Below are 125,568 nucleotides of genomic sequence, written 5' to 3' on the forward strand. Positions count from 1 at the left end.
CGAATCCCACTGCTAATATGAGGGGGCTGTGTTGTTGATGATTGATCTGTAAGAACTTTTGTACATGACCTATGATCCCGGAGACAGTGATCGGATTCAAACTCACCTAAACTTTTTCTTACTAAAAGAAAAAACATACGTGAAATAACCGTTTAGTGAGCTATGCTGCTATAAATAACTGCAAGAGAAATTCATGGTGCTGCCAAAGTGGAAATCTACTCCAGACTGCAAAATGTCGTCATGTTTTACTTCTTCAAAGTTGACAATTAGCTTTCCGCCCCTTAAATTTCACAAAAAGAATCCATTGACATTTGATTTTATGCTGCATCCTACTTATCCTTTTTTTTTTTAGCATCCTATGGATCAAAACTTGTAAAACTGAAGAAGAACAAAGGTAGTATCACAATATTGTTACCTAATGTGGGAATTGAGTATGTGTTTTATATAGTTTAGTACACAAATAGTACTTCATTTTTTGAGTTCAAGGGAAACTATATATATCTTACGAAGAGAAAGAAGAATAAGGGAAAAGCTCGGCACTGGAATAAAATCTGATTAATGTTTATTATCTACTGAACTGGTTCTTGAGGGAAAAAAAGAGTACTCTAACCATAAAATTATTGATCATAAACCAAGATTCAACACTCGAAAAAGATTATGTTAATCTTAACAACGAGTTTCAAAACCAGAAAGTGTTGAAAGCGAAGCCATGTGGGCTTATTTGTTTATCAAAGAAGTCGCAAAATTAATCAAGATCCTTTCCTTGACGTGGGGAGCAAGTGTTTGTTTTTTTTTTTTTTGATAATCGCAATGCTATTATAAAAAGAAATCACCAGGTCAACGATATTAATTTATTCTATTCCGATCCAACTATTGTATTAAACATTTCATGACACATCCCGCTATATGGGTATATAAAGCCAGTTGAACTCGATTTAATCCAAGTCTTCAATTTTTCTCCATTTGTTTTCCAATATTTTCCTTCTTCTTTTCCCTTCTTTAAAAATTTCTTCTTATTCAATCACTTTCTCTTTTTTCATTCAGTACTAGGTGACAGCATATTTTGTCGAGAAAGCTTGAGGTATGTTTCGGTCATACAACTTCCCCTGTTGTAATTCTATTTTTACAATTTTTTAGAATAAATTAAAAAAAGAAGTTATAATGTTTGCGCTATCTAACAAATCCAGTTAAGATTTCAGTGCATTTTCCACTTTAAGTGCTTGTTTACAATGTTTTTTTTTTCTTCAGAAAATGGAAACTTAAATTAAGAATCTTGCTTTACTGGTTGTCGATGACAGGTTTGTTTGAAAGAGGAACTTCATGGACCCTGAAAAGCTGATGGTTTTAAACACTGATGAAAAAATTAAGTACGTGGAAAGTTTGATTAACAAGGAGAGTCGAGCTCGAGTGCAAATGTATCAAGAATTAGTGCAGAAGAAGGTGAAAACAGAAAAAATAAAATAAAAGAACCTCTCATACACAATGATTTCCATTTTTAGGTAAAAAAAAAAAGGTGACATAATATTCTTCTCTTTCTTTGATTTTTGTTCATCATATTTGCAGAAGGATCGAGCAAGAATTCTTTTGAAACTAAACCCTTCACCATGGAAGAGAGGATACTATTCTACATATCGTGAGAAACATCCAATTCACTATTTACGGCAAGCTCTTGATGAGCGCAATGGTGGCGGCCATAGTGAACATGTTATCAAGGTACCTAAGGATATTATTCTACACAACACTGACTAAGAATTCTGCCACAACTTTGTGAAAATTATTTGAGCAAATTTCTCAATTTGCATTTGGACATTTAGCAGCAGGGATAGCTATCTGGAAATATGTCATATGCTTCCTTTATCTCCATACTAGCTCCAAAACAAAGCTTTCTAAGTTGGCTTGGAAATGTAATTTGAGATCTGAACCAAAATATCCTCCATCTGGTTCCTTTCTCTACAACAAACTTCGACATCTTTATGCTCTGCTTGTTGGAAGTTTGGCATTTTTATCTGGACTATCAATGCTATGTTACATCTTTAGGGCTTATAATCTCGAGAAATTCCTATTGAGGAAGGGATGCAAGTCTCTTGCATCTTTTGGTTAAATTTTCGGACTTAATTAAGATGTTATGATGAAAGTCTGGAGTGCAAAATCGAAATTGATGAAATAGTAGGAGAAAAATAAAAAATGAAAGTCTGGTGAAACAAGGACTAAACATTGAGAAAAATCTTCTTGAGAAACTTTATGGGCTCCTCAATTGATTTAGCTCCTTTTTCTCCCAATTTGTACACCAGATAAAGTGTTTATTTCACCGATTGCGAAATGGAAGAAACTCTATGGTTGAGGAAAAGAGAATCCTTCGGGATGTCAAATGTGCTCAAGAAGAATGTGAAAAGTCTTGTGGGGCTGTTCGTACAGAAAAATTTGTACCTTGGGAATTGCATTCAAAAGACTCGATCAAATATCAAATGGAGGTAAGGTTTCTTTTAAAGAAACTTTTTCTCTTTTTTTTTTTTTGTGGCTTAAAGTTCGTGAGGAAAGCTGCTTTGTTGGCACTTGAAGTATTCATAAAATCTTCTAGTGGCAGTTGATTTATTCATAGATCTCGTGTATTCTTTAAATATAGAAAAAGTTTGTTGGTTTTTCACAAATATGCACAAAAATCCTTTTTGGGGGTGTATATTTGTTGGGTTTTCACAACAAATTTACACAACAAATATAGAAAAAATTCTTTAAATATAGAAAAAGTTTGTTGGGTTTTCACAAATATACACAAAAATCCTTTTTGGGGGTGTATATTAGAAAAAATTCTTTAAATATAGAAAAAGTTTGTTGGGTTTTCAAAAATTCTTGAAATACAGATAGTTTCTTGAAAAAGAAGTTTCTGTGTCCCTTGCACGGCCCATATATAAAGGGGAAAGTCAAAAGTCCAACAATGATTTGAAGGAATTGAGGGCTTTTCATTGTCAGAACTTGAATTCTGGTTTTGTATAGGACTCACATAATCAAATTTGGGACCTAAAGGATTTCATTGCAATTGTTGAGTTTTACAGGCTGACATTGTTATTTTTATCAAATGTACTCAAATAATATTGCTCTTACCTGCCCCATTGCAGCTATTATTTAATGAAATGCCAGGAATATGGAAGGATCAAAAAGCACATGATCAGATGATTGAGCATCTTAAGAAAGGATTGAAGGTTCTTGAGCACGATATCAGGTCTTTGCAGAGGGAAATGGAAAACATAAACAGGGAAAAGGGAAAAATGTATGCATACATTCTTGAACTCAAAAGATGAGAGTATTGTTTTGTTAAGAGTTGATGGCATTTGTACAAACCAGGTGTAATGTCATATCCTTATTTAGTTGGGGAAAAAAATCTGCATGTACTCAAATTTGGTAGTCTAGCCAACATCCCTTCATTAGGCTCCAAGTGTTAATTCCTTGAAAGGTGAAAATTATATTGAGCAAGTAATTTAGTACAAGATAGCAAATAAATGCGAATTTGTGTTTATATTTGTAAATTTTATGTATCAACTATTAGAAGAGGACAAACAAAACAATTTAGAGACCCCTTTTTATGTATTTATTTAAAATTACCATGGATTGTGCCAAATCCCTAAATTATGAGGTGATGTGTATTGAAGGATGAGATAGAAAAAAAAAACAAAAGATTAATGCAGAAAGGATTCGTATTGTAATGTGGTCAAGTGATTCACCCATATGCTTTTGAGGTGAAATACAGACTCCAAATGAATTTAGGGACCATACAATCAAGTTTTTAAAATCTGAAGAGTAAAAATATATTCATTTCAAACATGAGGGACTAAAAAGTTACATATGAGCGTATGAGGGACTAATTGTGCGACTTCCACGAGCACGTGCTCTTCTAAAACGGTGTCGTCTAAGTAAAATAGGCTGGCCAACAATCCTGTTTTGTTCCATCGTACCCCCGCTACACCAGATTAGACACAGATTTTCTAAGTATTTCTAATTTCCATCCCAAGATTTTCTTATATCATTAAAATGATCCCACTTTCTTATACCATACATACTAGAGGAGCTGCGTATTTTTATTCTTACACAAATTTCTATTATTTTAATTCTTGTTTGCATTGATATTTATGGACTTTAATTAAACGAATTAAGTTCAACTAATGAAACCACTCATAGCCAACATTTTGAGTGTATAAATCTTGTTCCCTTTTATTCATCAACCACAAATGCATTAGTATTACATAAAATTTAATCAATATAGAGGTCTTGACTACTCAATATGAAATTAGAGCTACTCAAAACTTTAATAGAAAAAAAGAATCAAGCTCAATTTTTGGAGATTGTTGGCAAATAAGACCAGAGGAAAGTGAGAATTTAATTAAATAATATTACTAAAACTTGATTCAAGATCATTAATAAAGAATTGAAGAAGTGCGAAGTGAATATAGAAACGTACATATGTATTCTCCGAATCAAAGCATCCACTAAAATTAGTTTTCCCTTTTGGCAATTTTTTCTAGATGGCAGGAAAATTTTGGGGATTAGAATTTTTTGAGGGGTAGCCTGTGTCAAGAATGGAAAGGGGATGGAGAAGGGAGAGAATTTGAGAACAATGAAGGTAAGATAGTGGAGAGAGTGTGATGGGTTTAAGTCAAAATAATAGAGTAGAGAAACAAGAGGAAATGAGAGATGAGGCAAGAGGAAAAGAACATGTAAGAAAAAAAAAAGGAGAAAAAGGGTAGTGGAGAAGAAGAGGAGAGGATACGGTCGACGTAGGAAATGAGGAAGGGGCTGATTTTTTATTTATTTTTAAGTAAAACCTATTCTTTCTCCATGTAAAAAACAGATAAAGTGAAGGCTGTTTTAGATAATTCAATATGTCATGGTGTTAGGGTCGGTATAATTTTTAAAAATTAGAGGGGAGCCTCATGAAATTGTTAGAAACTTTTGGTGAATTTTTGAAATTATTTGTTTTTGAGATGGCAAAGCATACGCTAATTTTTTGTTTCTTGTGGTTGAGTATCTTAATAAATCCTTCTGGCATTAAACGAAAGTGAAACATCCTCCTCTTTTTTGTTTGAAAGGACTTCGAAATAAATAAAATAGAAGAACCGGGGTCATGGTGAGAAAAGGCTGGCAACTCTTTATTAAACTGTAAGAATCATCCTGTATAGCTAGTTTGGGAGGATGGAAATGAAAAGAAAAGAAGAGAAAGGATAAGTTAGAAAAGAAAAGAAAGGATCAAAGTTTCTATCTAGTTGTTTGGGAGTTTTAAGAAAGAAAAGAAAGTAATTAGTTTTCTGATGTTTGGGAGTTGAATACAACTGAAAGGAAAAGATACTCAAATAAATTATTTTACGAATATGCCCTTTTTATAAACAAATGTGAATTAAGCAAATTAATATAGATTTGGTCATTTGCTACAATCTAATGAAAATTATAGAATGAAATATGTTAATTTTCCACTATAATTTTTCTTCCACTATAATTTTCCAGGCCAGCCAACCCTCATATTTCATGCATGCGTAGTGGGTTTCAGATTCAGAACAGAGAGTTTTTGGTTGATTGTCATAATTTAAGACTCTACAACTTGATTATGTTCATATGTACGGGGGTTAGTGTTGAAAAGTACAGCAGCCAATAATTCTTCTTTATGTTTCTTTTTTTTTTTTCCTTCCAGTAGCACATCAATTCATCCTGACTTCATGAATCTTATTTATTTAGTTTTTGGAAGTAAAAGCTAAAGCTTGCTTTGCTAGTGAATACCCAAACCAGAGAAAATCAACACGTCACAGGAATAAGAATAGAAGCAGTAACAATGGCATCAGGTGATATATATATATATACACACACACAAACATATATATATATACATACACACACCATTTGGTGGGGACTGACCGCAGGCAAGGCAAGGCATAACCAGATAAGGTTGGTAAGGCCGAGCAGGAGTAGGATTGAGATCCTGTTTCGTTTTAGATCACGTAGGTCCAATGGACACAAGTTAACAATTGCTACAGCCACACAACAAAATATTAACATTCATATGGCTCCATTTCATCATTACAATTGGTAAGGCCAATAGAGTTATGTTTACAACTTCCATATCAGTACATCCTAATACAAAAAGGTAGAATCTAAGTTCCATATCCCAAAGACAAAAATAAAGGGATCTACATAATTACAAAAGATATTTTGCATGCTTCTACATCTTGATACCAAAAACTAAAAAGGCTTTTCTGCATGCCTTTACATCCTGATGCAAAAAACATAGCTAAGACATGTTCTATTTCCAAAAGATCAAAATAAAGAGGATGTACAGGATTTAGCACAGCTCATTCTATATGTTCAAATTTTCATCCAAATGGATTGAATGACGAAAACCATCCATCATTTTCCCAATATGCTGTTGCATCATTTTTTCCAATATGCTCTTGCGCCTTTCTGCTGGACAACCAAAAAATGCTCTTGATTTAACTTGGTTTTGAGTCAAAAAGAGATAGCAGTCATCAATAGAGTCCGCTTCAACTCCAATACTAGTTAGCTCCTTGTAAATCTCATTTTCGGTGTACAAGCGTTCTCTAGAATTTTGGAAAATAAAATTTCCCTCCCTTATTGCATCAGCAACATTATCAAGTGCACCTTTTATAATTTCAAGTTCTTCATCAACAACAGACAACTTTCTTTTTTTCCCTTGAGCAGATGACGTACCTTGTACTGATTTTTTGTTGCAAGCTTTGGAAACTTTGACACCAGTATCTTTCCTTGTATTGTCAAAACTCTCTATAGTAATCTCATTTTGAGAGAGAAGACGGTCAACGTCAATAAAACTTTCCAATTCAGCATCATTTGGTTCATTGGCCCATCTATTGCGTGTTTCTTTTGCTGTTTCGGCACCTTGTCCAGTAGCTCGATCCTTAGCAAATAACTCTTCTAATTTGTCGTAGTTATGGATTTGTTTTGTCCTCCATTTTTCAGCATCCGGTTTTTCCTAAATAAATAGAAGTATTGTTACAATAGGAATTGAAAATGACCAAAAAAAGGTAACTAAATGTAACGAACGCATACCTTTAAAAGTTGCTCCCAAACTTCAGGTTCAGCATTCCAATTTTTTGTCACAGGGTTCCAAGAAAAGCCACTAAATTTTCCATTTCTAAACAAGTCATAACACTCATTGAAATGCAATTTAAGTGTCTTCATTCGATTCATCAAATGACTTTTGGTGAAATCCTTGCCAAGTTTATCCTTCAATTCCTTGACAATGTTGTTGTATGCCGTTGTTGTGAAAGTTCCATCAACTCGATACCCTTCATAGTGCTGATTCAATAATGCTTGGATAAAAGCATCATCCATAGTTTGTGTCCATTTCAAGTGCTCTCTCTTAACTTCCTGATCTTTCTTTAAATTTTCACTCATTTCAAATGCTAAATGGTAATGATAGGATAGTAAACAAAATTAGCAAAAAATAAATATTTTAAACAATTACAACATCTTGATAACATTGTGCAAGCACCAAAACAAGACCCAAACATACCATTTAGTACATGTTAGGAAGTTTACAGCTCAAAAAATTCAAAAAGTTTACAGCACCAATTTCAAAAATTTTAAACTACATAATCATTCCACATTTGCATAGCTATTTGATTTCTCAAAAATTCGCCTTTTGATGAATCTTCTTCTTGAGTACTAGTAGATGCAATATTTTCATCCTCGATAGGAGATTGGTGTGCCAATTCTGCATCTACTTCATCAATATATTCCAAATCCGGATCTATTTCCATCAAAAAGTTGTGCAAAATACAACAAGCAAGAACAATTTTTGACTGCGTATTGACATCATATGTTGGCTGGTTATCACCTATGATTGGGAAGCGTTTTTTCAAAACTCCAAATGCCCTCTCTATTGCATTACGCAATGATGCATGCCGAAGATTGAAAAGTTCTCGATAATCTCGGGGTCCCCGATTTGAGTACTCTTTTAAATGGTACGCAACTCCTCTATAAGGTGTAAGCAGTCCACTTTTTAACATGAATCCACCATCAACAAGGTAAAATTTACCTATAAAGACTTCAGCAAGTTACTAATATATGCAATTATATATATAAAAAATTTAAAAATTGAAAAATTTAAAATTACCATTAGGAATAATTAATTTGTCTTCTCTGTTAAGTGCATTTTTTATGATTCTCGAGTCTGATGCAGTCCCTTCCCATCCAGGTAGAACATATGTGAATTTTAAGTCGAAAGAGCATGCAGCCAACACATTTTGTGTTGGATGCTCTTTCCTGCCATGATACCTTGCTGCCTCAGTGTTAGACACTTTGACACGAACATGAGTTCCATCAATTGCACCCACACAATCCTACATATATTTTAGTATATTAATTTTTAATAAGAGTTTATATGTGAAGTTAAAAATTCAACCTATATAGAAAATAAAATCACCTTGAAATATGGATAGAACCTTTCACTGTTAAGGATTTCTGGTGGTACTGTTTCTCCTGTAGGTTGTCGTAGAAATTGTTCTTCTAAGAGTATAACTGCTTTAAGTACTCTATGAAAATGGCGGCTAATAGTTTCAGCCGAGCGACGATAAAAGAATGAAACTGTCCCATTCGTTGCTGGAAGTGATAAAATGTGAAGAAACTTAGCAACTTGCTCTTCTATTGTTGCTCTTTGGGTGGGTCGTAAACCCCCATTTGTTTGTAACAACTCACACAAATGTGTAAAAGTATTAGGCCCCATTCGGATAACTTTATTCACGTTACCATTTGTCCTAAGTTGCATCAATATTTCCTCTCGTACATTCTGGCTTTCTATAGACCGGTATCCAATAGGTCGATCTATATAATTTATACTACGAACCCTCCGAGACATAATCAATTTTGTCACTCTACAAATAACTTCAGCAGCAGCTAATTGTCGACTTCTTTGTTGAATATGAAACTCGTTTGGAACATCATTTGCTTCCTTATCCATCTAAAAGTACTAATGTTAGTTGATTTATTCTATAATATAAAAAAATTCACTAGGATATCAGTGATGGACACAACCTGAATGATGTTGGCTTTCAACTTCAGATATGTTCACCAAATCTGTAGAATTTGTTTATTACAGATGCAGCTAGTAGAAAAGCTTCAATGACTGAAAAAAAAAAAAGTCACAAACTTGTGTGACCCTAAAATCAAAAGAGTAGTACAAGAATTCAAGGAATTTCAATGCAGCCATAGAAACCCAAAAGATATAACAAATTATTATATAAAAAAAGTCACTTTCTAGATATATAATTAATCTGTCTTTCCCATCTATATGCAACATCTCAACAAAAAATAGCAAAGAAAATAACAATGAAATAGAAATGCACCTGATTAGAAGCCCAACGAAGATGCAGAAGGATGCAAAAGTCACCTATTTCTTAGAGGAAGAAGATGATGGCTGGATAAAGTGAGAGGAGATGTTCACCTATTTCTCAGAGGAAGAAGATGATGGGTAGATAAAGTGACAAGAGATGTTCTGCCGAGAGCTTTGTAGTGGAGGGTTCATCGGGTATTAAAATGTTATGTATTGGAATTTGAAGGGTAGTTTTGCCATATTTAAAAATTACTTATAACCAGCGCACGTTCCTTCCCTTTCGCCCAATTTTGGCGGAAAGTTTTCCAAAATGTGGAGGGAGGTGAAATCTTTCCAATTCTTTTCCTTTCCTTCTCATTTTTACTCCCAAACAATGGAAATATTTTCTTATCCTTTCAAAACCTTTCTTTTCTTTTCATTTCCATCCTCCCAAACTAGCTATAAGAAATAGTTTGGATAGCAAATACTGTTAAGAAACAGTTTCCATAGTTTGTAAGTGTCATCCACACTCTTTGTCATAATACCAAACTTTTCCCAGTCAAATGAAAAATTCGACCAGATCTTATATAATACTAGAGTAAGCCAACTCATAGATTTAGACCATGTTTGATAACGTAATTTAGCACTTAAACTTAATATATTCAGACGCTTTTGATAACTAAAAATTGAACATCTGAATTAATTAAGTGCCACTGAATTTCCTAAACAAAACTTACGTTCAAAAATAAGTAATAAACTATTATTCACTTATCACTGAATGTGATATACACTCAAATATATTTGATTTAATACTTAACAATTCAATAATTTAATGAATTCAGATTCAAATTTTAGATTTCAGTTTTATCAAACACACCGTTAGTCTAATTCAACATATAGGCAGACTTTTCATAAGCCGATCTGAATAATTCATATTGGCAACAAAACATCGCTGACATGGTTTAAAATCTTGAAAGAAGAGAGAATATAACAAATTCAAACTGTTGCTGTTACTAACCAAATTATTCATCTAACTCTATTCAATTTTAGATTTATTGTATCTGTTGATTATGATATACATTCGTATTTGTAGTATGTCTGGTGTAATTTTTATCATTAGTTAATTGTAATGAAAATTTAGTGTTTATAAAAGTAAAAAAAAAAATTAAAGAAACATTTATGCCCTTTGACCGCCCTTTAGATGTAATAGAATAGTCAATAGTCAAGTTGTTACTGTAGCACACTTGACGTGGGAAACAAGTGCATGCTTTACCTGGTCAACAATTCTCTCCTCCTCTGTACTATTCCAAAGGTGACAATAATTCATTGCCTTCATTAGGCACTTCGATCACCACCATGTTTGAACATTTGACACGACCACCTGCTTTACCACATTTTACTTCTCAGGTCACTATTCATTTCCTTCACAAAATTTTTGCATGTTTGTTTCTGAAGTTTGTTGTGGAAAAAAAATTCTGCACAATTCTTGAAGTACATATTTTTGTTGTTTTGGGATTTCCTAGTTTGTTTTGATTTGAATAGTCTTTTTCTTCTTAACTTATCTTCTGAAAAAAGCCGAACTGATCGTCAAACCCCGTTAGATCAGCTATTCCATCTGTGTATTTTGCTCCTCGTTGATTCACAGAAGATTTATCAGTAGCCAGGCATGGAGCTTTTGACTGTGGATGAAAAAGTTAAAAATAAAGAAGATTTGATTCAGGTGAAGAGTCAAGCTGGAAGAAATATTGCCAAGAAATTACAGAAGAGAGAGGTGAATATTGAATATTATGATTGCAATCATTTTCATGTACAAAAATCCCCTTTTTTTTTCCTCTTTTTATATGTACTATCTAATATTTTTTCCTCTTCCGCCATGGAAACCATCCCACACAGTTTGATCGACGTCATATCCGGGAACAATTAAGGATGTTATTGCTGTCCCACAAAGATTTTATGCCCAACAAAAGAGATGCAATTCGATATTTACAAGGAGCTCTAGATGAATATAATCATGTAGATGAACTTCAAAAGCAGGTAAATCTGGAATAATCATGTGTTACTCCATTTATTTTGTTCTTTCCATAGTAAATTAACTTTACCATTTTGATTTTCCTTTTTTTTTTTTGGATAATATGAACCATATTCACGTACTTTGATTGTACAAATATTGATGGGTCTATCTAATTGGGGGCATCTGTTAAAAGAGGCATTCAGAACATCAAAGTTAAATATGGAAATGGTTTAAAAGCAGGAAACAATGAATGTGAGTGTGTGGTAACTGTGGTGTAATTTGTTTTTGGGTTTTTCTACCGAACGTTAACACACTTCTATTCCACCTACCCTATCGTATATATACACACTAATAATTACTATTGTTTCTTACATTTATATGCTTTTTTTAATCAATCCCTTTGCATTTATATACTTTCTCTAATTAATCTTATATTTCTAAAAATCTAACATCTTAAATTCATTTTAATGAGATCGTTGGACAAACTGTTCGTTTTTTTGGTAGAAGAAAAACCCAATTTTATTTAGTTTATTATTTGAGTTTACTGATCATAGTATAGGTGATTGATAATTTCCAATTTCAACTTTGCAAAAAATAGATTAAGAGCCTGTCTCATGGGCTGAGAAGTGGGAGAAACACCTTGCTTGAGGAGAAACAAATCCTTAGACAAATCAAATGTGCCCAAGAACAAAAAGAAAAGTTTTGTGCAGATCTTGAAGCAAAAAATTGGAGTCACTGGCATTTACCAGAAGTTTTAAACTCAAAGGAATTTGTCAAAAGTCATTTCAATGTGAGATTCCTTTTGTTTCTGCATCCTTTTTTTGGTTTTTTTTTTCTTTTGGGTTGAATATACACTCATGTACAACTATTTTTCAGCGTCTATACAATGAACTCGAAGGAGGGATCAAGCAACAAACGGCATATTATTCGAAGGCTGCCCGGCTTGGGAAAAAACTGTCTGCTGTTGAGAGAGATATAAGTTCTTTGCAAAAAAAGCTGGAAAAACTAGAATGCAAAAGAGAAAAAATGTATGAGCATCTTCAACAACTCAGAAGTTCTGTCCAAAACCCTTCTTGATTTGAATTGAAAGGTTTGCAAGAGTTACTCTAACCATACTAGAGTCAAAATCCCCTGGTCAATGGGATAAGGGGATAGGAATGGTTAATAACATCCTTGGTTTAGAGCTACTAATAATCTGGTTTAAACATTTAGGCTTGCACTTTAGGTCGTCCAAGAGTCATCTTGCAAGTCTAGACCCGGTATCATGTTTATAAAACATTTTTACTGTATCAATAGTAATTGATCGTTGTGGGATCTATTTATAATACATTTTTTACTCTATCAATAGTATTTTTTTTACTTTGTCTTTTTTGTTTTCAGATTATGCAAGAAGTGAACTTTGAGCCAATTTTAGTTTTTCGAACACCCTTTTGATGTCGGCGAAAAAACAAAGGGTAAAATATACTTTACCCTCTTGTGATTTAGCGATTTTTTACATAACTCTTGTATAATTTCAAATACTATATATAACCCTTTTATAGTTTGAATTAAAGTACACGACGGATCTTCTGTCCCACTTCATGCCACTCTTTATCCTACTTTTTATTATATTACTATTTCTCATTCATAAATATTATATTTTAGTTCTTTTTTGTTTCTTTAACATCTAATAACTATTAATTGAGTAAAAAATAAATACAATAGTCTCAAAAAAGTAATATATAATAGAAAATTAAAAAATACCACAAAAAATTCATAAAAAATCTCATTTTTTATGCATTTCGATTTTTATGCATTTCCTTCACTAATTTTGTAAGCTTTCCCATCAATTACTCCCAGTCCCAGCAGCCCCAGCCTCTTTGGGTTCCTATCCCATCACACTGATTTGTCTGAGGTTTCGCTACCTTTCCTTTTTAAACTAGTGTTGCGCAGGACATTTGCTGAAGATGTCAAAGAAAATGCAGCCATGTTTGGTGAGATCCTTATTAAATATCTCAAAGAACAATCTCGTGGTCCTTCTTGAGGACAGGGGTTCTAAACAAGTTGACTTGAACAAGGAGATCCTAAGGCTCAGTAAGTATTTCTTGGAGAAATCAGTTGACAGATCTCTGTGGTGTGGCAGATTGTGATAATATACTTGAGGGGCTGAGTCAGATGGCGAGTCTTTGTCAGGAGGGAAGACTTTATTTTTGAGTTCTTTGTAATATGAAGTTCAATCGCTCATATTGTTTCCATCTGTTCCTGTTTGTAGTTTGTAGTTTTTGTTTGTGAATTGATAGGATCAAGGAAACAGCAAAAGGCATACAATTCTAAGGCCAAGCAGCTTATGCAAGTACTAAAAGTTGCCAGAAGGATTGTATACACAACTTATCAAATCAAAAGAATTTCTTGAGATCCATGTCGTGTTATGAATTGAATTGGATTCACGCTGTTCATAATTGTGGTGGTGTATATGCTTTATTTGAAGTTTGTCATAGTGCAAGATTATGTGAAGATAGTGATTTTGATACATACTTTTCAATATCTTACATAGTTTTGGAATTAGTGTTAAGCGAAATAATAAGCTTGTATGGTAAGCAATATACATAGTACGGAAGTGCAAAGAACTTTTTGAGGGTGCAAGTATTGAGGACTAACTTCACTTTGCACCCTAAATTTATATTACTTTCTCACTTTGCATCATAAATTTCAATTTTGGACACTTTGCATATGTTTTTAAACTTGGACCGGGCCGGCCGGTCCGATCGGTCGAACCCAGAACCGGCCAACTGTCCCGTCCAAGTTATCCCTAAAAACTGAAAAAATAAAAACTCGATCAAACCAGGTCAAAAATCGGGTTTGACCGGGAAAAATGAAGAACTGGGAAGAACCGGTTGTCAAAGTTCTTTTTTTTTTGAAAGGCCAAAGCATTTTTAATATTATGTTTTGACCCCTAAGTTGTTAAAAATTATTAATATACCTCAAATATTTCATACTTTATAAATGTTGTCTTAAAGTTTGGTGTTATTTTTCAATTAAGTCCATAATTTTAATTCTAAACTTGTTAATGTTCATTAAATAATATAGATTGCTACTTGATTGTTCTAATTTCTTTGTATTTTCTTGTTAAATATATTTAAAACATCAAATATATATGAATATACTTTTATTAATATTAACAAACTCTTAGGTATTTTACATATAATATTTTAATTTTTAAATAATTTTTATTTATGACGTCATCCGATTCAATCCCGATCGAATCCGGTCGAACCCTGACCCCTAAGCTCGACCGAGTTGATACCCGGTCCGAGTCTGAAAACATAGCTTTGCATCCTAAACTCTTAATTTTGGACACTTTGTACCGTAAACTCTCAAATTTGTCCTATTTAAGTCTAATCAATAATTACATTTACAAAATTAATGAGATAAAAGATAGCAAACATTAACAATAATGTATTGGTTTGCTCTAATTGCGATCTTTTAACTTTTTTGACACTTTTAGAATACTGTCATTGATTTATATGATCTCAATCATTAATATTGTTAGAAAAATTAATGAGATAAAAGATTGTGTAAATTAATGATGATATATTGTTTTGTTTTTGCTATGGGACTGTGGCACCTTTGGACCACTTTTGACACATTATTATTGATTTGTTGGATCCTCTGTGCCATTAATTTTGCTAAAGTTTTTATTCATTGGATTTAAATGGGATGAATTTGAGAATTAGGGTGTAAAACGTTCAAAATTAATAGTTTAAGGTGCAAAGTATCCAAAATTGAAGTATAGGGTGTAAAGTGAAAAAGTAATACAAATTCAAAAATACAAAGTGGAGTTCGTTCAAATATCGATCCCCTAACTTAAAATGTCAAAAATTGTATATTAACAAGTAGACTAAAGAAATTATATTAACAAGTCGAGACCTTAGGACTCCAAGGTCCTGGGTTATAATCCTCATCTTCTCGCCTCTTAAATTCCATCCTTCCCCTGTTAGGTTATATATATATATATATATATATATGAAAAAGTGGACTAAAGAAGTAAGCTGCTGCTCTGGTCGTCCTTGCTAATCCTCACTCGTAACTAGTGTAAATCATACAATTAAGCAACTATTTTTGTAACCCGCATAATTACTACTAGCCACAAAAACTATAGGCTATTGACAGATTATTTTAGAAGAAATATTATGTGCAAAATTTCTGTTACATCCTTTTTTTTATCATAATCTTCGTACCGATTCCAAAAAGCTTGACAAATAGTAACTAAGATATTTGACCAGTGTTATATAGGCAAATGGTAAGCCAATCGCAGATTTAGTTCAATAAAAAAAAACTAGCCAAGTTTATATTCCTAACCAATATTAAAAAAATTATTTCATTGAAAAAATCATTGAAATTATCAAATTCGAAAGAACATGGAAACGAAGAAATCACAATTTTCTTCCTTGCTGTATAGAACGTTGAAAATAGCAATCTAAACATAATATTTTCCTTAATCTCTTGCTATCAAATAAATCTGACTTCCAGTATCTAAAAGTGTTGTTTCTGATCTTTAACCATTAGAACAGTTAAAACCAGGATTTAAAAAGCAACTGAGAACACATAAAACTACTCCCCCTTAAAAGTCATTTGAGAATAGCAAACCCCAAATAAACAAAACAGAACCTCATAACTACTCCCCCTTAATTAATGAAAAAAATCAATTAGCAAAAGATTAAAGTGATCTAACTAACTAAATTAACAAGGTTGACTTGGGGAGCAAGTGCCTAGCTAAGCATGCATGGAGTAAACCTGGTCAACAATTCTATTCTGTTCCAACAAGAAAATAATTCATTGCCTTCCTTAGATGGTTCCTCCACCTTATTCGATGGCACCAGCTGCTTTCCGTCATTGTGCTTCTCACGTTAGTATTCATTTCCTCCCCAAATTCTTCGCTTACTAATTAGGACTAAAACTCAGAAATGAATTGTATGCCTTTTTTTTTCCCTCTCAATTCACCCGCAGTTTCATTGTGATTTCATAACTAGTATGCTTTAATTTGATTCATCTTGTTTCTTAATGTTATTATTTGATGAATGGACTATTAGGGAATTGACTTAATTTCCTTTAGATCGATTCTTTATTTTGTGTGAAAGTAACTAATTTTCTAATTATTTTAGTTACTTGATTTTTTTTTTTAGTGTAAGTGGGAGATCTCGAACTCGAGATCTCTCACTCACACTCTCTCCCCCGAACCACCCAACCCATCCCTCCCTCCTACTTGAAATAGTAGTCTAAAAATTTTCTATTTGTATGAGTTTAGGAATTAAAAGTTATTTTCTATTTTATATAAGATTAGGTATTAGTAATTATTTTCTATTATTACTTGGATTTTGGCCAGGTAATGTGGCCATGAATCAAGAGAATAAACTATTGTCTCAATTCTTTGGAATGACAAAGTACAACTAAAGTCATAGTTGATAGGGGTAATTGCTAATTGAAGAACACTTCATTTCACCAAATTGTTAGCTTTAACTCTTAGTCCAGGGAGCTAGCAAAGTGCATAATAAATACAATTTGGGTGCAAAGTGACTTTTGGATCAAACTTTAGGGGGGAATTTAATGCAATTTACTACCCATTTTTCATGTTCCAATAAAAAAAATCTATCAGCCAAAGTATAAAGATAGAGTAAATCTTATATATACTGATAATATATACACTATCATCGTTGGATTCATGACACATGTACAAAATTTAGAGTTCAAATTCAAATTTTGCATAATTGTGATTCATTCAATAGTGTATTGTGTAAGAAAGATTAATTCATAAAGGGGCTCCAATAAAAAAAATCTATTAGGCAAAGTATAAAGATATTGCACTAAAAGTTAATCAGCGAAATTGACGTGGGCAGCAAGTGTGCATGAATTGGTAAAACATGGAGTTGCCTGGTCAACAGTTGTATAATATTCCATACGCGAAGATAATCCGTTGTCTTCTTTAGACACCTTCACCACCATACTCAGACACCACCACCAGCTTTACCACATCTTACTTCTCAGGTCAGTATTCATTTCCTTCCCAAATTTTAGCAATTTTTGTCATTTAAAGTTTGCTATGGAAAAAATTTCCACGAAATTCTTGAAGCACATATATCAGTTCTTATGTGATTTTATATTTTTCTTGTTTATTTGAATAGTCTTTCTGCTTGATGCATGTTATTATCTCATGAAAAAGTTCAAATGATCGAATCGAATGAATCAGTTATTTATCACCTTAGCAAACTAATCAATTCGTTCTAATTTTGAATATATACGTGAAATTTGCTCGCTCCTTGAATCTTGATTAACAGCAGGTTTATCAGTATCCAATCATGGAGACGTTGACGATTGAAGAAAAGGTTAAAAATGCAGAAAATTTGATTGATCAGAAGAATGAAGCTCGGTTTGAGATTGTTCAAAGACTAGAGAAGAGAGAGGTGAAAATTCAATAGTATGAGCTCAATATTTTTACAGTAAAAATCCCAATTAATTCATCTTTTCTTTTCCAGTTTGAAGTGTACTATTATTTTTTTTTTAATTATTCTTCTGCCTTACAAAAAATCAAATACAGTTTGATCGGTTTCATATCCTCACCGAATTAGAAGGCCTGTCGCTCGTAATTGAAAATTTTGCTGTAAACATTAAAGAACCAATTCAATATTTACAAGGAGCTGTAGATGAGTATAAAGCCGCAGAAGAATTTACAAACCAGGTAGGTATATTTACCATATTCACTATTTTCATTGGACAAGTTTCAATTAGCTATTATTTGAATTGACTAACTTTATTATAGGTGATTGATATTTTTCCTTTCCAACTTTGCAAGAACAGATTAACAGCTTATTTCATCGGCTCAAAAATGGGAGAAACCCCTTAACTGAGGAGAAACAAATCCTTAGAAAAATCAAATGTGCTCAAGAACAAAGAGATAAGTATTCTGCATATGTTGAAGCCAAAACTTGGAGTCACTGGCGTTTCCCAAAAGTACTTTTAAACTCTGAGGAATCGGTCCAAAGTCATTTGGATGTAAGACTCTTTTTGCTGCTTCTTTATTTTTTTTTTTCTCCCCTGTTCTTCTTTTTGGGTGCATATTGAAGTTTCACTAGTACTGCTATTTTTCAGCGACTGTACAGTGAACTTGAAGGAGGAAGCAAGCAACAGAAGGCATGTTACTCTAGGATTCACCAACTTAAGAAAAGATTACCTGCTGTTGAGAGAGATATTAGTTATTTGCAGAAAAAGCTGGAAAAAATAGATTGCGAAAGAGGTGAGCTGTATAAGCATCTTCAAGAACTCAGAACTTGTCTCGAAAATTAATACAAGAGTTGCTCTAACTATATTAGCTACGGTCAGAAAAGTCCTTAGATGATACCTAATCCCACATCAATGGGATAGGCAACACAGGAATGGCTAATAACATTCTTGCTTAAGGCAACTAAGAGAGAATGCTTGGAAGCAAATTGATGCAGTGGTGGGAAATGGACAAAACATTTACTTATAGCCCATTAATCAGACATTATGGAAGGGAGATTGTAACTCAGTTTGGTAGTTCTATCGATGCAAAATTAGAATCACTAATGCAGAATGGAGAATGGAGCTGGCCTACAGGAAAAAGTAAGGAACCAAAAAGTGGAAGATTTAATCTGAGCAGTCCCTACAGAATGCAGGCCACTACCTCAGGAGCAGGATTCATTTAGATGGGCAGGAGACAAAGCAAGAATATATACAACTATATCAGCAGTTCAATTGTTGAGAAGCAGCAATCAAACTGTAGCATGGTTTAAACTGGTATGGTTTAAGGGTTATATACCTCGTTATGCATTCATAATGTGGTTGGTATGTAAAAACAGGTTGGCTACGATAGATTAATGAGACGGCGGATTAATTAATTATTTCAGAAAATTGGTGTCCATTATGTGCCTGTGCCAGGGAATCAATAGACCATCTGTTTTTTTCTTGTGACTATTCAGCCTATGTACGGGGTAGAATCCAGCAACCGTGTCTTCTTTATAGAGGAAAGCATGGATGAAATCAGGAAGTAGAATGGTGGATACGAAATATTACAAATGATTCATTCTTGAACAGGGTAAGGAAACCTGCAATGTTAGCAGTTGCGTATATGTTATGGAGAGAAAGGAATAGAAGAGTCTTTAGAGGAAAAGCGACAACAGCAGAAATGGCGATGTAGGGGATAGTGTAGGTGATAAGCAGCATTGTGGCAGGTTGGAAAAACATCCCAAGAACCAAAGCAAATTGGGAACTGAGTTTAGAATGAAATTTTAGTCCCAAGATTTTTTTGCAGTAGTTATGGTAGATTACTAATGTATAGAGTAGTAGATAAGGAGATATTGCAATATATAAGGATGTACTGCTGTGTAAACTGATTGCTAATCATCAATAAATATTTGATTTTTGCCCAAAAAAAAAACATTCTTGTTTAAGCGTTACCAATAATTTGGCTTGTACATTTGGGTCTAGCCTTTTAGGTCCAAGAGTTATGTAGCATGGGCTACTCAATAAGTTGGATTAATCATTTTGAAGTTGTGATTCTGATTAAAGTTATTTAGACCAGTACATGAACTCAGGACGTTACAGTATTTCATCCTATTTTGAGCATTACTTGCCCACTGTTGCATTAGTTTCAACAATGGTTGTCAATAATTATATTGAAGTAGGACAGCATTTGTGTTTTATGAGGTGAAGTGCCTAAAATTGGACTTTAAAGGCTAATGTGAAATCACGTCTATTATTTAAGAGTCCAAAATAGAATTTATCCAAAATTGGACTTTCTATGCTTCGTATGACAATTTGAGAGACCAAATTGCTCATAGAAATAGCCAAGATCCTTATTTCGTTGTACTATATCTTTTGCAAGTTGTTTAAGCATCTTGTCTTGCTTATAAACTTTTAAGGCAACTTGTTGGATTTGGCTTATAAGCTATCTATAGGTGATTATTTCTCATGAAACAACACGATCATACTGATTTTGGAGCTCATATTGATTTAGGAAGGCTATTAAGGAACTTTTCTTTCTAATTGGCTTGATTACCACCTGCTCTATCATAGATTCTAGTCAGAAAAGTATCCTTATACCAACGGAAATCTGAAAGGTTTTTGAACTTGAGAGAGGTGGCCGGAAAGAGGGGAGAAGAGAGGAGGGAGAGAGAGAGAGAGAGGGAGAGGGAGAAACCTTCTCTTGCTGTCGGCGCAGGCAGCCAACAAGTGGATGAGGTGAGGATGAAGAAGTGGAGAGGAAAGAAAAGGAAAAAGAAAGAAAGAATAAGAAAAGAAAAAGTTTTACATTTTAAAATTTTTTTCTGCAAATTCTACAATAAATTACAGTAAAATTTTAGATAAACACCAAAAAAATTCATCTGTTAAACGGGACCTAAGTCTCGATTTAATTAAATTTAATGAGTTTGAATATGGATTAAAGAGATCCATTTCAAACTCTATTTATTAACATACCTAGCCTAGTCATGATAAACGAACCATTGCAGATGCAAGGTCATTTGATTTCTGTTTGGATATCGGAGTAGAAAAGATTGTTCGATCTTTGGCAATACGCTTCTCACTACTAACAGCAAGTGTAAATCAAAGGCTGAAGCAAGTACTTAGAGTCACTCTCGTTCGCTAAACTTAGCACAATTACCCACTAAGCACAATGCAAGACAAGTGACACTCACACCCACAATAATTAAAGCTAATGGAAGCTTTTCCAATGCAATTTTCTATTCTGTTTTTGGTCGTATCTTTATAATTCATTTTGGCACTAAAACGAAATTGAAATAACTTCTCGTTTTTGGAAAGGCCATTGAAATAAATAAAAGTATTAATTTCAATTTATCCCCTTAAGGTATATCTCATTTCCCATTTTATCCCCTAATTTTTTATTCGGTTTGTCTAACGAGTGTTCTATCGTTAATATATATTTCAGGTATTATATTTTTTAAAATATAAGATTAATTACGAAAAGTAAATAAATATAAAGGAGTATAGATAAGATTAAATAAGAAAAATATATAAATGCAAGAGAGAATAATAGATGTTAGTATGTGTATATATATATGATAGATTAGGTGAATACTAAATATGTTAACGAATGCCTTGTAAGCACCCGTTAGAAAAAAAATTTTTATTTCAGAAGAAATATTATGTGCAAAATTTCCATTACAACTTTTTTTTTTTTAACATAATCCTCATACCGCTTCTGAAAAGCTTGACAAATGTTAACTAAGATATTTGACCAGGTGTTATATTGAGAAATGGTAAGCCAATTGCAGATTTAGTTCAATACAAAACCTATCCCAAGTTTATATTCCTGACCAATATTCAAAAAATCTTTTTAGTCACAAAAAGTCATTGAAATTATCAAAATTCCAAAGAACACGGAAATTAAGAAATCACAATTTTTTTCCTTGCTGTATAGAACGTTGAAAGTAACAATCTAAACATAATATTATCCTTAATCTCTTTTGATATCTGACTTCCAGAATCTAAAAGCGCCTATTTTGTTGCTTCTATCTTCAGCCATATTTCCTATAGCAAAGTTAAAACCAGGATTTAAAAAGCAACTAAGAACACAAACAACAGCTCTCTATTTTTTTTTTTTTTCTCAAAAGCTAAAATTAGGTGTTTAAAGTCATTCGAGAATAGCAAATGATTAATAAAAAAAAAGTCAATTAGGCAAAGATTTAGGCAATTAACATGGTTGACTTGGGGAGCAAGTGCCTTGCAAAGCATGCATGGAGTAAACCTGGTCCACAATTCTATTCTATTCCAACACGAAAATAATTCATTGCCTTCCTTAGATGGTTCCACCACCATATTTGATCCCACCACCTGCTTTCCCTCATTCTGCTTCTCAGGTTGGTATTCATTTCCTCCCAATTTCTTCCCTTATTAAGTAGGACTAAAACTCAGAAATGAATTGTATGCTTCTTATTTATAAATAAATAAAAAAAAAAAATCACCGGCATTTTCATAATTACTGTTAAGTTTGTTTTGATTTTATATCTAGTATGCTTTAATTTGATTCGTCTCATTTCTGAATGCTATTATTTGATGAATGAAGTACTGATCAGAACGATTAGATCAACTGTTTATCGACTTAGTAAACTTGCTAATTGCCTAGCTATAAATTTGAAAGATATGTGAACTTCATTCCTCCTTGAATCTTGATTGACAGCAGGCTTATTGGTATTTTGGATCATGGAGATTTTGAATCTTCAAGAAAAAGTTCAAAATGCAGAAGCTTTGATTCATCAGAAGAATGAAGCTCGACTTGAGATTGTTCAGAGATTGCAGAAGAGAGAGGTAAAATTTGGATACCATATATGACCTCAATCTTTCTCTTACACTGAAAGTTCCAAGTAACTCCTTCAATTTTCTTTCTAATATCTTAAGATTTGTTTTCTTTTCTTCTTCCATTAAAACTATCCAATACAGTTTGATCGGTTCCATATTCGCACACAATTAGAGAACCTATCTCTGTACCATGGACACTACAAAGTAGATGCAATTCGATATTTACAAGGAGCTCTAGATGAGTATGATCATGTGGATGAATTTACAAAGCAGGTGAATCAGAAAAAATTGTTTTTGACTGCATATGGTTTAATTTTTTCCTTTGGATATCAATTTAACATATTTCAGTTAGTATACCATCTGAATTACAAACTTTGTTCCAATCCGACTTTGCAAAAACAGATTAAGTGCTCATTTCATCGGCTTAAATGTGGGAGAAACTCCTTAGCAGAGGAGAAACAAATCCTCAGAGAAATCAAGTGTGCACAAGAACAAAAAGAAAAGTCATGCGCAAATCTTGAAGCAAAAAGTTGGAGTCACTGGCGATTAGGAGACGTGCTTTTGAACTCAAAGGAATCGATCAAAAGTCAATTGGATGTAAGATCTTTTTGTTTTTGCAGTTTTTACTGGATATGAATGCACATATATTGAAGTTTCTCCTCTACAATTGTTTTTCAGCGGCTGTACAATGAACTTGAAGGAGAGAGCAAGCAACAGAAGGCATATTATTCAAAGATTAAGGGGCTTCAGAAAAGATTGCCTCCTGTCGAAAGAGAGATTAGTTCTTTGGAGAAAAAACTGGAAAAAATAGATTGCGAAAGAAAGGAATTGTATGGGCATCTTGAACAACTTAGAAGTTGTGTCGACACTCGACACCTGTTCTGGATTGTAAATTGAAAGCACTATCGCCCAGATCAATAAAGTTGGATTTTTTTGGTCAAATGGAGGCCGAAGCCGTATTCTGGGTAGGTTGAGGCTTCACAACTGGGGATGTCAATCACGTTTCACGGGCCATGTTTTAACAAGATAGAGCTCAAAAAAGAAGAAGAAAAAAGAAAAAAAAGAACTTACGCACTTCCAAACTTTGGGTTGAGGCCTAGATTAGAAGGCTCAGGTTCGGGTCATCATTTAACATGAGTTTTGGACTCATATTGAGTTCAACCCAACCTCATAATATATTTATAAATTTATTATAAATTGAATATAAATTTTTAATGTTGTAATATGTATTTTCATATTATTATACATATCATTTAATATGAAATTAATTATACATATGAATAGGTCTGGCTTTAATTGGGCTTAAGGCTGTGATGATCAAATTCGATTCACAATTAATTCGGACCTATTATTTAGGCCAAAGCACTATCCAGCCTTGTGAAACATAAGGCTTACTGGGCTTTTTTGCAACCGAATGAAGTGCGGCTCCATTGACAGTCCTACTCGCTCAAGATGTAGAGGTCCTAAATTTCAATCCTCCTTTTTCTCTTCGCTTCTTAAATTCCACCATTCTTTTGTTAGAAAAAAGTTCAAAAAAATGTTGCACGAATGGTCAACACCCACAAGTAAAATAAGAATAGTTAATACCACTTTTAAGTTATTGGCTACTACAATTTTGACATAAATTTTTGGAGTCAGCAGTTTAGATTCAAAAGTTATTATGTGGAGTCTAGGGTTTGGGGCTGCTGTCAATTAAATCTATGCCACATACTCGTTTTGAGTATGGAATTTTACTATAATGACCATGTGAGATCATGTTTGCAACGTGGTTTACCGTATTCATAACATTTTCCACTTTGTCGGGCTTGGTTCATGCAAGAAGTTGACTTTTTAGCCTTAAAGATTGTTAGACTAATAGCACTAGATTATATCAACGGCGAATTAGATAAATAAGAACGAAGGGAGAATACAGTTGTTTAGAACGATTTAATGTATGTGAAGTGAAAAAAAATAATTAAAAATATGTTCACTGAAAACGTATAAATTTTTATCAACGGCGAATTAGATAAATAAGAACGAAGGGAGAATACAGTTGTTTAGAACGATTTAATGTATGTGAAGTGAAAAAAAATAATTAAAAATATGTTCACTGAAAACGTATAAATTTTTCTGCAACAAACCAGAACCCAAAACAGAAAATTGAGGAGCAATATATTCTACTACCCTTGAAAATAATTTCGCCTTCGTAGATGATAAAGTATGGTTCTCCTGGAATTGGCTGCTAAAACATGGAATTACGTGGTCAACAATAATATATTGTACTGCAAACACGACTATGATTGTGTTGGGGCAAAATGGGCAAAAGCCGCACGGACAGATGGATTCATACATTGCCGTCATTTAAATCTTCCACCAAATTCAAGCGCTTCCAACCGGATCACGACTTACAACAATTAATGGGATTATATTTGTTGACATAGGCAAAATCAGAAAATTTCTTTTGAGGAGGCAAACTCTAATTCAATTAAAACTTAAATATATAATTTAAAATACTTTTAAATTTTTATGGGGACAAAATTTTAAATTACATAGAAAATTTAAAAAAAATTTCAACTTTTCGGAGAAAAAAAAAACTTAAATTTTCCAAACTTGAGGGGTGGATCTCTCTCCAACACCTTCTAGTTCCGCCCATGATTGTTGACTAAGGAGGACAAATAGGAAATTTTATTGGAAATTATTATGACTAGAAAATAATTACTCTAATACACTGTTGCTAGTATTAATATATTGAGGTAAAGAAACTTTGATCTTCTTTAACTATCCCTTTGATGTTTAGAAAAGTCAATTAGCCAAACATGGAATTACCTGGTCAACAATTGTGCTTCAAACACCGTTTGGGCAAAATGGGCAAAAGGGGACGAACTGATTGATTCATATATTGCCTTCATTAATTCTCCCACGGCCATCACTGATACCACCACAAGTTTGACCACATTTTATTCTCAGTTTAGTCTTGATTTCTTTCCAAAATTCTGCTTATTTCGTTGTTATCATGAGAAAATTTTGCTGATTAGTAATATTTTTGTTGGATTGTTTGCTTTGCTACAATTCAGTGGTCAAAGGAGAGTTTTTAAAGTTTTTTTTCGTTTAGATTCATAATTTGAATTCCGTCCGAAGTTAAGGGTGAGAAATGTGTGGGATGGGATGAGAGGGTGTGAAAAAATTAAAAAGAAAAGAAAAAAAGATTGTTTACTTTTTCTAAAAAAATAATTACGTCTGTAATTGCTAATTAGTACTGAAACTGATAAAATTATCTCTGATTTTCTTTCCAACGACTATTTTCCTTTTTTTTTCTTTTACTTGGTTGTGGGAAAATTTTCTAGGAAATTCTTAAGGTACATATTTTTGTTATATATGATTTCATTGCTTATCTTGATTTGATTATACTTGTGATGAAAAAATGTTGCACTACTGTTAATTCGGGCATGTGAAATTTTTGCTTCTCCTTGATTAACTGCAGTTTTCAACACTGTGCAAAAATGGAGTATTTGACCACTAAAGAAAAGGTTGCACATCTACAAATTTTGATTCAGAAGAAGATTCATGCTCGATTAAAGATTTATGAAAAATTAAACAAGAGCAAGGTGAAAATTTGGGCAAAGTAAGATCAATCTTAAGCAAAAAAGTTTTTAACATTTATAGTGTATCCACAATATTTTTCATGTTTCCATAATAATACCAAAAAGAAAACTAGGTAATTTGGGAAAAGTAACACATTTTCTAAAATAAGATCATCAAGGATTGATAAACATAACTAACTAATCCTTGTGAGCAGATACGGGAACTGTATTGATGAGACGATCTGTAAAAATTTTGCAAATAACTTACAGTCCAGAGGATATGTCCTGATCGTGGTGATGACCGATGCAGAATATTTCCGCATCAAAAAAAATGTAAAACATAACTAGGGAAGATGACGTGGTAACCGGCTTGACCGTATCCTTTGTCTTTATTATTGAAAACAAACGGCAAGATTTGGCTGAAGGTGCCAAGAATATAAAGAAAACTACCGTTCTCAAAAACCAGAAGAGAGAGAGAGAGAAGCTACAGTTCTCAAATTGTGTTTGTCAGCATTGAGACAAAGTTTATCCATAATCAGGACATAACTCGAAGTAATTATATATTTTTTTTCAAAAAGGGCAAAAAAATTATAATAAGGTAAAGAGAATAATTTTACTAATATTCAGTCCATGTAAGTGATTATACAAAGGAAATAGAAGGCCCCAAGTTATACAAATTGAGCCTCTATCAAAACAACATAGAAATCCAAGTGCAGCAGCACGATTAATCTGTAAAAAAAACTGAGAAATTGAACAGCAACCAAAAATGTTTCTCTCCTTTCTCTTTGTGTCGAGTCTTGATTTCCAGCCTGAAAAAGATTTTTTTTTAAAAAAAATCAGAAATATGTTGTTAAAGAAATCAAAGGGCAATAAACAAATTACATCAGATACGAGAAAATTAACATAATATGAAGAAGAAGATCTAGGATAGAGGGGAACAAGAAAGAAAATGGAGTTTTGGCATGCTTGACTCCCCACATGGCACCCATCCATGGCAAATCCGCCACCGGATTGCTGTTAATGTGTGGCATGCAGGGAGCCAGGCACATCCTTTTACACCTATTTCCTTCATTCATCAACCACCAAAATCCCAATTCTTCATAAATCAACAGTCTTTCCACCATTTGGCATGCTGCTACTTGATGAGCAAATAGGCTTTCAGGTTCAAGAAAATACACAAGAAACTTGACAATATTTTGCAAAGACTATAATGGTGTGGATTTTTTTCTTTACAAGGAGATTCTGTGGTATGCTGTGTCTGACTCAGGGGGGAAGGCAAATATATAAAGATCTCATTGATGAATGTGAATGAATAGGTGATAGGAATAACCCCTAATATTACATTCCTTATTTAAAATAAGGATGTTTTTCAAGATAAAGGAAAAAAAAGGGGTTCAAAAGTTGCACTAAAAGTTGGTCATAAGCATAAATGCCAAATGTATGTTAGTCACCCCATTACTCCTTCATCATTGCCTGAAATTAAACAAGAGAAGCTGACAAACAATAGTAGGTGAAGATTCAAGATATTACTATCTGTGGTTTCATATTTGCGTCCAAGCCATGTAAGAGGTTTTCCAGTTGAGTTTTTCAACTATAGTCAACAATAATTTCTAGTTGAGGTTTCCCAGATCATGCTTTTCTCCCACAAAGTTCGAAATCAAAATAAGTGTGAAAACCTAGGATAAAGAGCAAAGGGGTTAAAGAAAAGGAAAACTTGCCTTTAATTTCATCTAATGAGATGGCCAATAAGATGATCCTATATTGAGGATGAGGCTCAATCAGTGCCTTTAGTTAAGGAGATTAAAGCTGCATGTATTTCTTCTCAAAACTGACCATTTTGCACCTTCTAGTATCCACCTTCTATGGTCAAACATCAAAATTTAGAATGTTTTACGCTAATCACATCATCTAATCGACAAGCATTCGAATTGAAACTAGATTGGTGATATTATTGTTTATCATGACACAAATTTATGGTAATTATTCTCCAAGAAGTGAAAATTGAGCGTAAGAAGTTTGATACTTGTTACTGACTTCAGAGAATTAACTTCGAGTTTAAAGGGACATTAGTACTTCTTAGTGAACCAAAAAGACTATTGGTAAACAAATAGAGGTGCTAAATAAAAATTGGTTAAAAAAATTGTTGGTGCTTAACTAATTTATATAATGTGCCACAGGTTGATAGTATAAAGTATAAAAGTATTAAAATTGATTGCTTCGAAAAAAAAAGCATTAAAATTGATAGTCTAAGAAGGAAACTGCAAATCAGACATAGTTTAAAAAAAAATTTTAATCGTACACATTACTAGGAATATAAGGGATTAAGGGAAGGGAGCCGGCTCGTGATCTCGAGCTAGCTAAGCAAGCCTATCGAGTTGAGTCCTCGCAGAGTCAATTTGATTTTATATATTTTTAATAATTTTTGTTAAGAGCAAAATTACGTGTATGTCCACTACATTTGTATTATTTATTAAAATGAAATGTTCATATATATATATATATATATATATACATATATATAGGCAAATTATCCATTTGGCTCTTGAATTTTTAGTTTAGGTAAAATAAAACCCTTTAACAATTTGTAGTCAACTTTTAGCCCTCGAACTTGTAAAATTGGGAACGCGTGATCCTTTTGACTAGTTTATCCGATTTTGCAACTGAAAAACCAAATCACACGAATGGCAGCATGCTTTAAAGAAGGGCATTTTTGTCTGCATAAAAGTAAGCAAAAAGTGAACAACTCCTTCCCTTTCCTTAATCCAGCTAAACAAGTCGAACCACACCTCTTTTCCTTACCCCTCTTCATCTTCACTTGAGGATCTTTATGGACGGAGAAGAGCAAGAGACAATTAGCACTGTCGGATTCAACAATAGCTAGGTATCATTGATATTGAAGCAACAATGGAGTGGCAAATCAGGCCGCAAAATAAATACTTTAATTCGGTCCTCGCTTATATGGTATGAAACTTTGTTGGAACCTTTAAATGTGAAATAGCTAGCATATTCAGTGATTGGATGGGTAGCAATATTTTGGTGGTGGGGATTACTGAAAGTGACGTGGTAGTGGTCCTAGATGTGGGGGTTTGATGGTGGGGACCTAACTTTGTTGTTTGGTTGTTCAAAAAGTGTAGGGGTTTGCGAATAATCTTTAAGCATTTGATTAAAAGTTGGAACTTGTTTATTGTTTAACTTGGATTTGGGTATTAGATTAGGGTTACTTTTTTAAAAAGCATGTGAGGCAAAAATTGAAAATTAATTAATTATAGTTTAATTTTGAATAGCATATTTATCTGCACTTCTTGTAAGCCGAACTTGTATTGAAACGAAAAATTCACATATTGGTATGCAGCTCCAGAATTTGAAATATTTAGCATAAGATTGAACTACAGGAGAAGAATAAATTGAGAAAATTACGTAAGGTATGAGAATGGAGAAGTAGACTATATAGATATGTATGATGATGAGCGTATGTTAATCCATGAGTTGAATAAAATGATTGAAAAAATTGGTCATCCTAATGTAGCCATTTTGTACTATTACCTAGAATCAATTGCAGACATGGGGACTGGTTTGAGAGAATTGTCCACTGATACTCATGTTAGGACCTTCTGTGATTGGACATATAATTTCAAGGTGATGGAAGTGTATTGTCATCATCTAACAGTAATAGAAATTGAAGAACTGAATAATAATCTAATAATAAAGTCACCAAATGAGGGAAAAAAATAAAGCTGGAGTTGTCATAGAAGAATTAGATGAGTAGGAATGCATAACTAGAGATGTGGAGATTCAGAAGAGAAGTACTAGAAGGGATTCTATAGTTGGGGCAGTAGGGGGTGAAAAGAGAGCAAAATGCAGTCATGCAATTACTAATGTTGGGACAGCAGAGGGTCAAAATAGAGTAGACTGTAGTAATGCAACAACTAATTGTGGGGCTGATGAATCAATAGGTATAGAAAACATTGAAAATGAATTTGAATCAGAATCAGATGAAGAAAAAGATAGATTTAGTGGTGCCAATGACTATGGTGGCGAAGAGGAAATGCTAGACATTCTGTTTTTCAATGTTGATGGCAGTGGTGAAACCTCACAGCAACACCATGGAGATGAAACCACAACTGACCAGACGCAGTGTTCACAACAAGCAAAGGTTTTAGACATGCAAATAGAAACTGACTTGGAATCACAGCAGCAAGGTGTGAGAAAGAAACAAGTTAGGAGAAGGAGAACTAGACCAACAAATCAATCTAGCAGGGACCAGAGGATACAATTCACTCTAGCAAGATTACATCCCTTATCACCTAAGTAGTGACAATGGCTCATTAGATGATAAATTCAAAGGAAAATACAAGGACTTTACCCTGCTAGAGAAATTCCTCAAAGATGCCAAGTTCGAGATTGGGATGAAATTTGACTCAAGAGCACAATTCAAATATGCTGTTACTGAGTATGGGATTAGGATGGGTAAACGTGTTTGGAGCTATAAAAATAAACCCACCAGGGTGAGGGCCAAGTGTAGGAAGCCATGTAAATGATTTGTATTTGCTTCAATAGAGAAGGCTCTCGGCACAAAGGACTTGGTAGTAAAGACTATGCATGATGTCTATGAAACATGCAACCATGCATGAAAAAATAAGAATATTACTGCCAAGTGGCTGTCTAATAGGTATGTAGAGAGAATAAGATCAAATAACAATCTACCAACCAGAGAGTTAAGGCAAACAGTCCACGAAGACTACCAGGCAGAAATCTCTAAGCATGTTGCAACTAAGACAAAGACACTAGCCATTGAGAAGATTAAGGGGTCAGCTGAGTCACAATACAAGAAAATATGGTAATATTGTGAAGAGATTAAGACGACTCATCCTGGAAGTATAATGGAGGTTATGTTCACTCCATTTAGAGAACCTGGATGTAATCCAAGGTTTATGAGGATGTACTGCTGCCTCTGCTCACTTAAAAAAGGCTTTAAAGATGGATGGAAATCTATTTTGTGTTTGGATGGGCGTCGTATTAAAGGTAGATATCTAGTCCAACTACTAACTGCTATTGCAGAGGGGTCCAACAATGGCTATTGGCCAGTTGCATGGGCAGCTGTTGAGAGGGAGGCTACAGAGCAATGGAGATGGTTCTTAACCCTCTTGAGTGGCGACCTGTAAATACAAAATCAGGGACATTATACTTTCATGTCTGACTAGTAGAAGGTAAAAGTACAAAATAACTAAAATGTTATGAAATTTCTTGGATATCTAACTTATATCTGCTTTGATATTTTGTGTAGGGACTGGATAGGGCACTTGCAGAGGTTCTCTCAAATTCTGAGCACATATACTGTGTTCAACATATGTATAGAAATTTCAAGAAGAAACATCCAGGATTAGACTTAAAGGATAGATTGTGGAGTATAGCAACCTGCACAACAGTTGAACATTTCAACAAAATCATAGATGAGATTGAAGAATAAGACAAAAAAACACATGCATGGGTGAAGAAGGCACCACACTCTAGTCATTAGTGTAAGGTCTTTTTTTCTAGACATACATAGTGTGATATGTTGGTTAATAACGGCCATATTTTAGAAACTAGGGACCAGTCTATTATTTCTATGATGAAAGCCATTAGAGAATACTTGATGAAAAGAATCCAAAAGAGAAGGACATTAATGAAAAAATACAAATTAGATGATGGACTACTCATTAGAGAAACTGTGGAAGAAATGGTCAAACATGCAGCACAATGAAAAATAACATGAAATTCAAAAACAAGTTATCAGGCAAAAAGGCCACGGGAAGCCCAATTTGCTGTTGGCCTTGAGAAAAATGAGTGCACATGCAATTTGTGAGTCTTGAGTGGCAATCCATGTTGCTATACAATTACTGCTTTACATAGAGTTAATAAGGATCCACACAAAATGTTAGCTAACTGCTATCACATGGAGTTTTTCTTTACCATCTATGATAACGTGTTGCAGCCTATTAATGGAAACATTCAATGGCCACAGTCAGATATGCTGGAGTTGGACCCATCAGCAAGTGTCACTCAACCTGGCAGACCAAAGAAAGCTAGGAGGAGAGATGTTACAAAAGAAAAAGATCATGGCAAAAGATTGTGAAGGAGGATTGTAATCCATTATAGAAATTGTGGAGGGATTGGATATAATGTTGCGACTTGCAAGAATCCTTCCAAGTCATCTAGTATACAACAACCTTCTCAACAACCAGCACCTATTGAACAACCATGTAATCAGCAGCAACAGCATGCTCTAACAAAAAGACAATGTGTGAGTTTGGATTTCATGGTAACTTTCTTTTCTCTGAAATTTTTTTGTGATCTGAAATTTTTTCCTTAATGTGTAGGTAAGCAACAACCAAGGACAAAGAAAGCAGCAAAAAACTCAGCAGTAGACAACACATCAACCTCAATCCCAACAATCCACCACAAGGCCACCAGTTTATAGGCAGAAGAGAAGTACATCAAAAAGGCCATTGATTGATGCAAACAAAGATTTTATTAATCTCAACTATACTTACTTGGGTAAAGATCCACCTTTTAATGTTGGAAATTGGCAGGGAAGAGGTCGAGGAAGAAGAAGAGACAGGGGAAGGGGAAGAGGAAAGGGAAGATCTCTTGGATCTGGAACAAGTTCTTGATAAATTGCATCATCTTTTGTCACCAGGCCTAGCAAAGTGGAAGACCTGCTATTTTTGTGATAATTTTATTGATTGTAAATGGATGTAACTAGAAACATTGCTAGATTAGAAGATTTTTTTATTAGTCTTTTATGGGGAATGAAAATATGTATCTGTGCTTGGTATCTAACAATACAAACAAAGATCACTGCCTTTTGGGCATTTGTCTGTTTCCTATGAAAGTGATTATTCTATGTATTTACAGATAAAGATCATTGTAATTTTTTTTTTGCTAATTATATTCTAATGTTATGCAGTTGTTATCTTACATTTGTATGGTTTGATATAGCAGTTTTTTGTTGAGTACTAAAATCAAATACATCCAACAAAACGCATGACATGGGAATTGGGATAAATAATTCTCATCACATTACATGGAGAAAATTGTAGTTATCATTGATTGGGTTCCACCACACTTTTACACTAATCCAACATGCTACAAAGACTTGTAAAATTAAAGAATGCAATACACTTCTCCCTAACCCTCTGCATCATACACGATACATCTATTTGCTTCTTCCATTTTCCTTAAAACTAGCAATATTGATAGCTACAAATCGCAGTTACACACTGCCCTTAATGTATCACTTTCAATTCGCATCATCCCATTACATTTACCCCCAATTTGCAGTATCCCAACAGAGACTCCACCTTTTTTTTTCTCTGTAAGCAGCATTATTATAGCAAACAATTAACTCACAACAAGTACCCTTATAAAAAACTTATTCAACCATTTCTGCCATCATAGCTGCTCTTATGTTTCTCTTAAATTTGACTTCAACTTAGCAGCTTTTGCCTCAGATCTTAATGCTGCAGTTTCAAATATCTCTTTTTTGCTTTTCTGTTGCATTGATCTTCCTTAGAAGGCCGCGTATCAACTCAATGGAATGGCAGCACATCTTTTCGTTAATCCAATCCCAATACTCACAGCCACCAACTTCTTCTGAGTAAACAGCGTATCTTCTCTCTGGGTTTCTATCAGTCCACGAAGTAATCATCTTTATGACTTTATTGCAAGGACAAATAGGAAGCGAAGAGCTGTGATATTTACACATTTTTGCTTGTTTCTCTACACACTTCTCTCCATTCCCTCTGCAATTCGTCTATTGAGATCTATTAGAGATTTAGGTTAGGGAAAGGGAAGAAGATGGAGTTGTTCACTTTTTGCTCATTTCTATGCGAACAAAAAGGCCCTTCTTTAAAGTATATTACTATTCGTGTGATTTGATTTTCTGGTAGTTGCAAAACTGAATAAACTAGTCAAAAGGGCCATGAGTTCCTAATTTTACAAGTTTGAGGGTTAAAAGTTGATTACAAATAGTTAGAGAGCTTAATTTTACCCAAACTAAAAGTTCAAGAGTTAAATGGATAATTTGTCCTATACATATATATGAATTTATTTTTACATTTATTTGAGCTCGGTAAGGCTCAAACTTTAACTCACCTAGATTTGAACTTGAGTTAATAGTTATACTGAAAGCTATATCAATTTCGAACTCGAGTTCTATATATGGTAAAATTAAGTCAAATTTGGCTCGGCAAACCTCATAATCTATGGGACGTGCTTGAAGCCCTACACATGACTCAACCATTAGTACACGCATTACTTTTTTTTTTCAATTTTTTTCCTTTCTTAACCATTAGGGCATCTACAATGGATTATATTCTGAAGAAGATAATTCATATGCCGTATTATCACTTTATTATCCCTTTTTCTATTACGCTATCACTCACTATAAATTACTCTCTACATCACAGTATAATAGCATGGACCAACAATCAAATCACACATTTATTTTAATAATTCTCAATACAAATCCCATAAATACAAATAAATTTATTTTCTAAAAAATAATTTCATTATTGTTCAAATATAATTTATTGACTTTCATTGAAAATTTTCCATTGAAAATTTTTTTACTTTCTAAAAAAAATAATTTTATTAATTTTTGAAAAATAATATATATTTTTATGGCTCTCAAAAATAAATTCATTGTTATTTTCTAAAAATAATTAAGCAATTATTAAAGAAATACCCAACAATATTTATAGACAAAATTTTGAGGATTGAAAGTGAAAAAAAAATACAATTGCAAACTGGTGAAATTGAAACAATGCTGCCATTATTTTACCATTGTAAACATGTTGAGAATTATATTCAGGAGACTGTTGCAAAATTTTGAATAATTGAACAACAAAATGTGATCGTTGCAAAGTATTGAATAATTGGATAAATGGGACTCACTTTTTTCAGCTTTGTGCTTCAATTATGTGTGTAGTATGCATTATATGAGTGTTGTTAGACTCAGATTGAACCCATTGATTTGAACAGTCTGACTATGAATCGACTTTCTTTTCGAGTTGGTTAGTGGTATAAAACCATTTTGATAAAAATCAGTCAAAACAGTAAAACATTGACCAGTTCAATGACCCAGTTTGACTGCTTGACTCAGTTTACAAGCTTTTCTTTCTTGTTTTTTCCAAACATAATGTGAGTTACCTAAATTGTAAAATATTCATTTATTAATAGAATTAAAAAATGCCATCCATAGTATAAATACCAAAATCACTCACACCACTAAATGATCTCTAAACCAAAAAGTCTTCATCCCTATCATTTTATCAATTTATCTTTAGTGATTCCAGCTTGCATTAGAAAGCAATATTTCCAATAAAAAGATCTCAAATTGACTATGATTTATTCTAATTTAGTTTTTCAAATGGTTTTGGAGAATAGACATATATTAGACATGAATTCACATTTTTATATATAATTTTTAGATGTATATTTGATTGCAAGCCTAATATTTTTGGAACATTTTGTATGATTGACCAAAATATAATCAATAATTCAATTTCAATATTTTTGGAACTTATGCAATATAAAATAATTATGCAATCATACTGACGTCAACAATTTTTTGAGAACGGTCTGACCGATCCAACCAATTAAACTCTGATTTAATAGTTTAGTCGAATTAGTATTCAGGTCGAGTTTAACAACATTGATTATACTCCCACTATAACCACCGAGTTTTGGCTTAATGGCCACAAAAAAAGGATTAAATCATTCTTTGGATTGTAGGTCGCAGGTTCGAATCCACCTGCTGTGAAAAAATTTAAAGAAGGTGATAGAGCACCTCTTTAATTTAGTCGGGTCTGCTCGCCCCTTATACATTTTATTTTGACTCTCTTTCTTGTAGAATATGATAGATTATATTATATGAATGTTATTGTTGTGATAAAAAAAAAAAATTGTACTCCCAGTATAGGAGCGAGTACAATGCATAGGTGTCATAAAGGGTGCCCTTTATTACACTTCATTGTAGATGCCCTTAGACCAAAGCCACGATGCACACATTACTTAATTTTTCTTTCCAACGAATAATCCAAATTGTACCCTCTTTATTAATTACACCTTTCATCCCATTTTGATAATTCTGTTTTCCTTTTTCGTCTGTCTCAAATTGTAGTTTACTTTCTAATTGAAAAATGTAGTTATTTTTTAATTTTTCTAAAATATTCTTATTCAATATAAGTTGTTATTAGTATAAACTAACTTATTTAATATATATTGTTATTAGATATAACCTATCTCATTTAAAACATTTAGATTTTCCAAAGCATATTGATATATGAATGAGAATTGATTCTTTCTTGACCATCAATTCAAGTTTTCATAAACTATTAATTCAAGTTTTTATGAATAATTAATATAAAGTTATACTGTATTTAATGTAAAAGTACTTTAGAAAAATAGCAACATAAATTTATTTTTTTAATAAAATTAACTTTTTTTTAAATTATGTAAAATAAATTAGGAATATTAAAATGGGACTGCGGGAATATATAAGACATGCAGCCAAACCACGTTAAAAAACTAAACTAAATAAATGGTGGACAGACTGGAATACTTAAAACACGAGTCTACTGGCCATTTGGTCCAGTGGTCATCCCTTTCTTTGGGATGCTGGAGGTCAGGGGTTCAACCTCTGCCTCCCACAACTTGCCACCTTACGTGGCTGGTCTTTGCCCTCACGGGGTAGCTCGAACGGTCCGCTCCCCCTCCTTAGGGTATGGCGACCTTCCTGGCTTGTTCAGGGTTCGAGTCCCGCTGTTAACGTGTTCGGTGTGGAGTGGGGCCTCCTCTCCTGGACCGCAGGGGATTAGTCGGGCCCCGTAAGGATTGACCTGGACACCCCTCGCAGGAAAAAAAAGAAAAAAAAAAAAAAACACGCGAGGCGTTTGTTTATGCCATATTCGGCGTTCGATGATACCAAAGCGAAAGCAGAGAGTTCAAGATTTCCTAGAAGAAATGGCGGATTTTCCCACAACGTCTAGCTTACTGCAAATGGGGAAGTTTTGTCTTCCTCATTTGGCTTTCTCCTATTCAACCGTCCCATCATATTGCTGCTTCTCTGTATCTCCTGCTGGATAGATATGCATTTTTCTGGTTTTGGAGCTAACATTTGGCACTTCTACCCAACAAGGCCAACATGAGGTCTTCTTCCGCTTCAATGGCTGCCAACCGTCAACAGGTGGGACTGAATTCCAGAACCCATCTTCAGTTTTCTCTGGTTTTTATGTTTATGTATGATAACAGTATTTTACTGGATTATGAATTTTGGCGTGGATGATTCTTTTGAGTTCTTGCAGAATGTCATATTTTTCAAGTTAAAGTACTTGTTCTACTACATAACATAATAGCGAAATGAAACGGGCTGTTTTCAATTTACTTGTAGAGTCCATCTTAGCATAACTGCTGAATCGATAATTCTTTTTTGATTGAGTGGCAAGATTGGTGAAGTGGTTTGAAAGAGTAACTGGACAAGTTTTAAGGATTTTTGGGATTGTCACATAATTAAATTTTGGGCGAGCAGAGATTATCTCTTGGTCTGTTTTCAGCCCTGGCTCCTTGTAGATGAGAAAAAGGAGGAATAAAATGAAATGGCAAGATCGGATACACCGGGCTCATACCTGTGCAAATAGTTGTGCAATCCAATATGCAAAAGGAAATCTCCTGAGCTATGCTTCCTTACATTTTTTTTTTATTTCTTGGTCAGAAATGAAATAATATGATTTGTTGTGAGTAACAGCAAGCACTAAGTGATCTTAAGAACCATGAAGTTTTTGCTACCATACCCTTCTCGTCTGAGTTTTCTTGGTATTGCTAAATTCAACTTTCAAAAAACTACACAGATAAGTGTAGTACCAGCAGAAAGAAAGAGAAAGATTGAAGTAAAGATGGGAGCAGTAAGAAGAAGCAGAGAACTAGATTGGAGAAAACTGACAATCTGATAGAATGGAAGGAATAACCCATAGGAAGACCTAAACCTCTTGTTGAGAACTGAGGAAGAATTAGATTAAATATGTTTTCAACAGCAAAAACGACTAGTGTTCAAACTAATCCAGCACTTTACAGGCAAGGAACATTATTTTGCAAAACTACTGTTTACCATGCCTCAGAAACGAAGAGACAACTAATCATCCATTTCAATGCATTGTGAAGTTGCAAGTGAGCTGGACAACCCTCTTTACCATGGTTTTTTCTGCACCGGGCTATGCCAGAGAGCGTGAAGATTCTTCTGTTGATTTGGTGATACTGAAGCAGAAAAAAGAAAAAAGGGACTCCCAATTGGGACTCTGCTTTGCAAAGATGAGCAATAGGGATATTGACAGAAGTTAGAGGATCATAGAATTACTAAAATTTAGTCTCTCGAAGACAACACTCTTTACTTTTGGATACATGAATAATATGCATATAATTCCCATCTTTTGCTGACTTCTTATATCAGAGTCATAGGTGTCTTAATAGTTTGTGCTAAATTATCAATCTGGTCTGCACCACCTAGGTGCCTCCTGTTAAAGTTTTACCTTTTCATCTTTCTGTAGTGGCTTGTGCCTATATAGGTACTATACCATTGTTATATGCCATTATATAATGTCAAACCGAATACAAAACTGCTCCTTGAGAATCTGTTGAAGTTCCTCTATTAGTTGAAGCTTTTTGCCTCCTGTTTGTGGGTTTTGGATAGGTCAGGTAATAATCAGACCAATGAGCCACTGCAGAAAAATTTGAAGTCCTCCTATTTCTTTGGAAGTTTTATCATCTGGTGCTATTCCATGGGCTATAAATCTTTACTTCGATACTTTATTCAATAGTCCTTCATTTGACTGTTCATTCTGAGTCCACATTACTGTCCTTCATTTGACTGTTCATTCTGAGTCCACATTACTATTCCTGCTTAGCTTGATACTAGCTGCCACAGAAAATCTCTATTTATTAATTTATTTTGCTGGCCTAGTACTTAAATTTGCAGTTTTTTATGATTCACTTTTCTTGACGTAGAGCTGACATGATTTCACAACTCTAATAACTTTGTTCTTCTACTTAGTCATCTGTTAAATGTTTACTGTCAGGAAACATATATTCGTGCTCGGGATAATCCTTTCTTTGATGGTATGAGAAGAGGAGAGGCAGAAATAATGGATAAAGGTAGTAATTTTAATTTGAATGAGAAGATTGCAGGTGAAAGCATAATGCGTACTGCTTCAGATGTTAGTTCCAGAAGATCTAGAAAGATCACAAGTGAAGTACTAGAAAATCCCTCTAGCCCATTAAAAACTTCACCCTCAGATATTATTCTAGAACATTATGGTCGATCGGCTTCCAGTACATGGTCAAGGATTTCTGAAGCTACTTCATCTCCATTGTCAGAAGACCAGTCGGCACTGAAGTTCGGAGTTGAGGATGTAAATGAGTCACAGAAAGAGCACCCTCCAAAGTCTAGTCAAGCAAATGAAGTGACTCAAACTCTGGCACTTACAAAGCCCATGATCGAACAATCATACAGCGTGAACAAGGATAGAACAAATCTCTCTAAAGTTCCACTTCCTCCATCAGCAGCATTATTTTACAATGGGTATTCACCACAAATGGAAGTTGTTGAATCATGTCAAAGTATATACAAGCTAAATATGTATCTAAGAGCTCGAAAGGATGATGTCAATGCTGGTGTGCCAGGAAGGTTCTTGCATGCTGTAATAGGACCTGACATCTGTGGTAAGTAGTATGCTTCCAACAAAGATTAGATTCCAGAATTCTCTTTTACAACGCACATCTTATACTTTTGCCACAACTATGAAGAATTGGCTATAACAATGAATTCTTGTTCACCTCTATAATAACTTTGGTCTTGAAGTGTATTTGATAATAATAGCTTTACACAGAATGGTGATCATACTTTGTTTTAAAAGATATTGCAAAACCATTATTTTCAGTTGAGTGTATATCATACTGTCAATACCAGGACTTTTTAGCCTTGTATAGAATCATCACTTCATCTAATTGATATACTTAAGCATACACCTTCCGGTAGAGGCCAGGTGATCTTTAATGAACTAGGACATGGAAGAATTAGAACTATGCGGTTAAAAAAACTCAAAATCCCGATATGTGTCTTTCTGATAAATGTTGAACATTTCCCCATCCAAATGTTAGGACTTAGTAACCAGAGTAACTTATTTCTTTGTACATACAATTTTAACGTGTTCTTTTGAAGCTTGTGGATAATTTGAATTTTATAAAGTTTGAACTGAGGAACTTAATCTATGTGATTGAAGATATTTTCTGATATACCTATGACGTTCAATAGAGTTATCAAAGAAATACTTCAGAGAGTTATGTGATCCTATTTCCAAAGTCTAATCAGAGGAACTACACAAATAGGGAAATAATTAAATAGCCACTTTGTTGTTCGTAAGTGCTTCATGAACCAATTACCTTGTTAACTGGTACTAGTTGAACATCTCTCTAATTTAGAAAAGTTACTACAAGCAGATGTTGGTTCTGTTGCTTCAACAATCATGTATGCCTTTTACCTGAATGAATCGTTACAGAACAAACTGTTCTGCACTGTGCCTATAATCAACATGACAAGGGCAGACATGGAATCTCGAGCTGAGCTGAAATGGCTGCTTGATGCATGCCATGTAGATCAGTCATCACTGGTGTTTCTTGATGAGGTTTGTCCCGTAGACCAATTTCAAATCTAAATGTTTTATGTTATAAAAAATTGGTATGTAGCAAATCTTCTATCTGCAAAATTAGGCATAGATAAAATGTGTGTAGGAGTAGATGAAACGTCTTACTTATAGGCTTACTAGTCTGGATCTTAATATTGCATTTGAAAACCTGTTTTAAGCTGTATATTTGCCCTTTCATGTTGGCTTGTTATTCATATCTCTTTTCTCTTGTTGTAAGGTCAAATTACCCAAACCTCTTCTTTGTTGTTGTTGTTGTCCCCCCACCCCCTTTTCCAAATTTTGCATCTAACTCAGTTGCAATTTGTTTTTCTTTAACATTCACATAAAACTACTTCAGTTGAGGTCACATTTTTTTTTTGTTTTGTGATAATGAGCAGATTGACTTATCCTATTATGATTTATTTGGAAGCCTTAAACTAGTTTTACTGAACTGCAACAAGCTTCCTGCTAGACAAGAAGTAAGTTTCTTATTCTGCGTCTGTTGTTTCTTTACGGTTTAATTAGTTGAAATGAATGACAAGTGTTCTTTATGGTACAGGCATTAAAAGAAGCCTTGGTTGAAATATTCAGTTGTTCAAAGGTAGTATAGATGGCTGTGCTAGAGTTAACATGAAGAAGTCTTGTTTAATTACTGAAAATTTTATGTCAAAAAATGTATTACAACATTTTGTCTTCTTGTTTCGCAGCATGATGATGGCTATTCTTGGGTTAAAAATGCCACATTTGGAGAGGTACTATCATTTTAAACTATCAGTACATCTTTCCATCTTGTTTGCTTCCAAATGTTTAACACACAAATCTCTATGCTAAAATTGGTATTTCGTACTTTTCTCTTATCTGGTAAGAAGTATATATTCCTATAATGCATCAGTTATAATGAGCTTTGCTGCATTTTCCTGTGCAATTCATTGTATTAAATGGAATTATTATTATTTTCCTAGGAAAATATTGTATTTCATGTGACTAATTAACCGCAACATAGACTCAGAATGTACATAGTTTTCATGACAGACATGTTAGTAGAAATATCTTTTTTTTTTTTTAAAACTTTTGGTAATAATGACTATTCTTCTTTAAACACAAGTACAACAGATTGATCAGAGCCTAGTTATCAAATAAATGGCCCACTTGGATGGTTTAACTAAAATTGATGTTTCTCTGTCCCAAGAGAGATAATAGGAATGTCAAGAGAGCTTCTTGAAAGTTACACATAGTATTAAACCACGCATGTTTCTTTAACTGTTTCAAATGTTCTGGTTAACTTTCTTATGAACTAGATTGTTGGTAGACTTAAGTGTGACTAGTAGATGTTAACATAAGGGGAAAAACCTTTGGAAGAGAGCGTAAGCAAACTTAATTGGTGTGTTTCAGCTCTCCATGGCAACGCAGAAGAATAATGTATCTGTGTGAGCCTTGCTTTGTTGGTTTGTTTTATACACTTTTCAGACCAGATTCTCAGTAAGTGGTGAAGAGAGATTGCATTTATCTGGTTATAACAACAACAATTTTTTTTGCATGGTCATGTTAGAAAAACAATTTTTTAATCATCTAGTAAAATCATAAATTGCATGATTCAAGGATTTCATGTCATATTTGAACTCCCTCTGCACCTAAAAATTTATGCCTACTTGCGTATATTCTTGTTCTGGCCTGAGCGATGCAGTTATTTGTGTCTCTCTTGAGAAGAATTTCCTTTCAAAATTTTTCCCACTATACGTCAAGGGAAATTCATGAGTTATAATCAACTGAAGAAATAAAATGCCTAGAAACTCATGAATTGAAATGAAGTGTTAGAAGTAGGCATCATCATGCATAATCATGTATGCTGTGTGACTTGTGTGGAGATAAAGTATATAATTATGAATATTACTGATTTGAAATACTTGAACATAAAAGGGCTTTCTCAGGAATGATATCTGTTTGGCATTCCTTACTATAATTAAAACAATTGAGCTTTCACTGCATCCATGAGAATTTTGGCTTCACATCATATTATCTACTAGTTGTGCACACACCCAGAGTTCATTATTTCAGCCACCTGCTTTTTGTATTTAACTTACTTTACTGTGTTTATTGTTGATTTATGATTCAGGAAGCATCCTGCTCTACACTTATTGCTGAAAAGTTTCTGCTTACCACACCAGAGATATTGGCTGGGCAAAGATTCAGCCGACTTCTGGTAGCAACTACTATATGCTTTAATAATTGAGCATCCCTACTGAGTTTTATTTAAGAAACTTGTTGCTCAAGCATCGTTTTAGGAGTATTTGTTGGAATGCAGCATGTTTGATATTTATTCTTTTACTCTCTTTTATACAATTGTCAAATATCCGCTCATATTTTTTACCTAGTTACTGTTCTGGATAATTGTTTGATTACAAATGCTTAGGCTGCAATGACAAGATTAGGTATCCTTTTAATTTTTCTTGAACCAAAACGTGAAAAGCAGTGACCTATGTTCAGTAACAATTTATTTCATACGTGAGTTTTCTTAACCATTTACTCAGGGTCTAAAAGTGATTTACTTCATCTCTGCTGTAAACTTCAGATGCAGAAATTGGGTATTTTGTAGCCATGACATACATCCATTTTGTGATGATATGCTTATAACTGAAACCGTGCTTGCTTACTTCTGCCCAACCAAAACAGTTTGGCCATTAGTTTTACTCATCTTGTTTACTGATGGACTTTTTAGCTGGTAAATAGGAAATATTGAGTTTAAAGCTTTGATATGCCTCTAATTCCTTTGCTTTGGTCTCTGTGATGCAGCTAGCCGGCATCCTTATGGATACTGGGAATTTGAGAAGTCCTCTTTCCACTTCCAAAGACAACTACATGGCAACCTTGTTGATTAATGGGGCCGGTCGATATGGTTGCAATGGACTTTACCAGATCTGTATGCTCTAAACTTCCTTGGCTCTACAGCCTCTACTTCAAATAATATTTCTTTACCTCATTCCTTTATATTTTTAATTTATTTATATACATAAAAAATGCAAAGGGCTAAAGTTTGTTTTAATTTTTATGATTTCCAGTGAGATACAAAATGTATGATGTACCTGAACTGAGCATTGGGGAAATCCTGCAGAAAGATATCAAAAAATGGACAAAAATAGGTTTGGTTATTTCCTGTGCTTCTCTACTGCCATTAACTGGTGAAGTATAGTATTTTAACTCTGTTTCTGTTCATTGACTGTATGAATGTGGTAATATGAAAAGAAGATGAGATAGTATCCTCTTCACATGCAATGTGGAACCTATTAAGAGATACCATTGTATATTATGAGTACCAAGTTTGTAAATGTATCAAGTTGAGATTGGAGATAACAATTTACTGACCTCACAATGCATCATTTGCTAAACAAAGCTCTTGTCCTCCATGTTTGAAGGACCTCGCCTGATACAAAAAGACAGTGTTAGTTGGCTATGGTCTATCAATAGCAAACGTGTGTAGAGCCTCAAAAGCATGCTAAACATGTGTAGAGCCTCAAATATTAACACATGCATTGTATTTTCGACTGAAAAGCTCAAATTATTCATCTTAAAAGTCTTTGTTAAATATTTATTTTCTAGAGATTGAGCTTCTATAAACTTTAATTATTTTTGGGTTTTAAGCTGTCAAAAATATTTTAGTAATGTACCATTTATGTCATCGTAACTTAATATTACTACATTTGTAACTCAGCATCTTTGGCTCCAATTTTGAGTTTTAACATGAATCTAGAACTGATTTGGACAAGTTCTTGCATTGGCATCTTATGTTGGCAGAGTCGATGCTCAGATTATAGTGTTTGAACATTTGCAATATCATCTTGGAGCAACAACTGAGTTTGTTTATCTGAATGTTTACCAATGAACTCTTTTGAGTTAAAAGAAGGTTTTAACTACTCATAGATACTTTCACAGTTCAGCTTCAGAAGCATTTCCTACAAATTGGAAATCTTCTTGAGTTTGATAGATGATTCCTACCCGTAATTGTGATGTATGAGTAATCCTCCATGTGATCTTTAAGTTTTCCTCCTCTTTTTTTGTTCTTTTTCTCTTTTTTTCCCCTAATTCTACTGCAGAGTTTTTCTGTTCAACCTTTAGATTCTGCCCAAATACTATTCCCTTCAGCCATAATGTTTAAGTATTTTGACATTCAAAGCTATTAACATCTTAAAAGATCCGGCATGGGTCAGCACATCCGTCCTGACTAATTTTAACTGCATAAAGGTATTGGGTGTGGTTTCAGAGTTCCTTACATGTTCCATTTTGGATTCATAAAATTTTTTACATTAAACTCCATTTGTAGACTTCACTGCCTCAACTCAGGACGTGATGAGCAAACTTAGGAAACTTTGTCTGGGAAAGACTCTGTATAGCTAATTCTTTCTTTGCAATAGTACCTTTTAGCTGGAAAGTATATGAAATAGGCCTCAGATTGCAATATTAGCTTGAATCCCTTAAATTGTCAATAATAATGTCTTGCAGTCTTGGATACATGGGCTAGAATATTGTAAATAGAAGACAGGTGTTTTGCAATGTTTTATGGGATGAAATTGGGAAATTTAGAATCACGTTTAACACAATATTAATAGGGTAGTGGTATTTTCATAATCATATGAATTGTTTGATACGAATACATTTATGGACACTAATTTCCTAGTAAGATACGTGGGGGTTCAGAGATTTTGAAGACTATTCTCCAGCTCTAATACTTCCCCATCCCCCTCTCTCTTTCTGGCCTCTCCCCCTAATGGTACATAAGGCTTGTTTATGTCAATTAATTGAGGCACTATACAAAGAACAAAATTTACTTTCCCTTGGATAATAACTTTTAATTATAGGAATTAGATAATTGGTTTCTTGAATATTCTTCACTAATAAAAAAAATGAAAAATAAGCCGATGCGGCTGCAGTCTAAGGTCTTGTATTATGAAGGCCTCAATATACAGTTTCCTAAAGGACTTCTGTTCTTCCAGATAAACTAAAAAATGCTTCAAATTGCTGCTTTTGAAATTTGAGAAGCCAAGTTAGGGTTCTTGAAATGACCAAATACGTAAATGAGTCCTTTTGTTGGAATGCCAAGGCCACAGAAAGTTATTAGGGCATCTTTGCTTCCCTAGCTTTAACCAATATGAAGCATATATTTTCCACTGGATAAAAAGAGTAAATGTTCCTGAAGTTATGTTAAGAGTACAGCTGACTAAGCTATATAACTAATTCACCTGTCTGGTGAATTCTTGTTGCATAATTCATTAATTTATGCTACTATGCATATTTGGCTTCCTAGGTTCCTGCTTTCAATAGACTTGTACATATCATTTAACCAGAAAATTCTGTTGAAGCAGGTAAACTAATCAGTGGTAACTCTAGATTGACGGTGTTAAACATTGGGATGAGTTCAATTGGAATATCAATTGCACAGCTCCTTTCACTTGATTCAACTTCAAATCTGGAGATTTCACATTTTCAGCGTAAGATTTGGCCTCATTCCGTACTAGATTCAGAACCTGTTTAGTTGTTACACGCTTTTGCTTAATCTCCCTTTCCAATTTTTTCGGTCAATTGTTAATCAAAATTTTTTTATTGCCCCGTGCTTATCATCATTCAATTGTTGTTTAGTACTTTTTAACCATTTTTCCCTTGATGTGCTTTGTCCAATTTTCTTGATATCCATTGTCCAAACTTAGCAATTAGCATGTCCATATTTCTTGTAATATTGACCATTCAATCAGCTATTTTTACTTCTAGCGTTGGGATTGCTTCTGGGGAATGGCGTATAATAAATGTTCCTCTGGTGTTTTTGTTCATCACTGCATCTATCTCATGATCTGCAGCGCCTATCCTAGATAGCTAAAGAAAGAATTTACAGGACGTCTTGAAATTGAAACCCTATTTATTGTATATCATCTTACCTGTTAAAAGATTGAAACTTGAGATACTCACGGTCAACTGAGTAAATGCGTCACTCTAGAAATAGTAAAGCTTTTTAAGTTTTTTGAATCATCACAATCTCTTTCTTAACTGCAGGCTTGGAGAAACTTTCCCTCCTCCTAATTGTTTCTGGATATCACGATGCTGAGAAGAACTTTAAGGTTGGAGTAGTGTTTTTCTGCATTTTCTTTTATGCCTCCTACTAGATCATGTTGCACGCATCGCAGGCATTTAGCAAATATGGCTTGCATCAAGGTAGGCCATGACTTGTGCCTACTTTGGAGGGAGATGTTTCTGCTGACATCACGTAACTCTTTTTTTTTTTTTTTTGCTTCAAGACAAATGAAAAAGAAATGACAGGAACTCAGGAAGTGACAACCTTCTAGACATAGGGAGTTGTTAGTTGTTGGAGACCTTCTGCAATTTTTATGCATTATTTCTAGATGGTCTTAATGTGTTTTCAATTGTTGTAATGATACCTTTTTGCTGATGGATGTACTGAGTTCTTGAATTTTTCTGCAATTCAGAGGGAAATCCTGGTCTCAGCTGAATCAGTTGAACTCCTGAAAAACCTGATCCAATTTATGAAATCAAGTGCTCCTGACCTGCCGCTTAAAATTTTGCATCATCCAGGTGAGTTTGCTGATGTGGATCTGATTAGTACTCAACTGCGAATAATATGCACTACAAAACATCAGCATACTACCAACATGTGTGGAAGTGTATCCAGTACCAAATATACAAGATTTTCAAGTTTCCACTCACTGTGTCTTTAAGCAAACTTGATTCCGTGATGAATTTGGTTTTGCTCTGATGTCTAGACTTGATATCATATACAGTAAGTGTCAAATATTTTGAGAACCTGCATATTGTGCTTTTATAGTACTTTGTAACCAGACAAAAGGATTAGGCTAAATCCTATCGGACTTGGTTGGAATAGAAAGCTAACATTGATAGCAAGGTTAAAAATTTTTCCCCTCCATTATTGTGCTCTGATGTGCCGTTCATAGCTGCATCATATGTGTGCATATGATGTTAACGATTTCAAAATGTTTGTCAACTATATTGAATTGGCAGAATCAGGAAATTGTGGCACTGACTGTGTTAGGCGTTAAATTTAATAGATTGAATTTCATCTGGCACACTACTAGGGACTAGAGACTTAGCTTTGTCTACCAAGATTTATTTTCCTGCAAGGCGGGAAACGTATTTTATTGCTCACAGAACTACAGCCCGTTATTTGTTGTTGCTGAATCTCAGTGTCATGCTATAGTCAAACTGTTACCTTCTATTGCTAATAGTTTTGCTTTCCTTTGGCAGGAAAAACTGTGCCAGTCAGTGTGCCCACTTTATTGTCCTAGTTTTCATTCTGTCCAATCTCAAAATCCTGCTACTTTATCTTTAAATGCACTCTATTTTGAAACATAGAAGTAGCTTGAGGATCCTGTGTATCAAAACGCACCTCACCTTATATGAAATTGGCTTCATACTTCTCCATGTTAATTCATATGAGGATACAGTATAAGAGATCCAAACAAGTCAAATTTGGGGTTTGCTTGCCTAATATCATGTTATGCAGCTGCACAAGTAACTGAGGAAGCCAACTTTTCCTAATAGGTTTAGCATAATGGAAGTGAATATTATCCATGCCGTAGCGCTATAACTAAAGCAAGCCAAACTCTCATACTCACAATCACTTGTTACAAATTAGAAATGACCTTGCAGTCCGCTCATTGCCTGTCTCCGAAAGTTGGATAAGCATAGTTAGGTATGCGTCGTCCATTTTACTTTCTGCATTGAATGAGATCTTTATCTTATGGCTGTGCAGATCTAAGAGAGGAGATGAAAGCATTTGAAGTTGACAGAGTCACATCTCGCAAGACGATTGAGCGACTCTTGGAAGAATATATTGAGGTTTCAAATTGACCAAAGATTTATGCCTGATCTACACTGGTGCCAAACATCTAAATACAGAAATTTCAAGTTCGTTTGGCCACAATCCCTTGCAGGAAGTTTAAGCAGCTTACAACCCCCGCCACCCCTTTTCTCTGTCAGTATTTTGTCCCTGTTAAGACTTATTCATACATTTGATATTGTCAATGATGTATAGCATGTATAGATAACCTCTCTGCACTGAAAAGGGTTTATGAGCCTTCAGCTACCGGATATGAGATAATTTTGTCTTTGCTAAAGGGGAAAAAAAATCAATTCACTTAAAATGTGTGTGTGTTTCTTTTTGCCTATGAGAACTTCTATTTTTGACATGTAATAATTTCAAGGGAAAATTGCAGAAACCTCCCCTGAAATTTCTGACATTTGCACTGACCTCCCCTATCAATTTTGAAATAGCAGTAACCTCCCCTAGAAAAAGTTGGAGTTAATTTAAAAGGTAAAAATGTGTGAATTTACTAGAGTACCCCCAATTGTATTTAACTAATTAACTAATTTCTATTTATCTAATTAACTAATCAAACTATTTCTGCACAGTTAAACTAATTAAGTAATTAACTATTAACTAATTTATCTAATTAACTATTAACTAATTAACTAATTATCTAATTAATTAATTAACTAATTTCTGTTTATCTAATTAATTAATTAACTAATTATCTAATTAACTAAAGCTGTTGTCTGTCCAAAACTAACAAACTATTTGCATGTTAAACTAATTAACTAATTAACTGCTTAACTAATTAACTAACTAATTATCTAATTAACTAATTATCTAATTAACTAATTAAATAATTTCTATTTATCTAATTATCTAATTAACTAATCGAACTATTTCTGCATAGTTAAACTAATTAACTAATTAACTATTAACTAATTATCTAATTAACTAATCAAACTATTTCTGCATAGTTAAACTAATTAACTAATTAACTATTAACTAATTATCTAATTAACTATTAACTAATTATCTAATTATCTAATTAACTATTAACTAATTAACTAATTTCTATTTATCTAATTAACTAATTAAATAAAGCTGTTGTCTATCCGAAACTAACAAACTATTTGCATGTTAAACTAATTAACTAATTAACTAACTAATTATCTAATTAATTAATTAACTAATTAACTAATTTCTGTTTATCTAATTAACTAATTTCATATTTAAACAAATTTATGAAAATTCAAATAACGTATTTGAAAGTTGCATTTTTATTTGGAAGAACGCATTCCTTCGATGCTTTTTTCACTCTTTGGGAAGAGACTCAAAAATCGCCACTCTTTAAAAAGTTAGTTTAAAAACTCTCTCTTTTTGGAAATTTACTCCTTATTAATACAACCACTATATTTATTTTCTAGTATTAATTTTTGTTATGGTTTATGATTTTCTTATATTTTATCAAAAAAGTTAATAACTATTGTAGTTACAATTATGGAGATGTTAATTTGTCGTATGTGTAATTCTTTTGTTTTATAAGAATTGTTATATCAGGGATAAATTTGAAATTTAATTACATTTAATTCCGAAACACTCATCAAACCAAACTAGATATTGGAATGAAAAATATGTTGCATTTATACCCCCTGAACTTGCTTGATCTTTAATGCCTATGCCCCTCCTTTGTTAACACTAATTGTCAAGCAAGATTAGGGGTAAAATTGAAAGAAATTTCTTATCTCACTTCTACAAATAATTTTTTAATGGGACATCAAGCCTCAGGGGAGGTTTCTGCAACGAATTGTTCCTGTTCAGGGGTGCTGAATGCAATTTCTAAACCTAGAGGGGAGGTCAGTGCAAGTATCAGAAACCTCAGGGGAGGTTTCTGCAATTATCCCTAATTTCAATGCAAGTTCTTGATAGGACATGCCATAAGGTATATATCTGCATCTTCTTTAACGGGCATTTTAGGACAAGAACAGCATATTTTCAGGACTCAGGTACCATACATCAAGGAATCTGAGTGTTTGTGAATGTGGCAGTTTTCCATTTTTGAGTCATCTAACAGCATGATAAGGATTCTGCAGATTGTCCATACTCTTATACATAACTTTAGCACTATAATTTGCATCTCGAAGAAGCGTATTCTTTAGGAATTTTTGATTTATGCCACTTAATTTTGTCGTTCTTTTGGTGAATATTCTTTTCTAGAAGAAGGTATATACTGCAGTTGTTATCTTCTTGAATATTCTTTCGTTGTTAAGACATCATTCCGTCTATAAATTTTGAGGGATTGCATGCTGCCAATGTTAAAAACAAGTCAATTTTCCTCCGAATAATATCTGGTATTCAAGATTAAACCTACTTTCAGGGAAAAAAAAGAAGGTTAACTTATAAGATTGGCAAAAAAAATGGGCAAACTATTCAACACAAATAGTTCTTAAGTCATCAATAATCCATGTAAGTCTGAAAATTTAAAGAGATTTTGCAAGTTAAAGAAACCTTGGAGGGTATGCCTAATTCATGCAATTTGGAGATCATTTTTCACTCCTCCAAACTAGCTTTTGGCAAGTCTTAACTCATTTACTAGGCTAATTTCTCAGAATATTCATGTTTTGAAAAAAATTCGGTCAACTATGACTCTGACACGGAGAAAACACCGATGATCCTGACAAGGCACGACGGAATTCAATACCTTGAAACTCCATTTAACTGGTGAAATTTCTAAAAATTATGTTTCTAAAAGATCTTTATCACTTTATTACTTTTGCACTTTCACTACAAACATAAATAATTATTATAGTCCTTAAGACTTATGGAAAAAAAAATGTAATTTTAGTCCTTAATATTTAGCATTTGAAGTTTAGTCCCTAATGAAGTTATACAAGTTATTTGTAATAACTAACAATGTGTTAAATTTTTAAGTAGTCATTTCTTTGCAAATTATTTTTTTAGTTATATCATAAATATATTTTTCAATCTTTTGTATCACCTAATAAACATCACACCATAGAAATAGTGTTATATTATTCTATAAAATTTTTCTAAAGAATTTTCTATCCTAGAAGACCCATATTTGTAAACCATTTTTATATATTCTCTGTAATCACAATAATGATTGCAGAAATAATTTATGGTGAAAAATGAATAAAATTGAAATTGGACGGTTAGGATTGAGTTTTGGATACAAATTGGACGGTTGTTATCATAGTGTGCGTATGTCTTTATACACACATATTTTGGCATATATATTGCCTACTTCTGTTATGTCAATATTTACATTGTACAATGCAATGATCCAATTTACATGGTTCACTTTTATGCCTTTGTTGCCTAGGGATGCCTACTCCCTTGCATTTGGATCAAGAACCTTACAATTGCCTACGTCAATTTGCCCTACAACATAGATACAATCAGAATAATTCAATATAATATACTTGACGATTACACAATAAAATGTTGGTAAAATACAAAAAATTTTCTCATTTAAACTGGTGCCCAAAATTTGTTATGTTTTTACACATTATTACAAATTTGTGTAAAAAATTTGTTATATTTTTACACATCGTCCAAAAAGTATTTATAAGTCTTACATTTGTTGTCCATTGCTTACACCATTCATTTGGGCGGATTCGGTGTACAATCGTTCGAAATAATATAACATTTTTTGAACAAAGTGTAACTCTACATGAACTACTTGTAAAATTTAACAGCAGAGACACAATTATTACATATAGAATTCACATGAATAGTAATAAAATATTACATCTCTGTTATAATAATATACAAGAAGTTTATATAAAATTACAAAACGTAAAAAAAAAATGTTACACCATTTAATTAAATGGTTTACAGATCGACCGTACTGCCTCGCGTCCATTGCTGGCGCCTCGCGCTTCTGGGGTGAGCCGCACGTGCAATGCTGATGCTCCAGTCGCTCTCCCCAGAATGTCGCAACGTGTCCTTTTCAAACTGCCCAACTCGGCAGCACCATTGACTCCAAATTCAATACTCTTCCATGACGAATCTCCACAACGGCCTTTCCAAAATTTCCTCCCACCAGCCACCTTTCTCCCTCCATTTCCCACAAACGAACCCACCACCCTGAGAAAAATCCCAAGAAAAAGCACCTCTCTACCCCCAATAATGGGCTCTTTCCAAAACCAATCCAATTCGCCTGCAGAGGACAGCAGCAACAACAATGATTGCATTCCTGAAGAGGCCAAGAAGATCTTGAGAGCATTGGCTTCAAAATGGGAGGATACGATCAACCCGGATCAATTGCAGGTGATCCCACTTAAGGGGGCTATGACTAACGAAGTTTTTCAAATAAAATGGCCCACTACTCACGAGCGATCCAGGAAAGTGCTCGTGAGGATTTATGGTAAAGGGGTGGATATCTTCTTTGATAGGGAGAATGAGATCAAGACGTTTGAGTTTATGTCTCAGAAGGGTCAGGGGCCTAGATTGCTTGCCAGGTTCTCCAATGGCCGTGTTGAAGAGTTCATTCGTGCCAGGGTACATAAACTTTTCCTATTTCTTTTCTTCCCCTTTTTTCAAGAAAATGCTTGCTTATGTTTTTGTACAGTGGTACTTGCTTTGGGTTTTTACATTTTTAGAATTGTTTCTGCACTTCTAATATGTAATTATAGGGAGATGGGATCAATTTCAATGCATTGGATTGTGATTTTTTTTGTTTTTCTATTTGCGAGCTGAAAAAATAATGTGTTTGCATATTCAGTATGGCTTAAATATTAAAATTTAAGATTCCATGGCAATCTAATGTTTATAAATTGGAGATCCAAGCTCTTCATTCAAAGGCCAAACTTTTAATTGTCTTACCGTGACTTGGAATCCTTTTTTAAAATGCAAATGATGTGGGCTCGAAGTTGCTGGGTGCAACTTTAATTGGCACTGAAGACAACGTGATCTCCGGAATTAAACTTGTATTGAAATCATAGTGCTAAGTTTGTTTTGCAATGCTAAGAATGTAATGTACCAAGATGTTAAATACACGATGATATATCCTTATCTTGTTTCCTGAAACTTTCCTAGATTAATTGTTTGTGATTAATTGCATCGAAGATATTCTCTTAAGCCATCCCACTCTAAGGATGAAGGAGATGAAGCATCACATATTTCTGAAGGATCCACTCTGCTTAAAGTTAATCATTAATCTAGCCTCTTAAAAGGTAGTTTGGAAGTCAAGAAGAGATTGTTTGTTGACTTGTAATACATGCCTCCAATTGTGGACTTTAGGACATTTTAGTTCTCAGATGTTTTATGTGTATGTGACTTTGAACTTTCAGGTAAAACATTGGGTTCCCTAGCAAATTGCCTCTTTACATTCTGATACATGCTCTGAATTCACTATAGTACAACTTTTTTTGCGTTTCAGACTCTCTCAGCACCTGATCTACGTGATCCAGAAATATCTGCTCTTATAGCCGTCAAAATGAGGGAATTTCATGAACTTGATATGCCTGCCCTGAAGACTATCCTCCTCTGGGATAGACTGCGGTATGCTCGTCTAAATTCAAGTCATCTTTGACAAAAGAGGCAAAGTTGACACCTTTACCAAAATGAAGGTCTTTGAATGGTTACAGATAATTATTTTGATTTTCATTCAATAGATGTTTGATGAGGCTTTTCATGCATTGATTTTGCAGCAATTGGTTGAATGCTGCCAAGAACATGTGTTCACTGGAAGAAGCTAAGGCCTTTTCCCTGGATACCCTACAGGATGAAATATCTGGCATGCAAGAGAAAATGACAAGTGACAATCAACAAATAGGTTTCTGCCACAATGACTTACAGTATGGGAACATAATGATTGATGAAGAGACCAGATCCATTACCATAATAGTAAGTATAACTGCTGTCTACTTTTGTGCTTTCTGATTATAGCATGTTGAAGGAAAATTCTTGTAGTTTCATGTGATCCTCATCCTTTATATTATGTTGAAGTAATAAAGTCAGCTGGGTAATCTACCAGTTGGCAAAATTTGCTAAGTGATTTCTTTACTAGTTTTGTTTCTTTTCAGTAAGTATATTGCGCTGAAGTAGAATCAGGGAAAATAACTGTAGCTGCAGTTTCTCTTTTTGTTTCAATTGAATAACCGTCCAGTTATTTATATACTTGGTAAACATGGAGTACGTTGGAAATGTTCCATCTTGTGATCAGGATAAGTATTCTGCCTGAGATTGTGACCTGATTTTTCCTTCAAGTGGGTTCTTATATTACAGAGATCTGTGGTCCTTTTTTTTGTTAATGAGCTTGTTATCTTATATTCCATGGTTTTGCTCCTCCTTAATATGGGGTAATTTGTTTTGCAAGTGAATTCAAGTGATTCAATTTCAAATAAAACGTAGTGTTACTGAATCACCTCCTTTTGTTTTGTGTGTGTGTGTGTGTTTCCGTTGTGACTTTCTGTAGAATTAAGCGAATATGCTTTTACTTGATAGCTATCTATGTCTCTCTGCTTAAAAACAGAGTAATCTCTTCTTCCTCTTCTTCTTTCCTTCTGTATTCTATATAGTTTTATTCATTGTTAATCTTTTATAAATCATGTTGTTGTTGTTCACAGGATTATGAATATGCAAGTTACAATCCTGTTGCTTTTGATATTGCAAATCACTTCTGTGAAATGGCTGCTGACTATCATACAGAAACCCCTCATATTTTGGACTACAGTAAATATCCCGGTAAGTCTGTACAGTTTTCTTTGTGTTAGGTTGAAAACCGAATCTGAATTGCTTTTCACTGACCAAGAACTTGGAACAGATGTCAAGGAGCGCAAGCGGTTTGTCCAGATATATTTAAGTAATTCAGGTACCGAACATTTTAAATCCCCCTCCCTCCCTCCCTCTCTCTCTCTCTCTCTCCCTGTGCATTATATGAGGGGTGTTTGTCTGTGGTGTATGTAAAGGTATATGTATGCATAGCTTGTCTATTGTATATGATGGGGGGCATTGGAGATTATTCACATTATGTAGCTTAGATGCACGCCTACAACAATCAAATTTGTAGCCATCAGTGCCTGACAAGTTACCCAAGGCATACTTCAGCTACGTGATATACAGCCTACATTCTAATTTCTCTATGAATGGGGCTCGTATTGTCCCATGCTGTAGTACCTTTTGCATGGATTTGCTCACGCTCACTTGGGATATTCCAAACTTCATCCTGCCTGTGAAGTCTTGATGTATCTAATTCACTAACCAGTTGATGCAGTCTCCTACTTTACTTCGCCAAAGGGGGCCTTTCCCAAATGGTAGAACATAAAAGTCTCAATTTGATCAATGAAAGAGGATCCATCATTTGTCAGATCATGAGGCTTTTATGCCTTAGAAGTGAACCAAACATTAATGTAAATGCTGGCCATCAACCAAATATTAGCGCATACAAAAGGAAATTAGTAAAAACAAATAGTGATCTACACGTGCAGAGGTAAGCATCTGGAATATGTCCTATTAAGAGCTAATATATACTGTGCCTCATCAATTGCTTCACGAACCACTCAAAGGAAAATGTAGAGTAGCTGTTGTAAGAAATATTAAGGTAATCAATATGCATTTTTTCTGTCTTTGGCACCGTAAGGGATTACCTGCAAAGTATGGGTGATGGATTAGTCACCTTAGCGACCTTGCTTCCATAAGCAGCAGCCCTTCTAGTGAAACAGTTGAGAACCAAGGTCCAGCAGAATAGGGAGTCTTCCCTTATGTCACCTCAACACTTGCCAGCAAGCAAGGGCAGTCGATAGGCCATAGAGTACCAAAGAAAAAGACAAAAGACAATGGATATTGTGTTCAAGTCAAGTTGTCAAACTCTGATAAGAAGTTTTTCTATGTAGGTTCGAATCCTGCTTCTCCCACTTCTTGTTGTAGGCTTCAGAGATAGAAAATAGGCATTCGTCAGGTAGGAAGGCCAACCAAGCGATTTTTGCATGCACTGATGCTAGAAGAACATGCGTTAAGAAATTTTAATCAGGGGGTCCAAGTCTAGTATTTGTTAATTTCCAGTGCTTTTTCGTTTTCAATAGAAGAAAATTTTGGATGAACTTTCTTATCAGTTCCAATCTCAATCTTTATGATCTTTTGTGTAGGTGATCAACCTAATGCCTTTAAGGTGGACCAGCTAGTCCAAGAAGTAGAGAAATATACTCTTGCAAGCCATCTCTTCTGGGGCCTGTGGGGAATTATCTCGGTACTGTATGAGATCCATTCACTGCATAAATGTTTTAGTACACTATTATAATACTCTGAGCATTGAATGGTTTTAGTCTAGAATACTATTAGTTAATTACTTGCACCAGGGTAAGAGAAACACTCAAATGTTACAAGCTAAAAAAGTCTAATCTAGACAGCAACAAGGATGTGCGCGAAGCAATTATGAAAAATCAAACGTGTGGTATGTGGAATTTGGGTGATAGAGGTTTACCGAGAAGATAATTGCTTTCTTGACCATGAGGCACCACAGTGTCCTGTGCACATCTGTAGTTACTTCTTTATTTCTCAATTTCCCATAGAATAAGTTGCTTTGTGCTTATACTGAAGGCATGATTGTACCTTATAAGGTGTCTGAAATGTTTTATCTGCTGAGTCATCCTCTTTGATGGAGTTGCATGTTTGTACCAAGTTAAAATGGTTGTGGACTAGAATATCTCCTATAGTTAGTTGGTCTCTCCTAGTATTCAGTGCCTTCGACAAATGTGAACAAGTTATAGTATTCATTCATTTCACAGAATAAGTACTTTGTGCTGAAAAAATGTCATTCGACTGCTCAAATAAGGATTACAGCCAGTATTTTCTGATGCTTTCCTGATCTCTGTCCTCCCACATGATTACAAAGGATAAATTTATGCCCTTCATCAATTGACAGTTTATGTCTCAAAATGGTTGTAATGTTTTTCTCTTGTTTTCTCTATTTTTGGTCTCTAAGATCTAAATGCTAGAAATGAGTCATCAGTACAAGCAGGGACTTTGGCAGTTGATTGGGTTTCTGTCCAGGCTTTTGGATACTTTGTGGAACTGGTTTGTATAGCAAACTGTGGTTATTTATGAAATCATGTTCAAATTTGGTTGCCCCTTAAATAACAAGAGATATCTCTTGTAATTCTTTCAACATATATTGACACACAGAACAGGGGTGATTGGTAGGACTAAATAGGTATTAGGAGTACTTTTAGGTTATGGATTTTGCGGTCCTCAAGATAATTTCCGACAGTTTTGAAGTTAGCTTAGTATTACAGTTAAAGATACCGGCACTTGACATAGTTGATAGCGTCTCATTTTAAATAATAAGACTTCATTGAGCGTCTTAATCATAAGATTCATGCATATTTACAAATTCAGTGTTCAACTTAACTGCATTGATTTTTTTCAGGAACACGTTAACAAAATCGACTTCGATTATTTGGAGTATGCTAGGCAGAGGTTTCAGCAGTACTGGTTAAAGAAGCCAGATCTATTGTGCTAGGGCTATACTTTAACAGGTAAGAACTGATGGTAATCTTGGAGCATGAGCTTTTGTTCATATGGAGTTGTCTTGATATCCAGTGGACAAGAAGAGTACATAATCCCAGTATATTGCATACAAATCATTCCCTATGGGACAAGCTGCTCTTTTATCATTCTGTATTTTGTTGGACCTAGGAAGTCCAACTTGTGTGCCACTGTGATCATAAATTTTGATTCAAAGAGATCGATGAGAGAAATGCATGAAAATGTCTTCTTCCATTTCAGACTCGAAAGATTTTGTAATTCTTTATCATTATTTACTTGTGTGCAGGCTAGCAAGCAAAGTATGATACTCTCTGCCAACTCTTTATGTGCATATGTGGAAGCTGGACAGTTCATAAGTCGGTCTTTTGGCAGCCCCTGCCATTTTGGCTTCTTCCTGTAAGTAGACAAATACCATGTCCAGCGTAGCAGTCCACCAGAAACATGGGAATCAATTTTTGAGTAGGATTTTTTCATCATCTATGGGTGCTAGTCATTGACATGAAATGCTGCTGTGATATCTTTTTTGGCTGCTTGTCAAGTTGTTGAAAATTTAAGTCAGGTGATTGGAATTTTCTTGGCTAAGGAAAGGTGCAAGTGGCTGTTATCCTCTGTAAAGCAAGAGAGAGTTTTTTTGATTAGTTAGGGTGCAAAATTATGATTGATTTTTTCATTAAATGTAAGACATTCTTTTCATGCTTTGATATCTTTGTTAGTTTCTTCTATTTGTGAAGAGCATAAAATCTGAACTCTTTTTTTTAAAGTTTTTTATTTATTTATTTTTTGGTTGTTAAGTTGATGTACATTACATTGTTTTCTTGCAATAGCAGTTTTCCTTAATTTCTCAAGAGTAAAACATGGGAATTACAATTCAAGAACTAGAATTGAAAGCTTGCAAACTCAAGGTAGTAGGCAGCTTGAATGCAGAAGTAAAACCTCGAATTAAAAGCTTACAAACTCAAGTCCCTAAGAGCCCCTTGAGATTGTTACTCCTTTTTTAAAAAAATTCTTGTAAAAAAAAAAATACTATAGCGAATTGATGTATATGAGATAATACAAAAGATTGACAAAGTAATTGACAAATGTGTTTATAGAAAATACAAAAATTTTTCTATCTTTAAAAAATTACAATCCAGACAAAGTGTAAGTTATCTGAACGCATGGATATTTGGGTCGAGGATTAAAAATTCCAATCTACCAAAATCTCTTCATACCACTAAACAAGATAAATTACCTTTTTCTTTAAAACTCTTTTATGTCAATTTGTACAAAAGATTGTTTGAGAAGAAATACTAAAAATTGAAACGAAACGATTAAATTAGGCACTACATGTGGTTCGAGATTTCATAAATATTCATTTAAACAATTTAACTTAATTTCACATTCTACGTTCGACGCTGAAAAAATGATAAAAAAAGTAGTTGGTTTTTTTGATCGAAAACTGAAGCTCATTACTCCATTCCGAAAAATGATTAACCATTGTACATAATTCACAATATTCATTTTGTTATTTATAGCGATCCATGTTGTTCTCATGATATAAAGTAGTTAGATTTTTTGATCGAGAACTGAAGCCCATTACTCCATTCCAAAAAATGATTAACTGTTGTACATAATTCACAACATCCATTTTATTATTTATAACAATCCATGTTATTCTCGTGATATAATATACGTAAAAATGTGATTGAAAATATACAAAATTAGTTGCAAAACTTGTTTGGGCAATAATACAACAAAATAAGCTCCTTAAGGGGTTTTCTGTTATTTTTCAAAATTTTGGGGAATCAAATGTAATTACCAACAAAAGCAAAGCGAACTAAATCCAATGCGCGTCTGAAACCGGCCGGCGCCCGGTCCATTTCCGATTTCCCCACATTTCCTCTTATTATTACTTATTACCCCCTTCCGTAGATCCAAAATCTTTTCTCAGATCTTCACCGAATAAAAAAATTTGATCACCCAATCCCCTGTCAAAATCACGCTCATATATAGATCTGCCAGTATATTATTCACATTTCTCTCAACCCAATTCTCCAAAATTGTACTATGATAAACTAAAATAGGAGAAAAAAGATTATTTTTCAGACTCTCCATCGCCGTCGCAGCCGCCGGAGACGTCGCCGTTGTGCTGGTAGCTACTGCGTAGTTATTGAGTAGATCTTGAGAAGCAGTTAGGGCAAATGGATTCATCGCCTTCCCGATTGGGAAGGTACGAAAGCAATCTCGCCAATCACAGTAGCAAAATTGTCCGGAATTCGTCGTCGTTGGCGAAATCGATTTCCGATTCCGGCAGTCAAAGTCTAGCTTCAATTCTTAATAATCCACACGCCGGAAAATCGGACTACTGGTGGTCACCAACGTCCTCCATCCCCGCGCCAGAATTCGCGCCTTTACCCGCTGCCAACTCTGCCGGCATCCCGAAACCCGGATCCGAAGTGAACAAACCTGATTTCGGACCCTATCTTAGCTCCATTACCGAGCATTACAGTCGTTTCCACGATATTCAGCAGCATGAATCGCTCGAGGGGCAGGACAGTGAGTTCGCAGGCCAGGGCGAGGCATTGGTGGCTTGCTTGAGGGAAGTTCCAGCTTTGTACTTCAAGGAGGACTTTCAATTGGAAGATGGCGGGACTTTTAAGGCGGCGTGTCCGTTTAAAACGACGGCGGAGAATTTAGTTCTGCAGGAGAAGCTCTCGCAGTACTTGGATACGGTGGAGCTGCATTTGGTAAAGGAGATTTCGCTCCGGTCGAGCTCTTTTTATGAGGCGCAAGGGCAGTTGGAGGATTTAAATGCTAAGATTGTTGAAGGTTGTAATAGAATTAGGGAATTGAAGGAGACTATAAGGCTTCTGGACTCTGACTTGGTGGGGTCGGCAAGGCGGGTACAGGAGGTCAATGTTCGGAGGGAAAATATGGTTGCTTTGAGGAAAAAGTTGATGCTTATACAGTATGTGAACCAAGCACTCTCAACTCTCAAGTTGGTAAGCATTGTGTATTTCATTTCATCTTCGGAAATTGTTTCTGGTTTTGGCTTTGGCTTCGCAAGTTATTCTTTTTGACATATGTGATTGTGTACAATTTGCTTTTCTAGTTTTCCGACGGACGAAGACTTGCATTAGTGTAGAAGTTAAATTCCATCTAAGACATGCATGAGGATAATCCGGATGTGATGACAAATATAATGGATTGAACAAGATGTTGAATATGCTAGTTATTATTTTATTTTGGACGGTGGAGGATGGAGAAGATTCTTGGCTGCAGATTCTAGATTATGATATTGTTCTTATTGAAGTCTTAGTCCGCATTATGTTGCAGGAGAACATTGGAGTCCTTTTGTTTGGAAGGAGGACTTTTTTCTTTGGGTTAGAAGCACTAACATGGAATGCTTCTCCCATAAAACTTTGAGAATTTGGATGATAATTTGGGGGTAAAAAGGGGTTTCAGATAAAGAATATTACTCCCATGGCAAATTTAAGATTATGGAGGATAATTTTAAGATGGACATGATTATGGGAAAAAATGATACTCAAATTATTCTATTTAGGTTTGACCAAGGGGAACCTCTAGCAACTGCCTAGTTGCAAAGCCTTGGAACTAAGTTGATTGAGTTGCAGTTTATTTGTTTGGAGGTTTAAACTTAATATGCTAAGCGTGCTGAAGAAGAATTACACTGGCTGACAAACCAGGGAGTAACTTGATTATACGATACTAAAACTTCTGAGGGTTTAAATCAGCCTAGTATGCTCTTTAAAATTAAGGAAGTTAAAAGTTAAAGAAACTATACCCTTTTAGATTGAAAATTTAAAATTCTGCACACCAACAAACCCGAATTTTAGGTATTGCCCTGTTGGACATTAATCGAGTAAAATGAATAATGTGCCTCTGTCAATGACCTTTCACAGCTCTGGAAAAATTAAAAAAAAAAAAAATTCGCTGCAGCCAAATATTTAGCAAATTGGATTGAAACAATAAAATGGGCTTGGTATCTAAGTTACAAATCAGGAAGATCTTACATTAGACTATCCTTTGGACCAAGAACTTTTCTTAAATGATGTTCTTGGTCTGAGATTTAATTAGGCAGTGAATTTCAGCACATGATGTAGCTGTTGCACCGATTTGTTTAATAGGGTTTCTATAAACTAGTTAGGATTTAGTCTTATCTAGTTTTTAGTTTCTTTAATTGCATGATTGGTTTCACTTTTAGGTTTAATCATCTAAATTATTGGCTAATAGTTGCTTATTCTCTGTCTAGACTTTAGGCTGATGCTACATTCATTTGCTTTATACAGCTTATTACTTCTGCAGATTGTGCTGGAGCTTTAGATGTTACTCTTGATTTGCAGCATTTACTGGTATGTTTATCACAACCAAAATCTTTTTGCTTAATCTTTAGCTGTCTTGGTGATTTCTTCAATTTAACTTCTTTGCTAGAAAGGAGGGCTTGTTCTCTCACTGCATATCGTTATAGAGGAGTTGATGGTCGCCACAAGTTTAGAGATGCTTTTGTCGCCCTTTTTTTGTTCTATTTTTTATTAGTTTAAATTTATATGATTAGTCTTTTCAGATGTTTCCTTTTTGTGTCTTTGCTGCTTCTTTATTTCCTTTTTGTGGAAATGAAGGTAGATTGCTGTCATTTTTCTTCATCGTGTGTGTTAGATTGATGTTAAAGAATAAGTAGAATGTAAAGTAACAAAAGCAACAAAGCTCAAGTCAGTTTTTCAAAATGGTTGAAAATAATTACCAAAAGTAAGTTCTCACTTCTTTGTGTGGATGATTTCTGTGGTCTATTCCTGTATTTGGGGATATCTGTTCTTTATGTGAAGGAAGAATTGTTTTGATTCTATGGATTTGAGAATCATTATCCCTTGAGATGCAATTAAGAGCTCACGGATGGATCTTTTAATAATCTTGGGATTTCGCTTCCTGAATTTCTAATGAAACTTGCAAATTTGATTTTTACTTGGAAGTCTAGAAAAATACTTTTGCAGATTAGGGAGCTGTCTCTGTAGTTGATTCTGCAATCTGTTGTGGATGATTCATGATTTCATGTTTCTCTCTCATAGGATGGCAATGAGCTGACTGGTATGCATTGCTTTCGTAACCTTCGTGATCATGTAGCAGCTTCTGTGGACTCTATTAACAGGTTTGTTCGGCGCTGCAATTGTTATTATAGTTGAACTCCTTACTGTCAGTCTTGGAGGACCTTTGTATCTAGGTAACAGAAAACTTTAAAATCCAATGCTGTAGATGCAGTTGATGACTATGTAGGCGTGTATGATCAAAAGCAATTATATATCTATGTTATTCTGTGAGAAAATGTCAGAGAATAGTTTGTTCTGTTCAATTGATGACAATTTTATGCTAGTATCTTCTAGTTACTTTCATGATTCTAGTGCCCGACTTTTTAACAATAACATCGGTTCTTTGAGTACTATGAAATGAGATTTCTTAAACTCTTGTGCACTTGAGAGAACAGGAAAACAAGAGTGCAAAAATATGGCCATGCTTTTCCTTTATATTTGTTGGAATAAAGGGGAAATAAACCCATACTATTGATTATTGAAAATTCCAATGGGTTATTTTGTTCCCAAGTGGATGGTATTGTAAGCCCACCCAATAGGCGTCTGTTCCTTTTCCCAAATCTGTTTTATGTTCCACCAAGGGATTGAGACTGGTAATAGCATATGCAGATTATGTGAATGGAACATGACTCTATGTATTAGATATTTAACTGTGACTGTGCTTCTTAAACAAAATCGATCTATGAGAGGAACAGATAGATGAGTCTAGTGATGAAGGGGAATATTATAACCGGGATGGATATTAAGATCTAAAGGAGTTGGCTTTTGGTACTTTGCTGTCTATCTGTGATCATTACTCTCCCAACTTGATTACCTTTCCTCGTTGATTCTGTCAGAATATTCACACTATCCTTGTGTTGAAATTTCCACACCAAACAACAAGGACGCATATGATTTTAACTTTTACATTAAATGCATGTTGACTAATGTTGTGATCTAATGGGATTTCTACTTTCTTTTTGGGCTATTATTTATTATCCATTGGTAATGTGTTTGTCTAGTCAAAGTAGGACTTTCAATCTTGTCAAATTGAAGTAGAATACAAGTCTTAAAAGTCCCAATGACCATTTTGAAAACCATGTGTATAATCATGGTGCTTTGTATGTCGCTGGATGCAAACGAAGTTTATATGTCATTACATGGTATCTACCATCTGGTGCTTTCTTGTGTTGTTGAAAGTTCCGCACAGACCAAATGAAAATTCTTGAATGCCTTAGCTTCCCAAAATATGGTAATGAACTAAGTGATTAATTCTGTGCTTCTACATGAGATTAATTTATGGAAACTTCTGGCTGACTACAATTTATTTTTACATCCTACATGAAGAAATTAGTCAATTTCCCATCTTTTCTAGTGGTATGGTGTTCCTTATTTGAAACTTTCTCGGAGTATGAATTTGGTGCAACTTTATATAGTCTTCAAGGATGATAAATAGGAGTCCTTGCATTGCACTACTCTCATCAGGCAAATTTTGTGACTTTGATGGGTATTACAGTACATTGCTTTTAAGTACTCCATCTGTCCCATTTTACATTTTATTTTGGTTTGTGCAAAAGTACTTGTCATGGTTTAAAAATGGAATTAAATAAAGCTCAACTTTCCTATTATACCCTTTGTACTATTTCTGAGAAGAAAAGATTTATGTTCCCTCAATAATTAGTGTTATAAACCATCTTTGTAGTTTGGTAGTTGTGTTCCAAAGTCAACCTACAAAATATTGAACTTTGATTAAGGGGGCAATAATGGAAGAGTCGCTTCAGTAGCTGATGTGATTTGGACAAATTTTATGTTTCATAAACTATGTGCAAAGTAGACCAAGACTTACAAAATGGGATGGAGTATGATCTTTGTAAACTAAGAAAAATGGAGAGAAAAAATACTTTTCTTCTATTTTCACTTTGGACTACACAATATACAAATATATATATACACAAGTAGATACTATAATCATATGATACTATAATCATACTATTACCTAATTAATATATGATACTATAATCATATGATACCTAATTAATATATGATACTATAATCAAATCTTTCCTAATATTTATATTATCAAATCTTTCCATAATATCAGATCACATATCTTCAACACTCCCCCTCAAGCTGGTGAATATAGATCTTCCATTCCCAGCTTGGCAACACTTTCATGAAACATGTTGCTACACAGTCCCTTTGTCATCACATCTGCAAGTTGAAGTCCTGTCGGAACATATGGAGTACAAATCAGTCCACTTTCTAGCTTCTCTTTAATAAAGTGCCTGTCTATCTCTATGTGCTTCGTCCGATCATGTTGCACTGGGTTGTGAGCTATACTTATAGCAGATTTGTTATCACAATATAGCTTCATCGGTTTGCTCCATTGAATCCTCAAGTCTTCTAGGATAATTTTAACCCACAATAATTCACATACCCCTGCTGCCATAGCCCTGAACTCTGCTTCAGCACTTGACCTTGCTACCACACTTTGTTTCTTGCTTCTCCAGGATATTAAGTTTCCTCCAAGAAATGTACAATATCCTGAAGTTGATCGCCTGTCAACTGGAGACCCTGCAAAGTCTGCATCTGTGTAAACTGCCAGATCAATTTCAGGACCCTTTTTGAATAAAATTCCCTTCCCTGGATGTGCCTTTAAGTAATGAAGCACTCGATAAACTGCTTGTAGATGAACTGCTCTAGGATCATGCATAAACTGACTAATAACACTGACTGAGTAAGCTATATCTGGCCTAGTATGTGCGAGATAAATGAGTTTCCCAACAAGTCTTTGGTACATCTCTCTGTCCACAGCTGTATCTCCATGAGCCTCACTTAATTTGTGATTCTGCTCAATGGGAGTTCCAACTGGTTTGCTTGCTGTCATGCCTGTTTCCTTGAGCAGGTCCATAACATACTTCTGTTGAGAAATAAAAATTCCCTGCCTTGATCGAGCCACTTCAATTCCTAGAAAATACTTCAATTTTCCTAAATCCTTTATTTCAAATTCCTTGGCTAGGCGCCACTTCAAAGTTTTCTTCTCTACTTCATCGTTTCCTGTCACTATGATATCATCTACGTATACAATCAAAACAGTAACTCCCCCCAAGGCTGAATGCTTGATGAACAGGGTATGATCTCCTTGACTTTGCTTGTAACCATTAGCTATCATTACCTTGGCAAATCGTCCAAACCAAGCACGTGGGGATTGTTTCAGCCCATATAATGCCTTTTTTAACCGACAAACCTTGTTCTTGTCAACCCCACTGAATCCCGGTGGAATGCTCATATAAATCTCCTCTTCTAACTCTCCATGAAGAAAAGCATTCTTCACATCGTATTGCTGTAATTCCCAATCAAAATTAACAGCCAAGGATAGCAGAATTCTCACTGTATTCATCTTTGCTACTGGAGCAAATGTTTCCCGATAATCTACTCCATATGTCTGTGTGTATCCTTTCGCGACTAACCTTGCCTTGTAGCGTTCTAGGGACCCATCTGCTTTAAACTTTACTGCATACACCCATTTACAGCCCACTACTTTCTTGTTCTTTGGTAAATCAACTAATTCCCAGGTCCCATTCTTCTCTAATGCATCCATTTCTACTTCCATAGCAAGTCTCCATTCTTTCTTTGATAATGCTTCAGACAATGAGCTAGGAATAGAGACTGTATTTAAGGTGGAAAGGAAGCTTTGATGGCTCGGGGAAAACTTCTCAAAAGACACAAAGTGAGACAATGGATATAGGGGTCTTTTGGTGCATTCTCGGGGTTTTTTCCTTACAGCAATAGGTAGATGTAGGTCCTGGTCAGGGCTAAGAGGCGCAGGACAAGGTGATTTAGAGCTGGAAGAATGGTCGGTCGGTGGTGTAGAATTCAGATTTGATTCACTCATTGTTACCTCATTCCCGGAGCTTGGTTTAGAGGATTGTTCTTGCCTTGTAACCACGATGGGATCTCCTTTCCTTGTATACACTTGGTCAAACCGGAACCAGTCATAGATTTTACGGTCTTCCTTTTTTTCTTCTACCACATCAGATTGAAGAATTGACTCTTGGAATTCAGATTTGGATGACTCAGATGTGGTCAACTCTAAGGAGGGAAATTTTAACTCCTTATCTTCAAGTGTATCTAACTCCCCCTGAAGATAAGGAGTGATGAAATAGGGCTTATTTTCAACAAATGTAACATCTGCCGAGACATAGAGTTTTCTAGTAGGTGGATGATAACATTTGTAACCCTTTTGAGTAGATGAGTACCCCACGAAGACACACTTAAGAGCACGAGGATCTAACTTCCCACGGTTATGACTATGGACATGAACAAAGGAAGTACATCCAAAAACTCGAGTGAGATTAAAGGAAGATCGAATATCGGGGTAAAATTTGGATAGGTTCTCTAGTGGACTTTGAAACCCCAAGACCTTGGAAGGAATTCTATTTATGACATAAGCTGATGTGAGTACAGCTTCTCCCCAATATGCTTTTGGCACACTTTGTTCAAACAGTAAGGCTCTAGTGCACTCAAGAAGATGTCGGTTTTTCCGTTCTGCCACTCCATTTTGTTGTGGAGTGGCAATACAGGATGATTCATGTATGATTCCTTCTTTTTGGAAAAACTGACTCAAGGTTTGATTGAAATAATCACGAGCATTATCTGAACGAAAGTGTTTTATCTTGGTGCCAAATTGATTTTGAATCATTGCATGAAAAACAGGGAAAATATAACTCAAATCAGACTTATTTTTGAGTAAATAGATCCAAGAGACTCTTGTGCAGTCATCGATAAATGTGACAAACCACTTAGACCCTGAGATGTTTGGAATAGTTGATGGCCCCCAAATATCACTATGGATTAAAAAGAAAGGAGAAGACGATCGTTTATTACTGATAGGAAATGGGACACGAGTGTGTTTAGCATACTCGCAAATATCACAATGAAAAGACTGAACATCAAATCCCTTGAACAAGGAAGGAAACATTATTTTTAATGCAGAAAAAGACACATGACCTAGACGTCTATGATGTAACCAGATGACATCTTTATTGGAGGGTGAAGACAATGTGGACAGGGCAGATTTACTAAATTCTGGTTGACTTGATGTATCCAAGTAATAGAGTCCATCATGCTCCTTAGCTAGTCCAATCCTCTTCCCCGAGCCCCGGTCCTGAAAGTCACAATAGGATTCATCAAATATAACAGAGCCAGCTAGATCCTTGGCAAGTTTTTTTACAGAAACCAAATTTGTAGATAATCGAGGAACATGAAGAACATTTTTAAGAATCAAATTTGGAGTAACTTGGACATCTCCGATACCTGCCACAGTGGTTGTAGTACCATCTGCAACAACAATCTTTCTATTGCTAGGACAGGGATTATAGGTTTTGAATTTATTTGAAATATGAGTCATATGGTCCGTAGCACCAGAGTCAAGAATCCAGACATTCCTAAGCTCATTGCCTAAAACACTAAATGCAAAAGAGACTAGAGCCTTACCTGAAAGTGTCAATGAACACATACCCGGATTCCTTGATTGAGAATTGTTAGTTGCTGGTTTGTCAACTGTCTCTAACATACTTTTAAGCTTCTCAATTTCCTCCATACTAAACCCTCCAATCACTTGAGTTGGATCTTGAACCGACATATGAGCCTGCCTTTGCTGGCCACCTTTTTGTCCCCATTCACGAGTGGGTGGTTTCCCATGTAGTTTCCAGCATTGATCTATGGTGTGTCGTGGTTTCTTGCAGTATGTGCACCACAACTCCTCGCGATTCTTTTGCCCACTTGTTTGATTGGTCTTGTCCGCAGCAACCTTGTTCAGTACCAACCGCTGAGATTTGGAACTTAAAAGGGCTGAATTTTCTATTGAAGGTAGCTCTAACATAATACCCCTGCGACTTTCTTCTCCACGTACTTGGGATATTGCTTCTGTTAAAGAAGGAAACTCTGGCCTGCCCAGAATTTGAATTCGTACAAGATCGAATTCAGAGTTTAGGCCAGCCAAAAAATCATAAACTCGATCCCTTTCTATGAACTTCTTGATAAACACTGCACATTTGCTACAGTTCAAATCAAGTGCCCTGTAATAATCCAGTTCCTGCCACTGGTTTTGCAGAAAATTGGCATACTCCGTCACTGTTTTTGTCCCTTGTTTTGCTCCAGTTGTCTTTGTCTTGATGTCATAGATAAGAGCTGCATCATTAACCTTGGAATATGTCTGATGAAGGGCATCCCAAATTGCCTTTGCTGTAGGAAGAAACATACATGTATCGCTGATTTCAGGAATCATGGAATTCCATAACCAAGACATGATCATTGAATCCTCTTGTTCCCATGCTTCAAACCCCGCCGTTTCACTATCCGGTGCTATTTCCAATAGATGACTCAACTTTCCTTTTCCTTTCAGGAATGTTCGAACCAATTGAGACCACTTCAAATAATTTTTTCCATTTAGTCTATATGCTGCCTGGATGTTTTGAAGCTCTGTTGTGTTCCGTGTACTTTGTTCTTCTTCCATAGTTGAAGACAATTGCCGCGTTGAGGATGTAGCATCCGCCATGATTGAATAGGAGGGGGGGAAAAAAAAAATGTATAGTAACAGGAACAGCAATGAAGGCTGGAGAGAATAAGAAAGGAACCAGCAATTAAGGCTGGAATTGACAAGAAGCAAAGGTGGTATTTTTCCCAGAACCCTAGACGGGCTCTGATACCATGTAAACTAAGAAAAATGGAGAGAAAAAATACTTTTCTTCTATTTTCACTTTGGACTACACAATATACAAATATATATATACACAAGTAGATACTATAATCATATGATACTATAATCATACTATTACCTAATTAATATATGATACTATAATCATATGATACCTAATTAATATATGATACTATAATCAAATCTTTCCTAATATTTATATTATCAAATCTTTCCATAATATCAGATCACATATCTTCAACAATCTTTTCTTTCTTCATCTTGTTTCTTCTGACAAAAATAAGTGAGAAGTAAGCTGTATGGCTTTGCTCAAATTGCCTGCATATTCAAAATCTTGGGTGATAATGAAATAGGCAAATCCTATGATTGAAAAGGAGTTGGTCCTAATAAAACAATTCTTTAAGTAGTTAATCTTATACAGCTGAAGATATTGCTCCTATTCTTCAGAAGTATTGGATGTCCATATTATAAAAATAATGAGGTAGGCTTGATTTTAGTGCTTGCATGTGGGGGAATTTGGGTTAAGCATCAAGTGAAGATGGCAGTAAAGAGGAATTGCATTATTTATTTATGGTCGTTCATGTTACTGTTTCTTTTACTATATGCTTATTTGGATTATGAACATAAATGGTTCATTATTAGATATAGCATTGTTACTTTAGTATAAGAAGAACCTTTTAGATATCATCCAATGTCCTGAGTGTGTTTTTTGCATATCAGTACATTAGTTATCTAGTGCTCATTTGGATTTTGGGTATTATTAGTTTATTATCCATTGCTTTTTTAATGGAATCACAACCTTATAGATCTTATCCAACTATTAGTTTGTCTATTTGTTTGGTAAACTGAAATTTGTGTTGCGTGTGATATTGGACCATGAATTTATGAAGTGATGCTTGTCTGGATGCACGTTGTCTCATAAATACTCTTGCAGTATCCTTTCTGCAGAATTTCTGCACGTGACTATGCATGACGAGGTCAGCATTGAGGGTGTAAGAGCTAGCACCAGCATAGCTACAAATGGAAAGGAGGAGAAGGTAAGCGCCATTTCTGTCAACTTATTTTTTCTCTCATTAATGTATGTACTGCATGGGTGCATTCAATAGGTTTCACCCTTTTAAAAGCACAATCTTTAGCACTTTGTTGATGGTTTAGGCTTTTAGTTCTTTACAAAATATGTGAAGAACTGCTATCTGTTTGAATCAACTCAATTGAGATATATGCTTAGGCTGCGCTATTCTACTTGATGTTGTGAATCCTCTAATTTACTCAAAATATTTGTTTGTTAGAAATAAAAATGTTCAAAGTAAGATAGCCAAGACAGTGAGGATAAACGGATTGAGAATGATAAACAACATTGCTGTGGTTTCTGATCTCTCCTCGGTTTGTACTCGGATGTTGAATCCAAAGACAGGAGTCTTTACTCTTCAAGCATGTGTTTGATTTGGTCATAAGTAGTATTGTAGATTTATAATAAATTGCTTAACTAAGGTAACTATTGGTCTTGAAGACCAGGTCGGCTTTCACAGCAATGGATGTTCGAATAATACTTTAATAATCAGTTAAGTTATGGTGGAGAAAACCAAGGATGACTCTATATAAACCTGGCCAAGGGAAGTGTTGAAGACACTAATTTATTAGGTAATTTTGCTTGTAAACCCATATAATTCAGACTGATATTCTTGATTCTTGCGATCTTGGAAAACGAGGAAGCACAAGTACAAGAAAGTATATGATGCTCAAGAGTCAAGTTAAATATCATTTCCAGCTAATTTTCTTTGAGCATTTGTGAAATAAGAATAGTAGCTTGTGTTGCTCCCTGATTTATATTTTTTGATATTGAATGATAATTGCTTATTAACATCCTGTTGGATCTAACTTTGGCTGATTTCCTACGTACTGAGAAGTGAAAACATGACGTTTGGGTACCAAGCTTATGTTGTTTGCTTATGTTAAAAGTTGAAATTGACATTGCAGACTGAGTTAAATGAAGAAGAGGTGTCAAATCTTCGTGATCGGCTTCTTCCTGTTATTATTGGATTGCTTAGAACTGTAAGTTCTATATCTTGTATGCCATTTTTGTTCTTGAAGATCATGTTGACTTGTTACTTGTTGATAAGATGAATTATTCGGCTGTAAAACTGTGTCAAATATTTTTCTTTAGTATTTGATTTGGCAGCATGTTGAATGAAAAGGAAATGCATTGTTGTTCTAAGATTATTGTTTGCTCTTGCAATGAAGGTAAAGAAAAATTTTACATAAAACGTTTATATGATATAAAGATAGACTGCCTTAACAGCTTGTATCAGTCAAAGATGAGGAGTAACTTATTGTGTGAACTAGATGGAGTCATATAGGTCATTACTTATTTGATGCAGTGCTTACTTACAGGATAGGTAATTACTGGAATTTTGCGGTGCGTGCTTTTTTCATAGGTGATTGCTTAAATTATGCAGTGCTTCAGGTGGCTTACATCTGAGCGTTTGATTTGACTCCTCACCCCTTTTTTCCTCCTTAGGTATAGGAGTTTTTGCTGTTCTCATACGCTGACAAGTCTACTTGACTTGTGCATGAATTGCTTTAGTTGGTTTCATCGAAGTTTTTGTAAACATGTTTTGTGATAAGTGTTTAGTTTTGCTTTTTGTTTAGTTACTTTTTTGTTGCCTTTTTTTTTCTTTTCTTTTCTCTTTCTTTCTTTCTTTTGCTTTCTCTGCTTTACTGATTTTTCCATCTTCTATGGATTTGTTTAGAGTTTAGTCATGTGTGTCACTTAGGATAATTTGTTAAATATATGATGCTTGCTTTCAGGCAAGACTCCCTGCTGTGTTGAGAATATATCGTGATACACTTACTGCTGATATGAAAGCTGCTTTCAAGGCAGCAGTTTCTGAGCTGCTTCCAGTTCTTGTTGCGAAATCTTTGGGCTTGGAGTTTATTTCAGGTGGAAGAATGGTGAATACAGATGGTGGGTCTCATAACATGCTTGTTCGCTTCATCCTTTTGTTTTTTTTTCTTTTCCCTTTACTGTGTAAAGAAAAGCTTCAACAGCACTAGTTGCCAACTGACGACTAATGAACCTTCAATATTCCTAGGTTGGTAGTTATTATGATTGGTTTTTTTTAAAAAAATTTTATCTCAATTTTTTTTAATGGTAGGATCATAATGCCAGTTGCCATTGGTACTGTAGAAGCTTAAACAGTCATTGGTTTGTGGCTGATATCGCTGAAGCGTTTGTTGTTTCTAGATCTTTTTTATTTTTTATGGTGGAAAGAACAGCTTCAGTAGTACCAGTGACAACATCAATAGTTGTTTGTTGCTAGTTGCTACTATTGAATTTTTTTATTTTACTTCTTTTGTTTGTTTCTCTTATTATTATTATTATTATTTTTTTGGAGGGGGGTGTTGGGGAAAGAAAAGCTTCAGTAACAATTGATCATGAATGCTGATGTCAATTATATCATGCTCAAGTTCTTTGCTGGGCACATATGATTATTCCATGTCTTTTAGTACATTTCTTTTTTATTTTCATTGTTTCTCTTTTTGACAAACATAAATTGTCAGGGGGAGGTTCCTCGCTTGCAGATAAGCTGAAAAATCTGTCACCTGAATGCTTTCTCCAACTTTTAAGTGCTATTTTCATTGTCGTACAGGTAATGCATATGTGCTCATTACTTTAATGCTGCATTCTCTGTTTTATTCATCTTTTAGACTTAGTATTAATTAACTATCTCTTGGTTAACTGTTCATTACAAAATGGAAATCAGTCATTACCACTTCAAACGTGGTAATGACTGATGTCTTGTTTCATGATGCCGACATTAGTTTAGATTGCCCTTTAAGTTTCGGTTTTGTTGAATGGTTTCCTTCCTCTTTAAGGTATATGGTATTTGGAGTCACCTATTTCCCTCCTTTTGGATGTAAATTGTGCATGTTTTCTTGAATTATGGGGATCTACGAATGAGTTTGATGCTGATTTAAACAGTTATGTATTTCTCCTCTTTTATTCATTTTCTGTCACCAGTGAATTCCATTTCCATGTAATCTTGTATTAGAGGACTTGACTAAGACTAATGCAGCTCTATATTTTGTTAGGGTAGATTTTACCAATTTCACTTTGAAGTGATCCTCATGCTCAGATTGCATAAAACTGAATAGTTTTTTAGCTATTCATGAATATTTGATAATGAAGTAACTCTAGACACATAACTTAAGCTCTTCAACTGTATTGCCATAAATTCTTGTAGTAGGATGCAGAGTAGCTGTTGATCTTTGACTCAGCTGTACGTTCATGAAGGCTCATTTTTTGCTTTTTGTTTGCTTTTTTCCCCATTAATTTTAACATGTACATAGCTTATTCCTTTTGATTTAACTTGTTGCCTTGTGGTTTCTCAATAATAAGTTTCCAAAAGGCTGCCTATAGCTGTTCTGAACTTTCGTAAGTCCTTTGGAAGCTTTACTTCTTCTTTGTTATCATAGTAGCCAGAAGTTTGTGTAGTGAGCAGTCCAAAGGGTCTGTTCTGTTCATTTATCCTGCTGTAAAAGATTCAGCTATACAGCAGGCCTTTTTGTTGGTCCATTCATATAGCAGAAGTTGTATTCTCTTTGTTCTGGCAATGGTATTGCATATAGCCAGGTGGTTAGTTGTCTTCACTCTTAAGGCATATGCAGTTAATGTCTTGAGCTATGCGTCTTTGGTTTATTGCCATTTAGTATGCTTCCGTGAGTTGCTGCATAGATGATAATGCCACTCTTTTAGATGCAGAAATGTTCCAAGTTTGTCCACAGGGAACTCTTGAAAAATTACAGCAGTATTTAACAAATTCTGGGCAATCAAGTTAAGTTACAGAACAAAAACTAATAAAAGCTCAAGATACTTTTGCATCAATTCTCTTCTTTTGGAAAACTCATTTTTGTTTCTTGTTGCCATCAATGTTGAAAAGAATTTTTAACGAGCCTGGCCATGTTCTTTGCCTTCTCTCTGAAATAGGAAACGTCGAAATATATGTTTAGATTTGGGTTGCTGTCACATTGTTCTCCCAAACTTTTCTTGCAAGTTTACTTCTTTTTTCTTAATTATCAATGTGTAATTAATCTCTTTTGTATCTTACATGTTCTATAAATCTTTTCCGTAGCAACTTATCAGAATTTTTGTTACAATTTTAAACTCTAGTTTACAATGACAGGTATCTTTATCTAGTTATCATAGAGGATTAGACTAACATGGAAGCAAACTTGCATACCTGTCAGCAAATCAAACTCTATTTTGCAATGATAAATATATTTGCTTTTTTATAGTAGAGCATTATGACTAATTTGACAACAATATAGCTAACTTCCATTAATAGTTGGACGGTTATATGACTAATGCTTTAGAGTATATTGCAAAAAGGTTGTGTGGTTAACTGTTGAATCAAAGTTTTGTACTTGTGTCAACTAATTCTGATGCAAAAGAGTTAAACCTCAGCATGTGACCAAGTTGGCTTTAGCTTTTTAACCCCAAGTTTTTAGCCACTACTAAAGGTGAATCCTAATTCTAATTTTAGATTTTGCTGGTTCAAAGTTTGTTAGGACAAATAGTTACTTCTAGGACTAAGTGTTCTCTTGTCAAAACCTTTAGAAATGAGGCTTTTTCTTTGACTTGTACAAGGTGATGTGACCTAGTAAAACGTACCAGGGACCATTTGTAAAATACACCTCTGTGAAAGGAGATGCTACGAATTGCAGGAGATTTTCTTATAATGGTGTTTTAACCTTTGTTGGAGTGATACTTACTAAATCCTTGGTAATATTCTAAAGTGATACCTACTAAATCCTTGGTAATATTCCAAGAATCTCCTGTATCCTTTTGCCTGATAACCTACTCATTTTAATCTTTAGAATTAGTTCCTGTTCCTGCAATCTTTAGATAGCTGCATCAAATTCTGACTTTCTTCATTTGAATTCAATTCTAGCACTAGAGTTTCAAGGATCAGTTCAATCCCGTTGGAAGAACCAAAAGTATTTGATTTTCGCACGACCCAAGAGATTCTTTAGTTTGTTATTACTCTGTTTTCCATTATCGTAAATTGTTTCTCTTTCTCCTTGTTGCCACCCACCCTTTTTTTTGTGTGTGGGGGGAGAGAAGGGAGGGAGGGGGGGCTGTTCCTTACAATGATGAACATGGTTTATATGAAGGTGCTTGATGAACATGGTTTATTTGCAGCAGGAATTCCAGCAAGACTGCCGATTTGTTTATGAAAATTGTAGAATATCATTTAAGAAGTTTTTCTCACTTAATTGGCCTGTGGGACTGAGAAATTCCTGCAGGTCTTTAAAGAATTATTTCATTGTGTGATTATATGTTTCCATCATTAAGTGAAATCTATTTGGTATTTGGCTTCTGTGTTCTTTATTCTAATGGTAACTTGATTCTTTGTTTTAGTGAATGCAGGCACACTTAGTGCGAGCTTCTGAAGTAAAAAAAGCAATTGAGTGGATAATGTGCAGTCGTGAGGGTCATTATGCTGCTAATACTGTTGCTGCTGCAATAGCAGTTGGTGCAGCAGCTGCAGAAACAACTCAAGAGACTGATAGTCATGGCAGTAATCTCTTGTCATACTCATCTATCGGAGATGCTAGAGACAATGATGCAACAAGGCCATCAGATTCATCAGGAGATTTTCGGTTATTTCTTTTCCTTCTCATCCTTCTTGTTGAGTATTTATGACTTCCTCAAACGTGCTCAGAAGAAGGGGAAAATATAAGAAAAAAAAATGAGGTTATCTTTGTTAATGGTAGAAGATATCTTGAGGGAAATTTTTATCTACGCTAAGGTTTGTATTTCTTTGCTGCAAATTGATACAAAGGGCTTAGTGTTGACTTTCGTTGTCAACTAGAATAATCAGTTATAGATTTGGTTACTGTGGACTATTAATGTTTTCTTGGAAGCATTTTAGTCATTTGAAGAAGTCTAGTTTGAAAAGAGAAACTGCATGCCACTGTTAATGGGTTCTGCTAGGAATTATATGGAGGGCTTTTGTATTTTTTTCTTTGTCCACACTTGGTAAAATGACTTTTTTATTGACAAAATAGTATTTCCATGTTTAAGAGGTATAGAATTATTATTGGAAGTTTTGGACAAAAAGTTCATTCAAGATTCTGTGAAGGTAGGACTTATCTGCTTACTCGAGGAGACATGCAGGGAATATGTAGTGGTTCGTTATGCATGGTGATTTTTTAACTCTGAAAGGCATAGTATTTCTTTCATCTCTATTACATAGAAAAGAGCAAGTGCTGCACAATCCCAAGCTTTTCCCTTTCCTTAATTTTGAAGGGCTTGTTTTGATATTTAATGGAAACAGATGTAGAAATAAAAATTCAACAACTGCCGTTTTGTTTTTGTTTCTTAATGGTGAATTTAGTCTCATAGTGGAAAAATATTGTACTTTTAATTTGTTAAATGGCTTGTGTGTAAAACATCTGGGAACTTCTGCTATTTGATTCTGGAGTAGGACATGGATTTGATGACTTTCCTTGCTCTTATTTCTTTATCTGTTTTTTGTGATTGGATGCATTAGTGAAACAAATTAGTATCTATCTGATTGAGATAAATGGCAGAAATAACCTAAGGTTTATAAGTGGCGTGGCAAGCAATCACCTAAGGAACCTACTAGGAAGTTGGTCTGAGTCCTAAGGAGTCTTTTTTCTGATTTTAGCCATCAGGGGTATTTTAGGAATTTCAGTTGGTTACAGGAAATTTATGTTGATCGAAGTTTTGTGTTTGGATATTACTTTTGATCATTAGTATTTTAGTTGTGAGAATTGGAGTTATTAAGGAAGGTTTGTTATAACGTCCCTGCATACTTTGATTCTAAAGATTTCTTGTAGTGATTCCTAGAGTGTTCTGATCTCCTTGTTTGCGTGTTCCTGTGATTTTATTCAAGTTCTCTGTTCTGAATCTTAGAGAATTTTGGCACCTGTGATGTTGCCTAATTTTGCTATTGACTGCAAGTTTCAAAGCCCAAAGCCTGTCCTACAAATCTTTTCAGCCTACCAAGCTGTTGTGCTGCGTCACTATTTTCCAGAATCTTCGGCTTACTATTTATCTACACAAAAGAACAGAATAAAGTCTAGAGATTCTATCTTTAAGCTTCTACGTCTTAATAAGCTGATGTTTGTATGCTGCTTACTGGATGACTAATATTAATATAATTGATATCCTTTTTGTTTAATTTCAGAACTGATGTTTTAAGGGAGAACACAGAAGCTGTGGTTGCTGCTTGTGATGCTGCTCATCATAGATGGGCAAAGCTTCTTGGAGTGCGTGCTAAAACTCATGAAAAGTTGAGGTTACAGGAGTTTTTAAGTGTTTATAACTTGACTCTGGAATTCATGAATGTAACAGAGAAGGTACCACTTACTTTTTGTGTTATGATAACTATAATTCCTTTATAGATACCTGTGGACATGATTGTGGTTGTGATAGCATATCATGCTAACATAAACAGATTGGTGGAAGGTTGGGATACAGCATTCGTGGGATATTGCAGTCACAGGCTAAAAATTTTGTTGAGTGCCACCATGAATCTCAGGTTAGCAGTTCTGTTTGAAGAGTTCTATTATTCTTTCCTAGCTTCTTGTTATTGTGATTTATCTATGAAATATTGGTATATGCAGATGACCAAGATGAAAGCTATACTTGAACAAGAAAATTGGAATGAAATAGACGTGCCTGAGGAATATCAGAACATTGTCACTTCATTGTTTTCTTCAGAGTCGCTAGTAAGTGGGGACACAGATGATCCTCCTGTTGATATAGCGACAAGGAATGGTGAAATGGGCACAAACGGTGATGGTTCAAATTCAACCCAAAATGTTGACCGGATTGATTCTGTTGGATCAAGTGGAGATAGTGTTGTGCAGCCTCTGCCAGCGCAGAACAATATTATCGAAAATGATACTTCTGTAGCCCAAAGTAGTGATGCTAGACACAGGGAACGTGGGAGGTCTTCCTGTAGAACTCTGTTATTTAAGGGCCTTGCATATCACATGGTAAATTGGTGAGTGACAGGACAATGCTTTTCCCCTTGCTCTTTTAGTTTGATATGTTGCTATTTCATTTGGAGGTCCTCCTTTGCTGTGTTTTTACTATCATTTTCTACTTACAAGCTGCTTTGGTCCTCTGGTGCTGTAAAATTCAATGCAATTTTGTGTATTTTTATGGGATATTTTATCCTAGTGACTTATTTTACCGTTCATCATGATGGTGGTTTCATTATAAGTGCCTTTACTGTATGCTGTTGTTTTCCTTGAACTTGCACTAAAATTTAAGCCATATTCCTGAAATTTCAGTGGCTTGATTTTGGTAAAGATGTTGTCAGAATACATTGAGATGATTACGTATTTGCCCGCACAATCTCCAGAAATTGGTCAGCGTCTCGTGGAGCTCTTGAAATTTTTCAATACTAGAACTGCTCAGCTTGTTCTTGGTGCTGGAGCCATGCAGGTACTACTTGACCTAGCGATTAGTAACTTCATATTTTTGCTTAAATCTTGAAGATGCCTGTACTTCTTGCTGCCAGTTCATTTCATTTATTAGAATCAGTGGATGGTTATCTGTTTCTCTCGCTATATATTTCTTTAGTCTCCTTGCAGTAATTATAAATTAGTCAACTTCGGCATTTGCTTTGAAATGTACCTGTTGTTGACCACTGAATTCTGTCCTCCTTTCGATTTTGCATACTTCTCTGGACCATGTCCCTTGTTTAAACTAAATTGAGAGGAAATGCAGTCATTAAGAATTTTGATATCTTTCTTCTGTTGAACATATTTTTGCCAGCTTTTGTGCTGAATACGTGATATTGGTTTGCTGTCCATTGTGGATGTTTTCACCCATACTTAGTATCAAAAGACTTCTAAAAAATTTTACGGATTAACATTTTATGCATTGACAGTGTAGTGATTTTTTTACAATAGCAGCTTTGAATGTATTCGACATGTGCATGATTTGAATTTCAAATTTGAATTCATATTATGTGGCATGATCTAAACCTGCTAGTGTAAAAAAAATTATACACTGATAGTGTATAATAAAGTCATCCAAATATTAATGCTACTTCCATTTGAGCTATCTTGGAGATGAGATAACCATAAGATGCGATTGTGATGAATGTCCCTATTATATTTGTTTTTGGTTTTGCCTTTTTTTTTTTTTAACTACATGCTATCTGCCTTTTGTTGCTAGTATAAATCTGTTGGCGGTTTACAGTGTTTTCCTATGAAACTCTTGATGCACATACGTGACTTGATGCTAAATAAAAATTTTTGTATTGGAATTGTGTATTGAACTGACTTAGGAGTTTTTTACTTAGAGTTTTTGCCACCGGGAAGATTTCTTCAATAGGTTTGATAGTAGATGACTCACAGTTATTGGTTTGGATTGGAGCCTCTGCTTTTCTGAGGCTTTTCAAAAATAGAAAAGGGAAGGCATGGTGGTTAATTGTATGGTATATTTTTTCATGTGACATTGCTGGAAAGAGTTTTGTACATTTGCTGCCACGTATAACAGGCTTTTCAGGCTATTGGCCTTGCTTTTGGTCATTGGTTGATTTTTATTTGGTTATTTACTTATTTTTATTTATTTCTTTTGTCTTTTTTCTATGTTGGAATTAACTTAGTTCACATTTTCACTTGTAAGTTTATGTTCATTTATGTTTCTATTCCTGAATGTTTGTCTTCTCAGTGATTGTGTTTCACTTGGCCTCTATGAGTTTTCATTTGAATCTTAATTGCATTGCAGGTGTCTGGTCTGAAGTCTATTACTTCTAAGCATCTGGCTTTGTCCAGTCAGGTCATCGGCTTCACGTATGCTGTCATTCCTGGTAGGTAGTAGTTGTTAAATCTCCTGCAATTTCAATGTTCTATGGCAAATTAGTTGGCTTGTGCTTATGGATATTAACACTGAGTTGATGAAAATGTCATTTCTCTACATCACACCTGCAGTTCACAAAAAAGTTTTTCCCTGAGTAGGATGCCTGAAGGTAGATTTTCACATGGCAAATGGTTAATAGATTGAAGGAATTGGTTTATTTTTAAGATAACTCGACCTAGGAGCTTCAGTATTGTGTTGTCAATTGGTGCCCTGGAAAACATGTGACATATTTCCTTGTCTTATTTCGCCTACTTTTTGGCTAATGAAATTTGGTATGATAAATATGCATAATATTATCTGCATGTTCTGAAAAATTTTGGGATATATTGCTTTTTTTTAATTTTTTAATTTTAGCTGTTTCTTTTGACTAATGGAATTGGCAACATAAATATACATGACATTATATGGATGACAAAACCTTTGACAACAGGAGCTTAGAGATAGTAGTCAACATGGGATGAAAGTGACATATTGCCTTGTATGTTTGTGCATGTTTGTTTGTGGCACTTTTATTGAGTCATGCATGCTATCATTATTTTTTTGCAGCACAATTTTCTGTTATGAGGTTGCCAGGGATTGGATATACTCTATTCCCACCTTCGTGCCTGGCCATAAAGGATTTTGCATGTAGTTTTTGATTATTGATTTTATTAGCTCAAAGAAAGGAAAGACAATGAAAGTAGGAAAACTGGATGCGGGCCTACTGTTATCATGTGTAATGTGCTATGTCCCAAAGTGTATTAGTTTGACGAAGAAGAGTGCTTGGAAAATGTTGAAGATCTATTGTTGTATAAATGAGAATGGAATTATGTTGACCAACAGAAGTAATTTTAACTGGAACTTAAGGAGATAGTGGAATATGTGGAGATTTTACCCTTTTTTGAGCACAATGTATTGAAATGCAACGCATAGTTTTACCTTTAAAGTTTTTGGCTGGCAGACTTATGCATGGCATCATCGGAGGCAACATTACATACTTTTGGAATATTAAATTTTCTAAGATATACTTAGCACCAAAGAATAACTGTTTAAAGCTGACCTTGTTATTTCATCCGACTTCTCCCATTTCTTGCCAGCTCTGCTTTCGCAAGAAATTGCATGATAAAAGCAGCCAATATCACCCCAGTCCTGCAGAGTGTAGGATACGAGCTTCATTACCTCCGCCTTGCTTGATATGCTTTGCACTTCAAGTTTTTGGCATTCCTGCATTCTAGAATGTAGTGATTACTCTGGCTAAACTTGAATGCATACCAAAATTTATACACAAAAATATTCTGTATCTCCTTGCCTTTATGTGAACAATACCATGTAAATGAGACATTTCTTTCTCAAGGAGACATAATTTTGTTTGTGCTGTATCATCATGATTTTTATAAGCTCTAATTTTCAGTTGACTATTGTAAAACTATGCCTAAGTTTCTGACTGCTCTCTGCATGGAAAAGAAATCAGGAGGATTCTTTTCTCTAAAGTACATGAGACGCGGAAGACTGTAATTGCATTCGAGTTTGATCGAGTGACACAGGTATGCAATATTTCATGATGTTTCTTCTGTTTCACATGCATCTATATGTAAGAAAAAAGAACTTTGTTGATAATAAACTACGAGTCAATAATAATTCTTTTGAATCAACTAGGAATTAGCTTATGACATTAATTATAGCCAAAAAAATTGGTTTTAGTTGTCTGACACCAATAACCGCTCTATACTAAAAGGCCTTCTGGCTCATAAAGAAGCTGATAGCTTTTAGTTTAAGGCTTCTAAAAGCTGTATTTTTATTCTGCTGGTTATAGCCAATGCTTCATTCAATGTTTTACTTTGTCCATGTTCATGACTTCATACCTTGAAATGTCCAAGATATGAATTTTCAGATTGTCTTAGTTGTCTTTAGGAATCTGCTCAGTTATGCAAATGGTTAACGTACCGAGCTATCAGGATTTTGTAAGGTTTTCTGATGTGGTTTGACCTAATAGTTTATCAAACTTTCGGTGTAGTCATTGCATTTTGAGCTTTCAAATCTTTATTACAGGTTTTCTCTGTCTTGGAAAACATGATGAAAAGTAAGCAAAACAACCTGCAAGTATCTTCCGTTGTTGAAAATAATTGAGGAAGTGATACATGAATCCTGAAAGTCCAACAACTTGTATTGGAAAATGCAGCTTGAATTTTATCCATCTGATTTCATACCATAGGATGCTAAATAAAGTGCATTTATGGTTGTTTATGAGTTTTAGTCCCAAAATGGATTAGAGCAGTAAAACTAAATGCATAATTCGGCCTTCATGTCAAACATGTTAATAATGGATGCTTTCTTGTTCTCCATATTTTTAGGATTATAAAATTCACCAGGATGAGATACACTCAAAGCTGGTTCAGATTATGAAAGAAAGATTGCTATTTCATCTTCGTGGGTTGCCAGAAATTGTTGAGAGTTGGAGCAGTTCTGAAGATTCCAATACACTGCCAAGTCAGTTTGCTCGGTCTATCACTAAGGTGGGTAGGAGCAGTGAGTTGTTATATGATATGCTGTAGTTGAACTTCTGGTTTGTTGCCTTCCTCTTATTGTAGTATACTGCCTTGGTACAGTATGTCTGTTTGTGACCCAAAGGATAATAAGACTACAACTTTTAGTACAATATTTTACCATTAGATGTTTATACAACCTGCTCTTGGAGGCCCAAACCTCTTGTTATTGCATGGATTTGATTCGTGATCTTCTTTGGCCTGCTCCACTTCCTTTATGCCATCTTATAGACTCTTTCATGCTCACTTGGCATCACCAGAGTCAACTAAGATGCCCTTTTCCTAATTTTTTTGAGCAACTGTACTTTCGGACTGGCTGATGGTAACCCTTGGCTATGCATTGGCCATCCCACATTAAATTCTCTTTCTCCCTGGACATACACACAAGAAAAATTCCCTTGTAAACGATCTTGCAGCTCTTTGTTTTGTCTACATGTATGTCTATTTCATAGTTACTCTCCACTTCTATTTGGCCCCATAGATGTATAATAATGGTAAACCATGAAGGTTTAATCCTAGAGGTTTCCTTTGGTGAACCAGAGAAATTTTTCTTCGTGAGAAATTGGGACTTGCTTTAACCCAGAAATGCTTGAAATGAAAATGCATATATGCATGTAACATTGCTAAGACAACCTGTGGCAAAAGAATTGGATCAATCAGTTAAACCACTATGTTGAAGCTGTTAAGAACTACTGTATAAGCTTTTAATTCTTATTTTTTAGCATCAGCATATTAAATTTCTTGTAAGATTTTGGGCTGTGATTCTTATTAGTTAGACCATGGGATAGCAATCATCTTGTGCTTCTTAATACATCGGTTTCTGACCAATTTTCTGCCTCGAGTTTTTACAAAAAAGTTCCTTATGTTTACATTTTAAGAGCCTTTTGGAATATTGACAGAAGTTTTCCTTTTACCAATGGGGAAATCGACATGAAACTGTGGTCATTAACTCCAATCTGAGACAGAAATGAAAACCTCAGCCATTCCAGTTTCTCAGCTTGCACTGAGTCTCCTGCCTTCTCATAATGTTAGTTTTAGTTAGGTCTGTCATGTGCACTCACGCCCCACTGGAGATGGGGAAAAAGTATGGAGACATGACTGAAAGTAGCCATTCTGCTGCTTCACAGTTTGAGCTCAATGTAGACATCTTGATGTGAAAACTCTTTCTGGTCTTTATTGAAATGAATGTTTGCTCTTGATAGAGTTCCAGAACCTGTTTCATTGTTCAGTTTAGGTTAGTTACAATATCTCTGTTTTTGTATTCATTCATCTCTACGATTGGTTTGGATTTTGAGTGAAGGGTTTGCTTGGCACAGTGTCCAAATACGAGTTCGCTTTGACAGTTTGTGGATGTCTACTTTCTTTGCAGGAAGTTAACGTTCTACAGCGTGTCTTATCCCGTACTCTACATGAGTTTGAAGTTCAATCTATCTTCAGGTTTGATCTAATTTTGACATCATAAGGGGTCCATGTCACCTTTTTCTTGCCCTTCTATCTCTAGCTCTCCTTATTCATGTAGGACATACTTAATCATGTGTGCCTACCAGATTTTTCTTCTGGCTTTGTGGTAGTGTACACCTCCTACCTTAGAGCCAATCTTGTATGATTCTCTTTTATGTGTTGGATTTCCTAGAGCTAATTATTCAGGTTGAACAGGCTGAGTTTGAGACAAATCTGGTCATTGAACAAAGTTTCTTTGTCTTATGAGGCTTTATTCCCAAGAGCTTAATATATCATCTCAGTGCTGAACGGAAAAACAGATCACAATACCATTGGCTTAAGTCTGTTGGCAGTAGTTACCTGGAAATGTTAAGGTATCAGGGCCTCAATAATCAATTATCAGAAGAGCCATAGTTGTAAAGTTGGAAAATGCTCACCACAAAATCAAATATTAGCTTGTTAATTATCAGTGAGAGGGATGTTGTGATTGAATATATGTTGGTAAAAGAATTGAACCTACCTCCTAGTAGTCTGCATCTGAAAACGAAACTTGTGTTTTTTGCGAATAGACAGGAATTTTTGGTGTAAGCCTATTACTATGTTCTTCTGGTCTGTATCTATGATCCTTAGGTCTGTTTGACAGGCCTGTTTTTGGCCTGTTTTAGAAGTACAAAGTTCATCTATAAACACCATATGTGGTAACAATTTAAAGCTCTCTAAAAACAACTTAGTTTTGTAGAAACACCCGAAAAAGCACACCCAAAAACAACCCCCAAAATACCAAAATCGCACATCAACACGAGCACCCCCACCACCCCCACCATTCTCCCTCCTCACTGTGACCGTTGGCCCCCAAACGACCTTTTATTATTGTGGTTAATCTGGAAAAATGCTTTCACGTATTGGCACTCCTTTGTCAATAGTTGTGTATTTTGGGGGAAAAAAAAACAGAAAGCAGGAGTCTGTTTATACTTAAAGTCCTCTGGGATTAAGAAATTTACAATTTGAAATATGGAATTATCTGTTTTACATTATTTTGCATGTGGTGTTTCTTGTATTTCCCACTTATCTGGTAGTATACAATGAAGAGAGTATTGGTTAGAGAATTAGCAGATATTTGGCAGAGTAATACAATATTTAATCCAGTAAGAAATGAACTCTCCCATATCTAGCCATAATTCTAATACCAAGCAGTCAATCCCTTTTTGAGTTCATTTTACAGGGTTAATTAGTCTACCTTCATTTAATCAACTTGTTCTTTCAGTGTGAAGAAGTTGAGAATTCTCCCTGAGAATTATCCCTTCTTACTAATGTCAAAGTGTTCCTCTACCACAAGTGCTCTCAATATCATTAAGTTACTCATCTTCAGCTGATCATCATGCACTGCATTGTGTGCTATTTGCAGGCAAGTGGTTGTGATATTCCATGCCCAAATTTCAGAGGCATTATCCAAAATTGATATTAGCACTCCACAAGCTAAAACCAGGTAGTTATATGTTGAAGCTTGCACGCATTTTTGAGTTCTTAAGAGTTGGTTAATTTCTTCTTATGATCCCTTCATTTGAAAAATGTCTCTCTTTACTTTTCCAGTGGATTCTTATTTGACTTGGATTCTTTTCCCCCTTCAAACAGACTTCATCGTGATATTGAGAGCCTTCTTCAATGCATTAGATCATTGCCTTCTGGAAATTGGAGTGACGCTAGTCCACCAAATTGGGGGCAACTAGATGAACTCTTGGTGCAAAGATTTGGCAGAGAAGTTGATCCGTAGATGCTTGTAAAGTAGTTAGTTGATAATTGTGGATTAACAACTAATCGCATCTGCTGGGACAATCTGAGGTGCCATAAGCCTATAATTGGATTGTTATACCTCCAATTGAGGTAAGAGAATTGTCATATTTCGTCATTTTGTTCCCCCCCCCCCAAAAAAAAATTTATAAGATTTTACTTATCTCCCATTACCTGAGTTTGCTTTGTTTTCTTTTGGTGGAAGTATGAGAAAGATACAGCTGGTTGACTTCCTTTGTTTGGATCAGTTAGTTGTCATTTTCCTTATATTGTATATCTGATGCATGATGTAGTTTAGAGCAAGAATGAAAGAGAACTTAAAGGTCAAAGTTGTTGGTAGATGAATGGTATTAGACTTCATTTAATAGCTTTGCTTATTTAACAGCACAATGTTATTGACTTGTATTTCAACCTGAATGGTGTTGGGATAGGGTGGTTGAGTTGTTGTATAAAAGATCGACCAGAAGCATGTAATGCTCTCTTTGTGCCATTGCTACTACCGCAGTTTCCTCTTCCAGACGTTCCAAAACTCGAGTACATGAATTTTATGTTGTGAAAATACTATTTTGTCTTTATTAGGGGCCTTTTGCTTCTCTTAGTTCAAAATTTTGATTCAGAGGCACAATAGGTGTAAAATTCTAAAGTGTGCTTACATGTGGTACCTGGTGAAACTCACCATGTTGAGCACGACCGCACTGGATGATTTGAGGGGTGATAACGAAATACAACCATTTGCCATCCTCATGACAATGAGTTTCTGATTGGGGGTGCTTGTTTAGTGACTTAGGTGAACCTTCAATAAGATGAGTAATTCTTGTTAAATTGTATAACCTGCTATCTTTTGCAAATTTCTAGGCTCCCATCCCCTTTTTGTCGTTTCAGGATTCAATGGTATGGGTTGTATAAGAAATTTACAGTTGGTTATTAACTAGCTATGACAATGTTTTAGTCAAGATGATTGTGTGCCTCTTGAATAAGGGAACAAAGAACACGTGTAACAGTTGTTCTGAAAGCATCTTTATCATATCAAGCAATTGAAAAAGATTCTCATGCACTGCTTGCTTGTATTTTGCACTGACGTGAAATTTAGTTTGTGTGTGGAAATCAGCTTATGTGATGTAGAAACTTTGATAACATGTGCACTGCATGAAATATTCTGATGCTGACTCAACTAGTACTATGCGTTCCGTCTGTTTTAGAGTGAGAAACTGAAGACATCAAAATAGCCATCTCACTTTCTTGTAACTTTGGACTTGCAGGAGTTCGTTTGCTCTTTCAATGTATCACTCCTTATGCAAATTCGAATGTGCAGGAGAGGAGAGGATCTTTTTTAACTGTTGTTTTTTAGAAATCATGTGTACCATTTGCTAAACCATTGTCTATAGAAATCCTAAAACAGCTGAAAAGGAATCAGATATGTGCAGTTCATTTTGCCCCATGATTTTGTTGTTTTAGTATGGGGCTGCTGAGTTTTTACCTTTTTATTTTTTCGTTTATTTGTTCTTCAGTTTTGTCATCCAATTTTTTCAGGTTGATATATTATCATACGGATCAATTGAGCAATGTGCGGATGTGAAACTACTGCATAATCCATCTTTCTCTGATTCAAGTATGCGTTTAATATGATTCGTTTTACCTCCGAATTCAATAGACTATTTGTTTCTTGCGCTTCTGTCAACTCTATGGAAAATATATATTGAGTTGGTGTAAATCTGTTGCAACTCGTGATCTATGAGAGTCCCGGGAATTGCAGTGTAAGAACTTTTCTTTGTTTTATTTAACTCCGAATCTTTGGCGTAAAACCGAATTGGCAACTGCGCACCGAGTGGAATGCATGCATTATTCGCTGTGTACGAGCCTATGGATCTAAACCACCACCAGCTTTTCTTTGGTGGTTCAAAACAACAATTAATCTCAGGAGGTAGGAAGTCATTAAAGTTATTATATTAGTGGTGGTATCATATGGTTTGCTTTAACTCAGTCTATACTCCGGGTGCGTGCATATGGTCACTGTGACTCCTTTCCATCTTCGGGTTAAGGTTTACCAGGTAAGTCTTCTTATTGTAATTAGGTTGTCTACTTATTAAACAAAAAAAAAAAAAAAGAACTATGTGCATTAACTGGTCTCTAATTTGAGTACTAAAGGGAAAATCGTTGAAATTTTTTGTTCAATGAATTTTTTATCCATTCAATTTTTGTGTTAATTTCAATTTTTTTTAAAAAAAAATTAATAAAAAAGTTCCTATTGGTTTTATCACTTTTTTGCAAAATCACCATGTGGTCTACATAAAAATATATATATATTTTTATATATAAGAAGGTCTTCATGTCATTATTTAATGTTTTTGATAAATAGTTTAAAGCTTTTTTTGTTTTTTTTTTTGAAAAAAATGAAATATGACATCTCATATCCCTCCTTTTTTAAAGTGAATATGGATCAGGAATTTGTTCTTTTACTCCTAAAAAAACTGTTATGTGGGCTACATGCTATAAGGTAAATTTTTTTGAAAACCTTCATTTTCAACTCCACCCGTAGGCTGATTTTGTAAGACGTTCTTCTACTATTTTCCTTTGAATGACAAAAAAAGTTCAGCTTCTCCTATTCAGACGTTTCCATATTTTCCTTTAGCATGCACTTCCTCGGCTCGAAGTTGATGTACAAATTTTTACTATTTTCAGTTTGGGTCTCCGAATTGGGTTAAGACTCATGTTGCATCATGCTCTCATCTCTACAATACTCTGAATAGGCATCAAAATTCCTATGATGATCAGAGCATGGATCATCAATATTGTGATTTTTTTGCTATTTTTCCGCTTCGCCATTACCTTTACACTAGATATTTTGTGAATGACTATCACCTCCATCAATACAATCCTGTTTCCATCCCAAAGCAGCAATTGGTTCAGCACAAAATGTAGTGCTAAAAGCATCCTGTCTATTGCCTCTTTCTCTAATAAGATGGGACATCTTTTGTTTTATTGTAACTATTGGAATATCATCCTTGATCTCCTCTGCCTTTTTTTTGCCTGAAGCATGCATATTTCTTCAAGTGTCATTTGGTCACAATATACTTCCATCAACTTATACGTCCACCTATAGAATTCTTTAATGTTTTTTTCAGTTTGAAGTTCCATTAGACTATGGGTCAAATCATTTCTGGGATCAATATAGTAATACAACATGATGTCGGAGTGCCCATAGCTCTCTACCATTCGATTTATTTCATGCACTAACATTGACTCGGCATCACAAATATCAAAATAATCAATCTCACCTCTAATTTAACTTTTGTATTTGTCTCCTTAAATCCTACTGTTATGGTGTAGTTTAATTAAAAATAAAGAACTCTCGGGCATTGTACCAATTGAAAATGACAGAAATTAAATTACATTATTGAAGTTCACACAAAGTTTTTTAAAATTTAAAAACAAATTCTCTTTATGCAATAGCCCCAGTCAAACACATATCCAAAAAAAATTGAATTTTTTGCACACAATTTATCAAAAAATTAAGCTATTATAGAATCCTTTATTACTCATTCGGATGACAAAAACAGGATGACATTTTCTCCTATCCTTTTCATCCCTACCATAGACAAATAACAATACTCCTAAACCCAATAATTGCTGTTCAAATACTTTAAATTGTTTCACTTTATACTTGTAGCTTTAAATATTACACATCTTCAAGATACATGTAAATTAAAATTAAGTGGGTTTTCTATTTCTTACCACATAGAAGGTACGGATCGACGACATCATCCCTGTTTTGCTTAATCCACTGCATTGCTATCAAATAATTGCTGATTTGCTTGCTTGCTCGCTCAACTTCGCCTTTGATCTTGCATTCTAAACCCAACAATTTGGTAGTTCGATAAAAGGGAGAAATTTTTTGCTACAGTTTGTGAACTTAAAAGTCAAAGACTCACCATTGTTTTGTCATCGAGGAGCTATGGACTTGTATAGACAACTTTGCCCTTAAGAACCTTATGCATGCACGTCGCATGTAGATTTTCTGTCTACCTTAACATCAAAATTAGATGGAATGATAAAAAAGAGTAGAATTTAAGAGATCAGTGACACTTTTGACCAAAAACATTTAGTAACATAAACATATAAATAGTAATAGTTTGGTGACATTTATTCCCATTTACTCTTTAACTTTTTATGTACATATGGAGTCTAAGTTTTTAACTTTTTATGTATTAACAGTGTAGCGATTGTTTTTTATATTAATAATTATGGGTATATGGTACATGTGCATGATTTGAATTTTGAATTTAAATTCATATTGTGTGACATGATCTATACTTACTAGTTCAAAAACAATTGTGCACTGATATTGTATAAAAATTTTACTCATAAATTATACAATTTTGTTGTATGGATATACAAAATTTCCAACTAGTTGCATAAATAATGCATGTTAGTGGGCGCAAATTGAGGTGGTGTTATCAAAAAATTTTAATGACTTCCAATTTTAAGATGGCACTATCCATTAAAAGTTTGGAATGTTCAGAAATCCAACTAGGTTTCTAAAGTATATTTGCACCCTTAGCAGTTGAACCGTTTTAACTAGGAAATCTGGACACGAGATTGAAATAGTAATTAAAATTTGTGATTGACGAATTTCTACAAGCACAATGGGTCGATCGTAGTATAAAATGTAAGGATCGAATACAACCTAAGAGGGAGTGAATTAGGTTGATTAAAACTAATCAAGTTATGGGCACTTTTTTGCTCAATATGAAATTTATCCTCTTTTTTAAGCGATCACACAATGAATCAATCAATCAATGAATAAAATCACTTTAAAGAAGTAGAAGATTTAAGCAATTTAAAGTTCACAAGATAATAATAAGTAAATAAGAAGGGAAGAATTGCAAACCAATTGACTACCAAACTCCTCTTGAGGTTATAGATCAATTTATAGAACAAGTTTCTTCAAATTGATTAAATACAACCAATTTTGTATACAAAGGAAGGCTCACTTCCTTCTTACCCCAAGCTCCACTCGGTCAAATTAGGAAGTTTTACTATCCCTCAGGACAACTCTCACAGAACTACACTATTGAAGTATTTACTCACAAATGAAAAACTTACAATGAATTTCACACCACCAAGGCTACAAATCTTCTTTGGAGAGTGTTTTCTCACTAAAACTACTCTATATTTTTTGTATCTTCAGTGTGCAAAAGTTGCTTGAAGTTTCTGATTATGCACTATTTATATAAGACCAAAAAAGTGCTTCATTAATGCTTCCAAGGGATAGAAAGTAGCTGAACAGTCAACTAGCCGTTGGAAGTATCGGACATCCGGTGCTACCGTTGTTTGATAGCAGATAGAGAGTTTGAAAGATCCTATCGAACGTCCGATGCTTGTATCCGATAGCAGACAGAGAGTTTAAAGAATTATCTCAATTTATATAATATCATCAAATGAACTCCCCCTTACTCATAGCAACCTAAACCAGCATTCATTTTGTAATTTCTCCCCCTTTTTGTCATCATAAAAGTAGAGAGTAATTACCATAAAAAAATAACAGTAGTGGCAACCATCATCAGCCAATAACAGAAGAATAACATCAAAAGATACCAAAAATAACAATGAACATTAATGAGACCAACATTCATATCAACCAACATTTATTAGTCATTCAAAAATCATCAAAGGAAACTTAGTTCAAAACATTAGAAATATCAAAAATTTTACAAAATATTTCTAACAATCATACCTCTATATTTCTTCTCATCAATTTTCGTACCTTCTTGGGTTTGAACCACTTGGAGCCTAAAGAAGAAATTTAACTCTCCCATCATACTCATCTCAAACTCATTTTGTAAAATAGTGAAAAAATCATTGCACAAACACTTATTAGAAGTACCAAAGATAATATCATCTACATATATTTGTACAAAAAGAAAATCATTTGAACTTTGTTTAGTGAAAAGAGTGGTATTCACAATGCCCCTTTTAAAAACATTTTCAACCAAAAAACTATCAATTTTTTAAAACCATTCTCAATCAAGAGATTTGGGTTTTTGAGAGTTAGCATCATTTCTAACTATCAACATGTATTTTATGCCTCTTCTCATGTTCTTTCTCATATAACAATCACTTTTCATATGATCTTTTTGACAACAAAAATTACACATAACCAAAGAGTTATTTGCATAAACATGTTTAATAAATTTTACTTGTCTTCTCTTATAGACAACAAAATCATTTGTACTAGAATTTAACTTCTTCTCATGAGTGCCAAGATTTGTCTTTGATTCATTCCCTTGAGAACAATCTTGTTTTTTATGTTGAAGCAATTCATTTAAATAATCCATTCTTCTTTTCAAATCACTTTATTCCTTTTTGAACATTTCACAAAGTCTTGTTTTTCTATCAAATTCATTTTGTAGATCAATCTCACTTTCTTTCAAGTAATCATTTTCAGTTTTCAATATTTTATTTTCTTGAAAAAGAAATGTATTGTTCTAAAGAAGAAAACTAATCTTGTGTTTTAATTTCTTGTTTTTAGCATAAAATTCTTTCAAACTATCATGCAATTTTTCAATGAAAGATTTAAAATCATCATCAATTTCATCATCACTATCAAGTTGAGAGTTACATGTTGTTACCTCATCATCTCCAATGGTCATAAAAGTCAATTGAACAAATTCTTCTTCCTCTTCAATTTCACCATCGGAGTTGCACTCATTCCATATGAATTGAAAGTTGTTGAATTTTGATTTTCTTTTGGCTCTCCCTATTTTTTTCTTCTTCATTGGACACTCACTAATGTAATGTCCAAGTTGGCCGCATTCATAGTATTTGTCACCTTATTTTTTGTTGGCCTCTTGTTTTCTTGTATTGTTAAATTGATTGGAATTCGAATTACTAAATCCTCCATTTTTGAATCTCCTTTTGTTGAAGATTCTCTTGAAATTTTTTGTGATAAGAGCTAGTTTATTGTCATCCACATCTTCATCATCCAGTGAAACAGAGTCATCATTATCTTGAGATACTTTTAGAGTGATGCTCCTTTTTGCTTTTGCATCTTTTTCTTCTTGTGCCTTGGTTTTAGCTTCAACTCATAAGATGTTAGATAGTTTATAAGAGATTCAATAGGCATTGAATTTTAAATTTTTTGCCTCTTCAATAGCAGTCACTTTACTCTCCCAATCTTTAGACAAGGCATTCAAAATTTTTCTATTTTTCTCTCCTAAGGAGTATTTCCTTTCCAAAATCTCTAAATCCTTAATAAGATGATTGAATCTACAATACATTTTATCAATATCTTTATGACGTTTCATCTTAAATGACTCATATTTAGTAATCAAGATAGATTTTTTCTATTCTGTAACATTCTCACTGTGTTCATGAATTTCTCTCAATTTATCCCAAATTTCTTTAGTTGACTTATAACCCTTGACTCTAATAGATTCATTTGAGTCTAAAGCATTATATAATACATTCATAACTTTTGCATTTAATGTGAGATACTTTCTATTGTCTGTAGTCAATTCATTTCTTATTTTTGGTCTAAATTCATGAGTGTTTTCATCTACTATAGATGCAACATATGGACCTTCACTAACAATAAATCACAATTCAATATCAATCGATTGCAAGAAGATAATCGTTCTTTCTTTCCAACTCACATAATTTGATCCATTAAATATAGGAAGTCTAATCACAGATTGTCCTTAAAAAAAAGCATTGTTAGTTGTCATTTTTACTCCTAACCTGCTTGAGTTTAATCTCTAGGAGACCAAACTCTGATACCAATTATAAGGATCGAAAACAACCTGAGAGGGGGTAAATTAGATTGATTAAAATCTAATCAAGTTATGGGCACTCTTTTGCTCAATATGAAATTTACTCTTTTTTCTAAGTGATTACACAATGAATGAATCAATCAATGAATAAAATCACTTTAGAGAAGTAGAAGACATAAGCAATTTAAAGATCATAAGATAATAATAAGTAAATAAGAAGGGAAGAATTGCAAACCAATTGACTACCGAACTCCTCTTAAGCTTGTAGATCCATTTATAGAACAAGTTTTCTTCAAATTGATGAAATACAACCAATCTTGTGTATAAAGGAAGGCTCACTTCCTCCTTGCCCTAAGGTCCACTCGATCAAGTTAGGAAGTTTAACTATCCCTCAAGACAACCCTCACAGAGCTACACTATTGAAGTATTTACTCACAAATGAAAAGCTTCCAATGAACTTCACACCACCAAGACTATAAATCTTTCTTGGAGAGTGTTTTCTCACTAAAACTACTCTATATCTTTTGTATCTTCAATGTGCAACAGTTACTTAAAGTTTCTGACCATGCACTATTTATACAAGATCAAGAAAGTGCTTCATTAATGCTTCCAACGGATAGAAAATAGTTGAACAGTCAACCAGCCGTTGGGAGCATCGGATGTCCGGTGCTACTGTTGTTTGCATCCAATAGCAAATAGAGAGTTTGAAAAATCCTATTGAACGTCTGGTACTTTCATTCGATAGCAGACAAAGAGTTTGAAGAATTCTATCGGACGTCCGATGCTTGCGTCCGTTAGCAGACAGAGAGTTTGAAAGATTATTTCAATTCTATCGGACGTCCGGTATCGTCTTTGTGAGCGTCCGACAGTTTTCGTCGATTTTTAAGGATCCTATTAGACATCCAGTACTTCCGTTCGATAGCAGACAAAGATTTTGAAAGATTCTATAGGACGTCCGATACTTGCGTCCGACAGCTTTTATCTTCTTTTATCTTCTTTCAAATGCTCGTCTTTGAATCAAATTACTTCAAGGCTAAAAGGATTTCTTGAAAAGATATTAGTATCATCTATTGTTTTACAAACATCAAAAGTTAGGGATCAAGATCAACATAAAATTATCTGAAAAGTTTCAGGGGTCGTACTCACAGAAACGAGTTAAATCTGTACTTTAATTATTTTGATACAAAAGAATCAAACCACAAAAATTTTGAATTGTTGATGAAGATCTAGTAGTTAAATAAAATTTTCAATTATTTTCTTACCGAGTTATGAACATTTCATATAATTGTATTTTAGATTATCTCTTAATGCATTTAAAGTATGCCTTATTAAATCTTGTGTCTTTCTCAAGATCACAAAAGTTTAATAAAACCTATTAAGAACTTAGGTGATATAAGTCATCATACAAATTCTAATCTATTCTCGCGATTAGACTAAGTACATTTATCTATCTAGTGCATGGTTGTATCTTCTTTCTCAATTCAATACAAGCTCAAAAATCATACTCCTGGTGATCAAGCATAAACATGTAATAAAGAACAAAATAAATAAATCATAGTAACTGATAAGACCTTAATCGGAAGAAATAATCAATTCTCCTTCATAAAACCCTAACACTAGAAGTAATTTCGTTCAACATGATGAAAGATTTAAAAACACAATTCCGAGAAGTAATACAAGGGAAAATAGAGAAAAGGAAACTTCTCAGTATTTTGCTCCAACTTCTCCTTTGCACTTCGTGATTTCGCTCATGAACATTTGCTTTTGATTTTCCAAGAAAAGCTTTGAAAATGATTTGTTAAACTAAGCTAAATTAATGTTTTTCTCCCTCTAAAACGTCCTAAATATTTTCCATTTATAGTTGTCAAAGGTTATAATTGAATCCTTCTTGGAATAAATTTCGTGAAGCTCAAGAAAATTGCACGTAACACAAATACAACAATAACCGACGAGATGATTGGTCCAATGATTGGCATCGATCATTGGCCTGCAACCGCAATGTAAAAGATTTGACGATATTTGGCCTGATGACTAGCGTCAGTCATTATTGCAATTTTCTTAAATTTCTCCAATCAGCTCTCAAATTTTGAATTCTCTACACATTTTTTACCCAATTCCCTCAATTCCTCATTTTTACTCCTTGTAACACCAATATAATATCAAATGATTAGTTTTTCATCCAATTTAAATACATAGAGAATAAATAATTAATCACAATTACACATAAAAACTCTACAATCTACGCCCTATTAAACTTCCCTACACTTAATCAGTGCTTGTCTTCTCAAACATGAGAATAAAACCCCTTAAACACAAAATGGCTCAATTCAAAGCTTATTATTGCTCTAGTAACTATTCTAAATAAGTGTCAAGTGTTAATAGTAAAAATCGAAGAGATATTTTTCTGGTTAGCTTTCACTATTATCAACTTTTCAATTTTCGCTAACCAAACTAAATATATAAAATATTTAACAACTATTTGTACGCAAATAACCCAACCATTAAGCAAAATCTCAAACATATAACTACATGGATGACAGCCTATTATGATATTTTTCTTCTCTTTTTTTTTTTTTTTAATTCCCTCACAATTAATCTTTTTCATATCTCCTGCAGTGAAAGGAAGATATCGGATCATTGTTTTAGTTAAGTTTAGCTAGTCTAGGCATCTCAACAACCTTTTCAAACCCATCATGAATCCCAACCATCTCCAACCACCAAACCCCATACATACCAAAGTATCTAATTATAGATAAAAATATTGGAATGATAGTTGCATAAAAATATTCATAGCCAAGACTTCATTGCCGATCTAGAATGGCACCAATTCAGACAACCTACATGGTGAAATGGTGGACTTCCAACACTTTGCTATTTTCTACCTAGAACAAAACCAGCCAAATGCACTGTAACCATCATATCAGAAATTTGTCTTGTTATTTTAAGTGCTTGTTTGATCCGTAATGATTGTAGGCCAATCTTATACAGAAAAATGACATTAAACCTAATAGATACCTTGATTACTAGACAAATATTACTTGTGATTATGTCAAACCTAGTAAATGTCTCGGCTTATATAATTTGGAAATTTTCTCAATTTTTCCTAATATTAGCAATTGGATCGGAAATAAACTTGAATTCTTCTAAATTCAGATTTTTATTGGCTCATCATCTCAATGTCAATGCTTAGGATGCATAAGCAATTTAGTTGTTTTTGATGTATTGCTAAATGATTTTTTAAAGATCATTGAAAATTTGTTCAATGACTTTTTTTTAAATGACTCCAAATTGATTGCAATTTAAGGATCACGATCCAACTTGTGAAGATAAGAAATGATTTATCCAAAATTATGGGTACTTGATCTGGACTTTTATAAGTCCTAGCATAACTTCAAATGTTATGGAGTAGGTTTCTCTCTCATATACAGTTCAACATGTGTACAAAAAATTACACAATTCTAATAGTGTTGTTAACATTCTATGAAATCTAAGGTTATACTAAGATTGAGAATGAAATAATTTAAATAATTTGCTCGAAATAATTTAAACAATTTGCTATATCTCAAGTACTTCTAATATCTCAAATCTTTTTAAGTAACCTTTACACTTATTCTTTGTCGCCAAGTTATATTTTGGTGGACCGGGTAAGTTAGAGACAGAAATCACAAACAAACATACAATAATCAAATTTAACATCCATGTTTACAAGCCATCTGACATGAAGGAATACAGAGAATGACATAGACAGATTTGGCAAAAATATGATGGAAGCCAATAACAATAGAAATAAGAGAGAAGCATGCATCAAAGAAGGGATGAATGGAAAACAGATAAGTGAAAATCTGGGGAAGAAGGACAAAGATATAGAAACTAAAGGAGAGAAAATTAGAAAAGAGAATCTAGATCAAGAAAAGCAAGAAAAAGAAGGAGTTAATGGGGAAGAGGGGAAGAAGAGGGATTCTAAAACAAAATAGAGTGAAAATGAGAAAGATTTATGGGATGGAATGAACCAGATGAGATAAATCTAATCAAGGTGGTGGAGTCCAACCTTAGTGGGCTCCCAATCACCAATGAAAGCTTTGGTGTGTAACTATTAAAGTAGTAGGAGCCCCTTGACAAGTCTTAAACTTGAGGAGGTTGACAAACTCCTCTCCAAACTTAGTCTTCCTTTTAGAGACACAAAAAAGTTCTATGAATAAAGTTAAGATGAAATTGAAGTATGATAATTTGTTTGTGATTGATCCTATTGGTACAAGTGAACGCAAATATTGAAGTCTTATCCCATTACCCTCCGTCCCTGTAAATGAAGTATGAAACTCTTACATTCTTCCATCCCTAAAAATTAATGAGCAATAAACACAATTTATTATATCATGAAACTCAATCAAGTAAAAGGATAAGACTCAAATGGATTTGTAGATTTCTGTATTCAATTTTTTCTAGAGACCAAACATTTTTTTGGGACAATTATTTAGATGAATTTGTTATCGCAAAAAATCTTTATCTTACAAGTCCTAAATCATGTAACTAAGTAAGAGAGGCATAGAAGTTTCATTGTTAAAACATGTCATTATCCGATGCCAAGATTGTTAAAGATGAAAATAAATATACTATATGCTTTGAATAAAATTATTCCAAAAATTATGATCTATTATTTACTACTCTAGAATGTGTAATTTAGTCAGGATTCAATGGTCATATGGAATAAGTAGCCAATCAATATCAAAGAGAAATAAATTTTTTTGCCAAAACAATAACACTTGTGTGTATGTGTCTATATATATATGACACACACACGCACACACACATGCATACATATATACATACGTACATACATACTTTTAAAAAGCTATTACAAATTTGGAGCAACTCTTACATCTTCTCTAGCTAATTTGGTTAACCAGAGAGGGAAGGAATTCTTCCACATAATTTCACTAGCCAAGCTTAAGGCATACTTAACCAACAAGTGACTGACATGGTTGCTTTTCCTTCTAATAAAGGAAAAATGACACTTACAAAGATCTCACCTTCCCCCTCTAGTTGTGTTTTTTGATGTTCTATCCATTCACATTTAGCTTTGTTGATTGTTAGTCCAGGACATTTCCTTTCACCACTGAATTGGATTTAGTTCTTGGACTTCCAAATTTGCCACATTATGTTTATTGTTACTATAATATGTTCCTTCCCTTCATGCCTTTCCTTAGTATCCAAGACACTGTTTCATCATAACCAAAAGCTATTTCTGAACTCATTATTTCCATCCTTTCTTATTGGAGTAGCTTTCCATATCTATTTCGCATATGTGCAGAAGACTAACATGTGTTCAATAGTCTCTACTCCTTCTCCACAACACAAGCACTTATCATTTCCTTTTCCTATTCTACTTCTAATTACCTCATTTACTGGAAGTATTCTATGGAGGCATTTTGTGAGAACCCATGGATTTTCTTATTTTCTAGACTCTATTTTATTTAATTGCATGCCTTTTCTATATTTTCTTTATTAGAAAAATTTTCTAGATAATTTTTATGAGTAAATATAGTTCTAAAATTAGTTTTCTAGTATTAATTAGTTTTGAGACATTAAGAGTGTATACCGATTGTGGGATCCGCTAGTGCGTTAAGTACGATAAATGCGACCAATTAGATTAAGTTATATATACAGAGATTATATTACATGGTATGATGAGCCAATTAGAGGATGCATAGAGGGATTAATCTTGGAAGACAAAAGGATAAGCTCAAACAAAAAGGGGTGAAAAGTGTCACCTTGTGACTTGAGGATGGTTTGACCAACTTTCTTACTTTTACCATTTAACCAAAAATTGACTAAAAACATCTTCATTTTCCCTTCCCCTTGGCCGAACTTCTTGAGCAAAGAAAGAGAAAAAAATCTTCAATTTCCTTCTTCTTAATCTTGCTCAATCTCACAACTTAACCGTTTATACTCCAAAACTCTCCATAAAATCCCTTTGCTAAGAGGTATTGAAGTAGTTGGTGGAGTGATTTGGCAAGAGGAAGTGCTAAGTTGCTATCTTTCTTAAGTGTAAGGTGAGTTGTGAAGAAATCCTCTCTTTGTTCTTACTAGTGGTAAATTAGTGGCATTGGTGGCTAAATAAGATGATTTATGGTGTGTTTATGGTTGGAAATGAAGCTTTGATGGATTTTGATTTTTGATTTTGATTTTTTCCTATTTTATATACTAATCATGGTTTAGTCATGGATTGAGGGTTTATTATAGTGTAAAATGAAGCTAGTATATGTTGGATACGATTGGTTGCAAAAAAATTCTGGTTTGGTGTGGAAATTTCGGTTTAGGGTTTCAAGTATTTCCATTCTGCCGGGTACTGTTTCTCCTAGTTAGAGGTCGAATTGGCCTTAGTATAAAACATGAAAGTTATAGAGAATGATGTTTTATAGTTGGCTGCAAAATTTCAGCTCAATCGGAGCAACATAGCCTATGAAAAGACCGAAATACCCCTACTGCCCTGTTTCTGTTCGAAATTGATAATCAGCTTCTGTAATTGGTTAGTTTGACCGGGAATACTACTGACTTGGCTGTTGAGGTTTACTTAAGAATTATAGCCTTGTATCTTAGCTTTCAGATGGCTTTGGAATCACTTGAATTGGAGTTGTATGTGCTGAGATATGATTGAATGAATCAAGACTCAAGACTGGTAGTTGAATTTCACAGTATACTTCGAACTGGAAAATCTGGGGTTATTTTAATAAATTTGACCTAGATACATTGTAAACTGGACTGAGTAACCATCATCAAAGTTGTAGCTCTCTATCTTAGCTTCGAAACGGTATAAATTGCACCCCAATCCGATAAGTGTAGCTCCAGTTGTGCCCGTTCCGCTAAATGACATCAAAACTATCTTTTGGTTTTAGGGCATAAACTTCATTTCCGGACTCTCCCTAGCTTGGTTATGCACTTATACATTCTATTGGGCCATATTTTTGGTAGTGTGTGGAATTGCTTTGACTCGTGTTCGAGTCTTAATTGTGATATTCTTGTTGTATAGTTCGTGCCGGTGATCCGACGCCTACGCCTAAAGCTAACTTGTGAATTTGCTTACTTACCTTGGTGAGTGTACCATTATATGATCTAATGCTTAAATGATTGTGTATATTTGTTATGTGAACTTGAATGGCTTGAATGAGACGAGAGTGTACTTTATCGCTCTCGATCTCTTATCTGTATTACTGTTATCGTCAAATGTGAAATTGTCTACATGTGTGATTTGACATGGCTGAGGGCTTTGCCCGACAACTTAACTGTGCTATTTGAGCTCATACCCCATTGATCATTAATCGAATCGAGCCGGCAAGGACTTGGGCGAATCGATAAGGGATCTTGGGTTCACTGCAGTCTAGTGGAGTGTTAACTTCTCGACCTTATGGTATACTCGAATATTACCTTCTCTGTTACTATGAGGTGTTCGGGTCCGGTAAGAGGTTGACCGGTGGAAGGGATATGGAGTAAAGTGGGGACCTACAGGATGTTCTTCTCTTTAAAGGTTGACGGAGTGTCAACGGGTTGGAGATCAAGTGCGGCAAGGGAAAGTGGCTCTTAAGAGCCAATCATATCCTTTTATATTGACTTGTTGTGTTTTTGAGTTTTGGGGTCACTATGTGATAAAATGTGTTTACTGGTATATCTTGTTGGTACCTCACGAACGTAAGCTCACCCTCGTTACTTTGTTTTCCTTACAGGGAATAACCTTTTGGGAACTATGATGTTTTGAAGCCGAGTTGAGTGAGTTTTAATATTCTTTTGTATAGCTCCTCGATAGTTGGAAAATCCATACATGTACTTGGATCCAACATTTCTTTTGAAATATAAATTTGTAACTATGCGTATATAAAAGTGTTTTGTAATATTCATGTGTTATTTTGGTTTGGAAATGTCCCTTTCTTGGAGTATATAAAGTTATTGCACTTATATAGGTTTCGAACTGGTACGACACTATTCATGTACGGCTCCGTTTTTTCCATTTTCGTTTCGTGATTTTGATTCATTGAGCGCGCTAAAATATTCCGGAACGTTGTAGTTGTATACAACCGTTCTAGTAGTCCTAGCAAGAGTTGGGTAGACAGTCCGCGAACCCCTTTGGTACGCCTTAGGGGAAGGCGGTGCTGTCACAGGTGGTATCAGAGCCTAGGTTAGAAATGACCTATGCAAGTTTGAAATTTTGTTCCTCAGGACCTGTGAAGCAAGTGTTAAGGTACTGTTAGGTGCAATTATGCTTACGTTGTCGAAAATAAGAACCCTTTTGTTATCTTTATAGGTTATGGCCGGTATGAGCGGACAGGGTGGAGGTGAGCCACCTCAGAGGCGGTCACGAGTTATTGATTATTAGGAGAGGCTGGAAGGTCCGATCCAGTTTTGGTACACTGCCAGTCGGACCCGCCGCTGCAGGCGTTGCCAGTATTACTCTTATGTTGACCATGTAGTCTTGGCGGTGCTAGACGAGAGGAGGAGACTTAGGAGTGCCGTCGCGAGGGATCACACTGAGGCGCTTAGACTGAGGGGCGTCCTAAGGATGCAGGCTAACCGGATTGGAGAGCTCCAAGGAGACATAGCTATGGAGCAGGAGCGATCGAATGCTCTGAGGGAACAGTTGCAGGTGGTGAACACCCGCCCTACAAATGTCGTCTGGGAGGTTAGAGACCGTTCTGGAGGTATTATTAACGAGTGCGAGGCGCTAATTCAAGGTGTGATTGGCGCCAATGTGCAAGTAGTGGCTCCTAGTAGTGGTACACCTGGCGAAGGGAGTACCCCTAGTTCTAGCCAGGGGGGAGAGTCTGTGGCCTCTGTAGGAAACTAGGCTAGGCTCTTTTGAACCACTTTTGATCCCATGAGGGGAATAGTTAGGAAAAGCACTTAGTTAGTTGTTTTAGCCTAACTTTGTATATTGTTTTGGAGGACTCTTTTTGTTTCATGGGATTACTTTTGTATGTATGTACTTGACTGACTGCTTCTGTATGACTGTCTGAAACAGTTATGTGTTGTATGTGTAAATGTTCTATGTGTATATATATCTTGTGTATTATTTTGATTATTTGCCTATGTTTATAAGCTTATGTTTGTATGGTTCATTAATTGTTATTACGTGTCTCGACCTTAGATTGACTTGAACTATGGAGGGCACTCGTAGTGGACGAGGCCGTGGACGTGGAAGTAGGCAACCTTCTGATAGAGGCACTGCGGAAATCTCGACTGGACTAAACCCTGAACTTAGGATAGATCCAAATGTCCAGATAGCTGCCCCTATGCAGCAAATGACCGACTTGCTGGCCTATGTGGTGCAACAACAAGGCCACAACCCTAACCCACTTGTCGGGAATCCCGAAAACCCTGGGAATCACGTAGAAAGTGAGGATCGAGCTCTTGAAAGGTTCCAAAAGTTCTCCCCACCAAAGTTTCTTGGAGGGCCCGACTCCGATGTGGCTGAAAGATGGTTAGAGAAGATGGTGGACATCTTTGCAGCCTTACATTACTCCGAAGAGAGGCAGGTTACTTTTGCGATTTTTCAATTAGAAGGGACCGCTCGCTCTTGGTAGAATGTTATTTGAACCAAGTGGGAGAGGGAGCAGACACCCAAAACGTGGGTGAACTTTGTAAGAGAATTTAACACCAAGTACTTTCCGCCCTTGATCCAAGAAAAGAAAGAGGACGAGTTCATCCGACTTCGCCAAAGCACCCAATCCATGGCTAAATACGAAAGCCAATTTACCGGATTAGCCAAGTTTGTCCCTGAACTTATTATGACTGAACAAAGAAGGGTACGACGTTTTATTTAGAGGTTAAATGTGAAAATTCAAAACGACTTAGCCGTGACCCAAATTAACACTTTCAGTGATGTTGTGGATAAGATTTTGCGAGCCGAGAACGCAAGGCTTCAAGTTCAAAATTTTCAAGTGAGAAAACAAGAATTTTCTGGAGGTAATTCTACTCAGGGGAATAAGAGTACCCCTTCCAAATTTGGCCGGGAAGCTGGAGCAGGACGATTTCCGAGTACGGCAAGAGGGACTCCGCCAAGAGGTGGCCAGACGGGACGAGGCCAACAGAGGAGTGCCTCAAAAGGGAGCTCCGCCACTGTTTCTCGTGGCCCGTGTGGGTTCTGTGGGAAGCCGAACCACACGGAGGATAACTGCTGGAGAAAGGAGAAGAAGTGCTTACGCTGTGGGAGTGCGGAACACCGGATAGCCAACTGTCCAGTTCAACCCCGAGAGGCGAGAGGGACCACACAATCTTCTAAGGCGACTTCAGCGCAATCAAAGGTGGAAGTGACGAAATCGAAGGTGCCTGCCCGAGTGTACTCTATCGAGCAACGTCCTGTCCCTGATTCGGCGGAGGTGATGGAAGGTACGATTCCTGTCTTCCACCGTCTAGCTAGGATTTTAATAGACTCGGGTGCCACCCATTCCTTTGTTAACCCCGAATTCATGTGTGGTATTGATATAACCCCTGTAAACCTGCCCTATGAATTAGAAGTAAGTACGCCTACAGGAGACCAGTGTTTGGTTACTAACAAAATGTATGTAAACTGTGAAATCTGGGTAGGAGAGAGGAAGTTACTGGGGAATTTGATAAGTTTGGCTATTAAGGGGTACAATGTGATATTGGACATGGACTGGTTAGCTAGATATGATGCCCAACTTGACTGTAAAAGGAAAGTAGTGGAATTTCGTATACCGGGGGAGGCGACCTTAAGATTAGATGTGAGGGGCAGTTTAGCCTCGTCTGCGATGATTTCGAGTATTCGGGTTAGGAAACTATTTAGTAGAGGAGCTCAAGGGTTCTTAGCCTTTCTCATCAACACTCCCACTGATAAGTTAAACGTAGAAGATGTTCCCGTAGTGGACGAATATTCGGACGTGTTTTCCGATGAGCTAGTGAATCTACTACCGTAAAGACAGATAGAATTTGAGATTAACTTGTTACCAGGGACTTCACCTATCTCTAAGACCCCATACCGTATGGCACTTGCTGAACTTAAGGAGCTGAAGTTGCAGTTGCAAGACCTTTTGGAGCGGGGTTTTATTTGTGAGAGTGGATCCCCTTGGGGAGCACCGTTCTTTTTATTAAAAAGAAGGATGGGACCTTGAAATTGTGTATTGATTACCGAGAGTTGAACAACGTAACCGTTAAGAATAAGTACCCACTACCTGTGATACCCCAACTTTTAGGATCATCTTTGTTTAGTCTCAAAGAGGATATTACGGTTTCTTTAGTTTATTTTTATTTTAAAACATTATTTTGTTTTAAAGAAGATACTAAAGTTATTTCTTTGGATTGGATTTAAAACCTTATTTGTTTTAAAAAGACTAGAAACCCTAAAAGTTTAATTAAAACCCTAGTTTCACTTGTGACTAACCATTTTCTCAAAGTTCTCATATTTTAACCGAAACCCTAAATTCAATTTATGGAATTGGAAAATCCCTCATGTTATCTTAAAAATGCCTTTTTATTTGGAAATTATTATTTATTAAAGCTCTACTACCCAATTATTCCACAATAAGTGTAAATAAACCTAGAAAGTAGGGTTTCACTTTTGGTTTCAAGATTGGAGCAAAATTAGGGTTTTCGCGATTTTTCGCCGGATGAATTTTCGGTATGGAACAAGGATCAAATTTGGTGATTAAAAGTGACTTTTAAGTGAGAAATAATATGTGAGTAAGGGCAATGATAAAAAATTAGTGAATAGAAAGTAAAAACCCTAGTACGTGTGATTTTAAGAAAAACAGTGCGAACCGACGGGTACCGTACACTACCGATTGAACCCACCACTTGACCATCATTTTTTATATACTTCATCTCTTTAATATTAGAGCCAAACATCAGCTATAAATCTAAGCAAGCTGGCCGAAATTTTTGACCAAAAACAACAAGGAAAAGGAAAAAAATTAAGAACCAATCTTGAAGCAACAAGTGGTAGTCTTCCCTTGGTTGGTTGACTAATGAACTTACCTCATATTTATCCCTAAAACCAACTCCAAAACTCTTCATTTCTGCACCATCACAGCCGAGAGAGAGAGAGAAAAGGGAGAGCAAGAAAAACAAGAAAAACAACCATTTCATCTTGAGTTTGATCAACCAAGTGAGAAAGAAAGGAAACCAAACCGATCAAAGAGTGAGTTGTGAGTTGGGAAGCTAGTGGAACTAAAAATTTCCAAAGGAGGTGGAGTATCACTCTTTCAAGCTTTTTTTTGAGGTATAAAGTCTGATTTATGGCTTTGATTCTTTTATTTTGGTTTAAGATACTATCTAGTTCATGTTTTGGCTTGATTACAAGATATGCAAGTTGTTGTGATGAATTTTGGGATGATTTAAGCAAGTTAGGGTTTGATTAATTTCTGCCTAAACTTGTTGTATGGTTGATAGATGTTGAATATAAGATTATATAAGGGGATTTGGTAGTGATTGGAACAAGGAATTTAAGAAAGTTTCATTGAAGACCAAAAATTCCAGATTTCTGGAAATTTCCTAATTCAGTTCTGTTTGGTTTTAATACTCATAGTTAGAGGCTGAATTAGGCTTGACCTAAAACATGAAAGTTGTAGAGAATGGTATTTTATAGGTACCTACAAAATTTCAGCTCAATCGGAGCAACGTATCTTGTAAAAAGACCAAAATACCCTCACTATTTTAAGGTTTTTCCCAGTAGTCCATTTGGTCAGTTTACCCAGTTTATCACGTTTATTCACTAGGATCCGTACTGATTTAGCCTTTTGCCAAAACATGAAAGTTTTAGTACTCTGCCTAAGCTTTTCAACGCCTACAAGAACACCCTAAATGGATCTTGGTAGCTTGAGATATGACCATTCTAGTATAGTGCGGTTAATTAGCCGTCAAGTTGGAAGTTGGTTCTGTAAATTGGGAATTTGACCAGGTTACCCTGGAAATTTGACTAAGTGACCTTCATGAAAGTTGTATCCCTGCGTCTTAGCTTCGAAACGGTATAAGTTACATACTAATCCGATAAACGTAGCTTCGGTTGTGCCGGTTACGCAAAATTCGGTCAAATCTGCCTTTTGTTACTTTCATTTCCGCACTTATTCCTAGCTTTATTGTTGTCCTTGTGTGATCTTGAGCCTATGGAACGGCTTTTGAACTTGAATTGATGTGTGTATACCTTTGGGTTGTTGAGAAAAAATAATGAAGCCAAAATGGCTGGAAAATTAGGTAAACACAAAGGGCATGCTGCCCAAATTTACGCTCGAGGACTAGAGAATTATACTTGCAACTTGAGTAAGGGTTAAGAGTGATTACTACTTGAACCATCTAGGGTACTTGAGTCTTCTTGTTCCGAGGTATATAAGTAAGGACTTGGCCGAACTTGTACCCTTGAGAAATGAAATAATGATTGCTCGAAGTATGTTTTTCTTGTACTTTCAACTCGCATGACAATTTCAAGTATAAATGTTACAAAGTTTTACTGTTTAAAAAGCGAGCAAGTGTTTCACGACTACTATCCGAGTGAATTTCAATTTCTTGATTTTTATTGAACAAAACGTCTAAGTTCCGAATCTTAGTCGATTTTCAAAGCTCTCAAGCCAAGTTTTATCCCAGATTTGGACTCCAAACCCGGAGTACCACCCAGACGTGATTACTAGAGGCACTATATCTTTTGGTGAGTGCTTTCAAATACCAAATTGAACTTGATACTTGAACTTGATACGTGACCAATATGATAACATGTTATCTACGTGAATTGTTAGGGCAAGAGTGTACTTTATCGCACTTGCCCTTATGTGATATATACTTGTTTATTGTTGCAATTGACTTGATATACTTGTTTATGATGCGCGCACTTCCTCGAATTCCAGAAACCCTGCGGCGAGTTACTTAAGTCGAGCCGGCAAGGGCTTGGTCGATTGGGTAACGAACCCTGGGTCTCTTGTTTTGTCGAGTGGAGTGATATCTCCTCGACTAATCGGTATACTCGAGTATTATCACCCGTGTTTCATGTGGCGTGCGGGCCCGGAGAAGGGGGTTGATTGGTGGACGGAGACTGGCGAGAAGTGGAGTTTTCTTTTGGACTAGTTATCACTTGAAAGTTGACGGAGTGTCAACTACTATTCGATCAAGCTTGGATGGAGCCGAGACATGAGCAACTGTATCCTTACTTGTGAACATGATCCACACATTTCTTGACTACTTGAAGTATTATCTCTTTACTTGAACTTGTTTGCTCGCTATTTCACTATTACATTGGTATTATCTTGTTTGCTGGACAATTTGATATTTGGAACCTCACTGAGTTTTGGCTCACCCCGTTAGTTTTGTTTTCCTTACAGGGATACGAGCGAGGCGTGAGACGTGTAAAGACTAGCGTAGTTTAGTTGTTTAGACTTTTGACTTGTACTCGCGCTATTACTCGAATAGAATGTTTTGTATTTAGATTGTATACGCTTTGAACTAACTTGAGTATATGGAGACTTTGTACCTTGATTTTGTTCATCAATGTAAATTATAAGCTATGAACTACGATGTTATTTATGGTTCATGGATGTATACGTGATTCGAGTGAGTGAGTTCTGGCGAGAGTTGGGCAGGCGGTCCGCCGAACCCTTTGGTACGCCCTAGGGAGAGGTGGGGCCGTCACACTACCTCACATTGATGAGCTGTTTGACCAGTTACAAGGTGCAGTGGTCTTTTCAAAACTGGACCTTCGACAGGGGTACTACCAATTATTGATCCGAAAAGAAGATGTGCCTAAAATTGCCTTCAATTCTCGGTATGGGCATTTCGAATTTGTCATTATGCCCTTTGGACTAACCAATACCCCTGCCGCTTTTATGGGCTTGATGCATCGAGTTTTCAAACTCTATCTGGACCAATTTGTCGTTGTGTTTATCGATGATATTTTGGTATATTCGAAAACCCGGGAAGAGCATGTGCAGCACCTGAAGTTAGTTTTACAAACCTTAAGGGATCACCAATTATACGCCAAATTTAGTAAGTGTGAGTTTTGGCTGGAGAGGGTTTCCTTCTTGGGACATGTAATTTTGAAGGAGGGGATTGCAGTAGATCCGGCGAAGATAAAAGCAGTGACCGAGTGGAAGAGACCTAAGAGTCCGACTGAGATTCGAAGTTTCTTAGGATTGGCAGGTTACTATCGGCGATTTATTAAGGATTTCTCAAAACTTGCCAGTCCTTTAACCAATTTGACAAAGAAAAGTAACCGGTTTCTGTGGGATGCCCAATGTGAGCAGAGCTTTCAGGAGTTAAAGAAAAGGTTAACTATGGCTCCTGTTTTGGCCTTGCCTAACGGTAAGGACAGTTTCATTGTGTACACTAATGCTTCGAAGGAAGGCTTAGGGTATGTATTGATGCAAAATAAGAACGTGATAGTCTTTGCCTCTAGGAAATTGAAGACCCACGAGCAAAACTATCCCACTCATGATTTGGAGTTAGCCGCGGTTGTCTTTGCTCTGAAAAAGTAGAGACACTACTTGTATGGGGTAACTTTTGAAGTTTATTCCCATCACAAGAGCCTTAAGTACCTCTTTTCCCAAAAGGAGTTGAATATGAGACAACGTCGTTGGATGGAATTCTTAGAATATTATGACTGCACGATCAACTACCATCCGGGTAAGGCTAACGTAGTAACTGATGCTTTAAGCAGGAAGGGTCGAATATCTGGGTTAAGAGTTAAGGAGTGGGAAATGTTAGAAGCTATTGGTGAATGGAACCCTAAAATGAAAGGTAAGAAGATCACTTTTGGAAATATCCGGGTGACATCCGCCCTATTGGATAGAATCAAGGAGACCCAAACTACAGATCCGATGGTTCAGAAGTGGGTGCAAAAAGTAAAGAAAGGAGAAATTTCTGATTTTAATCTAAGTCCTAAGGAAATTTTGAGGTTTAGAAACCGCATTGTAGTGCCTAAGGATGAGAATTTGAGGAGAGAGATTCTGGATGAAGCTCATCGGTCGAAATATACCATCTATCCGGGTAGTACTAAAATGTATCAGGACTTACGACGGTTATACTGGTGGGATAAAATGAAGAGGGGAATTGCTCAATATGTACAAACTTGTCTAGTCTGCCAGCAGGTTAAGACCGAACACCAAAAACCTTCTGGATTACTACAACCTCTTGAGGTACCTGAATGGAAATGGGAGAACATTACCATGGACTTCGTTTCTGGATTGCCTAGAACACAAAAGGGACATGATGTCGTTTGGGTGATCGTTGATCAGTTAATCAAATCTGCGCACTTCGTACCTGTGAATATGAAGTATTCCATGGATAAGTTGGCTCGGGTATATATGGAGGAGATTGTGAGATTACATGGGGTCTCTGTAAGTATAGTTTTCGACCGAGACCCTCGTTTTGTGTCAACGTTTTGGCAAAAGTTTCAGGAGATCTTGGGAACTAAACTGAACCTAAGTACCACTTATCACCCTCAAACAGATGGGCAGTCGGAGCGAACGATTCAGACACTTGAAGATATGTTAAGAACGTGTGTTTTGGACTTCGGGGGTAATTGGGATCAACATATGACATTAGTGGAATTCGCCTACAACAACAGCTACCATTTGTCGATTCAAATGGCACCGTATGAGGCTCTTTATGGACGAAAGTGTCGATCTCCGCTACACTGGGATGAGGTAGGAGAAAAGAAGGTCTTGGACCCAACAGTTATTTCTTAGATAGAGGATGCCCAAGAAAAAGTCAAGTTGATCCGTCAGAGACTCCAAACTGCTCAAAGTCGCCAAAAGAGCCACGCGGACAACCGAAGAAAAGATTTGGAGTTTGAAGTTGGAGATCGTGTTTTTCTTAAAATCACACCACTACGAAGTGTTACGATAGGTAGAGGAAAGAAACTTCAACCAAGATTCGTAGGACCTTATACGATACTCCAACGAGTTGGGAAAGTTGCATACCGGCTCGAGTTGCCGCCAAACTTGTCTCGAATACACGATATCTTCCACGTGTCAATGCTCAAGAAATACTACCCTGACCCAACTCATATTGTGCAACCAGAGGAGATTGAGATAGATGAAACCCTTACCTACGAGGAGAAACCTGTACGTTTACTATAGATCGAAAGGTGAAGGAGCTGAGGAATAAGCAAATTCCATTAGTGAAAATCCTATGGAAACACCACGAAGTCGAAGAAGCGACTTGGGAGATGGAGGAGGATATGAAAAAGAAATACCCTGAACTGTTAGTGAATCAAGGTGAGAAATTTCGAGGACGAAATTCTTTTAAGGGGGAGAGTGTGTGAGAACCCGTGGATTTTCTTATTTTCTAGACTCTATTTTATTTAATTGCATGCCTTTTCTATATTTTCTTTATTAGAAAATTTTCTAGATAATTTTTATGAGAAAATATAGTTCTAAAATTATTTTTCTAGTATTAATTAGTTTTGAGACATTAAGAGCGTATACCGGTTGTGGGACCCGCTCGTGCGTTAAGTACGATAAATGCGACCAATTAGGTTAAGTTATATATACAGAGATTATATTACATGGTATGATAAGCCAATTAGAGAATGCATAGAGGGATTAATCTTGGAAAACAAAAGGATAAGTTCAAACAAAAATGGGTGACAAGTGTCACCTTGTGACTTGAGGATGGTTTGACCAACTTTCTTACTTTACCATTTAACCAAAAATTGACTAAAAATATCTTCATTTTCCCTTCCCCTTGGCCGAACTTCTTGAGCAAAGAAAGAGAAAAAAATCTTCAATTTCCTTCTTCTTAATCTTGCTCAATCTCACAACTTAACCGTTTATACTCCAAAACTCTCCATAAAATCCCTTTGCTAAGAGGTATTGAAGTAGTTGGTGGAGTGATTTGGCAAGAGGAAGTGCTAAGTTGCTATCTTTCTTAAGTGTAAGGTGAGTTGTGAAGAAATCCTCTCTTTGTTCTTACTAGTGGTAAATTAGTGGCATTGGTGGCTAAATAAGATGATTTATGGTGTGTTTATGGTTGGAAATGAAGCTTTGATGGATTTTGATTTTTGATTTTGATTTTTTCCTATTTTATATACTAATCATGGTTTAGTCATGGATTGAGGGTTTATTATAGTGTAAAATGAAGCTAGTATATGTTGGATACGATTGGTTGCAAAAAAATTCTGGTTTGGTGTGGAAATTTCGGTTTAGGGTTTCAAGTATTTCCATTCTGCCGGGTACTGTTTCTCCTAGTTAGAGGTCGAATTGGCCTTAGTATAAAACATGAAAGTTATAGAGAATGATGTTTTATAGTTGGCTGCAAAATTTCAGCTCAATCGGAGCAACATAGCCTATGAAAAGACCGAAATACCCCTACTGCCCTGTTTCTGTTCGAAATTGATAATCAGCTTCTGTAATTGGTTAGTTTGACCGGGAATACTACTGACTTGGCTGTTGAGGTTTACTTAAGAATTATAGCCTTGTATCTTAGCTTTCAGATGGCTTTGGAATCACTTGAATTGGAGTTGTATGTGCTGAGATATGATTGAATGAATCAAGACTCAAGACTGGTAGTTGAATTTCACAGTATACTTCGAACTGGAAAATCTGGGGTTATTTTGATAAATTTGACCTAGATACATTGTAAACTGGACTGAGTAACCTTCATCAAAGTTGTAGCTCTCTATCTTAGCTTCGAAACGGTATAAATTGCACCCCAATCCGATAAGTGTAGCTCCAGTTGTGCCCGTTCCGCTAAACGACATCAAAACTATCTTTTGGTTTTAGGGCATAAACTTCATTTCCGGACTCTCCCTAGCTTGGTTATGCACTTATACATTCTATTGGGCCTTATTTTTGGTAGTGTGTGGAATTGCTTTGACTCGTGTTTGAGTCTTAATTGTAATATTCTTGTTATATAGGTTGTGCCGGTGATCCGACGCCTATGCCTGAAGCTAACTTGTGAATTTGCTTAGTTACCTTGGTGAGTGTACCATTATATGGTCTAATGCTTAAATGATTATGTATATTTATTATATGAACTTGAATGGCTTGAATGAGACGAGAGTGTACTTTATCGCTCTCGACCTCTTATCTGTATTACTGTTATCGTCAAATGTGAAATTGTCTACATGTGTGATTTGACATGGCTGAGGGCTTTGCCCGACAACTTAACTGTGCTATTTGATCTCATACCCCATTGGTCATTAATCAAATCGAGCCGGCAAGGACTTGGGCGAATCGATAAGGGATCTTGGGTTCACTGCAGTCTAGTGGAGTGTTAACTCATCGACCTTATGGTATACTCGAGTATTAACTTCTCTGTTACTGTGAGGTGTTCGGGTCCGGTAAGGGGTTGACCGGTGGAAGGGATATGGAGTAAAGTGGGGACCTACAGGATGTTCTTCTCTTTAAAGGTTGACGGAGTGTCAACGGGTTGGAGATCAAGTGCGGCAAGGGGAAAGTGGCTCTTGAGAGCCAATCATATCCTTTTATATTGACTTGTTGTGTTTATGAGCTTTGGGGTCACTATGTGATAAAATATGTTTACTGGTGTATCTTGTTGGTACCTCACGAGTGTAAGCTCACCCTCGTTACTTTGTTTTCCTTACAGGGAATAACCTTTTGGGAACTATGATGTTTTGAAGCCGAATTGAGCTAGTTTTAATATTCTTTTGTATAGCTCCTCGATAGTTGAAAAATCCATACATGTACTTGGATCCAACATTTCTTTTGAAATGTAAATTTGTAACTATGCGTTTATAAAAGTGTTTGGCAATGTTCATGTGTTATTTTGGTTTGGAAATGTCCCTTTCTTGGAGTATATAAAGTTATTGCACTTATATAGGTTTCAAACAGGTACGGCACTATTCATGTGCGGCTCCGTTTTTCCCATTTTTGTTTCGTGATTTTGATTCATTGAGCGCGCTAAAATATTCCGGAACGTTTTAGTTGTATACAACCGTTCTAGTAGTCCTGGCGAGAGTTGGGCAGGCAGTCTGCTAACCCCTTTGGTACGCCTTAGGGGAAGGCGGGGCTATCATACATTTCCATATAAAACGTTTGAGATTTTGTGTTATATTTAGACTCCACAAGAATTTTCATGTATCACTGTTCTGCTCATTCCAACTATTACCTCCTTCTTGTTGCCTTTTCATTTTTTCCATCTTTATCTCATTAGCTACTATATGTCCAGTTTTCACAGTGTACTCAATATCACTATTCTATCTTTTTCAGATAGGGATATTTAAGATTTTCCTACTGTCTTCCTCACTAAAACTACATTTATCCTATTTATATCCTTGTTTTCATTCTGTATTAGCTCCTTTGCCTTCTGTAGTTGGTAGTTTGATGGCCTTGGTGTATTTATCTTGCCTTCCTACTATCTAGTATCCATCCATCCCTCCAAATATTTGTAGTGCGACCATCTCCAACCCTCTTTCTAGCACCCTTCTCAAGCAATTCTCTAGCACTAATTATACTTATCCACATCCATGAATTAGTAGCTTTAGTCCTTATCTCCCAGATTGATTCTCTTTTGAAATATTTTCCTTTCAATACTTTACTCATGATTAAGTTGAGCTTTGTCAACACCCTCCATAGTTGCCTTGCTAACATTGCAGTATTAAACTCCTGAAGATCTCTAAATCCTAACTTCCCATTGCCCTCCATCTCAATCATTTTTTTTTCATTTCATCCAATGAATTTTCTTCTCTTTTTCTCCTTCCTTAGCCTAAATTTCACCATTTCTTTACAAATGTCTTCACACAGACCTTTAGGCAATTTGCAGAAGGCCACAACATAAGTGGGCATAGCTAGGATCACTGGTTTTAGTAGAACTTCTTTCCCTACTTGATTTAGCAACCTTGCCTTCCACCTTTTTAGTTTGTTGATCACTTTCTCCTTAATGTAGCTGAAGATTTGTTCCTTAGACTTCCTAATAACCATTGGTAATCATAAATATTTGCTCTGCTTGTTTGATCCCTCATAGGATTTCCAACATCTCAATCTTGCCATCTTCTCTCATGTTCTTGCCAAAAAAGACTAATGACTTGTCTACATTAATGATCTGGTCAAATGCTTCTGTATAGCTATTAATAATTTGTCTCACTTTCATTGCTTCCTTCTTGGATGCCTTATAGAAAATCAAGGTGTCATATGCAAAGAAGAGGTCAGAAATAGTAGGATTATCTCTTGCAATTTTAAACCTAAAAATTTTATGTTCCTATATAGCATATTTAAGTAAATTGGAAAAACTTTCTGAAACCAATAAAAAAGAGGAGAGTGGATCTCCTTGTCTAAGCCCTCTAGATGGTTCAACAAAGCCTCTTATCTCTCCATGAATATTGAAAGTATAAGCAACTGAAGCTATGCATCTCATAATCCATATTATCCAGATAGGATAGAATTCCATTTTCTACATTATCTTGCCCAAAAAAATCCACTCTACTCTATCATAGGCCTTAGATAGACATGGCTAACTTTAGAGCCATGTAAGCTTCCTTTCCAACTCTCCTATTGTTAAGGCAATGAATAAACTCACAGGCAATTGCCACATTATCAATAGTCTATCTACTAGGAATGAATTCTGATTGATTCAAACTAATGCATTATTTAAGAAGGGCATGAGTCTATCAACAAGAATCTTAGAAATGATCCTATAAACTACATTATATAAGCTAATTTGGTCTAAAATGAGAAACCAGATAAGGGCAATAAACTTTTAGTATTAGGGTAATGATAGTTTCATTTATGGCTCTTAGAAGATTTCCAAAATGAAAAAAACTAGAGATAGCAGCAGTTAGATCATTTTTTATTGTGTTCTAAAAATTTTGAAAGAAGACAAGTGCCATACCTATCTGGTCCAGGGGCTTTGTTAGAATGAAGAGAGAATGTTGCTTTTCTTACTTCTAGTTCTAAACAAGTCTGATAAATTTTGAGTTCATCTGTCTTGTAATTACATAAGGAATACCATTCATGATTGTATCAAAATGTCAAGGTTGATAGTGAACAACTTTTGAAAATAACCTGTGATTTCATCTTCTATCTCCCTATTAGATATACACCATTGACCATTCTTATTCTGCAAAAAGTATATAGTATTTCTCTTCCTCTTCCCTTCTACAATAGCATGGAAATATTTGGCATTTTTATCACCTTTCTTCAGCTATTGTACTCTTTCTTTCTGGCCTCTGCTAATTTCTTCTATAACTTCTTAACCTCCCTTTTTTTTTTTATCTTGCATTCCACTACTTGGACCTCATTAATCTTTTGCTTCGGCTCCTTGATTTCTTTCTTAGCATTAATTTTCAATTTTCTATTCCAATTGAGCAAAGCTATCCTATAAGACTTGATTTTCTACTAGAGTTTAAAAAATCTAGTGCCGTTATGACTGCTCCTCCATGCATTGTCTATTATACTGGCAACTTTCTTATACTGGAGCCATTTCCTATGAAAATAAAATCTCTTTTTCCATTGTTTCTCTCTTGGATTGGTATCTAGCATCAACATACAATGATCAAAAGCCTTCACATGTATATGTTTGCATTTAGCTTTGATATACTCCTTTCTCCATTTTGTCCTACGTAAAATTCTATCCAACCTTTCTTTTATCTCCCTTTCATTTTCCCACTTGTTACTCCAAGTCCAAGGTTTTCCTTCAAAACTCATGTCTCTAAGATGATTCCCCTTAATAAACTCTTTAAAAACTCTAAAACTTCTCCCTGGCCTCTTATTCCCACCCTATTTCTCATCATTTGAGATGATGTAAATTCATGTCTCCAGCTAAAATCCAACTATTACGCCATATTTGTTTCCTTTGTTCAATTATTTTCCATTGCTACACTCTAATTTGCCCCTTAATACTTGCATAAATACATATCAGCCACCATTTCCTTCTTCTAGCTTGATCATCCAGCAACATCTCTATAGTAAAGTCGGTAAATAGTTTCTTACCCAACTTGATGTCTTTCTCCCAAATCAATGACATATTGCCTTAGTAAATTTTGCAATTTATTTTTGAGATTTTAGTTTATGGAGATTTTGTAGTCTAATTCATTGTCTTTTATCTTGATCTTTCGATGTCGATTAGGCAATCTAAGTCGGGTTTTAATAAGTCTAGATTCAATTCATCTAATTAGTAATACTTTTGAATTTCAAGTCATGAGTTTCGAGTTAATACATGTGAAACTCATACTTAATTCACAAAATATTCGAGTTTTGAGCCTAATTCAGCTTTAGTCCAAACTTACTTATTACTCTTTAATTTTCTTAATATAATTACTATAACTATTAAGTCGTAAAGCTAATTTAATTTCTACAACATTAAAATTATACATGAACCAATAACAATTCATTAAAAAGTACATAAGCCAAGAATTTTTCAACAATAATTATATCTAATTAGTTCAAAGTACATGAAAAATAGTAATAAAATATGACCAACAGTCAATATATTTTCAAAGATTGGAATTTCTCCATAGCCTTCTCAATTTGTTCCTACTAATATTTGTCTACTCTTTTTGTTCACAGTGACCAGATTTGAACAAAAATACAACATTTGAATCCAAATAGTAGTAATCAAATTGATTTTTCTCATAAGTCATATAAGAACTTACAAGAAAGAAGAAGTCATATGGTATTCAGTTCAAAAAGAGATTAAGTTGGTAAAGTATACAAAACACATGTTTTGTCACTGAAACTATTAATATATGCTTTGCGGAGGTGGAAATTGCAGATTAGAGTTGGAGATTGGAAATTGGAAAGGCCAATTGTGAAGGTGGAGTGGAGATTGGTAAGGTAGAAGCTGCTGTGGCTGTGGGTGAAGGGAAAAATGAGAGGGATTAAGGCTTTCATCATTCTTTTGTCTTAATCTTCTGATATATATTGATATATTTTGACATATAAGTATTAGCATTTAGTAATTATACATTTATTTGGATATATTTATGTATACCAACGTATAAATGTATTATATATATAAGTACAAATTAACGGGTTGAGCCTATATCAAGTTTGAACCTAATAAGAGTCAAGCTCGGCTCACATTTAATTCAACGCTAATATTTAGGTTTAATCTCAATCCAATCCAACAAAAAGTTAGGCTTATCGGACATTTTATCGAGCCAAGTTCGAGTTGGCTCAGCCCAGCCTATTTACAATTCTATTAGGCTACGGACTCCATTTCTGTCTTGAATTGGAGAATTGATTCAGAAATTGCGGAAGAAAATTGCAAAGAAGAAGGAGAGGGGGAAGTGAGAGCAAGGGAAAATAGATAGAGAAAGTAGGAGGAAAGAGAATGAAATTCTGTTAATCTGTTCGATGCTTTTCTGGCCAATCAAGCGCCTACAAATGGGACAGCCAACCGACTCAATTAATTCTTGTAACTGAATCTATTAATGCTTCCTACAGCGTCGTTCCTGTTAATTTTTTGCTATGCGACGTCGTCACACTTATTCTACTACTATCAAACCTAATTTGCACAATTGAATGAAAAACGGTATCGTTTAATACAATTTGGGCGAAATATTAATTCTCTGACATTGCTGCCCCCTTTAAACAATCTTGTCCTCAAGACTGAAACTGAGGAAACTGAGCCTGGATAAAGCCTTGATCTTCCCACGAAGCCTCGTCTTCACTTAACTGACACCATTTGATCAAGTACTGAATCACAGTTTATCCCTTCCTCATGATCACCTTCCTACTTAGAATGCGCTATGGGAACAATGTACATTGATCATCTAAGTCAGGTTCAAGTAAGGTAGCTGCGATGGATTGCAGTGGTCCTAACTTCTTTTTGAGCAACGAAACATGAAAAGTTGGATGAATGCGTGCCCCTGCAGGTAATTTGAGCCGATAAGCAACCGATCCAACCTTTGCTTCAATCTGGAATGGCCCATAGAATCTGGCAAAGAGTTTGAGACACTTTCTTATAGCAACTGTCTGCTGCCTATAAGGCTGCAGTTTTAGGAATATCCAATCACCCATTTCGAAAGCCCTTTCAGTGCATTTCTGATCTGTGAAATGTTTCATCCGTTGTTGAGCTTTTGCCAAGTGGTCTTTAATGCTACTGGAAATTCGTAGCCTTTCCTAGAGAAGTTGTGAGGCTGCTGGTATAATGGTATCATGGTGGGGACCTAAAGGTAAAGGGATATGTTTGTAGCCGTATAAAGCTTCAAAAGGAATCATTTGCAGGCTGGAGTGATAAGATGAGTTGTACCACTATTTTGCTAGAGGTAGCCATTTGCGCCAGTTGTGGGGAAATTCCCCAGACATGCACCTCAGGTAATTTTCTACACATTGATTAAGTCTCTCGCTTTGTCCATTTGATTGAGGATGATAAGCAGAACTATACCTTAATTCTGTCCCTGCTAGTTTGAACAATTCTTGCCAGAAAGCACTAGTGAAGATTATGTCCCTGTCAGTTACTATAGACTCAGGTAGGCCATGCAGTTTAAAAATATTGTCAAGAAAGAGTTAAGCCACCTGTTTGGCTGTAAAGGGGTGATGTAAGGCCAAGAAGTGACCCACTTTGGACAGCCTATCAATCACCACCACCACTGTATCATATCCCTAAGATTCTGGTAGACTCTTTATGAAGTCCATGGTGATGTGAGTCCAATCTAAACGAGGGATCGGTAATGGTTGTAGCAGTCCAGGGGAGGGGACATGCTCTGACTTAAATCTCTGACATATGTCACATTCTTGAATATACCTTACGACATCCTGCTTCATGTTAGGCCAGTAGAACAAGCTCTTCAGCCTCTGCCAGCACCCTCTTTGTCCAGAATGCCCCACAAGTGCAGAATCATGCAGAGTTTGGATCAGCCTGCCTCTCAATCCATTGTTTGACCCCACATAAAGTTTGGCACTGCACTTTAATAGTCCATTGTTCCATTCATACTGGGGTTGAGAAGCTGGATCTAGCAATAGTTGGGAAATGATATGTTTGGCACTGAGAATCAGAGCTATAACTCTTATAAAGCTCCTTAATCCATAATGGTTTTGTCGTAGTGATGGCCAAATAAGATCCTTGTTATCCTGCCTGATCTGTGTTCCTTGCATGCAGCCTGGACAGTGCATCAGCTACTTTATTTTCAGCTCCCTTTTTGTACTGAATCTCATAATCCAATCCCAACAATTTGGCCAACCATTTATGTTGCAAGGCAGTGGTAAGTTTCTGGTCTAGCAGGTACTTCAGGGACTGATGATCTGTCTTAATAATGAAATGATATCTTATCAAGTAATGCCTCCACTTGGTCACCGCCATCACCAATGCCAATAGCTCTTTTTCATAAGCTGATAGTCCCAAATTCTTTGGTGATAATACCTTACTCAAAAAGGCCATAGGATGACCCTCCTGCATCAATACTGCTCCAATTCCTCCTCCACTAGCATCAATCTCAATAGTGAAAACTTTGTGGAAATCTAGTAGTGTGAGCACAGGAGCTTTACACATGATGTATTTCAATGACTTAAAGGCCTCTTCTGCTTCACTGTTCCAAACAAAATTATCCTTCTTAAGTAGTTCTGTGAGTGTTTTGCAGATGACTCCATAGTGTTGAATGAATCTCCTGTAATATCCAGTCAAACCCAAAAAGCCCCTCAGATCTTTCACTGTCTTAGGTATAGGCCAGTGCATGATACTCTCAATCTTGGCCTGATCCATGGATACCTCATTCTCAATTATGGTATGGCCCAGATAATCTACCTTTTCCTGTGCAAAGGAGCATTTGGATCTCTTGGCAAATAGTTGGTGTTGTCTCAGGACAGATAGTACTGTTTTCAGGTGATCTAAGTGCAATTCTAGTGTGGGACTGTAAATTAAGATATCGTCAAAGAATACCAGAACAAATTTCCTTAAGTAAGGCTGAAATATCTGATTCATAAGGGATTGAAATGTTGCAGGTGCATTGGTTAGTCCGAATGGCATCATTAGGAACTCATAATGACCACAGTGAGTTTGAAAGGCAGTCTTATGAGTATCCTTGGGTTTGACTCTAATCTGGTGATAGCCTGAGGTGAGATCCAGTTTGGTTTTGTACTTTGACCCTACTAACTCATTGATCAGCTCATCCACATTTGGTATAGGATACTTGTCCTTAATAGTCATCTCATTCAAGCGCCTATAATCCACATAGAAACGACATGTTCCTTCTTTCTTTTTAACCAACAATACTGGTGAGGCAAAGGGGCTATTGCTATGGATAATGATCTTATGCTGCAGTATCTCTCTGACTTGTTTCTCTATTTCACCTTTTTGGGAGTGAGGATATCTGTAAGGTTTCATTTTAAAGGCTTGGGAGTCAGGCTTTAAGGGAATCTCATGGTCTACTGTTCTTGTGGGGGGCAACTCAGTAGGAGTTTCAAATACATCATCAAATTCTTCAATGATCTGCTGCACCTCAGTAGGCATAATAATTTCTTCAGACAACTTTTTCTATCCCAACCTCAAAACTAGGCACATCTGCTTCTTATACTCAATGAAATGTCTCGGATCACTGCCTCTGATAAGATCCAAGTCACAATCTTCTGCCTGACCTCTTAGTTGCACTACTTCCCCTTGATTATGTAGGGAGATAGTTAACTGGTGGAAGTCAAAGGTAATGAGGCTGAAGTGAGTCATCCAGTCTATCTCTAGTATAATATCCCACCCACTCAGCTCCATCACTTTGAGATTAAAGCAGAACTTATGTTGGCCAACTTCCCATAAAACTTTGGGGCAGATGGCCTTGCTGGTCATACTGGCTCCATTGCCTACAATCACAGAAAATGGCTCCAATAATTGATATGGTATGTCAAATGCAATCACCTTCTCGCTGCTGATATAACTGTTAGAACTCCCAGTGTCCACTAAAATGAGCATTTCTTCTCCATCCAACTTCCCTACCAATGTTATTGTCTTCCTCTTCATAGCTACTGATAGTACATGCAAGGATATTTCCATGATTTGACCTGGATTACCCATGGATTCATCTTGCTCCCCTAAAGCATCTTCAAACTCAGGTTCTTCCTCATCGTCAGTCACCAGAAGGTTTAAGTGACCAGATTTACACTGATGTCCCTGTCCGAACTTCTCTCTACACTTGAAACAAAGTCCATTATTCCTTCTGTATTGTAACTCTTGCGGTGAGATTCTTTTAGACTCAGATCCAGGAGTAGGAACCGTGTTTCCTTTGAAGGGAGTGTTCCTAAAGGTACTGGTAGAGGGCACTCTATAATGAGGATTGTGGTTCTGGTGCTGAGAAGAACGCTTGGAAATGCCAAACCTGTCTTCATGCATATTCTTCCCTCCCTCTTTGATGGTCCTTGTTTGTAACCTTAATGCCTCTTCTTGTAGGGCAGCCAATTCAAAGGCTCCTGACAGAGTGGCAGGTTTCAGCATCCGTATCATAGTTTTGATTTCTTCCTTAAGCCCACTGATGAAACTAGACACAAAATATTCCTCATCTAGGTGCTGATTCCTAATCATCATGGGAGTTTTAAGTTCCTCAAACTTTTCCTGGTACTCCTCTACTTTGTCAAATTGCCTCAGTTTATTAAATTCCTCCAAATTCTACTATCAAACCTCTTATACAACAGATCCTCAAAAGTTCTCCAAGTTATTCCTAGTTGTTTCAATTTAATTCCCTGAAACCAGTTATTAGCCCTCCCTTCCAGATACATTTCTATCACTTCTACTTTCTGATCCTCAGGGATCTGGTAATTCAGACAGTATTTATTACATTTTCGAATCCATTCCCTAGGGTTCTCACCAGTAAACATGGGTAAATCGATTCTAGGAGGATTTGGTATCAAGATCTTACTTGTTTCCTTTCTGGCGGTCCTGTTGAAGTCAGATCCTACTGGTAGCCTCTGGTTTAGTGGAGGTGTTGGTAACAGAGGTGCCTGCTCCATTCTCGTTCTGTCCTCCTCTGGAGTAGCCTTCTCTTTGTTGATCATTGCTCTCATGAAGGCACTGAACTCCTGCTTCATCTCAGCTACCAGGCCTTCCATTCTTTTGTTGTTTTCTTCTAGCTCAGTACGAAACTCAGTCTGCATTTGCTATTGTTGCGACTGCGATGACTGCAAACTTTCTATTACTTCTTGGATTCTGATTTCTTGTTTTCTAATTTGCTCCTCCAGCGTCTTGAATCTGGTGCTTTCTGCTATAGCTTTCTAGTGTCGTCCAAGGATTTAGCCTGCTCTGATACCAAATGTCAGGCTATGGACTCCATTTCTGTCCTGGATTGGAGAATTGATTCAGAAATTGGGGAAGAAGATTGTAGAGGAGAAGAGAGGAGAGGGGAAAGTGAGAGCAAGGGAAAATAGAGAGAGAAAGTAGGAGGAAAGAGAATGAAATTCTGTTAATCTGTTCGATGCTTTTCTGGCCAATCAAGCACCTACAAATAGGACAGCCAACCGACTCAATTAATTCTTGTAACTGAATCTGTTAATGCTTCCTGCGGCGTCGTTCCTTTTAATTTCTAGGTATGCGACGTCGTCACACTTATTCTACCACTATCAAACCTAATTTGCACAATTGAATGAAAAACGGCATCGTTTAATACAATTTGGGCAAAATATTAATTCCCTGACAAATTCTAGATAATAGAAAATAACATATTTAAACAATGAAAGTTCTGTGACTTCCTTTACTTAGTTGCATGACGTGGGATTTGTAAGATAAAGATCTTTGTGTATGGCAAGTTCATCCAAATAATTGTCCCAAAAAATGTTTGATCTTGGACAAAAATTGAATACAAGAATGTACAAATCCCTTTGAGTCTGAAAAATTGAATACGAAAAGCTATAAATTGCGTTTCTTACTTATTAATTTTACAGACGGACTGAGAGTAATGGGATGAGAATTAGGTCATCTATTAGTAATTTTTGCAAATTATTTTTGAGATTATAGTAATTATATGTTTATGGAGATTTTGTAGTCTGATTCATTGTCTTTTGTCTTGATCTTCCGATGTTAATCTTAGTGGGCACTCTGATGTTTATTTATATCAAGAAAGTGCAAATCATGCCGTTAAGAAAGTGCAAAGCATGCCAATCTGTCGGTGATAGAAAATTGGTAAGAATTTACGTTAAACCACTAAAAAAATACACCTGATCGCTTCCTCTCCTCCTAAACCTTTGATCAGAGCTTTTCTTATATATATAAAAAAAAAAAATTGACTTTTGATCAGTCTTATTCAAGAGGGTTTGAGTGTTTGAATAAACTTCCAAGCCGTGTGATGCTCACCTTATGATAGCAAAACCACGATAATGAAAGGGACTCAGAGTTTAAAATAAACGGGTGAGTTTCCAGGTCTTTTACGATTGTTTTATTTTAATCAGAAAGAGTAGCAAGTAGAGAACTAAGTTGGGGCAATAAGCTACTGTATTTACTAATTGACCTTTGATCAGAAAAATGGTACCTGTCTTTTCTTATCAAGAAGGTCGACTTTTGATCGATATCATTCAAGAGGGTATAACGTAAATTTTTAAATCGTGCATGCTCACCTTATAATAGCGAAACAACAGTAATGACAAAGACCGAGAGTTTAAAATAAACGGGTGAGTTTCCAAGGTTTCTTGAATAATTAGTTGACTTTGTTGGTTTATTAAAAGTAGTAACGTTAGTTGGCTGAGTTTAATTTGGCTTTCAATTGGAGCTAACTTAGTCTTTCTTTGTGTTACGGGGATATGCATTGACTAGGAACTACACAGTTTCAGAATGCAGACAAATTTTCTAGTGAAATCCCAGTAATTTCTGCTGGAAATAGAAACGGTGTGATCCAATTGGAGACTCAGAAAATGGGTTTCAAGCCATTAATTTGGTATTGCAGACCACTGGAGAATGGGGTTTGGGCAAAGGAAACAGAGAGTGCTTTTGGGGCATACACACCCTGCGCCTTAGATTCTGTAGTGGGGTGTGTGTCCCATTTGGTTCTTCTGGGATTGTGTTTATATAGAATATGGTTGACTAAGATGGATTACAGGATCCTGAGATATCGATTGAGGTCAAATTTGTACAATTATTTTTTGGCATTGCTGGCCGGGTTTTGTGCTGCTGAGCCCTTGTTCAGATTGACTATGGGCATTTCACTTTTCAATTTGGATGCACAGAGTTGTCTGGCTCCATTTGAGGTGGGCATTTCCACATTTGAAAGTTTCTGATTTTCCTCTATTTTAACTGTTTGATACTTGTTCTTCAACT

At 35.3% G+C, this 125,568-nt stretch overlaps 8 protein-coding genes across 11 annotated transcripts in view; 5 read left to right on the forward strand and 3 right to left on the reverse strand.

The window, feature by feature from the left end:
• Positions 1–6,334: 6,334 nt before the first annotated feature.
• Positions 6,335–7,347, reverse strand: LOC113782279. The gene is made up of 2 exons (XM_027328174.1): positions 7,063–7,347; positions 6,335–6,985 (listed from the first exon to the last, which is right to left on the reverse strand). The coding sequence occupies exons 1-2, from the start codon at positions 7,345–7,347 to the stop codon at positions 6,335–6,337; spliced, it is 936 nt and encodes a 311-aa protein (XP_027183975.1).
• A 251-nt stretch (positions 7,348–7,598) lies between these two features.
• LOC113782280 (putative nuclease HARBI1) lies at positions 7,599–8,024 on the reverse strand. The gene has a single exon (XM_027328175.1). The coding sequence runs from the start codon at positions 8,022–8,024 to the stop codon at positions 7,599–7,601; it is 426 nt and encodes a 141-aa protein (XP_027183976.1).
• A 29,218-nt stretch (positions 8,025–37,242) lies between these two features.
• On the forward strand, positions 37,243–49,047 carry LOC113783674 (exopolyphosphatase PRUNE1-like). 2 transcript variants are annotated; one of them, XM_027329880.1, is made up of 14 exons: positions 37,243–37,433; positions 39,316–39,391; positions 39,614–39,958; positions 40,736–40,920; positions 41,319–41,399; positions 41,480–41,521; positions 41,628–41,672; positions 43,034–43,120; positions 43,711–43,837; positions 43,977–44,057; positions 46,275–46,400; positions 46,957–47,021; positions 47,388–47,493; positions 48,689–49,047. In XM_027329880.1, the coding sequence occupies exons 1-14, from the start codon at positions 37,392–37,394 to the stop codon at positions 48,784–48,786; spliced, it is 1,506 nt and encodes a 501-aa protein (XP_027185681.1). In that variant the 5' UTR covers positions 37,243–37,391; the 3' UTR covers positions 48,787–49,047. The 2 variants fall into 2 exon arrangements, with proteins under 2 accessions (XP_027185681.1, XP_027185680.1); XM_027329879.1 differs by lacking the exon at positions 41,319–41,399 and having other exon boundaries at positions 39,316–39,958.
• Positions 49,048–52,678: 3,631 nt separating this feature from the next.
• On the forward strand, positions 52,679–58,962 carry LOC113783564 (probable choline kinase 2). Of its 2 annotated transcripts, none has more exons than XM_027329737.1 (8): positions 52,679–53,269; positions 54,150–54,271; positions 54,421–54,616; positions 55,339–55,456; positions 55,536–55,583; positions 56,857–56,962; positions 58,137–58,245; positions 58,542–58,962. In XM_027329737.1, exons 1-7 carry the CDS (start codon positions 52,700–52,702, stop codon positions 58,204–58,206), a joined length of 1,230 nt encoding a protein of 409 aa, XP_027185538.1. In that variant the 5' UTR covers positions 52,679–52,699; the 3' UTR covers positions 58,207–58,245; positions 58,542–58,962. The 2 variants fall into 2 exon arrangements, with proteins under 2 accessions (XP_027185538.1, XP_027185537.1); XM_027329736.1 differs by having other exon boundaries at positions 56,857–56,957.
• A 1,241-nt stretch (positions 58,963–60,203) lies between these two features.
• Positions 60,204–88,327, forward strand: LOC113782987 (vacuolar protein sorting-associated protein 54, chloroplastic-like). The gene is made up of 19 exons (XM_027328978.1): positions 60,204–61,236; positions 62,545–62,607; positions 63,319–63,398; positions 70,968–71,070; positions 72,011–72,085; positions 72,842–72,998; positions 73,595–73,683; positions 76,464–76,696; positions 78,250–78,421; positions 78,520–78,603; positions 78,689–79,071; positions 79,364–79,517; positions 80,811–80,892; positions 82,386–82,465; positions 83,273–83,434; positions 84,834–84,901; positions 86,310–86,390; positions 86,537–86,785; positions 87,952–88,327. The coding sequence occupies exons 1-18, from the start codon at positions 60,436–60,438 to the stop codon at positions 86,673–86,675; spliced, it is 3,006 nt and encodes a 1,001-aa protein (XP_027184779.1). The 5' UTR covers positions 60,204–60,435; the 3' UTR covers positions 86,676–86,785; positions 87,952–88,327.
• On the reverse strand, positions 68,402–70,038 carry LOC113782988. 2 transcript variants are annotated; one of them, XM_027328980.1, is made up of 2 exons: positions 68,836–70,038; positions 68,402–68,482 (listed from the first exon to the last, which is right to left on the reverse strand). In XM_027328980.1, exons 1-2 carry the CDS (start codon positions 69,872–69,874, stop codon positions 68,448–68,450), a joined length of 1,074 nt encoding a protein of 357 aa, XP_027184781.1. In that variant the 5' UTR covers positions 69,875–70,038; the 3' UTR covers positions 68,402–68,447. The 2 variants fall into 2 exon arrangements, with proteins under 2 accessions (XP_027184781.1, XP_027184780.1); XM_027328979.1 differs by having other exon boundaries at positions 68,407–68,482; positions 68,812–70,038.
• Positions 88,328–109,271: 20,944 nt separating the features above from the next.
• On the forward strand, positions 109,272–109,919 carry LOC113782281 (uncharacterized mitochondrial protein AtMg00860-like). The gene has a single exon (XM_027328176.1). The coding sequence runs from the start codon at positions 109,272–109,274 to the stop codon at positions 109,917–109,919; it is 648 nt and encodes a 215-aa protein (XP_027183977.1).
• A 13,665-nt stretch (positions 109,920–123,584) lies between these two features.
• The window catches only part of LOC113782283 (vacuolar protein sorting-associated protein 54, chloroplastic-like), a 16,241-nt gene continuing 14,257 nt past the window's right edge, over positions 123,585–125,568 (forward strand). The window contains exon 1 of the mRNA XM_027328177.1: positions 123,585–123,669. Within this exon, the coding sequence (XP_027183978.1) occupies positions 123,585–123,669 (85 nt within the window). The remainder of the gene's footprint in view (positions 123,670–125,568) is intronic.

Source organism: Coffea eugenioides, chromosome 9 (assembly GCF_003713205.1).
Source record: "Coffea eugenioides isolate CCC68of chromosome 9, Ceug_1.0, whole genome shotgun sequence".
Classification (NCBI taxonomy): domain Eukaryota; kingdom Viridiplantae; phylum Streptophyta; class Magnoliopsida; order Gentianales; family Rubiaceae; genus Coffea; species Coffea eugenioides.

Excerpts from the sequence above, each read along its gene's own strand:
- LOC113782987 (XM_027328978.1), top strand. The coding sequence starts at position 60,436 with ATGGATTCATCGCCTTCCCGATTGGGAAGGTACGAAAGCAATCTCGCC. Across the intron at positions 72,999-73,594 it reads AAGAATGGTGAATACAGATG|GGGGAGGTTCCTCGCTTGCA; the intron begins GTGGGTCTCATA and ends ATAAATTGTCAG. Across the intron at positions 83,435-84,833 it reads TTGCTCGGTCTATCACTAAG|GAAGTTAACGTTCTACAGCG; the intron begins GTGGGTAGGAGC and ends CTTTCTTTGCAG.
- LOC113782280 (XM_027328175.1), bottom strand. The coding sequence starts at position 8,024 with ATGTTAAAAAGTGGACTGCTTACACCTTATAGAGGAGTTGCGTACCAT.
- LOC113783564 (XM_027329736.1), top strand. The coding sequence starts at position 52,700 with ATGTCGCAACGTGTCCTTTTCAAACTGCCCAACTCGGCAGCACCATTG. Across the intron at positions 54,617-55,338 it reads CCAGATCCATTACCATAATA|GATTATGAATATGCAAGTTA; the intron begins GTAAGTATAACT and ends TGTTGTTCACAG. Across the intron at positions 55,584-56,856 it reads GATATATTTAAGTAATTCAG|GTGATCAACCTAATGCCTTT; the intron begins GTACCGAACATT and ends TCTTTTGTGTAG.
- LOC113782988 (XM_027328979.1), bottom strand. The coding sequence starts at position 69,874 with ATGGCGGATGCTACATCCTCAACGCGGCAATTGTCTTCAACTATGGAA. Across the intron at positions 68,483-68,811 it reads GTGTTCATTGACACTTTCAG|GACCGGGGCTCGGGGAAGAG; the intron begins GTAAGGCTCTAG and ends TGTGACTTTCAG.
- LOC113782281 (XM_027328176.1), top strand. The coding sequence starts at position 109,272 with ATGGGCTTGATGCATCGAGTTTTCAAACTCTATCTGGACCAATTTGTC.
- LOC113782279 (XM_027328174.1), bottom strand. The coding sequence starts at position 7,347 with ATGGATGATGCTTTTATCCAAGCATTATTGAATCAGCACTATGAAGGG. Across the intron at positions 6,986-7,062 it reads TTTGGGAGCAACTTTTAAAG|GAAAAACCGGATGCTGAAAA; the intron begins GTATGCGTTCGT and ends CTATTTATTTAG.
- LOC113783674 (XM_027329879.1), top strand. The coding sequence starts at position 37,392 with ATGAGGTCTTCTTCCGCTTCAATGGCTGCCAACCGTCAACAG. Across the intron at positions 47,022-47,387 it reads ATGCTGAGAAGAACTTTAAG|AGGGAAATCCTGGTCTCAGC; the intron begins GTTGGAGTAGTG and ends TCTGCAATTCAG. Across the intron at positions 47,494-48,688 it reads TAAAATTTTGCATCATCCAG|ATCTAAGAGAGGAGATGAAA; the intron begins GTGAGTTTGCTG and ends ATGGCTGTGCAG.